The sequence below is a fragment of the Capricornis sumatraensis genome, chromosome X (genome assembly GCF_032405125.1).
Source record: "Capricornis sumatraensis isolate serow.1 chromosome X, serow.2, whole genome shotgun sequence".
NCBI classification, from domain to species: domain Eukaryota; kingdom Metazoa; phylum Chordata; class Mammalia; order Artiodactyla; family Bovidae; genus Capricornis; species Capricornis sumatraensis.
In genome coordinates, this window is record NC_091092.1 from 128,547,289 (window position 1) to 128,681,677 (window position 134,389).

The following is a 134,389-nucleotide window of genomic DNA, read 5'->3' on the forward strand; positions in this document are numbered from 1 at the left end:
GTAAGCAGACAGTGCCACAATTAGCTCATACAGTGCCTTGGAGTGAGTTAGAAAAAGGTGCTCCCACTGGGCAGACACAGTGTCATGGGCTCATGATTTGGCAGAGTGAAGGCCATACTTTAGCCTCATTCACTCTCTTGGGTACACCATTGTTCAGGGTACCAGCTGTACAACCGTACGTAGCATCCAATACCGACACCCATCTCCTGACCTCATTCCTAATCATCAGATTATGGAAGCTGCACCAGGATGTTTAGCTTAACACCTTGGTGACACAGAGGGATGGAAGTATAATCTGGACCATATGGCAGGAAGATCGTGAATGTGGAGGAGATACACACACTGCCACTTCTCAAATCCCCAGAGCCTTTCAGAAAAGGGGAGTAGAGTAGGATTACTTTTTAAAAGAGATATACATCAAAAGAATCATATTGCTGTTCTTTAAAAGGCAACTGCATGGTACTTTGTTGATTGTTATGCCTGGTACACTCTGGCCCAGCCAGAGCTATAATTATTTTTTAAAATACTTGTCTTGATGAATGTATAGTGACAAGGGGGAGCAGCTATTGGGACCAGTGAACTATCCTGCAATGCTATTGTTTCCATATGTATCAAACCCTTATTGCTCCTAGTCATAGCGAGTCTGTCTTGCTTCCTACCTACAACTGCTTCAGCAGTGCTTTGTGTCCTTATTAGGAACATTTTGAAACCCTTTAGTTAGGTCTTTCACTAAGGTTCCCTTTCATATGTATTTCAAGTGAATGCTGTATCCCAGACTAACTGTAGTCATAATGTAATACACTTCTGTGAGTGCTGATTAGTCTTTGCGATATTTCTTTTCCAATTTATTTAATTGTCTTGTATTTATATGTTAAAATTGACAAAAATGTTAAAAATCACCAAAATAAATTTGCAGTTAAGTCCTTTAAGTTTGAGAATTTTCACAAAAGGAAAACATTTGCGATCTCTTTCCCTGGCGGTGGAGCATGATAAAACAGTAGGACCAGCCTGATAAAGACCACGTGAGAATAGCAGCCTTTGGCAGGCAGCAGGCATGCTGTGAACGTAAAGTCAGACCAATGATTGTCCTGTCTCCTGAGATTGCTTTTTGAGGTCTCTTTTTCATTTTCCTCTTACTCTTTCAAGATTATGTCCTTTACACATGTTGCCATTGGCCACACAAGCCCCATATTTGGATCCCCTCCAAGTGTTTGCTTCCTCAGCATCAAACAGTAGGATTTCAAGAAGGTGAGAATTGGATTGGAGGTTTCTAGGGAGCTGATTAGCATGTAGGAGCCACAAATGGGGAAAGCTGGCTTCAACTGCAAAAGAGGTTTCTAAATGATCTCTCCTTCCTCGGTGCTCAGTTGCTCCAAAGATGCTGAGTACTAATTTGATAAGAAAGGTGATGAGATGCTCTAAGTTTGGGGGGTGAAATATCAGAAACCAGATCTCTCAAGGCAGATAAAACAAAGTGTACACAAAAGGACACACGATGTCTGACATCTTATAGTTCCTGCCCTCTGCCATTTTTCCCATTGTGTTTTATGTCTGGGCAACAGTCATTAAGTCAGGTTCTCTTGTCTGTATTTTTACTTCAGACAGATAAGGGGCAGGACAGAGAAAATGTTCCTGAGAAGCATCCTTCTTTGGGTTTAAAATTGGTCCCACAATCTGAGACTCTACTGAAGGAAACAAAGTTGATGGCAATAGGAGGAGGCAAGGAGTATCACAGCAGTGACCAGTATTTGAAGGAGCATTTTCTCCAAACATTTGAGGTTTTTTTTTTTTTTCTTTTTTCCCAAAACGAATTGCAGTCATTAATCCCACAAAGTAACTCTGTTAAATTAACCTCAATGAGCAGGATCGTGATTGTTCTCAGTAAAAATGGTGAAATGGCTTCATTGGGGATACTGGGTTGTGTCTAACGAGGTTACCTGGGAGGCAGGTTAGTTTGTTGAAGGTCATTTTCACAAAGAGCTAATTTCGTGAACAAGCAATTTATCAAATGGACTAGGGTGTTGTCATTTTGTCTCCATAAGAGCATTTGAAGGACTATTCAGTTTGTTTCTGCCTTAGCTCCTCGCTGCTGCGGTTAGAGTTTGAAGGACAGATGGGAGAAAGACTGAGTGGATATAAGAAGATTATCTTGAATGGGAAGAATTCTTAGCAGTGTGTATGTGAAATATATATATATATTTCACCTCAGTCTCTAGGTACAGCAGCAAAAAGTTGGGGCAGACAAACATTGAATACTTTATTTCCAGAGTATATTAAGTATATTTATAAATATATACCCCACTGTGAAGAAATCTCATACTCCCTGGTGTTTCTCTCTTTACCTCTCAAAGTAGCTGCAGGAACCTAGAGTAGAGACACATTCAGCATTCTTTTAAATATTATGATAAAAAAACAAAATGGTCTCCAGCCAACTAAAATTAAACTGTCATAGAAATCACTAAATTTGGCAAATTGGCTATTTTCAGCAAATTAATTCAGAATGGACCTTCTCCTAAGATGGAGTGCTTTTCTTTAGAGTCAAAGACCTAAACCCTCCAGGAGAAACATTTGTTGGTTTCCGCCTTGGACACTGACTTGTGGCTTTCTGGAAACTTCCTTGGCAGCAGCCCCCTGTGGTAGGACAATGGGCAGACCCTCTGGTTGGGGCCAGAGAAATTATACATGGTGCTACCCCAGGGTCCAGTTTTGGGTTTTCATCTTTGTAAAGACCATGAATCAGCTTCAGAAAGAACAACATACCCCATCACATTCCATATCTGATTCTTAGCGAACATTTGAGAAATGACTTGGAAACAAGTTTCTAGTGGGACTCAACCAGAGAAAGCCTTCGTGAATAGAAGGACCAACATATGGAGGTTTCATATCTCAGGAACATAGAATACTAAGATATGAGTCTAGTTTTTATATAGCACAGCTTCTAGTCCAAAAAGAATCACTGAAATTTGCTTGGAAATTTAAAAGCTTAAGAGTAGTTGCCTTCCTTCTTTTTGGTTTTATCCCTGAATTTCAAACTTATTGAAAAATACAGCTTATATGATAATACACATTAAAGCATGCTGCTGCTGCTGCGTGTGGGCTCAGTCATGTCCAGCTCTTTGTGACCCCATGGACTGTAGCCCACCAGGCTCTTTTTTGCATGGAATTTCCCAGGCAAGAATACTGGAGTAGGTTGCCATTTCCATCCCTGGGGATCAAACCCGCATCTCCTGCATTGCAGGTGGATTCTTTACCACTGAGCCACCAGGAAAGCCACATTAAAGCATAGACCAAAGCCTAAGAATGCAGGCTGGCTATACACCAAAAGAGGTGTATGTATGTAGCAGATTTTACAGAGAATGAGATCAAGAAACTGAAAATGTTTTTGTACTAAATGGAAATGTACAGGTAATATATAAAGGTCATCAGTTATATTCCCCTGTGGCGGCAAAATGGACTCTTGAAGAAGAACTCAATGTGAACAAAGGCAGTAATGATTCCAACTTTTAGATACAGTATACATAAGAGTTTTGTAAGGGGACATACATGCCAAGAGATTTCATGGTGATAATTTAATGTCTAGTTTTATTTACCCCTTGTTGTTGACCATAGCAAATTCTTCATGGAGGCACATCACATGGATTGCTGCATTATTTAAGAGCCAATAGTAAGAAAACTCAACATTCAAAAAACTAAGATTAAAAGAAAAACAAAACTAAGATCATGGCATCCGGTCCCATCACTTCATGGCAAATAGATGGGGAAACAATGGAAACAGTGACACACTTTATTTTCTTGGGCTCCAAAATCACTGCAGATGGTGACTGAAGCCATGAAATTAAAAGATGCTTGCTCCTTGGACGAAAAGCAATGACAAACCTAGACAGCATATTAAAAAGCAGAGACACACTTTGCTGACAAAGGTCCATCTAGTCAAGGCTATGGTTTTTCCAGTCATGTATGGATGTGAGTTGGATCATAAAGAAGGCTGAGTGGCGTTGGAGAAGACCCTTGAGAATCCCTTGGAGAGCAAGATTAAACCAGTCAATCCTAAAGGAAATTAATCCTGAATATTCATTGGAAGGACTGATGCTGAAGCTGAAGCTGGCCACCTGATGTGAAGAGCTGACTCATTAGAAAAGACCCTGATGCTGGGAAAGACTGAAGGCAGGAGGAGAAGGGGATGACAGAAGTTGAGATAGTTTGATGGCATTACCAACTCAATGGACGTGAGTTTGAGCAAGCTCTGGGAGATGGTGAAGGACAGGGAGGCCTGGCATGCTGCAGTCCATGGGGTCACAAAAAGTTGGACATGACTGAGTGACTGAATAACAACAAGTAAGAAAAAAGTGAGCTACTTGCTTTGGTGCTTTAGCTGAATGAGGCAAGTTTCAGTTCAGTTGCTCAGACGCAGTTTGTTACGGAATTTAGAAAATGAACTTGGTTAAGGATGATACATAGGGGACCCAGCTGAATATGACTGATTTTCTTTCATTCATTCATTCATTCAATTCTAATTGAGCTATAACTACATGCTCAACACTGTACCAGGCACAGTGGGAGATACCAAAGACTGTTTCAATGAGTAACTACCATCCAGTTAGAAAAACATGCCTCACGTGGAAACAATACAAGGCAATACGTTGTTGTCAAATGATTAAACTAGGATTTATGAAGTACTTTTCTATGAGCCAGTATGGCGCTAAGTGCTTTATATTCATCCTCTTGTTCAAAGCCACCCTAGGAGGTAGGTGCTATCATTATTCCCGTTTAAAGATGAGAACATTGAATTTCAAACAGGTAAAATATGCCAAAGTTCACACCACTTGTAAATGGCAGAACTGGAATTTGAACTCAATTTGAACAGATTCCAAGACCTAAACTCTTGCTAAAAAAACATGGGAATTAAGAGTATGGGGATGACTAATAAGAACTGAGCGGGCCCTTAAAGAAACGAGGCTTCAGAAAGGCGAGGAGGAGGTCTACTGGGTCAGTTCAGTCCAGTCGCTCAGTCGTGTCCGACTCTCTACGACCCCATGGACTGCAGTACGCCAGGCCTCCCTGTCCACCAAGCATACAGTAAATGCATGGAGAGTAGCAAAGGAATTTAGGAAAGGCTATTAGCTGAACTGTCAGATTATGGGACCAGATTTTGGTAGAAAATGAGTAGTGGGCCGAAGATGGTAGAAACAGTGGGTAATTATCAGCCACGAAAAACGAATGCCAAGTTTCAAGTTGTAGGCCTGAGGTGGACCGCAGTTCAGGCCAGGTGAGCTGCTCACAGGTGCCTAGGGTTGAGGCTGCAGGCGCGGTGAGCAGCTGGGGTACCCTACCCTGCCCCTGTCTGTCCCTCCCCTCTCCCCTCTGGGTCCCACTAGTCTGCTTCCGCTCGTGGGCAGAGACGCGCCAGGGCAGAGCTGTTCTGGCCTGCGGAGGGGTGCCCAGGCAGCAGCGGTGGGCGGGCCTATTTCTCCCCACCAGGAGCCTTCCCTATGGCCGCTTGAGAAGCCTCGTCGCCCGCCCGCAGCTAGTTCTTTATCTCCCCAACGCTCAGCTTGCTGCTCCGCAGCGCGGGCGGATCTGGAGGCGGTGTTAGGGGGCGGGGCCAGGGATGCGACTGTGAGCTCATCTCAGGGCAGGGCGGGCCACCGTCCTAGCGTTTTAGAGGTGTTCTGCGCCTCCGGCCCGGCTTCGCGGGTTGCTCTCCGCGCGGGGGCGTAGCGGGAGGCGGGCCTGGGGCGGGTCCAGGGGGCGGGTCCGGGACCTCCAGATGCCCGCGACGGAAGGGCCTGTTTCAACAGCCCCGGCTGCTGGCGGCGAGGTAAGGGGCTCAGAGAGGCAAACTGGTTCCCGCCCGGAGCCAAGTTCCCCGCTACTCTCGCGGGCCACTTCGTTTTCCTTCCCCCGCGGGCCGGGACTCGGGGGGTTCGGTTCCGCGGCGGGGGCGCGGCCAGGGGCGGGACTGTGAGTGGGCTGCGGCGGGCGGGAAGGATAGAGTTCGTGGCCGGCCTCGAGGCCGCCTCGCGAGCGCCTGCAGACCGTTTCTGCCCCACGCCCGGAACCCAGTTCCCTACTTCTCCCGCGGGGTTGCCAGGGACCCGCGAGCGTCGGGAGCGCGTCGGGCCTGGTCGAGGCGGGGTCGCCGTAGTGCCAGCCCCTATCTCCACCTTCGCGCCTTTCTACTGTAAGAAAACTAGCTGGCTGGCTTTCCAGTCCTACTTTGGTTCTGTCGCTTTTAAAGTCCCTACCTCTTACCACCGGGCTCCATCCCGAGAACTGACCGAGGCTGTGACTGGGAACCAGGCCCGCTCGGCGGCCGCAGCCCGGGCGATCCGCCTCCTTGCAACGGGTCGGACGCAACGCGGAGATGAGGAGCAGGAGCAATTCCGGGGTCCGTTTAGACGGATACGCGCGGCTGGTGCAGCAAACAATCCTCTGTTACCAGGTAAGGAAGGACCACGCCGAACTGCCCTCTTGAGGCACTTATTCTCCTACTCAGTCCCCTCTCGTGTCCTTAGACTTTGCAGTTATGAGGTTTTTTTTTTTTTTTTCTTTAAATCCAGTTTTGCTAGCCAGTGGTTACTCCTCACCCCCATTCCCACCTCGTCCACTTTCCGAGTCAGGGGACCGAAGGGCTTTCGGACTACACTTCACGGGATTCTTTGACTGCTGTTTGGGATCGAAGATAGGAGCCCTTTCGATGCCCTGGGTACAAAATGCGTCTTTTTCCATGGACTCAGCTTCTTTCGGATGGAAGGAGGTGTGTGTAGATTGGACAGCACACTGAATGAGGATGGTGAGCTCTGGACTGTGACGACAGTAGACGGGAGGAGAGAAATTCTGGGGTGTGTATCCCACTCCCGGTTGTGTGGCGATGGCTGCTATTCCGCCCTTGAATTATCTTGTTAGAGACCCACCTGCGAGGGCCTTAGGGCTTACTCTGTTGCCCTCATTTTATTTTATTTTTAATTTTTATTTTACTTTATTTTACTTTACAATGCTATATTGGTTTTGCCATACATTGACATAAATCCACCACGGGTGTACATGCGTTCCCAAACTTGAACCCCCCCTCCCACCTCCCTCCCCATAACATCTCTCTGGGTCATCACCGTGCACCAGCCCCAAGCATGCTGTATCCTGCGTCGGACATAGACTGACGATTTGATTCTTACATGATAGTATGCCCTCATTTTACTGATGAGAAATCTGTAGGCCAAAAAGGTAACTGCAGGTAGCAGGGTTAGACCCAAACGCAGGTGTTCGCTCAAGCTGGAGGAGATCTGTGAAGCTTCTCATGTGGTCTGACGTCTGAATATCTCCTGTTTTGTATTACTCAGCTGAAGTTATGTGTGGCCCAACATGTAAGACCCCTGGACTATTTTTATTCTTCCTGAAGACAGCAGCTGTGTTGCTTGCCTTCAATCAACAGCAACTATTTATAGGACCTCCATGTCAGAGAAGGAAGTGGCATTCCATGATAGAGGCCTGGTCACTCCCAAGGCACTGACCCTTTTCCCTATAGCCCATTTCACAGGCTTGTTTCTTCATTCAGGAAATATTTGTTGTGTACCTATTATGTGCAAGGCACTCTGGTGCTGGGCCTACAAAGAAGAGTAGATACTTGTAGTGCAGTGAGATTCATGTGTAGGGGATAGGTCCACAGTCCCTTGTTTGAAACTCTTGACATCAGATGCGGTTTGCAAGTCAGAAATGTTTGGATTTGGGGTGGTAAACATATATTGAATATTCCCTAGTAACTGCCATGAAATCTAGGCAGCACCCTTAATCAAACACATTATTGTTTTCCACATCAGAATATGGAGATTACCACTGAGCAGGAAAAGTAAATATGGAAAGCAGTTTCACACCAATTCAGGTCAGCATTTTGCCATCAAATGAGCTTGCTGAAAACTTATGAAAACACTTCAAGTTTTTAGAGCATATTGGCTTTTGAAATTGCACATGAAGGACTGTGATTCTTATTTTGGGAGCCTTGCCCCATTTGAGGTGAGCTTCCCTGGTGGCTCAGACGGTAAAGCGTCTGCCTGCAATGCGGGAGACCCGGGTTCGATCCCTGGGTTGGGAAGATCGCCTGGAGAAGGAAATGGCAACCCACTCCAGTACTCTTGCCTGGAAAATTCCATGGACTGAGGAGCCTGGTAGGCTGCAGTCCATGGGGTCGCAAAGAGTTGGACACGACTGAGCAACTTCACTTTGACTTTGCCCCATTTGAGGAGCATGAAAGAGTACTGGAAGAGATGATGTTCAGGTTGAGAACTGAAGAAGTAGGCCAGCAAATGGGGGTGACTTTTTTTTTGCCTTTCTCTTTGAATTAGATTATAATTACTTATACACGGTGGCTTAAAAATCCAAGTTGAAAATCCTTGCCATTCACTACTGTGAAGGAGCTTTAAGGAGAACTGATCAATCTTGGTGATTATGTCACACCTGCGTTTAATCTCTAGCTCCTTCAACTATAGGTGTAACCATTTCCCACCTGAGTCCAGGCCCTTACCTCTAAAATGAGGATAATTAACACCTGTGGTTAGTGCTCAGTATGTCACCTGCTCTCCCCACCTACTGCTGCTAAGTCGCTTCAATCGTGTCCAACTCCCCATAGACGGCAGCCCACCAGGCTCCCTCGTCCCTGGGATTCTCCAGGCAAGAACACTGGAGTGGGTTGCCATTTTCTTCTCCAATGCATGAAAGTGAAAAGTGAAAGTGAAGTGAAGTCGCTCAGTCATGTCCGACTCTTCGCGACCCCAAGGACTGCAGCCTACCAGGCTCCTCCTTCCATGGGATTTTCCAGGCAAGAGTACTGGAGTGGGGTGCTCCCCACCTACTAGGCATTAGTAAACAGCGCTGTTGGTGGTGGTATAATTTTGATACGTTGTTGTTAGTCCCTGAGTCATGTCCGACTCTCTGTGACCCCAGGGGCTATATAGCCTGTCAGGCTCCCTCTGTCTCATGTTATTCTCCAGGCAAGAATACTGGAATGAGTTGCCTTTTCCTTCTCCAGGGGATCTTCCAGACCAGGGATCAAACCCAAGTCTCCTGTATTGGTAGGAGGATTCTTTACCACTGCACCACCCAAGAGGCCCTAATTTTGATACAGGCCACATATATTCAGGCCACAAGTCCTCGCCTCACCACCCTGGTCCAGGATGCTCCCTTTCCTGGGGGCCCTGATATAGCTACTAATTGCTTTCTGGTCTTTGAACATAATTATGTCTCCCCTTGGATTCTGTGAGATCCTTAAGCACAGAGACCTCATCAGTTTTGTTCCTTGGCATGAAGCAGTGCTCCAGGCACATGAAAAGTACCTTTATGTCCTTGGTGATGAAATACCTTCTGCAGGCTCTGGGCCTTCCTAATGACCCAGCTATTGATCCAGGCTTACCTTCCCTCAGGAGCAAAAGAACTGTCTCCCCAGTAAAGCAAATCTGTAGCATTGAACTTTCCTCTCCAACATTTTAATGATTAAAAAACAGTTGTCTGAGCCTTTAGTTGTATTTATTTTGGGGGTAGTTGGTGAGAAGACTCATGTTTGCCCTGTTTTTCTCATGACTGCACAGTCGAGCTTTCCTGATTAACCAGAACACTCCAAGTATAGTTCTGCTGGAACTCCTGTTGGAACTTCTGTTGCACGTGTGGAGCCACAGTCCTTGCCACCTCCCCCAACCTCGAAGCCATCCCACCCCAACAGCTAGTCTTCACAGCTAACCCATTTAGGGCCTCCTGATTGTTTCTGAGTGATCTTAGGTCGCCTATCCAGTCAGTAAACATGAAAGAGCAATTTTATGTTATGCATATTTTAAAAATTATTTTTGGCATGCGAGGTCTTCATTGCTGCATGGGCTCTTCTCTGGTTGTGGAGAGCTGGTGCTACTCTCTAGTTGTGGTGCACAGGCTTCTCATTTCGGTGGCTTCTCTTGTTGGGGACCACAGGCTCCAGGGCGTGCAGGCTCAGTAGTTGGGGCTCATGGGCTCTAGAACACAGGCTCAATAGTTGTGGCACATGGGCTTAGTCGCATGTGGGAGCTTCCTGGATCAGGGATTGAACTCATGTGTCTTGCATTTGCAAGTGAATTCTTTACCACCAGAGAAGCCCTATGTTAGGCACGTTTTTAACCACAGTAAAAAAAAAAAAGAATGAGCTGGACTGTAAACGAGTGGTTTCTAACGTTTATGCTGGATAGGTTTATGCTATCTTCTACAGAAAGGTGCAGATGTTTATGAGGCAGTTTTCACTGTCAGCTGATACAAGGCTGGCCTCGGTTTCTGATGTGTTTTTTTAAATATAGTTGATTACGGTATTACTTTCAGGTGTATAACTTCATGATGCAATATTTTTATTGTTTTCCATTTAAAGTTATAAAATAAGGGCTATATTTCCCCGTGCTGTACAATATATCCTTGTAGTTTGTCTCATACAAAGTAGTTTTTACCTCTTAATTCCCTACCCCATCTTGCCCCTCCCCTTCCCTCTCCCCACTAATAATCACTAATTTATTCTCTATATCTGAGTCTGTTTCTGTTTTGTTTTATTCATCTGTTTGCCTTATTTTTTAGATTCCACATATAAATGATAAAATACAGTATTTGTCTTTCTCTTTCTGACTTATTTCACTAAGCCTAATACCCTCTAGGTCCATCCACATTGTTGCAAATGGCAGAATTCATTATTTTTTATGGTCAAGTAGTATTCCATTGTATGTATACACCACATCTTCTTTATTCATCCACCAGTTGCTGAGCACTTAGGTTGCTTAGGTACTTTGTCTATTGTAAATAATCCTGCTATGAACATTGGAGTGCATGTATCTTTTTAAATTAACTGTTTTTCTTTTCTTTGGATATATACCCAGAAGTGGACTTGCTGGATCATATGGTAGCTATTTCTTGTTTTTTAAGGGAACCTCCATACTGGTTTCCACAGTGGCTGCAATTTACATTCTCATCAAAAGTGCACAAAGGTTCTCTTTTCTCCACATCCTTGCCGACATTTGGTATTTGTGTTTTTTTATGTTAGCCATTCTGACAGGTGTGAGGTCGTATCTCATTGTGGCTTTGATTTGCATTTCTCTGATTAGTGATGTTGAGCTTTTTAAATTGTGATCAATTTACTTTGATTTCACTTATTAGAAATCACTTAACATTAAATATATTGAACTCATAATTATTCTTTAGTTTGAGATAATACTTTGTTTATATCATCTGGCATATCAACTAATTTCCTTTTCCTGTGTCTGTGAAAGAATATTTTCCTCTAGTCATTTGTCAGATGTACTTACTGTGAAACTTTATTTGAATATTTAAGGCAAAGAAGGAAAGAGCTGTATTTATAAAAGGGTCCTTTTGCACGACTGGTTTTGAATGTACTGAAAGTATTAATATAAACTTTAAGGAGTACCTACTTAGATACTCCTTGAAGTCCCTTGGATGCAAGGAGATCAAACCAGTCCATCCTAAAGGAAATCAGTCCTGAATATTCATTGGAAGGACTGATGCTGAAGTTGAAACTCCAGTACTTTGGCCACCTGATGTGAAGAACTGACTCATTTGAAAAGACCCTGATGCTGGAAAAGATTGAAGACAGGAGGAGAAGGGGATGACAAAGGATGAGATGATTGGATGGCATTGCCAACTCTATGGACATGAGTTTTGAGTAAACTCCAGGAGTTGGTGATGGACAGGGAAGCCTGGCATGCTGCAGTCCATGGGGTCGCAAAGAGTTGGACATGACTGAGCAACTGAACTGAAGAAGTTATCTCTAAAGTATTCAAAGTATCTTTTAAGTATTTGTTGACTTAAAAAATCTTTAAAAATTCCTTGATTTATTTTGACCCTGAGAAGAAATACTAACTTTGTACATTTTTTTAATTATCAGCTCTATTTGAAGGCTCATTCATAAAAGTGTTAAGTACAGAGTGGTGATAAAAGAATATGGTTAGGAAAGAAAAATAGAGACTTCCCTGGTGGTCCAGTGGCTAAAAGCCCACGTTCCCAATGCAGGGGGTTCGATTTTGATCCCTCATTGGGGAACTAGATCCCACATGCCACAACTAAGATTGAGAACAGCCAAATAAATAAGTAGATATTTTAAAAAAGAAAAAGAATGATCAAGGCACTGTTCACTGTAACTGCAGATAATTTTGCATAAAAAGCAGACAAGAGATCAGGACAGTAAGTGTTGCTATCTAGTCATAATAGAATTTAAAATGAGAATAGGATAACTAAAACATGGAGTATGGAACAAATTGTAATCATAATAAAGACTAATTTGAGGGAAGGTTGAAAGAAGATATAATTAAATACTGGGAAATAACATGGCAGAAGAATGGGAGGAAACTGGAGTTAAAGCATTCTAAGGCCCTTATGTTAAAAGGAAGGTAAAAGTTTTATATATTTTGAGTCAAGATTAAGTCTTAACATTAAAATTAAGTGGAAAACATAAGTTTAATGGGAGACTATCAAGCTACCAATGGTATTTTTCAGAGAACTAGAACAGATAATTTCACAATATGTATGGAAATACAAAAAACCTTAAATAGCCAAAGCAATCTTGAGAAAGAAGAATGGAACTGAAGGAATCAACCTGCCTGACTTCAGGCTCTACTACAGAGCTACAGTCATCAAAACAGTGTGGTACTGGCACAAAGACAGAAATATAGATCAATGGAACAAAATAGCCCAGGGATAAATCCACACACATATGGACACCTTATCTTTGACAAAGGAGGCAAGAATATACAATGGAGAAAATACAGTCTCTTTAACAAGTGGTGCTGGGAAAACTGATCAACCACCTGTAAAAGAATGAAACTAGAACACTAACACCATACACAAAAATAAACTCAAAATGGGTTAAAGATCTAAACGTAAGACCAGAAACTATAAAACTCCTAGAGGAGAACATAGGCAAAACACTCTCTGACATAAATCACAGCAGCATCCTCTATGACCCACCTCCCAGAGTAGTGAAAATAAAAGCAAAAATAAACAAATGGGACCTAATTAAACTTAAAAGCTTTTGCACAACAAAGGAAACTATAAGGTGAAAAGACAGCCTTCAGAATGGGAGAAAATAATAGCAAATGAAGCAACTGACAAAGAATTAATCTCCAAAATACACAAGCAGCTCATGCAGCTCAATTCCAGAAAAATAAACGACCCAATCAAAAAATGGGCCAAAGAACTAAACAGACATTTCTCCAAAGAAGCCATACAGATGGCTAACAAACACAGGAAAAGATGTTCAATATCACTCATTATCAGAGAAATGCAAATCAAAACCACAATGAGGTACCATCTCACGCCGGTCAGAATGGCTGCTATCAAAAAGTCTACAAGCAATAAATGCTGGAGAGGGTGTGGAGAAAAGGGAACCCTCTTACACTGTTGGTGCGAATGCAAACTAGTACAGCCACTATGGAGAACAGTGTGGAGATTCCTTAAAACCTGGAAATGGAACTGCCATACAACCCAGCAATCCCACTGCTGGGCATACACATCAAGGAAACCAGAATTGAAAGAGACACATGTACCCCAATGTTCATCACAGCACTGTTTACAATAGCCAGGACATGGAAGCAACCTAGATGTCCATCAGCAGATGAATGGATAAGAAAGCTGTGGTACATATACACAGTGGAGTATTACTCAGCCATTAAAAAGAATGCATTTGAATCAGATCTAATGAGGTGGATGAAACTGGAGGCTATTATATAGAGTGAAGTAAGTCAGAAAAACACCAATACAGTATACTAATGCATATATATGGAATTTAGAAAGATGGTAACGATAACCCTGTGTGCAAGATAGCAAAAGAGACACATGTATAGAACAGTCTTTTGGACTCTGAGAGAAGGCGAGGGTGGGATGATTTGAGAGGGTAACATTGAAATGTGTATATTATCATATGTGAAGCAGATTGCCAGTCCAGGTTCGATGCATGAGACAGGGTGCTCAGGGCTGGTGCACTGGGATGACCCTGGGGGATGGGATGGGGAGGGTCAGGGTAGGGAACACATGTACGCCTGTAGCTGATTCATGTCGATGTTTGGCAAAACCACTACAATATTGTAAAGTAATTAGCCTCCCATTAAAATAAATTAATTAAAAAGAAAACCTGAAAAAAATTAAAAATAATAGGAGAATAAAGAAAATTTGATCACTCCAGGAGAAGGAAGGAAAAGGGTGCTTGGGGAGTGAGTGAGTGAGTGAGTGAAAGTTGTTCAGTTGTGTCCGACTCTGTGTGTCCAGCTGTAGTCCATGGAATTCTCCAGGCCAGAATACTGGAGTGGGTAGCCTTTCTCTTCTCCAGTGAGGGGTTCTTGGGGAGTGAGGGAATTTTTTAAAAAAGCACAAAGGACGAAATAGGGAGATGAAAATCAGTCTATAATAGTAATCTCAATAAATGTTAATTTTTGAATTAGCCAGATAATAGAAATTAATTTTTAAAAAGTTGTAAATATATGTGATTTGAGACAAACCTAAAACGGAGGATACTTAAAGGTTGAATATATAATTAGTGAGGCAGGATATACTATACAAATGCTAACCAAAAACAAGTTTGTGTAATTTTATACTAACAGGCAGAGACTTTGAAATTTAAAATAATTCTATTAGGAATTCAGAAGTGTTGTATTACTAGATGATAAATGGATAGTTCACCAAGAAAGCAATTTTAAACACACAGAATATTAACAACATATCAATAGTTTCAAAATATATAAAGCAAAACTTGACCTAACTGCTAACAAATCCATAAACATAGTGGGAATTTTTAAATTCCTTTTTCTCAGATAGTGCTTTATAGATAAAGCAGAGAAATAATTAGGACATAGAAAATTTGAGCACTTCCATAAGAAACATAAGTGGCAGGCAGAGTTACATTTAGCCAGAGATGGGGTTTTTGTGTGGTGAGTACAGTGTAGTGAGAGAGGAGCAAGAGATTAGCAAATAACCCCTATCTGAAATGAACTCTTTTGAGATAAAAGATAAAGAGGAATAACCGCCAACTCCTTTTATGTGGCCAATATCCCAAGATACCATAGTCAAATAAGACATAATATTTATGAAATATTATTAATGGAGGAAATTCACTTATGAATATTGATGTAAAGTATAAGGTAATAATACAGTGAAGCCAACAGTGTATTAAAAATAGATCATAAGCAAGTAAAGATTATCTCAGTAATACAAGGAAGCTTAAGAAAATCTATTAATGTAATACCACATTAAAAAAGGAAAAAAAGGCTTCAACTTTTATCTGTAACATTTTATTTTTTAAAAAGAAAGGAATTTGGTATTATGGTGGAATGCTTTCCTTTGTTGGGTCTGAGTGGTGGGTATTGATTACACTGCTTTCCTATGTGTTTGAGATCTTTTATATTGTAAAAATTAAGGCTATATTAATAAACATAGTCTGATGCTGGGAGGGATTGGGGGCAGGAGGAGAAGGGGATGACAGAGGATGAGATGGCTGGATGGCATCACTGACTCGATGGACGTGAGTTTGAGTGAACTCCGGGAGTTGGTGATGGACAGGGAGGCCTGGTGTGCTGCGATTCATGGGATCACAAAGAGTTGGACACGACTGAGTGACTTCACTTTCACTTTTCACTTTCATGGGTTGGAGAAGGAAATGGCAACCCACTCCAGTATTCTTGCCTGGAGAATCCCAGGGATGGCGGAGCCTGATGGGCTGCTGTCTATGGGGTCACACAGAGTTGGACATGACTGAAGTGACTTAGCAGCAGCAGGAGTAGCCTAAGAGTCAACTTGGATTCCTTCTGTTCCCTCTTGCCCCACCAAAAAGTGAGAGAATGTACTGATGAGTTGGATCACCAAAATCTGTCTCAGCTCCATCCACTTCTGTGCCTGTCCACTGTCCCTACCCTAGTCCAGGCCACCATCATCTCTTACCTGGACTGCCCCTCTAGCCTCCCAATTGCTCCTTGCTTCCACTCTTGGCCCCTCGTCCCCAGGAGTAAGCATCCTTATATCAGGCACCAGATTGCGCTACTCTCCTGCCTACATCCTTCCCATGGCTTTCATAACTCCTAGAATACAATGTAGTGTTCTTCCAAACGTTGCAGTCTAGCTGTAGCCTAGCTCTCCAGCTTCTCTCACCACCAGAGGTGTGCTGGTAAAGGGTTAACAGCTGGCTCAGCTGACTTAAAAACTTGGCTTCTTTATCAAGAGCCATACCAGGAGGGGAGAAATGAAAGAAAACCACCCCCCATGTCTTATGCCCAACAGCAAACTCTTGATCTTTCCCTATATATCTGGATACCACCATTCATGTGGAGCCTTGAGTCAGCCACCCAGGAGTCTTTTTGACCCCTTCTTTTTTCCTTTCCGGCCTGTATCTACTTCATCACCAAGCTCAGCTGATTTTCTCTCGACTCCATCAGCTGCTTCTGCTCCCCTCTACCATCACCACCCTTCACGTTAAGCCACCAGCCTTGCCGCATTCTATCCCTGTACTAGCTTCCCCACCTGTCTTCTCTCTGCAGCCACTCTCAGTCCCCTCCCAGTTTTTCTCCAGACTGCAGCCAAAGTGGTTGTCTTCAAAGCAGGTGTGCCCTCCTGCTGACCCTCACTCTGGGTAACATCTTAACCTCCCGTCTACCTCGGCTCCTCGGGGGAAGCCCTCCCTCCATGACACCTTCACAGCATGACACACATCCCCTTTGCTGCACTTGACTGAGTTGGAATTTTACATTTACTTGTGTGACTTAAAATGAATGAATTCCCACTAGACTATAAAGTCCACTGCACAGAACCAAGGATTTCTTTTTAATTACCATTTTATTCTTAGCACTTAGCATGTGCATGTGTGCTCAGTCGTATCTGCCCTCCAGGCTCCTCTGTACGTGGAATTTTTCACACAAGAATACTGGTGCGGGTTGCCATGTCCTCCTCCAGGGGATCTTCCCGACCCAGAGATCAAACCTGTGTCTCTTGCATTGGCAGGTGAATTCTTTACCAGTGAGCCTTCAGGGAAGCCCCTTGGCCCTTAATACCTGGTGGTTTGTAGAGATTTTAAAAACGTTTGACTGACTGAATGAATGAATGAATGAAATAAAATGCTTACCATGTAGTCTGTGTGCTGTAGTATGGGCAGTAGTATGTGCAGTTAATAAATAACTACTGCTGTTGTTATTAATCAGATCTCTACCATCCAGAGTTGCTGCAACCTGTCATCTGTTGTTCTTAGTTTTGTTTACTCTAGGAGGAATTTATTTAATAGTCACGATGGGAATGAGAATAGTGGTGGACCAGGGCACGCACAAGCATTCTGGGCAGCACTGAGTTGAAAAGGGGCAAAAATGACACTTTTAGTCCATAGTCAGACTGATGGTTATCTGGTCTGTGTGTCAGTTCGAGAAAGGAGCACTTGATAACATTTTCCCCTTCCTGGTATTATCCCAGGCTCTGCCTTCTGCCATCTCCCACTTCAGTTCTGTTTAGGGGCAGCCAGGAGGAGGACTTTTGGTGTGCTCTTTTCAGGACAGCCTTTAAATATTTTACTGACAGATGAAAAACATTTGAGTACTTCAGTGAAAATCCTTGAACGTTCATTTTCAAACAAAGGATCCAAAAGATCATCTACTGAGATCACCCAGTCTGCTTTTACAGTTGAAGAATTCAGCCAAGGGAGTTGTTTGTCAGGTGCTCAGTCATATCCGACTCTTTGCAACCCCATATACTGCACCATGCCAGGCCTCCCTGTTCCTCACCATCTCTTGGAGCTTGCTGAAACTCATGTCCATTGAGTCAGTGATGCCATACAACCAACTCGTCTTCTGTCATCCCCTTCTCCTCCTGCCTTCAGACTTTCCCAGCATCAAGGTCTTTTCTAATGAGTCAGCTCTTTGCATCAGGTGACCAAAATATTGAAGCTGCAGCATCAGTCCTTCCAATGAATATTCAGGGTTGATTTCCTTTAGGATGGACTGGTTGGATCTCTTTGCAGTCCAAGGGACTCTCAAGAGTCTTCTCTAACACCACAGTTCAAAAGCATCAAGTCTTCATTACTTAGCCTTCTTTATGGTCCAACTGTCACATCCATACATGACTACTGGAAAAATCATAGCATTGATTATATGGACCTTTGTCAGCAAAGTAATCTGTCTGCTTTTTAATATGCCGTCTAGGTTTGTCATAGCTTTTCTTCCAAGGAGCAAGTGTCTTTTAAGGGAGATGAGGGGACCTTTTCAAGGTCATCCTTTTTTCTGAGCTGACAGCCCCATGATAAGTACTCAGTCTTGTTGGAAACAGCCCAAAGAGTGGAGATAAATACTTAAGACACACCAGATTGCTGTGAATACCAAATTACGTTGCATTCCCTAATAGAGTGAAGTAAATATCACATCTGCCTCAAAATAATAGGTGGGGAGAACATAATTAATGTTCATAAAATTACATTTAGAGAAGTGGTTCTTAATCAGAATGGTTACAGACCCATTTGAGAATTTAATGATGGCTGAATATCTTCTGGGAAGAATGCTCACAAAAAAGTTCTAGGAAAAAAAATTCCAGGAGTCTCGAGGACTTCTAGCTTTGTGCCCTAACAAAGCCCATCTGTGGACTCCTGACTGACATGCTGGAGAGCCCAGAGGCAGAGGAACGTGTGTGGTGCCACCATGCTCTCAACCCGTTTTATTGTTTAGTTCCTCAGTCATGTCTGATTCTTTGTGACCCCATGGACCGTAGCCCACCAGTCTCCTCTGTCCATTGGATTCTCCAGGCAAGAATCCTGGAGTGGGTTGTCATTCCCTTCTCTAGGGGATCTTCCAGACCCAGGACTGGAACCCATGTCTCTTGTATTGACAGGAGGATTCTTTACCACTGAGCCACCAGGGTAGCCTGAGCCTAATAGAATAAAGTCTTATTGAAAATAGCAAATAGGGACATTTGCAGTTTTCCTGTTGAGATGAAAGAGTGCTAGCGTGGCACCCAATCATCCTTTGACACCTCTGATTTAGGTGTAGCTAGGAGGATTCTCACAGCCCTTGAGTTTGGATCTGTTCTGTAAGTTTCCACAACATCAGGCTAAGGACTACACCTCAGGCTAAGGAATTGGCGAGAGAGGCAAAGAATTAAAATCTCCTTAAAGAGTGGTAAAGTAATTTACACATTTGATTGTAGGTAAGGGGCCCAGAATGGTTTCTGTGAATTTTGCAAGTTTGAAGATGAGTATTGGATTCTGGAATGAAGCTAGAATGAAGTGGATTCCTGTAACCCTTGCCTTCCAGCCCAGCTTGTTTGCCTGTAAGCCATCATTCAGTCGTAGGAGATGATAAAAATGCACCAGCCCAGGACAGCTTGCAGCTTGTGCATTATTTGTAAACCCAGAGGGGGAAATTTCATCAGCAATTTAGAAAAAGACATGATTTGAAAGTGAGAATTGCCCACCTGTGATCTCCCTAGGTAAAACATGGGCCTGCTGCATGTCAGAGCTTAAGCTGTCAACATTATTCTCTGAAAGCCTGAGGTTTACATACCAAATTATGCAAAACCTACCTTTTAAACTAAAGGAAAAAATAAAGGTCACTCACATAACCAGTAGTCTCAATTATAGATGCGATCATTTTAGAACAAATGCTATTATAATTCCTGCTTAAAACTCTCAAGCCCAAGGCATTGCTCTTCCCCATCCCCTTTAACATTTCAAGCAGCAGTTGCTAGAACAAAATTCCCATACACTAAGTGAATTTAACCAGTTTTTGTAATAGAAATTCTCACATTCTGTTTTGCCTTACTAGCATAGGGGCAATGGGGAAGGGTGGGAGGAACAAGTAATCATGTGTTTTCAACGTTTATCCTGGCTTGTTTTAAGTATTTTGTTTGAATTGCTAAACAATGTATTCCTCCCTTGGAACTGAGCAAGGTGGTGGCATGAACATAGCAATTCTTAATCCAAAGGAAAGAGGACCAAGGGTAGGAGTTAGCTTGGAGGCCTCTGACCTCTGTCCCTTGGAGCATAGGAAAGGGAGCTTCAGGAAGGCTTCATGGAGAAGGGAGTATATGAAGGAGAGGTGTTTGCTAGAGGGCATTACAGGTGGAAAGAAGAGTGTGTGCACAGGCCCAGAAGTGCGAGCCCAGAGCACGTGCAGGAAATATTAATTCAGGTTTTCTGGGGGACTAGGGAAGGCGGTATGGGTAGTGAGGCTATGTGAGAGGAAGAGCCTTGTATGGCTGCCTGAGGGACTTGGATTTTATCATTGGGTTGGAGAATTCTTGTGCGGGTTCTTTTTTTTGACTTTTTATTTTGTATTGGAGTATAAGCCAGCTAACAATGTTGTGAGAGTTTCAGGTAAACAGTGAAGGGACTCAGCCATATATATACATGTATCCATTCTCTCTGAAACTCCCTTCCCATCCAGACTGCCACATAACATTGAGCAGAGTTTCATGTGCTATACAGTAGGTCCTTGTTGTTGTCCATTTTAATATAGCAGTGGTAAAGAATCTGCCTTCAATGTAGGAGCCACAGGAAACTTGGGTTCGATTCCTGGGTCAGGAAGATCCTCTGGAGAAGGGCATGGCAACCCACTCCAATATTCTTGCCTAGAGAATCCCATGGACAGAGGAGCCTGGCGGGCTACAGTCCATGGGGTCACAAAGAGTCAGACATGACTGAAGCGACTTAGCACATTAGCACAGGCAACCGTAAGTTCATTCTCAGAGTCTGTGAGTCTTTCTATTTTGTAAGTTAAGTCTTTTATATCCTTTCTTTTTAGATTCCACATATAAAGGATGTCCTTCTCTGACTTAACTTCCGTCAGTGTGACACTCTCTAGGTCCATCCATGTTGCTGCAAATGGCATTATTTCGTTCTTTTTAATGGCTGAGTAATATTCCATTGTGTATATGTACCACATCTTCTTATCCATCCAGTTGATGGACATTTAGGTTGCTTTCATGTCTTGGCTATTGTAAACAGTGCTGCAATGAACACTGGAGTACATGTATCCTTTTGGATCATGTTTTTCTCCGGATACAAGCTCAGGAGTGGGATTGCAGGGTCAATGGTAGCTCTATTCATAGTGTTCTTCATAAGTGGCTGTGTCAATTTAAATTCCCACCAACAGTGTGGGAGGGTTCTCTGTTCTCCACATCCTCTCCAGCATTTATTATTTGTGGATTTTTTGATGGTAGCCATTCTGGCTGGTGTGAGCTGAAAATCTCATTGTAGTTTTGATTTGCATTTCTCTAATAATTAGCGATGTTGAGCATCTTTTCATGTGCCTCTTGGCCATTTGTATATCCTCTTTGGATAAATGTCTGTTTAGGTCTTCTGCCTGTTTTTCTGATTGGGTTGTTTGTTTTGATGCTATTAAGTGTTATGAGCTGTTTGCAAATTTTGGAGACTAATCCCTTTTTGGTCACATCATTTGCAAATACTTTCTTCCAATCTGTGAGTGGTCTTTTCATTTAGTTTATTGTTTCCTTTGCTGTGCAAAAGCTTGAGTTTAGGTAGGTCCCATTTTTTATTTCCGTTATTCTAGGAGATGACTTGAAAAAAGGTACTGATATGATTTATGTCAGAGTGTTCTGCCCATGTTTTCCTTTAGGAGTTTTAATGTGTCTGATTTCACATTTAGGTGTTTAACCCATTCTGAGCTTATTTTTGTGTGTGGTGTTAAAGAATGATCTGATTTCATTCTTTTTTATATGTAGCTATCCAGTTTTCCCAGCACCATTTGTTGAACATTGTGTAGTCTTGCCTCCTTTGTCATATATTAATTAACCATAGATGCATGGATTTATATCTGGGTGTTTTGTCCTGTGGGTTGGAGAATTCTGAGCAGAGCAATGAAGTCTTGAGATTCTAGGTCTTTCTGTGACCTCCCTTTATGGAGGATGGGTTGGAAGGAACCAGTACTAGAGGCAGAGAGATCAGTAAGGAGCTACTCTGATTTTGTTTTAGGATGGAGGGGTTGAAAGAAGGAGTCTATCCTCTCTGTGCATTCATCTCTGTGCCCTCCAGCTAGAAATTGAACATGTTAAATTAAGTAGTTCGATGCTACCATCTAGCTTGTGCCTTGTGTATTTTGCCTTAATATTGCCTCAATCTTAGATTTCTTTAATGGCATCAAGTGTTTTTTTTTACAGTATCTAGTTCACCATGGCCACTTAATAAAAATTCACGGTCGTATCTGTCAGGATTCTTTCAGATGTAAGTGACACACCCACCTTAAATGACCTTTAAGCATGAAAGAGAATTGATTGCTCAAATAACTGAAAAGTCCAAGGGACTGTTCTAGATTCAGGCATGGCTGGATTCAGGAGCTCAAATGATCAAGTATATCTCTTTGCATTACTTGACCCCGTTTCACTCAGAGTGGCCTTTATTCTCTGGCAGGGTCTCCTAAGTGGTGGCAGAGGTGGTCCCTTGGCAGCTGCAGATTTATCCTTTCAGATTGGTGCCATCTGCAGAAAGGGCTTTTTCTATAATGGCGCCTGAGAGAGTCCTGACTGAGAATGGCTCTCAGTTGGTCCAGCCTGGGTCATGTGCACATCCCTGAATTGTGCCTAGATTGGCCAGGCTGGGTCACATGTCCTTCCCTGCAGCTGGGGTCATGGCCAGGGGGCAGGCAATAATGGAATCAGCGCGCGCACACACACACCACACACACACACACACGCACAAACGCACACACACACATGCACACACGCACACACAAACCGCCCCCGAACCACACAGTCACAGCAGGGAAAATTATAGGCCATTACCAGAAAAAGGAGGAACAGGTACTGGACAGGCAGAGGCTACAGTGTTTCCGTTAGAACAGGAATAAGTATAGGGCTTTAGGGGACACGAACCCATGCTCTCCAATCTGCTTTGAACCTTCCTTTTTATACGAAAGGGAACCAGAGATCACAGAAGTTAAGTAATTTGCCCAAGATCACGTAGCTAGACTGGCAGCACTGTTTTGCACTCCCACCAACAATGTCTGAGGATTCAAGTGGCTCTATGTCCCTGTCAACACTTAGTTTTGACATTATTTTTTCTAATATTTTAGATTTTTATTTATTTACTGAAGTGTACTTGATTTACAATGTTGTGTTTCTGGTATAAGCAAAGTGATTATTATATACTTTTCCATTATGGCCTATTACAGGATGCTGCATATAGTTTCCTGTGCTACACAGCAGGACCTTGTCGTTTATCTATTTTATATATACCAGTTTGTATCTGCTAATCCCAAATTCCTAATTTATCCATCTTAATTTTCTTTCCCTTTTGGTAACCATAAATTAGTTTTCTATGTCTGAGAGTCTATTTCTGTTTTGTAAATAAGTTCATTTGTATCATTTTTCAGATTCCACATATAAGTGATATATGGTATTTATCTTTGACTTACTTCACTTAGTATGATAATCACTAGTTGCATCCATGTTGCTGCAGAGGGCATGTAGTGTGTGCGTGTGTATACCACATCTTCTTTATCCATTCATCTAATGGTGGACGTTGAGGTTGAGTTCACGTCTTGGCTATTGTAAATAATGTTGCTGTGAACGTTAGGGTGCATGTACCTTTTCAAACTATAGTATTCTCTGGATATATGCTCAGGAATGGGATTGCTGGATCATTTGGTAACTGTATTTCTACTTTTTAAGTAGTCTCCATACTGTTTGCTGTAGTGACTGCACCAGTCCACATTCCACCAACAGTGCAGGATAGTTCCCATTTCTCCACATCCTCTCCAGCATTTGTTGTTTGTAGACATTTTAGTGATGGCCATTCTGATTGGTGTGAGGCGATACCTCATCATAGTTTTAATTTTGCATTTCTCTAATAAGTAGCAATGTTGAGTATCTTTTCATGTGCCTATTGATCATCTGTATGTCTTCTTTGGAGAAATGTTTATTTAGGTCTTCAGCCCATTTTTTTTAATTGTGTTTAGTTTTTTGTTATTGAGTTGTATGAGCTGTTTGTATATTTTAGAAATTAAACCTTTGTTGATTGCATCATTTGCAAGTATTGTCTCCCATTGCATTGGTTGTCTTTTGTTTATGTTTCCCTTTACTATGCAAAAGCTCGATATGATTCTGTTTACTTTTACTTTTATTTCTGTTACCTTGGGAGAGTGACCTAAGAAAACATTGCAACAATTTATGTCAGTGAATGTTTTGCCTATGTTCTCCTCTAGGAGTTTGATATCACGTCTGTGTTGAAGTCTTTCGGACATTTGAATGTATTTATTTATTTATTATTTTAATTGGAGGCTAATAACTTTACAATATTGTGGTTTGTGCCATACATCAACATGAATCAGCCACGGGTGCACATGTGTCCCAGCATTCTGAACCCCCTTCCCACCTCCCTCCCCACCCCATCCCTCTGGGTTGTCCCAGAGCACCAGTTTTGAGTGCCCTGCTTCACACATCAAACTTGAACTGGTCATGTATTTTACATATGGTAATATAGATGTTTCAGTGCTATTCTCTCAAATCATCCCACCCTTGCCTTCTCCCACATACCCAAAAAGTCTGTTCTTTACATCTGTGTCTCTTTTTACTGTCTTGCATGTAGGGTCATCATTACCATCTTTCTAAATTCCATATATATGTGTTAATATACTGTATTGGTGTTTCTCTTTCTGGTTTACTTCACTCTGTATAATAGGCTCCAGTTTCATCCACCTCATTAGAACTGACTCAAATGTGTTCTTTTTTATAGCTGAGTAATATTCCATTGTGTATATGTACCACAACTTCCTGATCCACTCATCTGCTGATGGACATCTAGGTTGCTTCCATGTCCTGGCTATTATAAACAGTGCTGCAATGAACATTGGGGTACACATGTCTCTTTTAGTTCTGATTTCCTTGGTGTGTATGCCCAGCAGTGGGATTGCTGGGTCTTATGGCAGTTCTATTTCCAATTTTTTAAGGAATCTCCACACTGACCTCCATAGTGGCTGACCTAGTTTGCATTCCCACCATCAGTGTAAGAGGGTTCCCTTTTCTCCACACTCTCTCCAGCATTTATTGTTTGTAGACTTTTTCATGGCAGCCATTCTGACCAGCATGAGATGGTACCTCATTGTGGTTTCGATTTGCATTTCTCTGATAATGAGTGATGTTGAGCATCTTTTCATGTGTTTGTTAGCCATCTGTATGGAGAAATGACTGTTTAGTTCTTTGGCCCATTTTTTGATTGGGTTGTTTATTTTTCTGGAATTGAGCTGCATGAGCTGCTTGTGTATTTTGGAGATTAATTCTTTGTCAGTTGCTTTGTTCGCTATTTTCGCCCATTCTGAAGGCTGCCTTTTCACCTTGCTATAGTTCCCTTCATTGTGCAAAAGCTTTTAAGTTTAATTAGGTCCCATTTGTTTATTTTTGTTTTTATTTCCATTACTCTGAGAGATGAGTCATAGAGGATCTTGCTGTGATTTATGTCAGGGTGTTCTGCCTATGTTTTCCTCTCGGAGTTTTATAGTTTCTGGTCTTATGTTTAGATCTTTAATCCATTTTGAGTTTATTTTTGGTGTTAGAAAGTGTTCTAGTTTCATTCTTTTACAGGTGGTTGACCAGTTTTTCCCAGCACCTCTTGTTAAAGAGATTGTCTTTTCTCTATTGTATATTTTTGCCTCCTTTGTCAAAGATAAGGTATCCATAGTTGTGTGGATTTATCTCTGGGCTTTCTATTTTGTGCCATTGATCTATATGTCTGTCTGTGTGCCAGTACCATACTGTCTGGATGACACTAGCTTTGTAGTATAGTCTGAAGTCAGGTGGGTTGATTCCTCCATTTCCATTCTTCTTTCTCAAGATTGTTTTGGCTATTTGAGGCTTTTGTGTTTCCATACAAATTGTGAAATTATTTTTTCTAGTTCTGTGAAAAATACCATTGGTAGCTTGATAGGGATTGTGTTGAATCTATAGATTGCTTTGGGTAGTATACTCATTTTCACTATATTCTTCCAATCCACAAACATGGTATATTTCTCCATCCATTTGTGTCATCTTTGATTTCTGTCATCAGTGTTTTATAGTTTTCTATACGTGAAAAGTGAAAGTGAAAGTTGCTCAGTTGTGTCTGACTCAGGCCAGAATACTGGAGTGGGTAGCCTTTTCTCTTTTCTAGGGGATCTTCCCAACCCAGGGATTGAACCCAGGTCTCCCGCATTGCAGGCAGATTCTTTACCAGCTGAGCCACAGGGGAGGCCCAAGAATACTGGAGTGGGTAGCCTTTTCCCTTCTCCAGCGGATCTTCCCAACCTGGGAATCAAACCAGGGTCTCCTTCATTGCAGGCGGATTCTTTACCAACTGAGCTATGAGGGAAGGTCTTTTGTTTCTTCAGGTAAATTTACTCCTAAGTATTTTATTCTTTTTGTTGCAATGGTGAATGGGATTATTTCCTTATGTGTCTTTCTGTTTTCTCATTGTTAGTGTGTGGGAAGGCAAAGGATTTCTATGGATTAATTTTATATCCTACAACTTTACTATATTCATTGATTAGCTCTAGTAATTTTCTGGTGGTGTTTTTAGGGTTTTCTATGTAGAGGATCATGTCATCTGCAAACAGGGAGAGTTTTACTTCTTTTCCAATCTGGATTCCTTTTATTTCTTTTTCTTCTCTGATTGCTGTGGCTAGGTCTTGAAAAACTATGTTGAATAGTAGAGGTGAGAGTGGGCACCCTTGTCTTGTTCCTGATTTTAGAAGAAATGCTTTCAATTTTTCGTCATTGAGGATAGTGTTTGCTGTGGGTTTGTGGAATATGGCTTTTATTATGTTGAGGTATGTTCCTTCTATGCCTTCTTTCTGGAGAATTTTTATCATAAATGGGTGTTGAATTTTGCCAAAGGCTTTCTCTGCATCTATTGAGATAATCATATGGTTTTTAATCTTTCAATTTGTTAATATGGTGTGTCACATTGATTTTGTGAATATTGAAGAATCCTTGCATCCCTGGGATAAAGCCCCACTTGGTCATGATGTATGATCTTTTTAATATATTGTTGGATTCTGTTCTCTAGGATTTTGTTGAGGATTTTTACATCTATTTCATCAGTGATATTGGCCTGTAGTTTTCTTTTTTTGGCATCTTTGTCTGGTTTTGGTATTAGAGTGATGGTGGCCTCATGGAATGAGTTTGGCAGTTTACCTTCCTCTGCAATTTTCTGGAAGAGTTTGAGTACGATAGGTGTTAGCTCTTCTCTAAATTTTTGGTAGCATTCACCTATGAAGCCATCTGGTCCTGGGCTTTTGTTTGTTGGAAGATTTTTGATTAAAACTTTGATTTCTGTGCTTGTGATGGGTCTTTAAAAATTTCCTATTTCTTCCTGGTTCACTTTTGGAAGGTTATACTTTTCTAAGAATTTGTCCATTTCTTCCAAGTTGTCCATTTTATTGGTGTATAATTGCTCATAGTAGTCTCTTATGATCTTTTGTGTTTCTGTGTTGTCTGTTGTGATTTCTCCATTTTCATTTCCAGTTTTATTGATTTGATTCTTCTCCTTTTTTTTTCCTGATGGGTCTGGCTAATGGTTTGTCTATTTTCCCAAAGAAACAGCTTTTAGTTTGTTGATTTTTGCTATAGTCTCCTTCGTTTCTTTTATTTCTGCTCTGATTTTTATGATTTCTTTCCTTCTACTAACTTTGAGGTTCTTCTCTCTTTCTAGTTGCTTTAGGTGTAAAATTAGGTTGTTTATTTGATGTTGCTTGAGGTAGGCTTGTATTGCTATGAATCTCCTCTTAGCACTGCTGTTATTGAATCCCATAGGTTTGGGGTTGTCATGGTTTTATTTTCATTTGTTTCTATGCATATTTTGATTTCCTTTTTTGATTTATTCCGTGATCTGTTGGTGATCCAGAAGCATGTTGTTTAGCTTCCATATGTTTGTATTTTTAATAGTCTTTTTTTTTTTCCTATAGTTGACATCTAATCTTACCACATTGTGATCAGAAAAGATACTTGAAATGACTTCAGTTTTTTGAATTTACCAAGGCTAGATTTATGGCCCAGGATGTGATCTGTCCTGGAGAATGTTTTGTGTGCACTTGAAAAAAAAAGGTGAATTCCATTGTTTTTGGGTGAAATGCCCTATATATATGTCAGGTAGTTCTGACTGGTCCATTGTATTATGTAGAGCTCGTGTTTCCTTGCTAATTTTCTGTTCGGTTGATCTATCCATAAGTGTGAGTGGGGTATTAAAGTCCCCCACTATTATTGTGTTATTGTTAATTTCCCCTTTCTTACTTGTTAGCATTTGCCTTACATATTGAGGTGCGCCTATGTTGGGGGCATATATATTTATAATTGTTATATCTTCTTGGATTGATCCTTTGATCATTATGTAGCTTCCTTCTTTGTCTCTTGTCACAGTCTTTATTTCAAAGTCTATTTTCTGACATGAGTATTGCTACTCCTGCTTTCTTTTGGTCTCTATTTGCATGAAATATCTTTTTCCAGCCCTTCAGTTTGGGTCTGTGTGTGTCCCTTGTTTTGAGGTGGGTGTCTTGTAGATAGCATATATAGGGATCTTGTATTTCTATCCATTCAGCCAATCTTTGTCTTTTGGTTGGAGCATTTAACCCATTCACATTTAAGGTAATTGTTGATAAGTATAATCCCGTTGCCATTTACTTTGTTGTTTTGGGTTTGTTTTTATAAACCTTTACTGTGTTTCCTGTCTAGAGAAGATCCTTTAGCATTTGTTGAAGAGCTGGTTTGGTGGTGCTGAATTCTCTGTTTTTCCTTGTCTGTAAAGCTTCTGATTTCTCCATATTTGAATGAGATCCTTGCTGGGTACAGTAATCTGGGTTGTAGGTTTTTCCCTTTCATCACTTTAAGTATGTCCTGCCATTCCCTTCTGGCCTGAAGAGTTTCTATTGAAAGATCAGCTGTTATCCTTATGGGGATCCCCTTGTGTGTTGTTTGTTGCTTTTCCCTTGCTGCTTTTAATATTTGCTTTTTCTGTTTGATCTTTGTTAGTTTGATTAATATGTGTCTTGGGTTGTTTCGCTTTAGGTTTATCCTGTTTGGGACTCTGAGTTTCTTGGACTTGGGTGGCTATTTCCTTCCCCATATTAGGGAAGTTTTCGTTGAAGTCTTTAGGACATTTGTATTTATTTTTGTATATTGTCCGAGGGAGTGTTCTAGTTTCATTGCTTTACATGTGGCTGTCTAGGTTTCCTAGCACCACTTGCTGATAAGACTGTCTTTTCTGCATTGTATATGCTTGCCTACTTTGCCGAAGATGAATTGATTGTAGGTATGGGGGTTTATTTCTGGGCTCTCTATTCTGTTCCACTGATCTATATGTCTGTTTCTGTGCCAGTACCATGCTCTTTTGATTACTGTAAGCTTATAGTATTGTCTAAAGTCTGGAAGAGTTATGCCTCCAGCTTTGTCCTTTTTCCTTGGGCTTGCTTTGGCAATTCTGGATCTTCTCTAGTTCCGCATAAATTTTAGGATTATTTGTTCTAGTTCTGTGACAGATGTCCTGGGTAATTTGAGAGAGATCACATAAACCCTACATTTAATCTATAGATTGCTTTGTGTAGTATGACCATTTAACAATATTCTTCCAATCCAATAACACGTGATATCTTTCCATGTATTTAAATCATCATCCATTTCCTTTATCAATGTTTTATAGTTCTCAGCATGTAAATTTTTCACCTCCTTGGTTAGGTTTATTCCTAGTTTTTTTGTGTGTGTGATTTTAAGAGAGATTATTTTTTACTTTCCATTTGTGATATTTCATTGTTAGTGTAAAGAAATGCAACATATTTCTGTATGTTAATCTTGTATCCTGCTATCTTGCTGAAATTGTTTATTCTGGTAGTTTTTGTGTGGAGTCTTAAGGCTTATATGTATATACATATATATAATCATGTCATCTGCATATAATGACAATTTTATCTCTTCTCTTCCAATTTGGATATTTTTAGTTCTCTTTCTTGTCTGATTTCTGTGGCTAAGATTTCCAGTACTATGTTGAATAGAGTGGGCATGCTTGTCTTTTACCAGATTTTAACAAGGCTTTCAGCTTTTCACCATTATTATGTTGGCTTTGGGCTTGTCATCAATAGCTTTTATTAGGTTGCGATATGTTCCCTCCATGTCCACTTTGGTAAGAGTGTTTAACTTGAATGGCTGTTGAATTTTGTCAAATGCTTTTTTTGACATCTAATGAGATGATCATGTGGTTTGGCATTATTATCTTTTTTTTTTATTTTTTTTTTAGCCATTCAGTAGACATGTAGTGGTATCTCACAGTTGTTTTAATTTGCATTTCCTTAATAGCTAATGTTGGCCTTCTTTTTATTTGTTTCTTTTATTTATTTATCTATATATATTCTTTGGTGAAGTGTCTATTCAAGGATTTTTTTAAACCAGTTTTTCAATAGTTGTTTTCTTACTATTGAGTTTTGACTGTTCTTTCCTTTTTTTTTGAGAGAGAGTTCTTTCTATATTCTATATTCTTGTTGAGTAAGTGACATGCAAATAGTTTCTCCAGTCTCTAGCTTGTCTTTTTATCTCTTAAATGTCTTTCACAGAGCAAAAGTTTTTAATTTTGAAAGAGTTCAGTTTATCAACTTTTCTGCTATACATGGTACTTTTGGTATCATGGCTTATTCTGCTACTAAGTCACTTCAGTCGTGTCCGACTCTGTGCGACCCCATAGATGGCAGCCCACCAGGCTCCCCCGTCCCTGGGATTCTCCAGGCAAGAACACTGGAGTGGGTTGCCATTTCCTTCTCCAATGCATGAAAGTGAAAAGTGAAAGTGAAGTCGCTCAGTCGTGTCTGACTCTTAGCGACCCCATGGACTGCAGCCCACCAGGCCCCTCCGTCCATGGGGTTTTCCAGGCAAGAGTACTGGAGTGGGGTGCCATTGCCTTCTCCAATGGCTTATTCTACCTAATTCTAAGTCGTAAAGATTTTTTTTTCTGTGTTTTTCTTTTAAAGTTTAATAAGTGTACATTTTACATTTAGATCTGTGATCCATTTTGAGTTAACTTTGTGCAAGAGGTGAGATTTAGATTGAGGTTCATTTTCTTGCATGTGGATGTTTAAATGTTCTGATATACTTTGTGTTTAGACATTTGTCATATTTGTGTGGATCTACTTCCAGTCTCTATTCTGTCCTAGTCACTATGTGTGTATCCCTTTGCCTCTTGTCTAGGTACATACACATGTAGGATTATTATGTCTTCAGAGTGAACTGACTCTTTCATTATTATGTAACATCCCTCTATATCCCTGGTCATTTTCTTTGCTGTGATGTCTGCTTTATCTGACATTAATATCTCAACTCTTTCCCCCTCTTCTAGCTACTCTAAAGAGTGAAGTGAAGTGAAAGTTACACAGTCGTGTCTGACTCTTTGTGACCCCATGGACTATACAGCCCATGGAATTCTCCAGGCCAGAATACTGGAGTGGGTAGCCTTTCCCTTCTCCAGAGGATCTTCCCAACCCAGGCATCAAACCCAGGTCTCCCACATTGCAGGTGGATTCTTTACCAGCTGAGCCGCAAGGGAAACCCCAAACCCTAAAGAGTAGGATTTCAGTTTATTACTTTAGCACTTTTTCATAAGTCCAAAAGCAAAAGGCCAATAATTTATTACCATATTAATTTCTGGGCACTTTAGATTCAGTAATTGGTGGGCTGTGGAAGACAGAAGAGTTTCCTGTGCTTCACAGCTGGCAGGTGAGGTCATCAAGACAGCATAGTTGTTCAGTTATTCACATAATGATTATTCATTTATTTGCTTCTCATCTCTGGGAGAGGCTTCCACATCCCTATCCTGTTGAACTTCGGAATGGTCATGTGACTTGCATTCATCACTGAGATGAGAGAGGAAGTGGTATGTGTCAGTTCTGGTGAGCACCTGTAGAGGTGCTCATGGTTTATTGTGTCTTCTCTGGTATGAGATGGGCAGTGTGTGTGTGTGTGTGTGCGCCGGGGGTCAGGGTGGGGGACTTAGCTTGGCTCCTAGTGGCAAGATAGCAGAGCAGAACCGCAGCTGAACATGGATGGACACAAGGCATGGATGAGAAATGTAAGCCACCAACATTTTCTTCTTGTCTGTGACTGCAGTACAGGGCGTCAGGCCTGGGCCCAATCTATTCTAGGCCTCAGGACCTTTCCCTTTTTTTCTTCTTTGATAAATAGAAGTTAGGAACAGCGCTTCCCCTAAATAGAAATGAAAAAATGTTGGAGAGGGGCCTACAAATGACTGGATTTGAAAGACAAGCTGTCCACTTGTTCGCCCTTTGCTTTTGCTGAAAGCACAGTTTACGTTTGGCTCATGTGTTGGTCCACCTGTTCTACAGTTAAGGGATGTCATTGTCAGTTCTCCTGCAGGAGGAGTGCTAAGCCTCAGCACAGGTTTGTGCTACTGCACTGGGACACTACCATTGACTCTTTGTAGCTCTCCTTGTTAGCTTCTCCCTCCTCTTCCTTAAGAGTGCTCCCATTCTTGACCAATCTGCCCACATGACCTAATTATCTCTCAAAGGCCCCACTTGCAAATACTGTCACATTGGGAATTAGATTTCAACATATTAATCTTGGGGAGACCAGGCTTTCAGTTCCTAGTAGTAAGTGCTACTTTTGATGAGTGCAGCAGTACCCTAATGTAACATGGCTTATATGTGCAGTTTTGAATGTGGGGATCCCCTGAAACACCCCAACTGCTTCTCTGTAGTGGAATGAGGCTCAGACAGTCTAGCTCCACTTCAGCAGTTAAAGAATCAAAGAGGTGACTTTCAGGTAACAGGACAGTGACATTTCATAATCCAAACCACACTTGGCACTTCGTATAGGCGGTCACTGCTTTGTCACTGGGAGACTGTTTGTCTCAGAACTGACTCACAGTTGATAAGTACACCAGGGAGGGGCCGAGTTCTTCCTCTGGATCTCCTGATGGCTCCAGAACAGATAAAGATGCTTATGATATACCTTGTTTGTGCCAGTAATTTTTTAAAAAAGAACTCCAGGAGTCCACTATTAGGAAAAGACTTGTACCTTCCTTCAGCCATTCCTACAGTTCACTTCTGATTGATATTTGTTTTTTTGTTGTTTTTTGGTTGATTTTTGATATCATTGGTTTATAGTTGTTGGCTGTAGAACAATGTCAGTAGATGGAATGCTGCTTCCCCTAAAGGAGTATCAGTTGTGTTTTAGATGTTTTTGAAGAGGGCATAGATTAGTTAAAGGAGAAAGTCAAATATTTAATTCCTTAGGTGGGAATATCTGAAACTACGCCAATATTTTTTCACCTAGTTACCTTGGCATTCACTTTGAAAGTACTCAGCAGAGTTTGTTTTCTTGCTTTTTTGGTTCCATTTGTTTTGCTTTTGGCTGCGCTGGGTCTTCGTTGTAGCACACAGGCTCTTTGTTGCACCACAGGGGCATTTTTCTAGTTGCAGAACGACTGGGCGGCTCTGGTTATGTCCTGTGGGCATGTGGGATCTGGTTTCCTGACCAGGGATCAAACCTGCGTCCCCTGCATTGGAAGGCAGCTTCTTAACCACTGGCCCACCAGGGAAGTCCCCCAACAGGGTTTTTTAATGAACCCTTTTGTAAATAATTTAGTACTCTTTTGAGTAATAGTTTAAGCTGGCAAGGTTTTGATTGCTATGATGTATTTTATTAGATACGTTTCTGTGCATAATTTCAGGAAAAGTCAACAGAGGCTTTATATTTATGTGACTCTTCTCCTATCTTATCAATTTTATTTCTAGGCACAAAGTTTATTAGGACTAGATTCTAAAAAAAAAATAGCTTTATTGAGATATAATTTCCTTACCATACAATTTATCTAGCATGTATAGTTTAATGTTTTTTTTTAGCATACTCACAGATTTGTACATCATCACCACAGTCAATTTTAGAACATTTTCATCACCCCCCAAAAGGAAAAAAACCTGTTAGCAGTCACTCACTCACTCCCTATTTCCTCCCACCCACTCCTACCTGCAGCCCTAGACAACTACTCATCTACTTTCTATCTCTATAGATTTTCTATTCTGGACATTCTGTATAATTGAAATCATACAGTATGTAGACTTTTGTAACTGGCTTCTTTTACTTAGCATAATATTTTCAAGGTTCATCCATGCTGTAGCCTATATTAGTAGTTTATTCCTTTTTATTCCTGAATATTTCAGGAATATTGTTTCAGGAATAATATTGTTTGGACCATGTTTTGTTTTCCCATTCATCAGTTGGTGGACATTTGGGTTGTTTCCTCTTTGGGGCTATTATGAACAATGCTGTTATGAACATTTGTTTATACTTTTTGGTGAAGGTCTGGCTTTTTAGTGACTCAGCTGTCCTTTTACATACTGGTGATATCATAACTCCATAGGACCCCCCCGATGGCCTCTTGCTCAGTGCCTCCTTTTTAAGGCAGGCAGTTTCCCCAGGCACACACAGCTGGAGTGGTGAAGTGGGGCTCCTTGCTCTCATGTTCAGTGCTTTACCAGTTGAAGTGGAAACACGACAGGAGAGGAAGAATTAATTCCATACTGCACAGGTTTGTAAAAGCCTTGTAGGCTTTTTCTGTTTGCTGTTTCTTCTGTTTGTCACTTACAACAGTATGGTCTCATCTGAAAGCAAAACAACAAGTACTACAAGTTAAAAGGTGCCTTAGAGGTTTTTTTTTCGTCTAATATCCTCATTATGCAGAAAACCAAAACCTAGAAAAGTGATGTCACTGCCCACCCAAGATCACACTGTGGTACCAGGGCAAGGGTTGGAACTCTGGGCTCTTCATTTCTCGTCCCAGTCCTCATTGTGCCCTGCTGCAGGTGAGCGTTCCTGGCCCAGGTGCTGGATGAAAGGTGGTGCTGTCACTTCATGTCTCCTCTCTGATAGAATCCCATCACGGGGCTGATGTCAGCCAGTCACGAGCAGAAGGATGCCTGGGTACGGGATAACATTTACAGCATCCTGGCCGTGTGGGGCCTGGGCATGGCCTACCGCAAGAACGCCGACCGCGACGAGGACAAGGCCAAGGCCTACGAGCTGGAGCAGGTAAGGCTGACTGGCAGCTCTGGCCTGGCGCTCAGCACCTTTTCCTTGGACTGAAAAGCCTACAAGGAAGTAACTGTGTGCAAAACAGCCTGGTGCAGGCGTTGCCTCCGTTTCTGTTGTAGGATATTTGGTCTCTCAACCTCTTATCTCTCTCCTTTTGAGGTTTTCTTTTTTTGTCCCCCTCCATAAAAAACAATCACGCTGAGTGGATATCCAAATTTCTAACTAGCTACATTTCTCTTACACATGCTCTGTCAGTTTTATACATACTCACGTAGGAGATGCCATTATAAACTAACATGATTATTTTTAAAGCAGCACACTAGAACTCCACATTTCAAAATGTATGCTCTGTGGAGTCCTCATGTTGAAAGGATATTTATTCAAACAGTGTTGCCACTACTTAAAACAGTTTTGCAAAATGCCTTTCTAGTTTGAATCATTCCAAAGCAGTCTTATTAATTTGCAGTACCCTTTAATTTTGAACCACGCTGATATTATCCAGTTTTCATACCCATGTTATCATACGGCACAATGAAGTCCTTTATTGCTTTCCAAAATCAGAAACCAGCATACCTACCAAAGCCAAGACTTGCCATCAGTAAGTATGTAAGAAAATAATCTGCCCCTGAGCACGGAGGTATTTTCAGTGTTCAGAGTAATAGCGTTGAAGTAAGGAGTGAAGGAAAGTTACATGGCTCAAAATAGCCTGGAGTTAAAACTCCCCTCCCGGTCCTCCCCACCATTCTATGCAAAATAAAGAACTCTCTCACCGGAAGAAAACAAATGGACATTAAGGTTGATTACATCCAGCTCCCAGCTGGTCCAGCCTCTGGCGATCTCCAGAATTCCTTGCCCCAGCCATTTAAGAGATAATTACTCCGAACAACCTTGGAGAAGAACAGGCCCCCCGTAAGACAGTAGATTTCCACATATATGCCTGTTATATACTTACTCTCTTCTTGGGTTAGGGCAGCAGGTCACTAATCTGACTGCTGCCCCTTCTCGCCTCATTAAAGGTGATCTGTTCCTTAAAGTGCTGGTCTCGTTCTTTTTCCTAACCTTGCCTTCTCTACCTCCCTTACCCTACAAGGAGCATTGATGTGTAGAAGTATCATTCTCATGGCATGAGTGCCTTTGGGATTTGTCTTTGGTTTGCACACTGCTTATTGGGTCACAGCCAGTGGGTCATCAGGCCAGGGAGAATTCTTGTGGCCTTATCATAAACAAAGTGGGCCTGAGTGGCAGGCAGCCTTGTCAGCAGTAGGGAAGCTAAGAGAGGAAGCCTGTCTGTGTGAGCAGGGAAAGGACCATTTTACTAGACGTGCTAAGTATGAGGTGATGAAATCACCTAGTCTTGGAGCTAAGGGGTAGTATTTAAAATGCATACAGCAAGCATTGAATGCTCCTCCAAGAACTTGGATGGCAGTTACATAAGTGAATCATTCATTTAACTGTAATAATTTGATATTCATGTTCTCCAAATTTTCTATCCTCCTGACGTAAAATCCAAGTTAAGCCATGCCTAGCTATTCTCTCTCTCTTTCTCTCTCTCTCTCTCTCACACACACCCCACAACCTCTCTTCTGTAAGCAATTTCTGATCTGGGTTAGAGTTGACTAGATTTGCTGCTCTATGACTGACAATAGAGAGGCACAAACAGACCACATTGTTTGATTTGTTTAGTGTGGTTAATAACACTGGATCTTCCAATGATCCTCGACATGGACACTATTCCATTTGGGGCTTAGACAGTACAGCTGCTCATTGTGTGAGACTGTCCCATGCGTTGCAGGACACGTAGCATCCTTAGTCCTTACTTACTAAATGCGTATAGCTCCCATCCCCATCAAAGTGACAATAAAAATGCCTCCACCCTCACATTTCTAAATGCTCCCCCACCCCCGGGGGATGCTAATGTCACCCCCGGTTGGGAACCACTGGGCCTCTTCACAATGGAAAATAACCTTATTTGAGGGGAAGTCAATTCGCAAATGTTTATGCTACACACTGTAGGAAATATTAATTTTGACTGTTAATTATACCTTTTAATTATGAGGTAATATTTTCTGCATCAAAAGAGTTTCTGACATAAAGTGAGATTATACTCTAGAATCCTAGGATTTTTAGAGAATGAAGAATCTGAAGGGTGATCCATTTCAGACTTTTCTCCCATAATTATCTTTGTGGCCCTTCACTACGTCTTAGCCTGCAAACCATGTTCATTGTGTAAGAGAGGAGATGCTAATGGCCCCGGGAAGGAAGTTCTTTCAGCCAGCTAACTTTGACCTAAAAATACCCCATTCTCTAGCCACTTGTGAAGTCTTTTTCTAGTGGATTTAATAGGGCATATGAAGACCATCTTTCAGTGGGCCTGAACTGTGGAGGAAGAGAGTGGCAATATAATGTATTGACAAGGAGTTCAAACTCCGGAGTCAGAGGGCCTGAGCTCTGTTCTGCTCCACCCCTTGCCAGCTGAGAGACTTGAGCAGTGTTGATTCATCAGCCTCAGGTTCCTCATTGTAAAGTGGGGAAATAATAAAACCTACCTCAAAGGGTGTTGCAAGAATTAGTGGGAATCTAAGTAAAGTGTTTTGTACAATACCAGAATAGAATGTCTGATTATCATGTTATTACTGTTTATAATAATTATTGTTATATGATATTTCTCCTTCTCTGTATGACTTACTCCACTCAGTATGACACTCTCTAGGTCCATAATCGGTTCTAATATGTATTACTAACAAACCTTGGCAACTACTTGCATTTTGTAAGAACTTTACTCAATAGTCCAGTAATGGTGTCACAAATGGCTGTTTCGGCAAAGCATCATTACTTTGGTTCAGGCAGGGTGGACTTAATTCATCCTTAGTATAACAAAAATAAATTACTAAAAATTGAGACATAAAGCTCTAAGGTACTAGGCTTATAAAAATTGTCTTGAATAAAATAGCAGGAGTCACTGGATTTCAGCACCAGAAGATACCATCTGGTCCAACATCTTTATTTGAGATAAGTCACTTCATCAAGATTTTCTTTCTTTGTGATGGAATGGAGAAGTAGAAATAACCTAAACAATCAAAGTGCTTGTATATGCCTTCTTGGGGAAGGTTCCAGGCAGCACTGGCTTACCTGTCATGTGGGGAGGAGGTTGTTTTCATGGAGCAGGGAAGCTGGCCTTGTTACTGATCCCATTTTATTTCCACAGAATGTGGTGAAACTGATGCGAGGTCTTCTCCAGTGCATGATGAGACAGGTAGGCAGAAAATGACAGATGTATTTTTGGGTCATCTGAGTGGGTGCTTTATCATTTTCCTGGTGACAACCATCAGTTTTAGAGTGTTTTGAACTTCTCAAGACGAGAAATTGAAAAAATTTAGCTTACTTTCTCCTTTTAAAATGATCTTCAGTAATTTTAATATAGCATAGAACCAGACTCAGAGAATACTTTCTCAAAGTCTTTTCAGGGCTTCCCTCATAGCTCAGTTGGTAAAGAGTCCACCTGCAATGCAGGAGACCCCAGTTCGATGCCTGGGTTGGGGAGATCCACTGGAGAAGGGATAGGCTACCCACTCCAGTATTCTTGGACTTCCCTTGAGGCTCAGCTGGTAAAGAATCCGCCTGCAATGCAGGAGACATGGGTTCGATCCCTGGGTTGGGAAGATCCCCTGGACAAGGGAAAGGCTACCCATTCCAGTATTCTGGCCTGGAGAATTCCGTGGTCTGTATAGTCCATGGGGTCACAAAGAGTCGGACATGACTGAGCTGCTTTCACTTTGAGTCGAAATGCTTGAGTTTTTAAAACTTGACAGTAATATTTACTGGTATTTTCAGTGAGAGGTAGAACAATTTCTTGAGCATGTACTCTGTACAGAACATCGTACTAGAATCTGTACAGATTCCAAGAGGAATATGGTACAGTCCCCACCTTTGATTGGCACATTCCCATTAGTTTTGAAAAGCATCGTTGTTCTTTTCTTTTCAACATAAGGAAATAGGATTGGAAATTTAAAGAAGAAATTTACAGAGGAAGAAAAGGGCCTCTTCCTCCCCTCTTCCCTCATTCCTTCCCTCCCTCTCATTGAGTTCCTACTATGTGTCACAGCTCATGCTGGAAATAGCAAACAAGGAAACCCTTTGGCTTGACCTCTCAAGCTTGCAGAGCTTGTTAAAATCCCAGTAGACTAAGATATTTCTGGTGATGGGCAGGAAGAGACACACCCCCCCACCCCCTCTGTGTGATGCTCACTAGTGAGCACTCGTCCCCTACCTTCCATCCCTCTGTCTCCCAGAGGTAACAGATAAAAGGTCTAAATCCAAGATAATGACCCTGCCAGCCATGAACCCCTTAGCCATGCAGCCGGCTTGCTGTCTTCCTCAGGTGGATAAAGTGGAGAGGTTCAAGCACACTCAGAGTACCAAGGACAGCCTGCACGCCAAGTACAACACTGCTACCTGCAGCACTGTGGTGGGCGACGACCAGTGGGGCCACCTCCAGGTGGATGCCACCTCCCTCTTCCTCCTGTTTCTGGCCCAGATGACAGCCTCCGGTGAGCCAGGCCTGATGGAGCCCGTTGAACTGGGAGTGACCATCCAGAAGGGGGCGGGGAGGGGCAGGCATTGACCAGTATTCAATATAAGCTGCTTTTTTGCATTACATTATATGCCCTGATTCTGTGGCTCTGTTGACAGTCAGCTTCCTGAGCCCTCGCAGGACCAGGGCTGTTGCGCCTGCTCTGTGCACCAGATGGCCTTGAGTTAGGCCGCTTAGCTGCTGTGTCGCAGAGCTGTTCCCTCCAGTCCCGTAAATTCATGCTCCTGGGTTAAAGGCTTTGCATTTACTTCAGACTGCAAACGTGAAACTCCAAAAATAGGAGAAATCAGGAAATAATAGTGTTTTGGCTTTGTGAATAAACCTGGGACTTGAAAAGGATGTTTTGGTTATGAAAGTTAAGATGAGCTCACTGTAGATGGTTTGGAAAATATAATGAAACACAAAGGAAAAAAATCTCACTGATAATTGTCATTTGAATGTGTCTCCTCCAGGTTTTTTTTTTTCACTGTATTTTAAAAAACATATTTCAGGTCATATGGTATGCATATAGTGTTTTCATTACATAGCATTATAACTTAAGCATTTCTCCCATAATATTAAAGGTGTTCATAAACAATTTTAGTGACTTTACCAATGGATATTCCATAATTAAACTATTCCTTTATTCTTCTGTTTACCTATCATAACTGTATTGCGATACAAACTTTGACCCTCATATCTATTTGCTTCCTTCTCTTAGTTTGATATCATTCAAAGGCTACTTATACTCATTGCCAAATTGTTTGCAGAACAGTTTACCAGTTGGGAGAAGGAAATGGCAACCCACTCCAGTATTCTTGCCTGGAAAATCCATGGACAGAGGAGCCTGGTAGGCTAAATAGCTCATGGGGTCACAAAGAGTTGGACATGACTGAATGACTTCACTTGCATTTTCTTTTTTACTTTACCAGTTAACCACACACACCCCCCAAGTGATGTAAGGGTATGTATCTTACCCACACCAGTTTCAAGAATTCCTACTTTACCTATATTTGTCATAACCAGCTGTACATTCAAGCTTGCTTTCCTGGTTATTGCCTGCTTCAGTACATGGGTGCACCTCCTGGGCAGGTGCTGGGAGCTGGCGTTTCCATGAGTTGAAGAGCCATTGCCTGTGGTTGGGGGCTCTCCTTTCCCAACCTGGCCATTGGGGGAAAATACCCACCCTGCGCTTTACTCAAGGATAAGACAGTGGTTATGTTGGGCTAAAATGCTGGCTCTGTGGAATCTTTCTGCACAAATCCAACACGTATATGAAGGCCTCACATCTCTTTCAATCATTTCTCCTCCTAGGCACACAGACAAAAGTGGATCCATTCTTATCTTCCATCCTTCCTTGGCTCCCTCCTTCATTCCCTCCTTTCTGTCCTCACTCTTTCCTTCCCTCCTTCCTTTCATCCTTCCCTCATTCCTTATTTTCCTCCCTACTTTCTATCTTGCCTCTCTCCTTCCTTTCTACTCTCCTTCCTTCATCCTGTCCTTCCCTCCTTTTCCTTCCTTCCTTCCATCCCTCCTCCTCTCCTTCCTTCCTTCCCTCCCTCCCTCATTCCCTCTTTCCCTCCTTCCTTCCCTCCTTCCCTCTTTGCTTCCATCCCTCCCTCCTTCCATCCATCCATTCTTTACTCTTCCACTTCTTCCCTCCTTCCTTCTCTCCCTGCTTCCTTCCTCCCATCCCTCCCACTTTCCTTCCATTCATCCCTCCTCCTTTCCTTCTCATTTCTTCCTTCCCTCCCTTCTTCCCCTTCCATTCTTCCTTCCTTCCCTTCTTCCTACCCTCCTCCTATCCTTCCTTTCCTCCCTCCTTCCTTCTCTCTCTTCCCTTTCTTCTTTTCTTTCCCTCCCTGCCTCCTTTATTCCCATCCTCCCTCCTTCCTTTCTAGCCTCCTCCCCATCCTTCCCTCCTTCCTTACTTTCATTTCTCACTCTTTCCTTCTCCCCTTGCTTCTTTCCTTTTCCCACCTTCCATTCTTTCTTCCTTCCTGCCCTCCCTCCTTCCTTCCTTCTCTCCGTCTTTCCTTTATATCCTCTTTCCCTCCTCCTCTCCATGCTTTCCTCTTTCTTTCCTTCCTGTCTACCATCCTTCCGTCTTTCCCTGCTTCCTTCCTGCATCCTTCCTTCCCTCCCTCCTCCCCTCCTTCCTTCTGTCCCTCCCATGAGCCGTCCCTCCCTCCTTTCTCTTTCCCTCTCTCACCCTGTTCTCGCTCCCTCCTTCCTCTCTACCCTCCTTCCTTCCATCTTTCCATCCTTTCCACTTTGTGCCCTCCTTCCTTCCCTCCCTCCTTCCTTCCTTTACTCCCTTCTTCCTTCCCTCCCTCCATTCCCCCTCCTTCCCTCCTTCCATCCCTCCCACATTCCTTCCCTCCCTCCTTCTCTCCCACCTTCCCTCCATCCCTCCCTCTTTCCTTCTCTCATTTCTTCCTTCCCTCCCTCCTTCCATCTTCCTTCACCTTATTCCTACCCTGCTACCATCTTTCCTTCCCTCTCTCCTCCTCTCCCTCCTTCCTTCCATTCCTGCTTCCTTCATTCACTCCCTCCCTTCTTTTCTACCCTCCTTCCTTCCACTGTCCTGTCCTTCCCTCTTTCCCTCCCTCCCTCCTTCCTTCCTTCCTTTCCTCCTTTCTCCCTGACTGCTTCCTTCTGTCCTTGCCCTCCCTCCTTCCTTCCCATCCTCCTCATGTCCACCCTTCCTTTCTTTCCTTTCCTCCCTACTACCTTCCTTCCCTCTCTCCTTCCCGCCCTCCCTGCCTCCTTCCTTCTTTCCTTCCCCTCCTCCCCCTTCCATACCTACTTGCATTTGTCTTTCCTTCCTTCGTTCCCTTCTCGCCTCCTTCCCTCCCTCGCTCTTTCATTCCATCCCTCTCTTCCCCTCGCCCTTCCTCTCTCCTTCCCCCTCTCTCTCCCTCCTTTCATCGCTCCCTCTTTCCCTCTCTCCTTCCTTATTTCCCCTTCCCTCCTTCCCTTCCTCCCTCCTGCCTGCCCTCCCTCCCTGTCTTCTTCCTTTCTAGCCCCCTTCCTTCCTTCCATCTTGCCGTCCTCCTCTCACCTTTCCTCCTTCCTTTCTGCCCTCCTCCTCCTTCCTGTCCTGTCCTCCTCTCTTCTCCTCCCTCTTTCTCCCCTCCTTCCTTCCTCCCCTCTTTCCATCCTTCCCTCTGTCCTTTCTTCCCTACTTCCTCCCTTCGTTTTTTCTGTCCTTCCCTCTCAACTTCTTTCCCTCCTTCCTTCTCTCCTCCCTTTCTTCCCTCCCTCCTTCCTTCCTGCCCTCATCTTCCTCCTTCCTTTCCTTTTGCTCTCCTCCTCTCCCTTCTCTGTTCACTCCTTTCCTCCCTCCCTCCCACCCTCCTTATTTCCCCCTCTCCCTCCTTCCTTCCTATCCTTCCCTCCTTCCAGCCCCTTCTCCTTCCTTTCTACCCTCCTTCCCTCCATTCTCCCTGCCTGCCTCATCCTTCCTTCCCTCCCTTCCTCCTTCCTCCTCTCCTTCTTTCCCTCCTCCCCTCCCTCCCTTCTTCTCTCCTTCCTTCCTACTCTTCTTATTCTGTTCTTCCCTCCTTCCTTCCTTCCCTCCCTCCCTCCCTCATATCTTTTTTCCCTTTTGTCCTTCTTTCCTTCCTTTTCTCATTCTGTCTTTCCTTCTTTCCCTCCTTTCTTATCACCTTCCTTCCTTCCCTCCTTCCTTTTGCCTTTTCTCCTTCCCTCCCTTATTCACTGCCTCCCTCCTTTCCCATCCTGTTTCCCTCCTTCCTTCCTTCCTTCTGAAAGGTTGTTGTTGAATTACGGACACCGGGATTCTTGGCCCCCAGAGGAGAAGAATTCAATCTGGAGCCAGATACGAGGCTTGATCGCTCAGAGCTTTTGTGCAATAAAGTTTTATTAAAGTATAAAGGAGACAGAGAAAGCTTCTGACGTAGGCATCAGAAGGGGGCAGAAAGAGTACCCCCCTGCTAGTCTTTAGCTGGATGTTACATAGTCATCAGCAGTCTGTTAATGAAAGAAAGGAATGTCTCAAAACTTAGAATGGCACCAGGCCCCTCACCCATAGGATGTATTTTGGGATAATCTTGGCTCCAAATGGTTCATCTTGGGCCATAAAAGGATTAGCTTGAATCTTGAAGAAGGGCAGAGCACCATGAGGAACGATATCGGAGTATAACATACTGGTTTATCAAGTAGGTTCTGAGCCAAAAGGTGGAACCGATTTGAAGACAGAGTTTGGGGTAAATGCATAGTATATTAGCATAGCTTAAGATAAACATTTCCATAAGAAAAACGCATTGGTTAACTTCAGGTGAAACCAGGTGTCATGGCAACACAGAATTTTAAGAGAAACCTCCTTTTAAATTTGTATAGAGAAGGAAAAAAAATATCGATAGTTTGTTTCTTCCTGCCGCTTAAGGGAGATAAAAATGCCTGACACTTGCAGGCTATTTCCTCTATTTGGAGACCCCTGGCCTTCCTGCCTGTTACCATCTCACTTCCTTCCTCCGTCTTTCCCTCCCTATCCTTCTCTCCCTGCTTCCTCCCCTCTTTCCTTCCCAAATTAGACATTAACTGTTATGACTGACTTCATACTTAATTTTTGATGCCCTAGTAAGAAAAATGCAAATGAGGGTATATAATTTATTTTCTAGTATAAGATTTGTCATTTGTAATTGGCAGCTCTCTCTTTACAGCATAACTCCGTAAACTGTTTGTTTTTCTTTTGTAGGCTTACATATTATTTTCACTCTTGACGAGGTGGCCTTCATACAGAATCTTGTTTTTTACATAGAAGCTGCGTATAAAGTTGCTGTAAGTTCAAATCCAGTGTTTATTTTCCAGTGTTACAGTGTCAGGAAGGATAAAAATCACACAGCTGTTTGAGGGCCAGGTTGTCTGGGGCTGACCCGAAGGTTAGCAAGATTAGAGGTATAAGATTATGTCACCTCTGCACATAAACTGCACATTTGTGTCCAGGAACTCAGTTGGGGAGCTTTTGTTGTTGAAATGTGCCATATGCTCTGTTTGAATTCATTAGGTTCATTTTAAATAAGATCCTCAAATACCCTGTGGCATGTGTACTGGGAGCCTGAATCAGGGTGAAGGGCAACACCAGCGTCCGAGGCAGAGCACAGGGAGAGAGGCTGGACCCAGACAGGTGCCCCGGGCTAGGTGATGGGTGGAAATACCTACACACTCAGTTCCTCCAGGCTGCTGTCTGCTACCGAGAGCTGAGCCTCACACACTTGTAGAGAACAGCTAAACTGCAAAGCTGGCCAGAAGAGCAGTAATGAAAGGCTAGAGTTTGCTTTTTGTTTTTAATAAAGAGCTACCAACAAGGATCAGCAAACTTTTTCTGGAAAGGGCCAGAGTAAATCTTCTCAGCTCTTCCAGTCTCTGTGGTCTCTCTTGCTGCTATTTAACTCTGCCATTGTACTGATACCACACAAACAGCTATAGACAACCTTTGACCTCGTGCGTGCAGCTGTGGCCCAAATAGACCTTATTTCTGGATCACAGGTGTAGCAGACCGGATTCGGTGCCAGGGCAAGCGCTTGCTGACCCCAGGTCTGAAGCAGTAATCGTCCACCAGGAGCAGTCTTTGGCTCTCCCAGGGAAACCAGGCAATGTCTGGAGACATTTTCGATGTTGACAACAGGGGAGCGGGTACTATTGGCATCTAGAGGGTGGAGGCCAGGGATGCAGCTGAACACCTTCCAGTGCACAGGACAGCCCCCCTACAACAGAGAATGAGTAGGCTGCAAATGTCAGTACCGCCGAGGTTGACAAAGCCTGGTCTGAAGAAACTGGGGAAGGCTTTGTAGAAAGGGTGGAACTTGAGTTGGATGTTGGTAGATGAGTAGGGCTCAGATAAGCAGGAGGAGGGAAAGGGGTGCGAGAGTATCAGGAATGGCTGTGAGTGTGGGGGAAGGGGAGGGGTGGTTGCGGAAAGAGATGGGGGAGTAAAGGGTGTCTTAGGGTGACAGCTGAGTGCTCCAGAATAGTAGGAATTAAAGGCAGCTTGTGGACAGGCAGGAAGTGTGGGGCTGGATCATAGAGGTAAGGCCATCAGAGAGAGAGATTTGAACATGATCCACTAGGGAATAAACAGGTTGTCAGGTTAGAGTCTCATGCTATGGAGCAAGCTGATCAAAGCAGTTTCTAAGGATGAGTCAGGCAATCGGCTCCAGGGTTGGAATGAGGACGGGTTGGAATGGAAAGGCCCCACTGTGCAGAGGACTGAAGGAGGGGGTCCTGGAGTCAGCCACGAGGCCGGCATGGCAGGGAAGAGTCTAAAGTCACTCTAGTGTGTCTGAGTCTGAAATGTCTTATTCTGAAAATGTTCATCTTTCTCTAATAATGATAAGTGCCAGAATGTTGGCATTGGTCCTGTTCTTCTTGGGTTGTAAAATGCTGTATATAGCATTATTTCAAAATGGTATCCAGTGCCTGGATTTCTTCAGTGAAAATATGAGCTATAAAAGTTAAGTATGTATGTATCAAGTCCTCTATGTGGACGGGCTATCCTAAGCCAATTCATATTAATTCATTTCAAAATACCAGGCAAGTTTAGTGTTCTGAGCCTCAGTTTTGACTTTGCACCCATTACTGCTGAGCATTTTTTTCTCAAAAGGTAATCTATTATTTTAAATAGTTTGGTTGATTTCACCCAGTTATAACCCATTTCTTCTTTATTCCATCTTACAATTTAATGCAAGTTTAGACGTATTAGGTGAATAAAGGTCAGCCTTTTAAGATAAAATATTTTGTTCTCTATAAATCATGAGTTTCTTACAAATGATTAACTTTTAGAAATAAGAAAACTGAGTGTCTTCGCATGCATTTTTGTTCTACTTGAGTATTTATTTCCAGAACTCTAACCAGAGGTCAAATAAACTGAAATCAAGAAAGAATACAGCTTGAGTGTGTAAAGGCATGAATTTGGTACCCTTTGGGAAGAGATAGTCACATTTCATGATGCCTACAGTGACATAAAGGAGTCATTTTTCCATAGTACTTGTCATCTATTAATACCTCTTTTCACCTTTTTCTCCAACAGGATTATGGAATGTGGGAACGTGGAGATAAGACTAATCAGGGTATTCCAGAATTGAATGCAAGCTCTGTAGGAATGGCCAAGGTGACAGTCTGGTCTTGTTTGTTCTTGCTCCTATGCCTCTTTAATGGCTTTGGTTTGGTTCTTATCCTTAGGGGTTTGGGTTTGATCTGGTTAGCTTATTTTTCAAAAGTCAACAGCAAGTATGAAATTCAAGTGGTCCATGTACCCCAACCAACTGAAATTATAGGTAAAGAATGGAGGTTTCCTACACCTAAATCTGCATGTGCCTGAAAATCAGTGCATTTCCCTCCTTATTATCCAGTATCATCACCCATGCATCTAAGCTCTTGCTATTATCTAAAAAACTGGATATATGATGTCCAGTCTTGTTTCCTGGGTCATAAAGAGGGCTGAAGAATATGAGCATTTTGTAGGGCAGGGCTCACATGTTTAAGAGTCTACAGGGTCAGGTCAGGCACATAATATAAACAAGTGAAGCCAGCGAGATAGAAAAATAATGGGGGGGAATGGCATGTATTGAGGACACTGCAGACTTTGTAAAGGTGTTCTAATTTAAGATCATTTTACAAACTTCCTCAGGCCAAACCAAACATGACCATGGGGCAATTTCAGCCAGCTGGCCACCAGTTGACGTCTCTTGCCTTAGATATTTAGCATGCCTCCTCCATTTCCTCTTCCTCAAGGCTGAAGCAGAATTTTACAGAGTAAAGACTCCAGAACTATAATTTTTAAAGCAACAATAAATATTCTCTGTTAAGGTCAACCGATGGAAAACATACTTAATACTAAAAAAGTTTACTTTCTTAAGTGCCAAACATGCTACTGTTAGAAGTTAACCACTGAAATAGGTGAATTTAGCCCCCAACCCCTTACACGCATGATGCTGTGTTGTTAGTATTTTGCTTTTTGGTAGAATACTAACTTCATTTTGGGAAATGGTTTTCTATTTTCTCTATCTCGTTCCTGCAACAAGGCAAAACACAGGAAAGCTCTGAAAATAAGGATAGAACACGAGTATAGGATACTTTAGCTGGATTTTAAAGATGAATTTCATCACCTGTGGGAAAACATATATGCTCGATTGCTTAATGAAAAAGAAGTACAAGATATAGGAGTGTATGTGTACTACCCATACTCAGTAATTCGTACTTGTGCTTGTAGGCAGCCCTTGAAGCAATTGATGAACTGGACCTTTTTGGAGCCCATGGAGGTCGCAAGTCTGTAATCCACGTCCTGCCAGATGAGGTGGAACACTGCCAGGTGATGGCTCAAGGTTCTCACATCCAGAGAGTAGAGACGGAGACTCATGGCAGAGAGGACTTGGGCTCCAGTTCAGATTCCCCAGCTTCCTAGCTTGGTGGCTCTTGGCTTCTTTGAGCTTCAGTTCCTTCATCCATAAAATGGGCATACTAGGACCTACCCCCACAAGGTAGTCGCGAGAATCAGAATTAATCAGCTTAATTTGTCAGAGTACTTTGTGAGCCAGAAAGGACTGTGCAAACATAAGATACAGCAGTGGTGTTTGTATGGAGTCAGCAGTCAAGACAACTGTGTTCTGTTGGAGGCAAAGTCAATTTTACGTTTTTTTGAGCATGTAGATGGTTTTCTCTTAGGTTTATTTCATGAGGTCCCCAGATTTGATGGTTGACAAGCAGTAGTTCACTTGGGCGGGTAGTGGAATCTTGTTAGAGGGTAGTGGCAAAATGAATGGTGGAGAGATGATATGGGAGAAATGGCAAATCAGTAAAACCTCCATGAAACACATGTTAGAGAAAGGGGTGATTTAGGGCAGATTAGGTGGCTCCATTTATCAGACAGTAGGTCGGCAGTTGCTGGCAAATCAGCAAACTCTTATTTACTGGAGGCTCACTGTATGCAGGCACTATGCTAGGGCTGTGTGAGTGAGAGGCATACAAACTTATATGCAGAGAGCTTCCAGTGGTAGTGTTTGTTTCAGGCAGAGAGAGCCTAGGGAGTGACTAGTTAAAGAACTGGGCTTGGGGGTCAGTTGGCTAGAGAAATTAAGCTTTGTTCTGAAGCTGAAGGGCTCCCCCCATATTTAGCCCCCTTCTAGCTCATTCCATTTTCCCCCATTAAATAGTCCTTAGTGGGGAATCTGCTGTTTCTTGGGGTGTGGTTTAATAAAGTTAAGCTGGTATGCTTCTTAATAGATGTGTAGTCCCCAGTGGAGATGGCATGAGCTCCGTAGCTAGCTGGGCCTGGGTTAGAATCCCAGCTCTGTTGCAGACTAGCTGCATGCCCATCAGCATGAGTCTCTACGTCTCCGAGTCCTCATGTGTGATTTAGACATAGTTCTCGAATTCCTTCTTCACATGGAAGAGTTAATAAGCTTGTGCTTGCAGGAATCTAGTCCCATGTCTGTACATGTTAGATCACAGGGTTAGCTCCCTTTCCTTCCCAAACTGTTCCTTATAATTTCACCTTGCTTTAGTTTACAGTGCCTAATCCAACCACCTTATAATCGAGGCCATGTTATAGTGCCACTAAGTAAGCCATTCTTTCTAGGACTAAAATAATTCTGTTTGGACCAAAGTGTTTTGCCTGTTGGTGTGGTCTTCTGGATTTGACTCCTTTAGGTGGTCTCTGAGTTATCCAGTCCAGCTGGTCACCTCCACAGAAGCCAGGCATTTCTGTCTGCTAGTCTTGTATGTGTGTTCTTCTTTGTCTTTGCAGTCAGGACACGCTGACCTGCTAATGAGGTAGTCCTTAGTTCTCCCCTGCGTGCCCTAAAGGCCCAGCAGTATCAACAGAAGGTACAGAAGGAAGGGAGCCAGTTCTCAGCACGGGCTCTAGGCATAGCACTGTTCTCCCGAACCCTCTTCTCCTGTGAGGAGCAGGACACCATGGGCTGGGTAGGTGCGGTCGCCCAGCAGAGGCCATGTTGGTAGGCAAAAACTCTAAAAACTGGTAAACTCATTCATATGTTCCCTTGGGGTCAAGTCATAGTCTCTAGATCCTGTACGTAACTGTTAGTGCTTCCAGGGTTAACACCTGTTTGTTTTTTGTTCAGTCTATTCTGTTCTCCATGCTGCCAAGAGCCTCAACGTCAAAAGAGATTGATGCTGGGCTTCTTTCCATTATTTCTTTCCCGGCCTTCGCAGTGGAAGATGTGAACCTTGTGAATGTGACCAAAAATGAAATTATTTCCAAGCTCCAGGTAAGCATTGGTCACACTGGTACCCTTCTGCCCTGTGTTAAGTGCCCCTTCCAGATAGTGACGTGGAGCAGCTCACTCAAGCCTGGGCTGTCCCTGCAGTCGATCTCTCGGTATCAGAGTGGACTGACAGATGGAGGTACCCAAGGCTGAGAATGGAAGGGAGAAAACAAAGTCTCTGAGCCATCAATGCCCAGGTTCTTTTCTTGCGCAGTAGAGTTTCAGTTCCAGCTGGCACATTTAAACCTCAATTCGTATCATTCCTGTGCTTCTAAGGCAGAGCTTCTGAACCCTTTAGAGATCCTAGACAGACTCCCTTAAGAATCTCATGAAAGCTACAGTCCCTGTCAGAAAAAAATGCACATGTCCCAATATCCTCCAACTTGACACGATTTCTGGGGACTTGAAGATCTCCAAGTTAAACTGAGATTAAAAATCCCAGGGACATCCCTGGGTGGTCCAGGGTTAAGACCTCACCTTCCAGTGCAGGGGTGCAGTGTTCCTCTCTGGTTGGGAAACTAAAATCTTACATGCCTCACAGTCAATAAGCCAAAACAGAAAACAGAAGCAATATTGTAACAAATACAGTAAAGACTTTAAAAATGGTCCACATTAAAAAAAAATCTTAAAATCCCTGCTCTGAGGTCAGATGCAGAAACTATGACACATTACACCAAACTGAGAAGGTTATACAATACTCTAGCCAACTGAAGTTATCAGTGAAATGATAACCGCAATCTGCATGTTGATGATCCCACTTAGATTTGGTGAAAAATGCTTTTAGCCTCTGGAAATCAAGGGGTAAAGGGTCTCCAACCATATCCCCAGAAGGCACTGCCTCAATTAGCCAGTAGTAAAAACAGAACCTGTTTAGTTTGTATAAGTAGGCAGAGAGTTCATGTAGAGAATGAAGCATTTCAAGGGGAGCACGTTCTAGACTGGGCTTCCAGGACACCCCAGACATTATGGGATTGGCCACTGGGAGTGCACTTGCCTCCATGGCCAGTGCTAGAACAGCCCCAAATGCTTAACTGAAGAATGGACACCCAAAACTGCAATCCAGGGATAAGGGAGGCAGATTCAGATAGCACTGCCACTGCCCTTCTTTCTTGGCACCCGAGAAGCTGGAGAGGAACACTGAAGCCTGCAGCAGGAAACCCAGCAGCCATGGCCTTAAGGCACAGGAAGCCCTACCACCTCCCTACTCCACTTCTTGCAGGATGCAGGTTTCTTTGCATCCAGAGCCTGACTGCTATGAGTCTGGAGTCACCTTGTGGCCTTCCAGTCTTTCAAGTAGAAGCAGTCCAATCAGTCCACATATCACCATGGGTGCCTTCTCCAAGCAGTGAGGGTCCCTTTGCATCTTTGCACAATACAGCAAATCAGAATGAAAGGATAGTCATTCTGTGAACCACGGAGTAATTAATCTCTCAGCCCTGACAGCCACTCTAATGGAAAGTTTAGGCATTCCCTTCCAAGTACTGATCAAACCTTATTTTGGTTTGCTTATTACTTAAAGATGAGTTTTTGTACTGATAGCAATGAGCACTTTGTTGTTACAAAAAGGGCTGACTTGAATCAAAGAGATAAAAAAAATTCTTCTGTTTCATCAAATGCTTCCTTTTGTCTTCTTAGGGGCGTTATGGATGCTGTCGCTTCCTTCGAGATGGTTATAAAACCCCAAGAGAGGTTGTATTTAAAGATTGTTTCTTCTGATTCCTTAACTGCTTCATGTCTAAGTTGCCACTGTGGCGTTCTCCCTCTGTTGATTGTAAAACTTACACATTGGAATATTGGAAAGAACAGTCTTAATTTTGGAGTTAGCAAGCTGGAGTTAGGCAATAGAGTAGTAAGATCATTAGGAGAGCAGCAAGCTGGTGATTTAAAACCAGCTTGCTGACAAGGACAAACAGTTCTCTCGCTCACATGTTTTTTAAAAGGCCACCTGTGGCCTCCTTGGGTTCCTTTGCCATAGTGACTGATAAAATGATGTCAATAAAACAGTCTGCCCAGCACTGCGAGAGTCAAATTTCTTCATATTTGTTTTAGAGAAAGCTTAATCTAATAAACTACCAAGTACTGTGTACATTTGATTTACTTTTCTGAAATTTTACCATGGATAACTGGCAAAAATAGCACCTCCTCATTTCAGCAGAATCCTAATCATACCAGTCTCAAAGCTGCCCTGAGTCAGAAAGCAAGGGCCACCCAGTGAGGCACAGTGGTATTATGTATGTAATCTGACACTACCTTTTAGAACATTTACCTGTTTGGTTCCAGGACCCAAACCGATTGCATTATGACCCTGCTGAACTCAAGCTCTTTGAAAACATTGAATGTGAATGGCCTGTGTTCTGGACTTATTTCATAATAGATGGAGTCTTCAATGGTGATGCTGTTCAGGTGAGAAAATGCTGGGCATTGTGTTGATAATCAGCATTTTCAGGCAATGGTGTGCTGATGGTTATTAGAACATAGGGTTGTGTAAAAATTCAGGGGCACTGTGTCAGTTACCTGTTGCTGCCAACAACCTTTCCTAAAACTTCGTGAATTAAAACAGCTATTGTGTTTGCTCAGTGCTATGTAATTTGGGTAGCGCTCAGCAGGGACAGGTTTCTCTGCTGCTTCTAGTGTCAGCTGGGATCAGTAGGGCTGCAGGAACCGGCCTCCCTCACGTGGTTGGAGCTTGATGCTGCCTGTTGGCCCGGAGCTCAGGTGGACTGTTGGCCTGGGTCTTCATTCTCCACTTGGGCTTCTCACAGCATTGCAGTCTCTGGACAGTAAAGCTTTTTACATGGTGGTCATCTTTTCCCAGAATGCAAAATCAGAAGCTGCCAAGCTTTCTTAAGGCTTTAGGCCCGAAACTGGCAAAGTGTCACTTCTGTTGCATTTGGTTTTTTCAGGGCTAGTGTTGCCAAACCAGGTTTATTTTGCCAGAGCACAGCAAGCCAAAATGCTGAAATGCCGAGGTTTGCAACAAAGAGAGGGTTTATTCGCAAGGAGAGCAAGTCTCAGGTCTGCCTGCGTGAAGACTAAGGCTCAGGGTATTTATGGGCTAAAGAATAAAGCAGCACAATGGCCTGAAGTTGGGGAGAGGTGGCTGGAAAAAGGAGTGGTAATTCTCATTCTCCCCAACTGTAACTGGGCCACAGGTCTCTGCACATTCCAAAATGGAGGTGCTTAGCATGCTCTGAGGGTGCAGTTTTCAGCCCCCTGATGCCCCAAAGTCACCAGACAGTCGCCCATGCCTTGTTGGAGAGTGGGTGGTCCTAACCAGTCTTAACCAGCTCAGTTGGAACGAGACATAGTTGACTCCAAGTTCCTGGAAAACAACTCGAGCAAACATGGTTTAGGCTATGCGCTGCTTGGAGGACATGTGAGTCTTAAAAGCACCTTGATTAGTGAAGGCCTGTTACAGGTAAAAATAGATTTGACTAATGATTACCCTTGGTTTCAGTCCCTGCTATGTTTTGATCATTTCTCCATGTCAAGAGGAGGAGGACAAAGACCCCTCTGGATACTTCCTGCCTATAAGGGGGATAGACACAACTGGGACTTGAGGAATGAAACTGCTTAGCACTCATTTGAAAATATTCTTGATCCTGGTTTCAGGTTAACACTGTGATCTGAGCAGTTAGCTGTCAAGGCATTCACAGGCCCAAGATTGGTAAACTACAGACAAAGATGTAGCCTGAGGGGGCATGTAGAATGGCAGACATTGTTAAAATTTTTATTCTTTTTTAGCAGTTTTATTTAGAATAACCAAGGGATCAAGTGGGAGAAGGCAATGGCACCCCACTCCAGTACTCTTGCCTGATAAATCCCATGGATGGAGGAGGCTGGTAGGCTGCAGTCCATGGGGTCACTAGGAGTCGGACACAGCTGAGCGACTTCACTTTCCCTTTTCACTTTCGTGCATTGGAGAAGGAAATGGCAACCCATTCCAGTGTTCTGCCTGGAGAATCCCAGGGACGGGGGAGCCTGGTGGGCTGCCATCTCTGGGGTTGCAGAGTCGGACACGACTGAAGTGACAGCAGCAGCAGCAGCAGGGATCAAGCGAAAGTGAAAGTCACTCGGTCGTGTCCAACTCTTTTTTGACCCCATGGACTATACAGTCCATGGAATTCTCTAGGCCAGAATACTGGAGTGGGTAGCCTTTCCCTTGTCTAGGGGGTCTTCCCAACCCAGGGACAGAACCCAGGTCTCCAGCATTGCAGGCAGATTCTTTACCAGCTGAGCCACAAGGTAAGCCCCAGGGATCAAGTGTCTTACCTTTTCCCATATTGGAGTGTCTCAATCATTATCTGTTTGGCTGAAACACTTAGATATTAAATGTGGAAGGGCCACAGGCTGGGAGAAATAAGTATGGTTTCTATAATATCCTGACCATGTAGAACCTTGGCAGGGGTAGATGCCAGGGTCTTTTTTTTTTTTCCTGTTTAATCTGAGGACACAAGGACCAAATTTCAATTTAGTGTAGAAAAAAATAGGTGACAGGAAATTCTCTGTTGATTAGCTTAACCCAGTATCTACATCTGAGGGCTTTCTATTGTAAGTCATTCAAGGGGAGGACACGGCATAAAGGCTCGAGAACTAGGAGGTGGGGTTCTCTGGGGTGGGGGGCGCCAGTCTCCCACAGACAAGTTTTGTTGTTGCTGCTGCTTTTTTCTGGCCAGCTGTGGTTTTGCCATCTTTAAGGCTACTCTTAGTGTGGTAGTGCTCAGTGCTTAAGTCAGCTCTTTCCAAGCCTGTGGACTGTAGCCTACCAGGCTCCTCTGTCCATGGGATTCTCCAGGCAAGAATGCTGGAGTGGGTTGCCATGCCCTCCTCCAGGGGAGCTTCCTGACCCAGGGATCGATCTTGCATCTCCTGCATTGGCAGGCTGATTCTTTACCACTGAGCCCACCTGGGAAGCCCTCTCTTAGCTAATATCTTATTTAATGTATCAGCCACATAACGGATGTCCCAGCCCACAGCCTCGCTTCCTGCTATTTCTCCATACCATCACCAGAGTGATCTTATTAAGAAAAAGATGATGCTACTGCTTGTCTTAAAAGCTTTGAATGGCTTCCTGATTACTTTTGTGATGAGATACAGGCTCTTCACGTTTTATAGGGTCCCAGAAGATCTGGCCCTTGTTTTCACCACTGTAGTCCAATTTCTTTCTTTTTTTTTTTTTTTTTTTTTTTGTAGTCCAATTTCTAATTATTTCCTTTCTTGAGTTCTGTGATCCAAGCAGATGAAATCTTGTTCAGGCCTTTGGGCAGGCCAGGCTGTCTGTCCTGTCTTCTCAAATACCCAGCAACTGTCCTAAATATTCATTGGAAGGACTGATGGTGAAGCTGAAACTCCAATACTTTGGCCACCTGATGCGAAGAACTGATTCATTTGAAAAGACCCTGATGCTGGGAAAGATTGAAGGGAGGAGGAGAAGGGGGAGGACAGAGGATGAGATGGTTGCATGGCATCACCGACTCAATGGACATGAGTTTGAGTGAACTCCGGGAGTTGGTGATGGACAGGGAGGCCTGGCATGCTGTGATTCATGGGATCGCAAAGAGTCGGACACGACTGAGTGACTGAACTGAACTGATGCTTTCCACCCTCAGCTTCCCCTCCCCCTTCATTTGATTCATTTTAAGTGTCTCTTCTTTGAGAAAAACTAAAAGCTTTTATATATGTCCCACAGCTCTTATAACAGCCTGGCACCTATCAGTGTATTTCCCACTTAGCTGTCAAAGAACCCTGCTAGAGATGGTCTCTATCCATCTGGGGCATATGCCCCATTCCTAGTATATACTAAGTGCTAAATGAATATTTATTAATACAGTGTTCATTTGTTCAAGGCAGATTTCTTTTTTATTATTTATTGAAGTATAGTTGAGTTACAATCTTGTGTTAATTACTGCTATACAGCAAAGTGACTCAGTTGCACATATATATATACACATTCTTTTTCATATTCTTTTCCATTGTGGTTTATCATAGGATATTGATAAAGTTCTCTGTGCTATACAGTAGGACCTTATTTTTTTAATTGGAGGATAATTGCTTTACAATGTTGTGTTGGTTTCTGCCGTACAACACTGCAAATCAGCCGTGTGTGTGTGTGTGTTCTGGCATAGGAGACACAATCTAAGATTCATTTTAGTTTTTGAGAGCTGCCTCTATTGAATGCTGAAGTGTTTCAGAAGTGGCAGTAAGCTTGAAATATTAATATTCCCTCTTTGTTGACTTTTATGCTTTAGTGATTTTCTTGGGTCTTCTGTTTTCTGTCTTTTTACCCCAGGACTGACAGATCTTAAAAAGATTGAGTTGGAATTTCAATTATGAACAAGTTTGAACAAAAGGCCAAGGAGACAGAAAATCCTATGCTTAGTACCTTATTTTGTAGGTCTCACAGGATTTATTATTCTTACCCCCCATGCTGTCTCTTCCACTCATTTTAAAAGTGATGCACCCCATTATGCTTTGCTGTCCATAAATGTAAGAAGAAAAGAACATGAGATCTGAAAGGCATTTGACTCTCCAAAGATGAAATGTGTTAAATAGCTAGGTGGCTGGTTAAGGGTTTTTTCCTCACCATTTCCCTTTTAATGCATAGGTTTTTGTCACTGCTTTTTAAATTTAATAGAAGTGTTTACATCAAAAGCTTTTCCTGAGTGGCACATCCTAAGTATTGGGGTACATGGATCATAATACACACACTTTCTTTTCTTCACATCTGATTCATTCAGCAAACATTTCTTGAGCAAGTTTGAGCGTTTTTTCAGTAGAAGATTACCAACAGGTGGAAATAGGATATACTGCTTAAGATCTGGCCTCCACTCCAAAAAGCTTATAGTCTAGCTGATGAGACAAAATTGAACTATGTGAGAAGTTAAGAGTGAACTATTTAAATCATGAATGAAAAACAACACATAGAAGACCAGTTGCTTTTCGCTCCTCCTAACGTTTGATATCAGCAACAGTCCGGGCTCCTCTTGCACTCCATGAGCTGCAGGTTGTTTGTGCATTTCTTAGCCCTGTGTGCTACTTCTAATCAGTTTGTTGCCCAGAGAGCTGTTTTCTGTCTTGTGCTGTCTTTTCACCCCATGGGTCATGCTGCTGTTTTCTAGGTCCAAGAATACCGTGAAGCCCTGGAGGGGATACTGATCAGAGGCAAAAACGGGGTCCACTTGTTGCCCGAACTCTACGCCATCCCGCCTGACAAGGTAACCATGTACTTCATTATCTAGAATGAAGTGAGTTGGGCTTGGCCATTTGGTATTTTTCATTCCTCTTTCAGACCTAACACTTTTTCTCCAGAAGTGGTTTCTTGAGTCTTGGGTAGCATTGCTGTTTATCACAGAAGTTACGGATTTGGAGCCATGCTTGACCTGGAGGTTGCCCAAGGGAGGCGTTAGTTGAGGACCTTCAGAGGGTACCTGTCCTTCTTCCAAGCTCAGGACCAAGCAGGCCCTAAAATCACAGAACCCTGTTGGGCACCATGTTGTTACACATTTCTATGGAAAAAGAAACCAGACAAAATCTCCCTGGGAGAGGGGAAGAGATGTACAGGCATACCTTGCTTTATTGCCACTTTGCAGGTAACTTTGCATTTTTTTTTATTTTTTACTTTTACAAATGGAAGGTTTGTGGCAAGCCTTCATTGACTTCTTTGCAATAGTATTTGTTCATTTCATGTCTCTGTCACATTTTGGTAATTCCCACGTTTCAAACTTTTCCATTACGGTAATGTGTGATCAGTGATCTTTAATGTTACTACTCGTGAACTTCATGAAGGTTTGGGTCATGGTTAGTATTTTTTAGCAATAAAGTATGTTTAAATTAAGATAGGAATATTTCTTTTAGACATAATGCTGTTGCATACTTAATAGATTACAGTATGTAAAAGTAAGTCGCTCAGTCATGTCCAACTCTTTGTGACCCCATGGACTGTAGCCTGCCAGGCTCCTCAGTCCATGGAATTCTCTAGGCAAGAATACTGAAGTGAGTTGCCATTCCCTTCTTCAGGGGATTTTCCCAACACAGGGATCTGAACCTGGGTCTTCTGCATTGCAGGTGGATTCTTTACCATCTGAGCCACCAGGGCAGACCTTGGTATATAGTGGTATAGTGTGAACATAATTTTTTATGCAGTGGGAAACCAAAAGTTTTGTGTGACTCCATTTATATTCATTTTATTGCAGTGGTTGGGTACAGGGGTAGTTCAGAATCTCTTCCTTTCAGTTACACAGTTCCTGAGCTAGAGCTTGAGTGATCACTTAGAAGCCATTCTATATCAGGAAAAGAGAAACTGGCCAGTTCCAGGAAGATGCCCAAAGGTAGTTTTGTTCTATTCACTTTCCTAAATTGGGTCATGATGGATTGATATATCTTAATGGGAAGATTTCCCTGTACATATCTCATGTTAAGCAGAGAAGAATTCTCATTTCAAGGCTTATTCTCTCTTGAATGTTCCTGTTGCTTTAAAGCTTCATTAAGACATTTTAGGGCAGAAGAGACTTCAGAGAGCAAGGTTCATCCTCCAGCTGACAGGGCCTGCACTAGAGCATAACCCTGCAGTCACATAGCAGCTTGGGTCTAGGAGTTTGTGGTAGAATCAGGCCCATAAGAACATGGTCAGGGGACTGGTAAAGGCCTTGGAAATTATCTGCCTCAGTTCAAAGAGGCTGTGGAATCTGTCAGAGCTCAGACAGCACTCGGCTCTGCTTGGAATTAGACCCTGATTCAGGGCCTCCTGACAATCGCACCCTGCTTCCCAGTGGGTGGTGCATTTTCTGGGGGGGTGGAGTCCGTCATTGTACAGATCAAACCATGGAGCCTGCAGGGGCTGTTTTCTTTCTGACTGTTCAAGGCCTAGATTTCCTGCAAATGTATGCATTTTACTATGTATGATGTGGATGTGTTGGGGGTCTGGGTGCAGCTGACGGTGGGAGCTGGGTAGTTACTTCCTAGCAACTGTGTGTTCAGGTTGCCCCTTTTCCAGAACTGAGGTACTTGACAAGACTAAGTTAGTCATGGAGGTAATTTGGAACCTGGAAGCAGAGCAAGGGAAACTGCATAGCTTCAAGGGTATTTTACCTATTTTATAGTAGAGATAACCATCCATCCATGTTCCACTAAAAGGCACATTTCCTGACTGTAGTAAATGCTAGGTGTTATATGCTTTTCTTGGGAATATTAACAGTTCTGGCTGCACGGTGTAAAAGGTTACTCTGCAGCTTTTTCTCATCTGACCTCCATGCTTATGCTTGTCATTTCAGCGTCCTCGTTTAATCCAGTGTATTTACACATCGGCTAGGCACTGATTTTGAATATTCTTTTGAGCACAGTTTGTATTGGCTGCTTCCAGATGACAGCTGGGAAGGTTCACCCATCCCATCAGTAATATGGAGAGACTGGCGCAGACAGAGCCACCCAGACCCCTATGGCACCTTTGTGCAAATTAGAAAAAGGGCCTCATTCTTGGAGCAGCCACAGCCCTGGGCCAAGGCGGCATCCGGCCTGGGTTCCAGCGTCACTCATTTCCACAGCCGGACATACTTCTGCAAGGCACCACTGACCAACGGGGCCTCCGTTGAACAGCCTGAGACTCAGGCAAGCGCGCCCAGCAGACGTGCTTGGAGCAGCTGCTCTGGGTCGGGCAGCACGCTAGGTGCTGGGGCACAGAGGGGTCATGATGCTAGCTCTCCCTCTGCCGGCTTGCAAGCTAGGGAGGTGGGAGGAGCAAGTACACGGACTGAGGGCAGATACCGGAGTGCTGTGCTGGTGGCAAAGCCTTGGTGCATTAGAGGACCTGCAAGCTGATTGGAAAGACTGAGGTGGAGAGAGGGAGACGCACCTCCACGGGGAGGCAGGAGCTGGCCGAGGGTGGAAGAAGGGCAGAACTGGGCTGTCTTCTGTTCTTTGCATCGACCTGTTCCCATTCCAGATCTGCGCAGTCTTTCTTAACACTACTTACATTTCAAAAAGTTTTAATGTACTATCTGACTGTAAAAGTAATCCTGCAAACTGCAGAACATTCAACATTCTATAGAAAGAAAATATTTCTCTCTAATTTTACATTGCAATGTTTTGGAGAATCTCCCTCCACTTTTTATCCTATTTGATTACTCATAACATTTAATTCTGTTCAGTTGACAAGCTTAAGTTTGTCTTAGTTAACTACAGTAAAATTTTAAAAATTTACTGAATATATTCACATGGGCTTCCCTGATAGCTCAGTTGGTAAAGAATCCGCCTGCAATGCAGGAGACCCCGGTTAGATTCCTCGGTTGGGAAAATCCGCTGGAGAAGAAATTGGCTACCCACTCCAGTGTTCTTGGGCTTCCCTGGTGGCTCAACTGGTAAAGAATCTACCTGCAATGCGGGAGACCTGGGTTTGATCCCTGGATTGGGAAGATCCCCTGGAGAAGGGAAAAGCTACCCACTCCAGTATTCTTCGGCTTCCCTGGTGGCTCAGTTGCTAAAGAATCCGCCTGCAGTGTGAGAGACTCTGGTTCCATTGTCCATTCCTGGATCAGAAAGATCCCCTGGAGAAGGGAAAGGCTACTCACTCCAGTATTCTGGCCTGGAGAATTCCACGGACTGTGTAGTCCATGGGGTTGCAAAGAGTCGGACACGACTGAGCAACTTTCCCTTTCAGTTTCATATTAACATCACTGATGTTATTAATCTACAAGCAGAGAATAACTCGCCTAATGTTGTTTTTCCTTTGGAGGAAGATGTGTTTTCTATTTCCTTCAACTGGTTTGTTTTCTAGAGAAGGAAATTCTCCAACCCCCAACCAACAGACATTGTAATGATCAAAAACCCAAAGGTCAGCATGGACTTGACAACAGAGAAGGTTCCCCAGACCGACTTTTACAACATATAGCCAGCACTGCTCGTCAGAGAGAACTGTAGCTTGTTTTAATGAGTCAAAGGCCCCCAGTGGATTCAGCGTTTTGAGTCCCTGATGGAAAATGAGTGATCTAATAAGACCCTGACGCTGGGAAAGATTGAAGGCAGGTGGAGGAGGGGACGACAGAGGATGAGATGGTTGGATGGCATCACCAACTCAATGGACATGAGCTTGAGCAAGCTCTGGGAGTTGGTGGTGGACAGGGAAGCCTGGCGTGCTACAGTCCATGGGGTTGCAAGAGGTGGACACGATTGACTGAACTGAATAGTATAATTGTTTTTCCTCAATAAATAGCGCCACCTTCTGGTAATTTTCTTGCATAGGCACACGGAGTTCATGAACACCTGAGGAGAGCAAGATAGAAAGCTGACATAGCATCCAGAACTACACTGCCATGGCTGTTGACTGATGTTTTGGATTATTGTGCCCATAATACAGCCAAACATAAGCATGAGATCTGAAATTTCTTGTCGCCCAGAGCTGTGCTTAAAGAAGGCAGGCCTGACTTTCAGAGCCTATCTCTCTGCCTTTTGCCATCAGTGTGCTTGTGGGCAGAGCATTGCTGCAACCAGGCCTGGCCTGGAGTCCCACCTCTGCTGCTTTTAGCCACGTGGCCCCCACTGGCCTCAGTTTTCCTGGCCTCCCTGTCCCAGCTCTTGCACAGAATTGGTCTGGAGAATCAAACGAGTAGCACTTTTAAATCCTCTGTGCACTCCCCATGTACAGGGCCACTGGCTGTTTTATCCTCTGACGTTCTAACTTGGGGTTTTCCTCTCTTTGCCAGGTCGATGAAGAGTATAAGAATCCTCACACGGTGGATAGAGTTCCCCTGGGGAAGGTGCCCCATCTGTGGGGTCAGTCCTTGTACATCCTCAGCTCCCTCTTGGCAGAGGTAAGGGACTTGAGGGTTTCATTGCCTGGAAACTATCTGATTGGAAGTTCAAAGGACCCTGGAGGAGCACAGGGGCTCTCTGTTCAGTGTGGCTGTGAATGTCCTTTGCATCTTCATGGCGGTAAAGTCAACTGATTGGGGTTGGCTCTGAGGCTGAAGGCCTGGACTTGGATTCACCCTTACAGTAAACAATTTCGGGGTCACCTGCAAGCCAAGCACTCCCTGTCTCTCCCCCAACACCCCTTCCCACTAGCATTTCCCATCTGTGGCTAGAACGTGGGTGAGTGGACAGTCAGGAGGAGGCTGGAAACTTCTCAGCCAAGGTCCGCACATGTGAGAGAAACACGGTTTGGGATGCTACTGCACGTGGTCTTGACTCTCCAGTGCTCTCTATAGGAAGGGGCAGTGGCTGGTTTTCTGTAGTGAATTTTGTGTCAGATGTTCCCTCAGGCCATAATACCCCTGCTGCCTCTGATTCATTCCTTCTTGTGAAACAACTTTTTACCCCCAGGCTTACATTTTTAAAATACAAATGCTTTTGTGACAGTCCTAAGTGTGAGTGCTTTTTATCACTTGGCTCCTCATTCCTGGGAGGATCCTGCTCAGCTGAGTGTCTGGACCCCTGGGGAGGGGTGCCGGGCGGGGGGGGGGGGGGGGGGGGCGGCCGGGGTTGGGGGGGGGGGTGGTCGGGGGAAGCCTGGGGAGCAGTGGATTGGATGTCACTGGAGTTCCTGGTATGTGAGAGAAGACCCAGGTAAAGCTGTCACGGTGCAAGTGGCCCTTAGGTGCTGAGATGGAGTAGTAGTTTCATGGATACGATCATCTCTGCAATGTCATGGACATGTCCTTGGGAGTGCAAGCTGTGTCTTACACTTTTTCTTTGAGTAGGGGAAAATCATATACCTCCTTTGGAAAGCCAACCCTGCCTCTGACTACCTCTGTAAACTTGGGCGGGTCTCTTGACTTCCCTGAGCCTCACTCTTTTCATCTTTATTTACTTTTTTATTGTTCTACAACTTCTGTTTAAATGTAGATTTTTTTTTTTTTTTTTTTTTTTTTAGTTTCTTCATCTTTAGAGTGAAGAGGTTGGGTTTGATCATCTCTGATACGGTCCAGCTCTGATTTCTGTATCAGTGAGATCGGGAACAAATCCCTCTGCTTTTGTTTCCTCCTCCCACAATGAGGGCCCTCATGTAGGCCCAGCATAAGGTCCACCTTGTCCTCAGGACTCCCAGAACACCTTGGTCCCCTGTCTTAGGGTACCTGTCGTTTATAGATCATGTGAGGAAAGCCACATTCAGAGAGTACTCTGCCAACGGGGGGAGGGGGGGAGTTTTTTTGTTTCAGGACAGTCAACTCTGGGCCAAGTCCTCATTCTGCCCCTCATCCTGAGCTCAGTGCCTTGGTTTCCTGGTTTCTCAGTGCATTGGTTTCTCAGGCCAAGGCACCCGGTAAGGTGGTGTGAATGGTGGTGCCTACCCGTTAGGAGGACTGTGCGACAGTGCGTGTACAGAGCTCAGCACTGTGCCTGGTGCGGGGTGAGGGTCAGGGAGCACGAGTTACCCTTATTCTCCCATTCATACAACGTTGGCGTGTTTTGACTACCCTGGAGAGCTGGCTGCTGTAAACACCATAGAGTGCCATCTAAATGCTATAGTGTACAATATGTTCAGAGAAAAGCAATTGCGTTGGAAAAATATAAAGGACTAAAATACTGAAGATCTTGAGCCTCCAGATATTTTATTTCCAAACTTAGGTTTAAGGTGAACTTTTAGTTTATCAGTGTATCATGGCATTAATACTCCTGTTTTCCTAGGGATTCCTTGCTGCTGGTGAAATTGATCCCTTGAACAGAAGATTTTCCACTTCGGTCAAACCTGATGTCGTCGTACAAGGTTTGTGTGTTTCCTATTCATATTTAACTTTGTAAAACCAATGCGATTTTTACAGCACATTTAATTTTTATTTAGTTATTTATTATTATTTTTTACTTTATTTTACTCTACAATACGATATTGGTTTTGCCATACAAAGGATGCTTGGGACTGGTGCACTGTGATGACCCACATTTAATTTTTTTAAAGACTGTGTATGGATATACTTTAGCATATATCAGTTCTGTGAAGTATGTTCTATAACTCAGCAGCTCCTAATCTCAGAGTTGGTTTCTAGCCAGCAGTTTTCTTGAATCTAAACCTTGATTGCAACTGGGGCACAAGTGATTCATTGAGCATCATTTTTCATAACTGCTATCCTTTAAAAAGTAGAATGTGACCTTGCTGAAAACTCAAAACCCAAGTGAGAGTTCACTCATTCCTGCCTTGGAGGTCTGACTTCTTTCCAGAGCTGCTGGTCCATGTTCTCACCTGCCTCCCCTCCTCTCCAGCCAACACTTCCATGGAAGTGCAGGGCCAGCCTGACCACCGCTGCAGTGCTGGCTCTGACTGCCCTGTGACTTCCCCTCTCTGTGCCTCAGGCTCTCCCTCCCAGGGGGGACTGTCCAGGAGTGCACACGCCTCAGAGAGCGACCTATACACCAGCTAGTATCAGCGCATTGTATCTATGCCTGTATACCCTAGTGTACACTGTACATTTCTTAAGGATAGCAGCCTTATTTTTATAGCTTCTGTATTGCTTGATACACACACACTCAATATAACAAAAGCAATTATTGAGAAAATGAAAGGGAACCCTGTCTGTGGCCACAGATGCATTTCGCTGCACTTGCCCGGGTTACAGCAAAGGTCGTGTGCAGGTAGGTCATCACCGGTCAGTGCTGTGTCCCAGGCCTGCCGAGACACACCCAACCATCACAGCATCCTGATGAGGTAGAAACTGTGATGATCATGGTTATCATCCCCTTCTTACATGTGAGGGACCCACAGCTGACCCCACTGTCTCTGCCTGTCACTGGAGCACATGCTGCCAAGTGATCCCTTCAGTCCACAAGGCCGCTTTTCCAACTGCGGGCTGGCCAGCTTGATGGAGCCTGAGCACCATTTTTTTTTTTTTTTAATGCAACAGAAGAAAACAGAGTAGAAAATATCAGAGGTTGTGGCCTGGAGGAATGGGCAGTCCGGTCTTGGAAACTTCTCTGCATGTGGCTCTGTCATATCAGCAGGCTCACAGGTCTTCTCTGAAAGAGTCACTTTCACACAGTGACCGCTGTGTGGCTGTGATCCATGTGGACCTCTGCATGGTGTTGGAAGCTTCCAGAGAGATGGATGTGAAGGGTAGCTGCTGGCCCACTCCTGCATGGCCAATGTCCCCATGCTGGGGCTCAGGGATTACCTTACCATCTCTGCTTAGCTTTAACTGCAGGTTCCCCTCACAGCCTTGTTGTGAGGCTCAGATGAGGTCATGGGTATTAACATACTTTGGAGAAGTCTCACATGCTATGTAAGTACAAGGTCTCAGCGGTATTTGTAGGTATCATAGCTTCAGGAGTCACTGGCCTCAGGGTTCAGTGGTAGGGCTCAGGCGGCTACATCAGCAGTAAAGAAGTCTTTCCTCTGGCCTCAACACCGCCCCAAACTACTCCAGTTCCTAGCAGGCTCTATGCAGCTGGACCCGGCAGTGGCCACTCTCTATGTGGCCAGCTCCCTTTTTCTAGCCCCGTCCCTGACACTCCTTCCCTTTGTCAATGCATGATCCCTTCTCTTAAAAGCCGGTGGTACTGGTACAGCAGGAATGGGGTCTAAGCCCATCTCAAACCCCACATCCCAGAGCCCTGCCTGCCAGAGAGCCAGATGCCCAGCCTCGCTCCATGGAGATGGGCCCCAGCCTGGCCCATTGGGGTGTGCGACCCACCTCTGGAGTGGCTCTTGCCCACCAGCGGGGTCCATGTGCTCTGCTTCCCAGTGGGCCAGGCTGCCCCACTACCACCAGCCCACAGGTAGGTCCACCCTTCCCTCTCTCCTGAGTGTATAAAGCTCCTCCCCATCAGTCAGAGAGGCAGGACGTTGGTAATTTGGCTTGTGACCTGTTGCAAGCCATTTCTACTGGTCTCAGACTGTCTTGTACATTGAGGGCACTTGTTAAATACGCATTGTAGGTGTTGAGGGGAGATGAGGCCAGAGAGAACTGGGAAGAGCGACAGGACAAGTGCTGTCCATTTCAAAACCTCCCAGCCTGTGGCAAGCCTGCTCACGTGTCTAAGACAGATCAGAGACAAGAGCAGACAACAGCGAGTGTCTGTGAGGGGACAAGGGCCACCGTCTAATGTAGACACTATGTTCTTGTTCACAGTCACTGTTCTGGCAGAAAACAACCACATTAAGGAGCTGCTGAGGAAACATGGGGTCAACGTCCAGAGTATCACTGACATTCATCCAATCCGAGTCCAGCCAGGCCGCATCCTTAGTCACATATATGCCAAGCTTGGTAGGTTTGGGGAAGTAGCAAGGTGTTTTTGGGGAGGTTGCATCTTGGTTCTAGGTTTGGGGTCTGGGGGAAACTATGATATGTGTAAATTCTAAAGATTTGGGCAAAGCACCAAAGTAGTTTGATTGCTTTGATGTGAAGAGAAATGGCCGGACAAGCACATTCCTCTCATGTCTGTTCAGGAGATGTCACCACAGGTGGCCAGTGATTTGTCAGATATGTGGTAAAATAAGGAGCCATCTTTGGAAATTCACAACTGAAGCAGTCATTTGCATTTTGATAATGTTTCTAAATTTTTTCCATGGTCTAAAAAATGCTCATTTACCCATTAAAATGGGAGGTGTATTCTCTTTATCTCAAGTCTGACTGTTTAGCATCATGGTTCCATACTAAATAAATAAAAAAGTAAACAATAAACTCCTCTTAATAGTTTTATTCCATATAGATGTTTTACTGGGTGCTGTTCTTATATATGCATGAAAAGAAGGGAGTGGGATTCTTAATTCATCCTTGTCCCAAAGAAGGATAACAGTATTGGAAAAACCAAACCCTAGAGTGAGTTGTTTAAGATATCAATAAGTTTAGGCTTAGGCAGAATCACTTGGATTAGATGTCACTGTGCCTGCTCTAACTTGAATTTTTCTTTTACTTTCTACATAGGACGGAATAAGAATATGAAATTGAGTGGGCGACCGTATCGGCACATTGGTGTCCTTGGGACATCGAAACTATACGTGATTAGGAACCAGATCTTTACTTTCACACCCCAGGTGAGAAGAGCAGGCCAGTAGCAAAGCAACAAGCATTTGTTTATTAAGCTCTCTTTTTCTGTTTGGCGAGCTACTTTGAATACAGCAGGATGTGCATGCAGGTGGTCAAATACAGACAGAAGATGACATCCAAGACCTAATACAGTCCTTTACTCATGGTAGGTGCTCAGTAAATGCTGCTTAGCTCTGAGTATGCCATCGCTTCCAGTATGAAGTGCACACACTTTAAAAATTGGCTAGTGCATGCCACTTACAGCCCTCGTGCCCCCTAACACTCTCTCAGCTTGTCAGCAGGGCCTCTGTCAGTGGACTCCCACACCGGGAGTCTGAGTTTTCAGGCCCCAGCCCCCTTGATGAGATTCTGAATATATCGCTTTATGGGTCTTTTCTTTAGAGTTTTTGTTTCCAAAGGAAACTAGCCCTGTGGAACGCAGATGAAGCCTTTTTCATCCATTCAGCAGCTAGAAAGGCCAACTAAGGGATCAGTTTGTCAGCAGGAGGCACAGCCCCCCAACTACTTGGGCACATAGTTGGCCGTGGGCTCATGGGTCAGTCACATCAAGTTGCTCTTTCTCATCCAGCCTGTGCTGCTTGCTCAAATCTTGGGAGTTATTTCCCTTCATAACGAAGTTTAGACCAGAGTGGAGTGTGCGTGGGTCCAGAGGCCAGGGCAGCAGTATGATTTTCCTGGACACGATGCAACAGTGCCCATAGTTCACGTTAACCAGGCTGTCAGTCAGGTAAACAGTCTCCATGTCTCACCTGCTCTCAGCGGCCCCACTAGGAAAGCATCTCTGAGCTCAGCAGCCCTGGGCCGCAACTGGAATTAAGGAGTTATTGATTTCCTTTCAGGGACAGCAGTGCTGGGCTAGGTCCTTAAATCCCCATCTGAAGAGCTATAAATAGACCTAGCCTAGCGCCCTTTCCTCCCACACTTAGTGCTAATGGAGCCCTGGCTCCAGGCTGGGGCAGATCAATGGGTGTGGTCACAAGGAAAGCCCCACGATGGAGCCAGGGTTGAGTCTCTTTTCTGGAAACAAAATGCAAGGATTAGTGCTCAGTGCTGCTGAGGTTGTGTGGAGGGGAAGGCAGGACAGTGTTGAACCTGGCCTGTTGTGACTTGCAGTTCACCGACCAGCATCACTTCTACCTGGCCCTGGACAACGAGATGATCGTGGAGATGCTGAGGATTGAGCTGGCCTACCTGTGCACCTGCTGGCGGATGACGGGCAGACCCACGCTCACCTTCCCCATCACGCATACCATGCTCAGTAAGTCCATGAACTTGATCTGCCCTGACTCATGCCCCATAGGTGGTCTTTAATCTTTGCAAAATGTTTAAAATGAGTCCCATGGACAGAGCTAGGTACCAAAGAGGGTTCTGAGCACTTAGGGTTCTGAGGTTGGGAATCTCCTATGCTATACGTATTTTAATTGGTTGGTGTTGATGAACACGTTTCAGCACATACTCAAACAAAGTATTCCCAGATGAAGTGAACTAATTCATCTTTTTTTTTTTTTTCTTTTTAGCAAATGATGGCTCAGATATTCATTCTGCTGTTCTTGCTACAATTCGCAAACTAGAGGATGGATATTTTGGAGGAGCTAGGTAATTTGTGATTTTTTCTAGAAAACAAAAGTAACATTGACCTTTCTTAAAGCCTTTTACTGCCCTTCTCCCATTTTTCATATCCACTGCTGAACATACAAGTGCGGAGCTTTCGAGTAAAAAGGAAGTTAAAACATCTAATTCGGTTTACCCATATGAAACTGGAATTATCTCTAAGCAGTATTTGCTGGGTGTTTGTGAAGCTTTTATGGGCGCCAGGAGGCCTGGAGCATAGAACTGTGAGCGAATCAAGTCTCTCTGAAGTGTCCCCCTTGAGATGCATGTGTGGAATGTGGAGTCTGTTTCTGAAAAAGGTGGGCTAGCAAACCCCAGTGCCTTGGGGCTGGTAGGTGCTCAGTAATCAAATCACTCCTTGAGTGTGCCAACACCTTAAGGGATGGGGGCTCACCTCCCAGGGACACCCCTGTCACAAGGTAGAGGATTTCTCTGTAGCCTCTGTGTCTTGATCTCCGTGAAACTCCTGGAATATGCAAGAAGGGCCCCAGGAGAGCCTCAGCATGCAGCCAGCTCAAGTCACATGTGGCCTTTCCTGAGGTCAGGGAGGCTGCCACTGGGTCCCTGATGGAATGCCAGTTGCTTGAAGTGTTTGGGAATTGAAGTTTGCCTTTCTTCTCACATCCTCCCATGCCAGGGACCCTGCTGCCATGGTAATTTTTTAAATTGTAAACTATATGTAATATAAAATTTGCCACCTAAACCATTTTAAGTGTACAATTCGGTTGCATTAAGTACATTCACATTGTTTGCAACCAGTCTCTTAGAGCTCTTTTCATCTTATAAAACTGAAACTCTGTACCCCTGAAACCACTCTCCCTGCCCCGCCCCTGGCCCTGACAACCAGGGGCTTTCTGCTTTCTGTCTCTGGGTGTCTCTCCTAAGTGGCCTCATCTAGTGTTTGCCTTTTTGTGACTGGTTGATTTCACTTAGCCTGATGTCCTCTGGGTTGAGTCACTGTATTATTTCTAAGCACCAGGGCTGGCACCTCTGCTCACTGAACTTGCTGTGGGGTTTGCTGTACACTTGAAGTGGCCCTTGCTCCACGCTTCTCCTGGCCTTTCTCATGAGTGTCAGCGAGGTCCTCCTCAGCATTCTGCTGTCAACATCCCAGGGCTGGCGCCATGACTGCAGTTGGCATCCACTTGTGTACAGTTCATCTCCAGCTTGGATAAGTTACCACCTGGCATATGGTGTCATAACCGACAGACAATACCACTCGCCTGTAATTGACTGTTTTCCAAAATGAATTCTTTTTCTGAAATCTTATCATCATCAAAAGGATACTGTGTACAATTGTTTGAGCATGCAGTGTATTCTTTGTCTCTTTATGTGTCATCTCATGTTGTCCTTTGCTTTGACTCGAGCAAATATTCCTGTTTTGTATGCAAGGATCTGTAGGCTCAGAGAGCCAGGGGCACAAGATGAGTAGGTGCCAAAGCACCATGTAAATACTTTAACCACCGTGTCAAGCTGGATGGGGGCTTACAGGAGTCGGGAGGGGGTCCTGGTTACAGAGTATGGCAAACAATTCATAGATCCATGGAAAGAAAGAGGGATGCCTAGGCTCCACGATTCCTACTAAGTAATTCATAATTAAAGTTGAATCTCATTTTGGCTTTTTTTTTAAGTCTGAGGGTATTTGAAAAACTGAACTCACTGTATATGCCAGACTCTATCCTGTGGACCCACCTGGTTGTTGTTCAGTTGCTAAGTTGTGTCTGACTCTTTGCAACCCCAGTGGACTGCAGCATGTCAGGCTTCCCTGTCCTTCACCATCTCCCAGAGCTTGCTCAAACTCATGTCCATCGAGTCAGTGATGCCATCCAACCATCTCATCCTCTGTCATCCCCTTCTCCTCCTGCCTTCAATCTTTCCCAGCATCAGGATCTTTTCCAGTGAGTCGGCTCTTCACATCAGGTGGCCAAAGTATTGGAGCTTCAGCATCAGTCCTTCCAATGAATGTTCAGGACTGATTTCCTTTAGGATGGACTGGTTGGATCTCCTTGCAGTCCATGGGACTATTAAGAGTCTTCCAGCACCACAATTTGAAAGCATCAATTCTTAGGTGCTTAGACTTCTTGATGGTTCAGCTCTCACATCCATACATGACTACTGGAAAAACCATAGCTTTGACTATATGGCCCTTTGTCAGCAAAGTGATGTCTCTGCTTTTTAATTTGCTGCCTAGGTTGGTCATAGCTTTTCTTCCAAGGAGCAAGCATCTTTTAATTTCATGGCTGCAGTCATCCTCTGAAGTGATTTTGGAGCCCAGAAAATCTGTCACTGTTTCCATTGTTTCTCCATCTATTTGCCATGAAGTGATGGGACCCAATGACATGATCTTAGTTTTTTGAATGTTGAGTTTTAAGCCAGCTTTTTCACTCTCCTTTCACCCTCATCAAGAGGCTCTTTAGTTCATCTTCGCTTTCTGCCATAAGGTGGAGTCATCTGCATACCTGCGATTATTGATATTTCTCCCAGCAATCTTGATTCCAGCTTGTGCTTCATCCAGCCTGGCATGTCACATGATGTACTCTGTATATAAGTTTAATAAGCAGGGTGACAGTATACAGCCTTGACGTACTCCTTTCCCAATTTGGAACCAGTCCACTGTTCCATGTCCAGTTCTAACTGTTGCTTCTTGACCTGCATACAGGTTTCTCAGAAGACAGGGTGGTCTGATATTCCCATCTCTTAAGAGTTTTCTACAGTTTGTTGTGATCTGCACAGTCAAAGGCTTTAGTGTAATCAGTGAAGCAGAAGTACGTGTTTTTTCTGGAATTCTCTTGCTTTTTCTGTGATCCAACAGATATTGGCAATTTGATCTCTGGTTCCTCTGCCTTTTCTAAATCCAGCTTGAACATCTGGAAGTTCTCAGTTCAAACACTTTTGAAGCCTAGCTTGAAGGATTTTTAGCATGACCTTGCTAGCATGTAAGAAGAGCACAGTTGTGTGGTAGTTTGAACATTTTTTAGCATTGCCCTTCTTTGGTATTGGAATAAAAATTGACTTTCTCCAGTCCTGTGGCCACTGCTGAGTTTTCCAAATTTGCTGGCATATTGAGTACAGAACTTTCACAGCATCATCATTTAGGATTTGAAATAGCTCAGCTAGAGTTCTATCACCTCCACTAGCTTTGTAGTGATGCTTCCTAAGGCCCACTTGACTTCACACTCCAGGATGTCTGATCCTAGGTGAGTGACCACACCATCATTGTTAAACAGGTCATTAAGACCTTTTTTGTACAGTTCTATGTATTCTTGTCACCTCTTCTTAATCTCTTCTGCTTCTCTTAGGTCCTTAAACTGTTTCTGCCCTTTATTGTGCTTATCATTGCATGAAATATTCTCTTGGTATCTCTGATTTTCTTGAAGAGATCTCTAGTCTTTCCAATTCTATTGTTTTCCTCTATTTCTTTGCAGTGGAGACCCCGGTTCCATTTTCCATTCCTGGATCGGGAAGATCCACTGGAGAACGGATAGGCTACCCACCTACTCCATTATTCTTGGGCTTCCCTTGTGGCTCAGCTGGTAAAGAATCCACCTGCAATACGGGAGACCTGAGTTTGTTCCCTGAGTTGGGAAGATCCCCTGGAGTAGGGAAAGGCTACCCACTCCAATATTCTGGCCGAGAGAATTCCATGGTCTGTGTAGTCCATGGGGTCCCAAAGAGTTGGACAGGACTGAGAGACTTTCACTTTCACCTTTACTCGATTAGAAGGCTTTTCTCACTCTCAGGCAGTGCTTCTTGCCTTCTTGAGGCTCACACACTTGTGAATTCATTTGCATTGCCTGCTTCTGTTTACTCTTCTCCAACTAAGCCATTTAAACCAGTCATAATCTGACCCTGGTAGCTCTGAGGCACCTTATAGTTTTCTGCCTCCAGATCTAACATTTTAAGAATAATGTTAGAGAGCCACATAGTGCTGGCTCTCTTTCTGTAGGGTAGACATCCCAGGCTTGGGAAGCAAGAACTTGGAGACTGCTACCTTTGTAGAAGAACCCCATACTGCCAAACCCTGCTCCCAGAGGTTTTGTGGAACTTTTCCCAGACTGACGATAGGGCAACTCTGGGCCAGTGTCCCCTTCTGGAGATGGCCCACCCATTACATTCCTTCTAGAGAGAACTTTGCTCAGAGCAGTGACTCTCCCAACATTTACCCCCACTCTCCTCCCTGGGCCTTGTGTGACAGGGACTCATAAAAGCTAGCACTAGTGCACCCAGAGAATCATTTCTTGTGATTTTGTTCTGGTCTAGTTATTTCAGGGCAAAAAATCCTCAAGGGTTGGCTCTGTTTAAAAGTGGTTCTCTCAATATGTTTTGTAAAACTTTGGTTCAGTAAAATAGATTTCTATTTGTGTTGGGTTTGGGAATAAGAAATCAGTATGATTCATTTTGGCTTCTAATATGCTGTGTGCTTCCACTTCATACTTGCTATTGAATTTTCATTTTCATTTCTTGGCTGGACTACTTGTATGGGGCAGTCTGCAAGTGACGTATTTATGGATTCTGGCAGAAACGCCACTTAGTTATTGAAAATCGTCTCTGGATGATTCATCATGGAAGTTTGTCTGCGTCCACCTATATCTCTAACAAAGTGTCTCCTTGGCAGAGTAAAATTAGGGAGTCTTTCGGAATTTCTCACCACCTCTTTCTACACGTATCTGACCTTCCTGGATCCAGACTGTGATGAGAAGTTGTTTGATGATGCCAGTGAAGGGACCTTCAGTCCTGATAGTGATTCAGACCTGGGAGGATATTTGGAAGACACCTATAATCAAGGTATGGCTTGGAATGCCTTTGCAGGCAGTCCCTGAATTTATTTAAACCTTGGCATTGTGATAAAGTTGCCCTAAAACTCAAGTACAGAAAAATGATTGGTTAACTAGTACAACAAAAAAGTCTTCAGAAACTTTGATGTATTAAAATGAATAAAAGAAAGTGTTAGTTGCTCAGTCATGTCAGACTCTTTGCAATCCCATGCACTGTAGCCCACCAGGCTCCTCTGTCCATGGGTTCTCCAGGCAAGAATACTGGAGCGGGTTGCCACTTTAAAAACCTAAACGGCAAAAGTGAGGCTTTCTTTTAAACCTAGAGGGACAAAGAGTTTCAGGAATGGAGACTTTTCACAAAATATAAAGAAACACATTTCCTGAATTTTCAAAGGAGTGGTAGAATGGTCTTGGCTCGATTGGATGTAAGTGATGAAATCTTATGTATATAACATTTCTCAAACTGAGCAAAGTTTGGGGTTGAAGTGACCTGTTATTCACTTCTAGATAGGACTTGGGATTGGGTCTGTGGGGCATACCATAATGTGTAGCTCATTCAGGACAAATGAAACCAAAAGATTGGATGTTGACTGCTGGCCCTCAGATTGTCTACATATTCAGCTCATCCTGGGATGATGTGATGTAAACACCATCTTGACCTGTATTTTTCTTTTCTTAGAATGAAGTTTTTCCAAACAATAACTTTATAAACACATGCATCATCTAGGTAAATCTCTTCCTTTCTAGAGGCAGAGTGGAAGTCAAGTATCTGTATCAAAATGTTGTCTTCTGCTAAATCTGTTCAGCACTTGCAGCTACACATAATCACTTTTATGCATTTAGGTTGTTTCTGCAGCTTGTTTTCATTGCCTCTTTTTCTTACCTGTGTAATTACAGAAAGCCAGGACGAGCTTGACCAGTATATCAACCACCTTCTGCAAAGCACATCCTCGAAGTGCTATCTGCCAGCTCTCTGTAAGAAGACAGAGGACAGCCAGGTTTTCAGTGCTATCCATTCCACTCGGGATATACTTTCCGTGATGGCAAAAGCAAAGGGTTTGGAAATTCCATGTATGTTATTAACTCTTCTCTGCCTACTAAAATAACCTCTTTTATGAAAGTAATGTGTGAGCATAATGTACAAGTCAAAGGATCCTAAAGGCAACAAAGTGCAGCTGTTTACTGCCTTACCTTTCCCCTCCTAACTTCCCCCAGTCCTTCTACTTAGGGACCACCACTTTTCAACTCTTAGTTGTTTATTTTCATATTTACATATCTTTGAATGACCTAAATCAAATCCCTTATGATTATACAGTAGAAATGAGAAATAGATTTAAGGGACTAGATCTGATAGAGTACCTGATGAACTATGGATGGAGGTTTGTGACATTGTACAGGAGACAGGGATCAAGACCATCCCCAAGAAAAAGAAATGCAAAAAAGCAAACTGGCTGTCTGAGGAGGCCTTAAAAATAGCTCAGAAAAGAAGAGAAGCAAAAAGCAAAGGAGAAAAGGGAAGATATACCCATTTGAATGCAGAGTTCCAAAGAATAGCAAGGAGAGATAAGAAAGCCTTCTTCAGAGATCAATACAAAGAAATGGAGGAAAACAATAGAATGGGAAAGACTAGAGATCTCTTCAAGAAAGTCAGAGATACCAAGGGAACATTTCATGCAAAGATGGGCTCAATCAAGGACAGAAATGGTATGGACCTAACAGATGCAGAAGAGATTAAGAAGAGGTGACAAGAATACATAGAAGAACTATACAAAACAGATCTTCATGACCCAGATAATCACAATGGTGTGATCACTCACCTAGAGCCAGACATCCTGGAATGTGAAGTCAAGTGGGCCTTAGGAAGCATCGCTACAAACAAAGCTAGTGGAGGTGATGAAATTCCAGTTGAGCTATTTCAAATCCTAAAAGATGATGCTGTGAAAGTGCTGCACTCAATATGCCAGCAAATGTGGAAAACCCGGCAGTGGCCACAGGACTGGAAAAGGTCAGTTTTCATTCCAATCCCAAAGAAAGGCAATGCCAAAGAATGCTCAAACTACCACCCAATTGCACTCATCTCACATGCTAGTAAATTAATGCTCAAAATTCTCCAAGCCAGGCTTCAACAGTATGTGAACCATGAACTTCCAGATATTCAAGCTGGTTTTAGAAAAGGCAGAGGAACCAGAGATCAAATTGCCAACATCTGTTGGATCATGGAAAAAGCAAGAGAGTTCCAGAAAAACCTGTATTTCTGCTTTATTGACTGTACCAAAGCCTTTGACTGTGTGGATCACAATAAACTGTGGAAAATTCTGAAAGAGATGGGAATACCAGACCACCTGACCTGCCTCTTGAGAAACCTATATGCAGGTCAGGAAGCAACAGTTAGAACTGGACATGGAACAGCAGACTGGTTCCAAATAGGAAAAGGAGTATATCAAGGCTGTATATTGTCACCCTGCTTATTTAACTTATATGCAGAGTACATCATGAGAAACACTGGACTGGAAGAAGCACAGGCTGAATCAAGATTGCCAGGAGAAATATCAATAACCTCAGATATGCAGATGACACCACCCTTATGGCAGAGAGTGAAGAGGAACTAAAAAGCCTCTTGATGAACGTGAAAGAGGAGAGTGAAAAAGTTGGCTTAAAGCTCAACATTCAGAAAACAAGATCATGACATCTGGTCCCGTCACTTCATGGCATATAGATGGGGAAACAGTGGCTTACTTTATTTTTGGGGGCTCCAAAATCCCTGCAGCCATGAAATTAAAAGACGCTTACTCCTTGGAAGAAAAGTTATGACCAACCTAAACAGCATATTAAAAAGCAAAGACATTACTTTGCCAACAAACATCCTTCCAGTCAAGGCTATGGTTTTCCCAGTAGTCATGTATAGATGTGATAGTTGGACTGTGAAGAAAGCTGAGTGCCGAAGAATTGATGCTTTTGAACTGTGATGTTGCAGAAGACTCTTGAGAGTCCCTTGGACTACAAGGAGATCCAACCAGTCCATCCTAAAGGAGATCAGTCCTGGGTATTCATTGGAAGGAATGATGCTAAAGCTGAAACTCCAATACTTTGGCCACCTGATGCAAAGAGCTGACTCATTTGAAAAGACCCTGATGCTGGGAAAGATTGAGGGCAGGAGAAGGGGACAACAGAGGATGAGATGGTTGGATGGCATCACTGACTCAATGGACATGAGGTTGGGTGGACTCCGGGAGTTGGTGATGGACAGGGAGGCCTGATGTGCTCTGGTTCATGGGGTCGCAAAGAGTCGGACATGACTGAGCGACTGAACTGTGCTGCTGTCTTTGATGCATCAAGTTTATTCAGTATCTGTGACCTTTCTCTTATGCAGGTGAGGAATTCACCTGTCTTAAATCACCACTCCTCTACTTCACTTCCTCTAACCTGTCCACTATTTCTGTCTTTGTATGTATGTAAATATTATTCCCAACTCAGTATTATACTACATTATAATTTTTGCTTTTCATTTTTTTCTAAAAATAGCAGTTGCCCTTGTAATTAGCTTCACTTCCCTCCAGTGGCCACGCAATAGAAACTTCCACAAGGTCAAGCATATGTATGAAACTCATGGTCCCACTACTTATAGTCCAGAAGTCTCCTCCTGACTGATTGCTCTCTAGGCCTTTTGGATACCTGGCATCCTGGGACTCTTCTTTATTATAATCCTTGGAATCTCCTTTGCTTATCTCTTCAGTTGGATTCCCTGTTTCTTGATTCTGGCATATTCTCCCTTCTTGATTTATTCCTTTGGTGGACTACATCCTAGAATAGTTTCAATAGTTTCACTGGAACAGGGCCCAGTGATGGTAGCCCTCAGCGTGCGTGTTTCTGAAGTTCACTGACTGTTTTGGCCTGACTGCCCTCTGTGTCCAGGATATAGATTTTTTATTTCCACTTGGCTGCATGCGGCATGTAGGATCTTAGTTCCACAGCCTGAGATCGAACCCATGCCCGCTCCAACAGAAATGTGGAGTCTTAACCACTGGACCTCCAGGGAAGTCCCCAGGATGTAGATTTTATCCTGAAATCTTCCTTCACCATCATACTGGAGAATTCCTTCTTGACTGTCCTATTTTCTGTATCTCAGCTTTTCCTCTTGGTTAGCTTACTGTCTTATTTGGTGGAGGACATCCAGTAGTTCCTAGGAAACAGTTTATGTCAGGTAAAATTGTTGAGACCTTTGAAGTCTGAAAACTGTTGTTCAGTCACTGAGTTGTGTCCAACTCTTTGCAACCCCATGGACGGCAGCATGCCAGGCTTTCCTGTCCTTCACTGTCTCCCAGAGTTTGCTCAAACTCGTCCAATGAGTCAGTAATGCCATCCAACATATCATTCTCTTTGGCCCCCTTCTCCTCCTGCCTTCAATCTTTCCTAGCATCAGGGTCTTTTCCAATGAGTCGACACTTTGCAGCGGATGGCCAAAGTATTGGAGCTTCAGCTTTAGCATCAGTCCTGCCAATGAATATTTAGGACTGATTTCCTTTAGGATTGACTGGTTTGATCTCCTTGCTGTCCAAGGATCTCTCAAGAATCTTCTCCAGCACCACAGTTCAAAGGCATTGTTCGACACTCAGCCTTCTTTATGGTCCAACTCTCACATCTGTACATCACTGCTGGAAAAGCCATAGATTTGACTATATGGACCTTTGCCAGCAAAGTGATGTCTCTGCTTTCTAATATACTGTCTAGGTTTGTCATAGCTTTCTTCCAAGGAACAAGCGTCTTTTAATTTCATGAATCCAGTCACTGTCCGCAGTGATTTTTGGAGCCCAGGAAAATAAAGTCTGTCACTTGTTCCATTTTCCCCCATCTATTTGCCATGAAGTGATGGGACCCGATGACATGATCTTGGTTTTCTGAATGTTGAGTTTTTAAGCCAGCTTTTTCACTCTCCTCTTTCACCCTCATCAAGAGGCTTTTTAGTTCCTCTTTACTCTGTGCTGTTGGAGTGGTATCATCTGCATATCTGAGGCTGCTGATACTTCTGGCTATCTTGACTCCAGCTTTAGCCTCATCCAGCCCAGCATTTTGCAGATGTACTCTGCATAGATTTTGAACCAGTCCATTGTTCCATGTCCAGTTCTAACTGTTGCTTCCTGACCTGCATACAGGTTTCTCAGGAGGCAGGTAAGGTGGTCTGGTACTCCCATCTCTTGAAGAATTTTCCACAGTTTGTTGTGGTCTACATTGTCAAAGGCTTTAGTGTAGTCAATGAAGCAGTAGTAGATGTTTTTCTGGAATTGCTTTGCTTTCTCTATGATCCAACAGATGTTGGCAATTTGATTTCTGGTTTCTCTGCCTTTTCTGAATCCAGTTTGTACATCTGGAAGTTCTCAGTTCAAATACTGTTGAAGCCCAGCTTGAAGGATTTTGCTAGCATGTCAGATGAGCACAGTTGTTCAGTTGTTTAAACATTCTTTGGCATTGGGATGAAGACTGACCTTTTCCAGTCCTGTGGCCACTGCTGAGATTTCCAAATTTGCTGGCATATTGAGTGCAGCACTTTTACAACATTATCTTTTAGGATTTCAAATAGTTCAGCAGGAATTCCATCACCTCTACCAGCTTTGATCATAGTAATGCTTCCTAAGGCCCGCTTGACCTCACACTCCAGGCAGGATGTCTGGCTCTAGGTGACTGACTACCCCATCGTGGTTATATGTGTTATTAAGACCTTTTTTGTACAGTTCTTCTGTGCATTCTTGCCACCTCTTCTTAATCTCTTTTGCTTCTGTTAGGTCCTTGGTGTTTCTGTCCTTTATGGTGCCCATCTTTGCATGAAAGGTTCCCTTGGTATCTCTAATTTTCTTGAAGAGATCTCTAGTCTGTCCCATTCTATTGTTTACCTCTATTTCTTTGCACTTTCACTTAAGAAGGTTTTCTTATCTCTCATTGCTATTCTTTGGAACTCTGCATTCAGATGGGTATATCTTTCCTTTTCTCCTTTGCCTTTCATGTCTCTTCTTTCTCAGCTGTTTGCAAGGCCTCCTCAGACAACCATTTTGCCTTGTTGCATTTCTTTTTCTTGAGTATGGTTTTGATCGCTGCGTCATGTACAGTGTTACGAACCTCTGTTGATAGTTCCTCAGTGACTCTATCAGATCTATCCCTTGTCACTTCCAGTGTATAATCCTCAGGGATTTGATTTAGGTTATACCTGAATGGTCTAGTGGTTTTCCCTACTTTATTCACTTTAAGTCTGAGTTTTGCAATAAGGAGCTCATGATCTGATCCACAGTCAGCTCTTGGTCTTGTTTTTACTGACTATAGAACTTCTCCATCTTTGCTGCAAAGAATATAATCAATCTGATTTTGCTATAAACCATCTGGTGATGTCATGTGTAGAGTTACCTCTTGTGTTGTTGGAAGAGGGTGTTTGCTATGACAAGTGTGTTCTCCTAGCTACAGATTTTCCCTATCCATATGAGAGAGTGGCTGAGTATAGAATTCTAGATTGAAATAAATTCTCCTTGATAATTCTGAAAGCCTCCCTTCACTGTCCTCTTGCTGTCAGTGTTGCTGTTGATAAATCTGAACCCATTCTGATTTTTGATTCTTTAAATGTAAACTGTTACTCTCTTTCAAAGTTTTTAGTTTTTTCTTTACTCTCAGGTTCTGAAATTCCAATGGTGTGCCTTGTTCTGGGTGTATTTTCATCCACTGTGTTGGCTGCCCAGTGGATCTTGTCTGTCTGGAAATGTGAGTTTTTCAGTCCTGTACAGTTCTGATAATTTCTTGATTCATTTCTTTCCTTACATTTTCTCTGTCCTGTCTCTCTGGTACTTTGTGATTCTAATATTGACCTCCTGGAGAAGTCTTTTATCATTTCTGTCCTGTCTTTCATTTCTCTGTCTTTTGCTCTGTTCTGAGGGCAGTTGTTTGAACCTTTTGTTCCACCTGCTCAATTGACTTTTTCCTATTTTGCTGTCATGGTTTAAATCTTTGTTCTCTGAATTGTATCTCCTCTTGTCTCATGCATGCAGTACAATTTTTATCACTCTAGTAAAGTTAATGGCAGAGATTTTTGGTTTTGTTTTTACGTTTTCTTCTCCCTAAATGGTCTCCCATTTTCCCCAAGTCAATGTTTCCTGTTGCTTTTGGTCTCTCTCTTTCACATTAGTCTTTCCTCCAGTGCTGGGTGTCCCTTGGTTATCTGCTCAGCATGAGGCCCTCCAGGCCTGTGAGTGGGGCCTGTTGAGTTTATGGGTGTAGGCAGGGCAGATTTCCCAGAGATGTTCTACAGTCTCCTTCGCAATGTCCTTCTTAACTGATAAAGGTCTGATTGCCTATACAGTCACTTATTCCCCCAAGGCATTTAGCCATGGCCTCAGACACGTGGGTCAGCACCCTCTCCAGAGACTCAAATACTACCCCCTTTATACCCTCTTCAGAGAGACCCTTTAATCTTCTATCAGGGTGAGCAAGGCTGTTATCAAGTTATGTGGAGTTGCAGAAGGCATCTAGGGAGCTCACTGCCTCTCACACAGCTTCTTCTCTGTCTTCCTTCTTTTGGATACCCTCCCTCGAACCGCAGGTGCTAGAGTTCCATGGTGCAGCAAGCTCCTTAAACTTCTGAGGATTCTCTGGTAGAAATTTGACTGGTGCTTGTTTTCCCCACTGTAGTCTTGGGGTTTGGTTGCCTTGGGTCTACTAAACCAATTGTCTTTTATCCATTGGCTTTCCAACTCTATTATTGTCTTCTGCTCAGCTTCCCTATTTTTTAGGATTTGCCTTTTTAAAAAAATTATTTTTGTACTGTTATTGGGGGTTTCAGTTCAGTTCAGTTGCTCAGTCGTGTCCGACTCTTTGCGACCCCATGAATCGCAGCATGCCAGGCCTCCCTGTCCATCACCAACTCCCGGAGTTCACTCAGACTCATGTCCATCGAGTCAGTGATGCCATCCAGCCATCTCATCCTCTGTTGTCCCCTTCTCCTCCTGCACCCAATCCCTCCCAGCATCAGAGTCTTTTCCAATGAGTCAACTCTTCTCATGAGGTGGCCAAAGTACTGGAGTTTCAGCTTTAGCATCATTCCTTCCAAAGAAATCCCAGGGCTGATCTCCTTTAGGATGGACTGATTGGATCTCCTTGCAGTCCAAGGGACTCTCAAGAGTCTTCTCCAACACCACAGTTCAAAAGCATCGATTCTTCGGCGCTCAGCCTTCTTCACAGTCCAACTCTCACATCCATACATGACTACTGGAAAAACCATAGCCTTAACTAGATGGACCTTAGTCGGCAAAGTAATGTCTCTGCTTTTGAATGTGCTGTCTAGGTTGGTCATAACTTTTCTTCCAAGGAGTAAGCGTCTTTTAATTTCATGGCTGCAGTCACCATCTGCAGTGATTTTGGAGCCCCCAAAAATAAAATCTGACACTCTTTCCACTGTTTCCCCATCTATTTCCCATGAAGTGATGGGACCAGATGCCATGATCTTCATTTTCTGAATGTTGAGCTCTAGGGCAACTTTTTCACTCTCCTCTTTCACTTTCATCAAGAGGCTTTTTAGTTCCTCTTTCTGCCATAAGGGTGGTGTCATCTGCATATCTGAGGTTATTGATATTTCTCCCTACAATCTTGATTCCAGCTTGTGTTTCTTCCAGTCCAGCGTTTCTCATGATGTACTCTGCATAGAAGTTAAATAAGCAGGATGACAATATACAGCCTTGATGTACTCCTTTTCCTATTTGGAACCAGTCTGTTGTTCCATGTCCAGTTCTAACTGTTGCTTCCTGACCTGCATATAGGTTTCTCAAGAGGCAGGTCAGGTGGTCTGGTATTCCATCTCTTGAAGAATTTTCCACAGTTTATTGTGATCCACACAGTCAAAGACTTTGGCATAGTCAACAAAGCAGAAATAGATGTTTTTCTGGAACTCTCTTGCTTTTTCCATGATCCAGCGGATGTTGGCAATTTGATCTCTGGTTCCTCTGCCTTTTCTAAAACCAGCTTGAACATCAGGAAGTTCACAGTTCACATATTGCTGAAGCCTGGCTTGGAGAATTTTGAGCATTACTTTACTAGCATGTGAGATGAGTGCAACTGAGCATTCTTTGGCATTGCCTTTCTATGGGATTGGAATGAGAACTGACCTTTTCCAGTCCTGTGGCCACTGCTGAGTTTTCCAAATTTGCTGGCATATTGAGTGCAGCACTTTCACAGCATCATCTTTTAGGATTTGAAACAGCTCAACTGGAATTCCATCACCTCCACTAGCTTTGTTCGTAGCAATGCTTCCTAAGGCCCACTTGACTTCACATTCCAGGATGTTTGGCTCTAGATTGGGGGTTTAAGAGAAAGTAAAATTAAAACTTATATTTAATTCACTAGTATAACCTGGAGGTTTATAGATGATTTTTAAATACACCACATCTTTACCTTGAAAACTTATTTTCTCTAGATGATACAATATAACCTGGCAGAAAAAGAAAGCTTAATAACTAAATATTGATAATAACATCTCATTGTTGTTTAGTCACTAAGTAGTGTCTGGCTCTTTTGCGATCTCACGTACTGTAGCCCGCCAGGCTCCTCTGTCCATGGGATTTCCCAGGCAAGAATACTGGAGTGGGTTGCCATTTCTTCCTCCAGGGAATCTTCCCAACCCAGGGCTTGAAACAGGGTCTCCTACAGTGCAGGCAGATTCTTTACCGTCTGAGCCATTGCATTGTAGGTAGATTCTTTAATGTCTGAGCCACCAGGGAAACCCCTCAATGATAACATCTAAAGGTGGTTAAAAGAGGGTTTCTCTGGTGGTCTAGTGGTTACGATTCAGTGCTACCCCTGCCAGGGCCCAGGTTCAATCCCTGGTCAGGGAACCAAGATCCCACAGGCTGTGTGGTGTGGGCTTCCCTCCAAGTAAATAAAGGTGGTTATAAACCAGAAGCACCAACACCCTGCGGTGGCAAAGGGACACACAACAGTGGCCAGGACCTTGGGCAAATGGTCTACTGTCTCTGGGCTTCGGTTTCCACATCTGAAAGAAAAAGAAGTTGGAGTTGATCATTTCTAAGGCCCCTTCCAGTCCTACATGCTATGTAGTTTTCTCTGAATTCTAAGAGAGAAGAGTGAAAATAACATTCCTTAAGCCAAGATCTCTGTCCTATTCATTGCTTGTTTCCACATTTAGCACATGACCTAGCCACATGAAAAATTCTTTTTGAAATTAAGTAAGTAATCATTCCTTATTTGGTTTGTATTGAATAAGGAGTAGCCACCTTAGCTCTTGAAAAAAAAATTTTATCCTTCCTTCTGCTTAGAAGAGCTCTTTATTCTTTTTTTCTCTAGTTGTTCCCATGGCTTTGCCAACTAAAGTTCTAAGTGCCCACCGTAAATCGCTGAATCTCGTTGATTCTCCTCAGCCACTCCTAAAAAAGGTAAAGTATTTGGGATCACTTTTTCAAGAAGTATAATGTTCTTTGGTGCTGGTGTAATCCCAGGAGCTCTTGTAAATGGTTTGCCTGAAGAGAAAGAGCATATTTCTTGATATGCAGGACTTGTAGGGTTAGAAGCTGGGTTTTCATGTGCACCCACTTTAGTGTCTGGATTGTGGTTTATGTCTGTATGCACATTGAACTTGACCCAGACCTTAATATGTTGGTGTGAAGAAGGCTCTTGACATTCTGCCACTCACCAGAATCTGTGCCGCCGAAAGGAAACGCAGCAACTTGCTACCAACCCTGGCCTCTCTGGGACCACTAGCCAAGGCTGGGTTGCTTTCAGAGCAGGGCAGGAAACCGGAAAAAGATTCCTCTGGAGAAGAAACTCTCAGAATAGTCCCCACTAGTTCCCATAATTTGTTACTTTATTCCAAGTCTCCTTTGCTTTTATCAGAAAGATTTGGCGTCTTTTGGAGACTATTTTAACCACAATTTTATGTTGTTTGAAACTCACATTTTGTTTTTTGCCTTCAAAAAATATTCTATTGAAGTTTAACATATAAAAAGTATATAAAATATAAGAATAGGGCTAAGTAAATTATCACCAAGCCAAGAGACCCATGTGAGGGACAAGCGCCCTTGGTGCCCCTCTTGGTTGCCTCCTCTCCATCCACAGGTAACTGCTGGCCTGCCTTCTAACACCTGGGTTGGTTTTGCCCATTTTTGACCTTCACATAAATAAAATTTACACAGATTTTAACCCGTTCAGTCTCCTGCAGACAACGACTGACATAGTGATTCACTGGTCAGGAAAAAAAAATCACAAAAGATCCCATGAAAACCTGGAGCATGGCACAGCAGCAGAGTGCCAAGACCAGGTTGGTGTGTCACTTTCTCATCTTCTGGAAGTGCATGCCCAGCCCCCATGCCCTGCTTTTTTGTCTTTTGTATGGACAGGCCCCTGAAGGTGACTTCCAGTTTCCCAGAGATGACCGTGGCGACGTGGACTGTGAAAAGCTGGTTGAGCAGTTGAAAGACTGTTCGAACCTACAGGACCAAGCAGACATTCTGTACATTCTGTATGTAATAAAGTAAGTGCAGGGCCTTGGCGAGGTCCAGCTTTCTGTCTCCTCCGTGCTTTGGCCTGGCTTCTTGGCCTGGCAGCCAGCTGCATCATGGTTGTAGTCACCCAGGGCACCCAGGCTCCATCCCCTTCTGTGCCTGCTGAAATGAGAAGGCTGGCTGAAGCCAGGATCTCACCATTTCCTGATGTCAGGCTTCTGTTTCAAATGGACAGAAGACAGTATGGTCCCGTGACCCCAAGTGAGGCTCACAGGCCGTGGGAGGGCCCAAGCACTTGGCACAATGCCCACTGATGCATTCCCTTCCCTGCCAAGTGAGCTCCACTGCGAGAGAATCTGGCCTGTCAGCCTTCTGGGCCATACTTGGAGGGTTTTCCATCTCTTGACAGGGGTCCCAGCTGGGACACAAATCTCCATCTCTTGACAGGGGTCCCAGCTGGGACACAAATCTCTCTGGACAGCACGGGGTCACTGTTCACAACCTCCTCAGCGAGCTCTATGGGAAGGCTGGCTTGAACCAGGAGTGGGGCCTGATCCGCTACATCTCCGGCCTCCTCCGGAAGAAAGTGGAGGTCCTGGCTGAGGTCAGAGCTGCTGCGCGTGTGCGGGCTGGCTGTCTGTCCTTTGTATCCCCGTGCTCTCTTCCTATTAGGAGAGCTGGAGGCAAGCACCTCATATTTATAAAGGAAACACAGTATTTATTACACAGATGGAGAGAGCATTTGTCTCCTGATCTCCCACAGCTCTTGGAAGGTGGACAGGGCAGTTGAAATTCAGACTGATTCGTTTTGTTGTTTCTTAGCTGCAGAAAAGGATTTACTAAGAAATAAAATGAAAATGCTCTGTGGTCCAGCACCCTCCTAACCAGAACACTGTTATTTCTGCACATCTGTAGTACAGTCATCAGGGATATTTTAACCCTGAGGTCCTGCAAATTCCAGAACTGCTTTCTATGACACTCAAGGTCATTATTATAGTATTTATTATATCTGAATAATGGGGAAACTGGCAATTTAGAACTATAATATGGTCATGAAGTCTTAACATCGGTGTTTTAGGACTCAAGACTCACAGGCCCTGCAGAGCCAGGCCTGGGGCCACATTTTGGAGACACAAAGACCACAGGGACCCAGCTCAGCCTGGGTTGCTCAGCCTGCAATCTGTATATGAATTTTCAAATAAATGACAGCATAGGTCAAGTTTATAAAGTAAAATTTATTACCAGTGACCCTTCCCCACCAGCTTTGCTGATCTTTCTCCCCCTTGCCCTCTCCCTGACCATGCAGGCGTGCACGGACCTGCTGTCACACCAGAAGCAGCTCACAGTGGGCCTGCCCCCAGAACCTCGGGAGAAGACCATCTCTGCGTAAGTCTTCAGCTTGCGGGGGAACTCGGGTTCGGGGTGGGGAGGACACCTCAACACCATCTCCCATTCAGGAAAAGTCTTTTAAGAGACACTGTCCCTTGAGCCCTGCCAGCTGAAAAACGGGGCTCTTCACAGAGGGCTGGAGGTGCTCGTAAGCGCCATGCATGGTGTTTGTGTTGCTGCTGTTTCCTAGGCCTCTTCCCCCTGAGGAGCTCACGAAGCTCATCTACGAAGCCAGCGGGCAGGACATCAGCATCGCCGTGCTCACACAGGTCAGTGGGCCGTCTCTGGGCAGCAGGGGCGTGTCCGCCACCACCCAGCCTCTGAAACCCCATCTCCTCCTGTGTCTGCGTCAGGAGATCGTGGTGTACCTGGCGATGTACGTCAGGGCACAGCCCAGCCTGTTCGTGGAGATGCTCCGGCTCCGAATTGGACTGATCATTCAGGTGATGGCCACGGAGCTGGCACGGAGCCTGAACTGTTCAGGTGGGATTCTCAAGGGCGGCTCGCACTGCTTGAGTCCACCCAACTCTCCCTTCTCCTGCCACCAGTCCTGTATCTGGGAAAACTTAACATGTTTGTTTTCAGGAGAAGAAGCTTCTGAAAGTTTGATGAACCTCAGTCCTTTTGATATGAAAAATCTCCTGCACCACATCTTAAGTGGCAAAGAATTTGGTGTTGAAAGAAGCAGTAAGTTAGTCTTTCTTTCCTTTTCTTTCTCAGTAATCCTCACCCCCACTTCCTTCCTCCTATACCTAACTCTAACACATCCCTGCCTATGAAAATACAAATGAATCTCACAACTGCACGAGAATTACCATATTGCCTGATGTCCATGGGGATCTCCTTTACTCCTGTTGGTGTGGGGCCACTGCAGAGAAACCTAACGCAGCCAGGCCACTCGCACCACAGATAAGGAAGATGAACTAGAACAAGGAGGAGAAAAATCATCACCAACCAGTACAACCCCTGGGAGAAATGAGAACACATTTCTCCCAATGCTGAACTCGTTGGGTGCAGTCAGTAGACCACAGCAGCAACAAGGGAAGACTTGGAACTTTGCAGTTCCCTCTTAGGAAGGATGTGGCTGAGACAGCTCTCCCTTGTCCAGGGTCACAGAGCTAGCTGGTAACAGGGCCTCGTGCACCTCAGTTCCACATTTACCAGAGTGTCTGGATGCTCTCACAGGCCACTGCATTAGAACTCTGTACTAAATTCCCTTTATTTTATATAATTGATGGACTGTAGAACATCCGTTGCTACAGGAAGCCCTTTCTCAAAAGGAACCAGGATCGTTTCATGATCCTGTGAAATTACTAAAAAGCACTAGATGCACCCTTACCACATTTACAATACCATGAGCACCAGCTTAGTGCCCAGTGAACCTGATCGAATGCTCATTTCCCTCTAGTCTTGTTTTTCGTCTCTAAGATGCATAGCTGTGCTGGCTGCAGGAAGAGGCCTCAGTGCACTGCCCCACGTGTTGCCATAGGTGATTCCACCAGAAACAGAATCGTTTTGCTTTCCTTTCTTCCTGACCTGCTTGGACTGCCGGTTTTCAGACAGCTTTTGAGAAGGCTGTTTCCAAAATGTTGTGGGTTTAACATATTCCAAAGTGTACCTACCTGTCATCCTGTTGCAGTGCAGCCTCCTTCTGTGCTCACTCTTCACCTGGTTCTCCTCCCCTCTCTCCCTCATCAGGAGCTGACCTTGCCTCCCTCCCTCCAGGCCAGGCCCCACAGCACTGGAGACCTGGCTCTCCCCTGTGGTCCTGTCACCCGAGGCCTTTCCCCATCTAGCCCTTGTCAGCTCTCCATAGTAGCATCCTGTCCCTTCTCCAAGCTCCAGCCTTCCCTTCCCACCAGGCTGCGCGCCTCTTCTCAGGGCTGGTTTGTTCAGGCTGCTTCTCCTCCCTGGTCCCACATGTGGCCATCTCCGCCCCACTGACTGTGCCCCTCGCCCCGGCCGTGTGTGCATAGCTCTGTCGCCATTTGTGGGAACCAACTGCTAAAAATAAAGCAGCAGCACTTGGTCTAGGATCTCCCAGGATGAGCAGCTGCTGGAGAGGCATCCACTAGGGGAGGCAGTGCACCTACCTTCATACCTGGGCTCCCCTCTGGTCACAAAGCAGTAGCCACAATCCCTGTGCCTCCTTTAAGGAGGATTTTTATTAACATTGGGCCCTCCCTGTCTTCCAGGACAAACTCTGAGTCCTTACTTCCTGACAGCAGAGAACTTAGGCAGTGCCCACCAGCCCTGCAGCCAGAGTAGTTATCTTCTTCCTCAGCCAGCCTGGGCTTTTCTGCCTCCATTTAACAGCATCTCTCTCAACTCCCCAACTATTTTCTTCCTATCTGACCATGTTTTCAAATGCCAACACAACCAAATGCTGGGCATAGGTCATTATAAACTCCACTTCAACACCCCCCCCAACTCCTTAAGTGCCTCTTTCCCACCTCTCCCTCCACCCCTGAGTTTCCTTTTGTGATACCCTACTTTCTCTTACCAAGTCCCTTCTAAGCTCTGTCCTCCTCTAGACCAGAGGTCAGCAAACACTGCCTGTGAAAGGCCAGAGGGAACCAGTCAGGCTCCATTTGGTCACAGGCCTCAGCTTTGCTGTCACAACATGAACACAGACACAGACCACACATCAGCAAAGAGAAGCTGGGTGCCAAAAAATAATCCTAGACAGAAAAACTTAAACTTCATATCATTGCGTCTGTCCTAAGATACTATTCTGAGAAGGAAATGGTAACCCACACCAGTATCCTTGCCTGGGAAATCCCACAGACACAGGAGCCTGCCCAGCTACTGTCATGGGGTCACAAAGAGTTGGACACAACTTTGCAGCTAAACAACAAAGATACTATTCGTTTGTTTTCTTCCCCCAAGTCATTCTTACCTCATAGGCTGTGCCAAAACAGACAGTGGGTCGCCTCTGAAGTTTGCTAACCCCTGCCTTTCAGCTTTCTTTCCTCTGTGGGGAGGGGGTCAGGAATGGCTTCAGTGAGGGTTTGACTGGTGTATCCACTTCTATACAAACAACATCAGTAATCACTGATTCGGGACATACAGTTTGGGTGTAAGGTTCCTACTTCCCTGACATTGACAAGAGTCCTAGGTTTAAGGTTGTGACTTGGAGGGGTCTGTGACCCTCTGGCAAGCTGCTGGGAGAGCCATGGGGGCACGTGGACATGGTACACCCCTCCGCACCCTGGCCTGCCTCTTGGGCACAGGGCTTAAAAAGGGGTGAGGTGACCAGGGGTTCCGCACGTGAGGGCTGTCTTTGCAGCACCTGAGTGCTCCACCTTTAGTGTGGGTGAGTTAGTTCTCAACCAGACCCCTGTTACCCTTTGTAGGCCTGGAGAACAGCCCTCTGCAGCCTCACAACACCTTGCTGACTTTGCTTCATCTTCATCTTGCTCTCTCCCTTTTTCTCTGTACCGGAACCCTGTCTCCAGTGTTAGGAAATACAATCGCCCAAGTCCTGATGGAATTCTGGTCTCAAATGCTCCCTAATTATAATTGAGGCAATTATCATTTATCCTCCTCATAATAAAGTGAACTGATTTGCAGACACATTGATGAATTTATTTCATCAAGCCAAAGAAATGCAGTGTGGGCTGTCCTTTTTATTTAATAAGGACACTGGGTACTTCAGATCTTTTTCTTTAGAGTGGGTGCCAGCAGGCAAACAAAGGCAGCATCATGCAATCAGATGTGTTTTGGTGGTTTTTCTCCTTTCCTGAAGGAGGAACGCTCAGGATCCTTTTCCAAAAGTAATTTTCAGTCCTTTCAAATGCACAATCCTTGAAATGTGAATATATAAGATAAATATTTAATGTGTTCTGCTCATCAAAATAATATACGTGGTTTGACACAGATAATTACTGAAAAATTGCTACTAGATATAAAGCTATAGAAGCTTAGGAAACTAGGAACAGAGTAATGTCACTTGAAACCATACGTACGTCAGATTGCAAGTAAGGCCAGAAGAGGTCCTGTCTTTTTGCATATAACATTTGTTAATTGTCCTTTAGAATCGTTCAGTTTTTTTAAGCGGCCCTACCTGTAACTGTTCAATTTTTATAAATAAGAAAACTCAATTTTTATTAAACCCTGAGATGTCTGAGATTAATGTTTTCAGCTAACGCCCAGTACAAACAGGCCCCTTTGGCTTCTGTTTTCCACTCTCCCCATGTCCCTCCTCCCACTCTGGCTAATCTTTGTGGGTCCTCCCTCTCCACTGTCACTGGGCTCCTGGTTTGTCTCCACTCCTCTGGGCCGGGAGGGAGCCACCGGTGCAGCACCCAGCACCGAGGGACTGCCTCGGAGGGGACGGCTGTGAGGGGCGGGTGGATTCCAGTTGGTAGGGCTTCATGTGCCTTGGGAGGCTTTATCCTGAAGACTGGGCTGGGCCTGAAAGGAGTCTGAGTGGACAGTGACATGGTCCCCCGTGTGCCTTTTAGAATGATCACTGTGCGCACAGCGTGGAGCACCAGGGAGTGGGGCAAGGCCATAGACAGGCCACTGCAGCAGGGTGGAGCCCCCCTGCCCCTTCTGGGATGGCTGCTGCTGTGTCTTCACCTTTGGTTGGCTTGTTCTCCCAGGTCTTCCCTCTCTTGCCCCATGGCTGGACCTTTATTGGGTGGGCTCAGGTTTCTACAAGGAACGGGTACATCTGGAGACGTAAAAAGTTAACATACTCAAATCACTGAAGGGGCTTCTGGCCACTCAGTGTTTCCTGCATGCTGCTTAAGTCATGTTCACTATGTCACCCATTCACTCAAATGCGTACTGAGCCCATGTTGTGTCGCAGGCCCTGCTCCAGGTCCTGGAAACGGGAGTGCACAGTTGAGTGGGGGGGATAGACAAAAACGAGCACATGCATGCGTCCCTCTGAGGGCAGACGCGATATAATTTCTACAGACCCCGTGTGTGTTTCCCTTGCAGTGCGGCCCATTCATTCCTCCACACCCAGCCCCGCTGTCTCCATCCACGAGGTGGGCCACACTGGAGTCACCAAAACCGAGAGGAGTGGCATCAACAGGCTGAGGAGTGAGATGAAACAGGTAAGAAGAGCTCTCTGTCTGGGCTCAACTGAGAGCATGAGAAGCCCTGGGCGTGCACAGGCTCTTGGGAAAGGATGAGGGAGCCCTCCTGTGCTCAGACATGCTAGAGCCACTCATGTGCACCCACAAGCACTTGTCTTTAGCGTTAACCATGTTAGGTGAGCATTCCGGAAAATACCCTGCCCCATGATTGCCTGTTGCCAAGAACCAGTCTTTCGAGAGGACCACAACCATTGCAAAAGGTCTTTGAATCCTCTCTCCATCCAATGTGTCCTTCAAGTGCAACAGGGAAATGAAGGAGTGTAGAAATAGACTGGAATGCTTGTGATCTCCTTATTTTCCACCATCCATAGGTGTGTTTTTTTGGTGCTCACCTTTAATTCATAATAAATTCCTTCTCGACTGATCCACAGGACTGCAAGTCAATAGCCTTTCAGTCCTAATGGGTTGGGTACTATGCTAGGACTTGACAGTGATCTACAGTAGGAAATAGTTTCCTGCTGACTGTGACCTGCAGTGAGAAATGCACTGGGATTTTCTCCATTTCAAATGTGGCCTCAGTAGATTGAGCCTGTGAGGCACTAATGGTCACGCCCTGCAGGTGGACCAACACGTCCTTGGATGTTCTAGAGGGTGATACAAGTAGTAAGGCAGCCTTGATTTGAAACTGGTTTTTATTTTCTGATGTATTTTTGCTTTCAGATGACTAGGCGGTTTAGTGCTGATGAACAGGTGAAACATCTCTGTCTTCTTTCCTCCTTTACTGTGCTTTATGTTCTTTCTGGCTTGAATGTGGGAAGCGAGGCTATGAGTACAGAGTGTCAAGCCATGGAGAACAGTTCTGCCCATCACCCAGGCTTGGGTGGAGGCCACTCCACAGGCTGTGGCAGGCAGCCCTTGGGACAGGCCGAGCACACTCGAAAGCAAGAGAAGTGGCCTTGCCCCATGCCTTGAGGAAAAAAATCCATTTATCAAACTCTTGGGTTTCATAAGATACTTTGTGAAACAGATGGACGGAGATGGGTTCTGCCTCCGCAGGAGTATCTGTTCAAAAAATGGAACTGAATAGGGACAAGTAGATTGTGGTCACTGATGATAGCAACAGAAGAAATACTGGAGACCCGTTCCTAACAGTGTCCTGTCTGTGAGCACAGAGTCTCTACTGACGTGCAGATTCCCTGTTCAGTCCCAGGGAAAAAGCCATGTGCCCTCTCATTGGATTTATGCTCTTTCCAAGTAAGGAACAGACTTTTCAAATGTCTTCCTGTGCCAGCCACTCGGTGGCACCGTCCCTCTGGCTGCCCACATCCTGATGGTAGTTGACTGGAGCTGAATCTGAGGGCTTCCTTCCATCTGTTTAATGCTGTCGTAGCTTATTATGGGGACAGAATGATCACCGTTTCTCTTGCATGGGTTTAGGTTCAGTTAGCCAGTGTAAGTATTGTATTTGGCCACTTACTTACATCACGGAAATACATTTTTCTCTTTCCAAGATTAACATAAAAGATTAGCATCTCGAGGCTGTGACTTTGGAAAATAAGTTGTATCCTAACTTGACAAGCTGCCTCCACACTGACTAGACACGGGGAAGCTCCACACTCAGAGAAAGCGGAGCTCTGCCTCTGCCTCAGGGGTGTCTGAGAACTTCCGCTGCCCGCATCCTCCGCCTCTTGCTTCCCCGGCGGTTTTCGGGGCTGCTCTATGCTCCTCCTCTCTGCATGCATCCTCTGGTGTCAGTGCACGTGACTGAGTGGACTCTCTCTGTTTTGTAGCTCATTTCTGTGAGCCAGGCCGCGTCCATCAGCACGCGCTCCTCCAAGTCTGCGGTAAACCATGCATCCCCGCCGCCTCGTTTGTGGTGTCCGCATCTTCTCCTTGCCCTTCTCTCACTCCCCCGACCTGCCCCCCACAAGCTGTGAACAGGTTTAAGTGTTAGCATGGGACTGTCACCATGACAGAGGAGAGGCTAGAGAGCAAGCAGAGTTGTGGAACTGAGAGCTTTGTTTTTCCATCTTGAGTTCTCTGCTTATGCTCTCCTTGGTGGGCCGTGAGTGAGCAACACTCTTTTCACCGATCCCCAGGAGCTTCTGGAACCTTCGGGGCAGTGGTTATGCATCTTTCTATTGAGCCACAGGGGTGAATCACTGCCCACATGAGCCGATGGGCACTTTGTATGTGCTGTGGCCCCAGATGAGCTGGAGGAAATATTCTAATTGCACAGGCAAGTCTGAATCTTCCTCCTAAAACTAGAGGGAGAAAACCAGCTGAGTCACTGATGAGTATGGCTGTAATTACTTTTATTTGTCTCTAATTGTTGCCGTATTTAAATGGCAGTAATGAGCCCAGTGGAATAACCCAGCCTAACAGCCTTTTCAAAATAAGATCCGATGAAGTCAAAACGTGTGCTCCAAGAAGCCTCCAGCCCTGCAGAGGTTTAAATTTGAGGTTGCACACTGAGAAAGGAAAACTGCCAGGTAGTCCAGAACTCAGATCATGTACAAGGATGAAGGTTATTCCATCCTCAACTGGGAGGTCACCGGCACAGTGGACACACGCTTGGCCACAGGGAGGCAGCACCCAGGGAGCCTCGTTCTAACTTCAGGCCCCCGGAGCCCCTTTCGTGGCCTCCGCATTCGTGGGCGGGCCTGTGGCTCCCGAGGCAGAAGCCGAACTGCTGGCCCTGCCCCAGCGCCTCCCTCACAGAGGCCAGAATAAATCCGGTCTCTGGGAGGAGGTGAGGAGGAGATGGTACCCCAGCTCGGAGGCAGTCATCGCCCCGAATGTGGAGAAAGCGCCATGCTGAGAACAGGCAGAATAGAAAGCCGCTTAAGAGGACGGTGGACACACCATGGTCTGAGGCCTTCCTCCCAGGGCTTGCTGGGTGTTGTATTCCCGCAGCCCCGGCCCCACAGCGTGGCGACCACCAGGCTCCAGGCTCCGCAGGAGGACGCAGTCCCCATGCCTTGTTCTCCCTGGGCTGTGGGGCTGCCTGCGTCTGCACTCAGGGTGCCCACCTGTGCGCCGCTGCTTACAGGAGGCCGAGGGCACAGAGCGAGAGCCACTGGTGTGGAGTTGGGGTTCTCAGCCCTCCAGAGCCCTGACCTGCTGGGCCTCTCTGCTGGGCTTGGGGCCTCTACCAGTGCACCCCCTTGGCAGCTGGAGGAGTGCAGGGAAGAAGCTGGGTCAGCAAACCGGTGAAGCCAGCTGGTCTTTCTGACTAGTCCCCAGGCAGCCCTCCTGAGGCTTCTGAAAGCCACGCCCTTCTGTCTTGCAGAGGTCCAGCACCCCGTCCTCACCCACGGGCACATCGTCATCAGACTCAGGTGGGCAGCACATGGGCTGGGGGGAACGGCAGGGCCAGTGGCTGCGCAGGAGAAGGCTGGACGGTGCCATCAACAGGGTCCCCGTGGGATTCTACCAGAAGGTGTGGAAGATCCTTCAGAAGGTGAGCCTGGCTACTGAGCTGCATCACCCCCCACCACCTAGTGTGACCACCCAAACATCCCCAGGCGCTGACAAGTGTCCCCTTGGGGGCCAAGTGCCCCTGGTTGAGAAATGCTGGCTGGAAGCCAAACCAGTTAGATAAAGTGGCGGCCCAGGTTGTGTAGAGCCACCTCTGACCTATTTTCTGAACATAGCAAAGTCTGAAGGTAGGCAAGAGGCAGAGAAGGCCAGGAAGGCTCAGGGTAAAATGCTGTAACCCAGCGGACCTGGAATAGCCACGCACCTTGGTCCCTGCAGCTACTTTCTCCCTCCTCCACCCCAGAGCGTGCCAGTGTCCTGCCAGAGGGACTGCCGGCCTCCATCAGAAGCTTCTGTGCAAACCAAGAACCACACAGGACTGATTTTTTTCCTGTTATTTTTGTTAGCTTATTTCACAGTAGGAGAGGCCAGGAGAGAAAAGTCACCCCAAAGAGGGTGCACAACACCCCCTCCCCAATCGCCTGCATTCTGCACCCTGTGAGGTCTTCGTCAAAGCTTGGGCACAGGGAGGCCCGAGGGCTCCCTGTCCTCTTAGCTGACTCTGGTCCCCACATGGGAGCAGAGGCCTTCAATGGTTCCTAGAAGACCTTCCCACTCTTCCTGGGGCCTCGCATGCTTCCATCCGGGCTCCCGCTGGCTTGATACCAAGATGCTTTTATTATGAAAAAGCGGCACTTTGTACAGAGCCAGCGCTTGTTATTTATACACACGGGTGTGCATGTGCGTGTCTGTGCATGTGCTCTAGTCTTTTGTGATTGGTGCTTATTATAGAAACCTCAAAAATAGATGCCTGCAAAGGCATAGAAGTATCACTTTGCCAGCAGGAACCAAGCACATCTCCCTTGCTCTGGCACCAAAGGGGGCCTCTCAGCCGCCAGGACTGGGCTGCTGAGTGAAACTCAGAGCTCCCACAGAGGACAACCCAGCAGGTCCCTGGGGCGTTGTTCGTGTGAGATCTGAACAACGCCTGCCGGCTCCTTAGAACTGTTCCATCGAAAACACAGCCTGTGGGCAGTGAGAACAAGCTCTCTAAAAATAACTCACAGTCTGGCGTGTTCCAGTCCTTGCACTGGCTTCCAGGGCAGCGCAACGTGAGTATGTGTGCACACTTTTTAATCAGGTTCTGACATGTGCAATGTGTGTTCTGCCTCCAGTGCCATGGTCTGTCCATCGACGGTTATGTGCTCCCATCCTCGACCACGCAAGAGGTATGACAGGAAAAACCCACATGCCATGAGTTTTCACTGAGTGCTAGATTTCTTGGACTCTTTCCACTCACCTGTATTTCAAGCTCATTACATACAGACCATTTGCAGGCCCTATCTCAGGGCTTCCCAGGTGGCGCTAGTGGTAAAGAACCTGCCTGGCAATGCGAGAGACACAGGTTCAATCCCTGGGTCAGGAAGATACCCTGAAGGAGGGAATAGCAATCCACTCCAGTATTCCTGCCTGGAGAATCCCATGGATAGAAGAGCCCGGGGGACTACAGTCCATGGGGTCGCAGAGAGACATGACTGAAGCAACGTAGCACGCATGCATCTTTCTCAACACTTAACCCTCAAGTTTAACAGTTTTTTCCCACATGTATTAGCATCACCTTTCTTCCTTCCCCTCAGAAACAGCATATCTGGACTCTCCAGATCTCTAGATTGCTCCTGAAAACTCTGGTAAGGGAAGAGCTCCCTGGACCCATACCAGCCTCCTCTGACAACAGTCATCTTCCCTGGTTTCTTTCCCCCTCTTCATTCTTTAAAAAAATGATTTTTAAATTTTTACCCCACCAAAGGCACCATGCTATATGCCACGAAGAATAGTGGAGAAAGAAAAAACAAGACATGGTTGTGTCACTAGAAGTCACAGTCCATGGGGATGGGTGACTAATGCTAGAACAGGGCTGGCTGGCTGACTCTCGGCCTCCTGCCTCAGAGGATTCCTGTGAGCAGGATAAGCCAAGTGGCCAGCAAGGAAGCCAAGTTTTCTGAGTCAGTGGGTGCTGCGGGTGGCATGGGTGACAGGGCTGTCTGTCCTCAGCTTGTTCCTGACCTGTCTTTCCTGGTCCCTTGGCAGATGACCCCGCAGGAGATCAAGTTTGCTGTCCACGTTGAGTCAGTGCTGAACCGAGTGCCACAACCCGAGTACCGGCAGCTGCTGGTGGAGGCCATCATGGTGCTGACGCTGCTCTCGGACACAGAGATGAACAGCATCGGGGGCATCATCCATGTGGACCAGATCGTGCACATGGCCAACCAACTGTTCCTACAAGACCAGGTGGGTGTGCCTAGAGGCAGTGTAGCTGCGTTGGCTGCCATTCACCTCTGTTGAGGCTGGAGATCCTGTGTCCAGTAGGAAAGGTGGTTCTCAAACAAAGAAAATGTCCTCACAGATGGTGAAAAATGTCAACCATTTGGTTTGAAAATGGTTTGTGGCCACTGGGAAATCTTCTTTGGAGATGGACAGGCCCCCTTCAGCATAGGTTTTAGAGCCAACACATGTCTGGCCCCGTGTAAACCAAAATCGAGCTAGGAGAAGCCCTCCTCTCATCCTAGAATCAGTGCTGCACTGCCCACGTCCGGCTGGGAGCGCCGGCTCTGCTCACACATCGCCTCTGCCTTTTTATCCTGCTGCAGGTGTCGAGTGGAGCCACGGACACGCTGGAGAAAGACCAAGCCACAGGCATCTGCCACTTCTTTTACGACAGTGCTCCAAGTGGGGCTTATGGGACGATGACCTACCTAACGAAAGCGGTGGCTTCTCATTTGCAGGAACTGCTGCCCAATTCAGGTTGCCAGATGCAGTAGGGCCTCGGTGCTCAGTCTGTCCCTTTCTCGTGGGCACTTCCTTGTGTTCCCCAAGATTCCCTGTGCTTTCCCCAACAAAGCCTTGCCCATCAGAATCCTGGCAGGGAGGGGATGATAGTGACACACTTGGAAGCAGTAGACATCCAAACCCAGAAAGGGCCACCGGCTTCGGTGCTCCCCTGAGGCGCACTGGGGGGAGGGTCATCGTCTACACTCATCTCACTGAAACTTTTGTCACAGCATCTGGCCTTCTGGAGTCTGAGGACAGATTGGAAGTGGGTCTCAAGTGCAGAGTGAAGTGAAAAGGCAGCTTAAATCAGCTCTTCTGGAGTTCCTGAACAGGTTCCATGAGTGAGTGACATATCCTCACGATGGAAAGATCCTCCCAGCAGCTGCAAACCTTAACAAAGGGAACATCTTAACACAGGGTATGGTCTGTCTGTGGGTCAGATTGTTTACTGAATAGAACAGCTCTTTCTGTGGGGCCTGGTTTTCTCGTGCCTGGCTGGCTTTCTCAGCATCTCGTCCTATGGGCGTGGTTATCTTCATGCGACAATTCTCTCTCACCCAGATTTAGAAAATTGCTCCCATTTCACTTTGGCTCATAGTCTTCAAGGATTTTATCGTGGCCACCCATGGATTAGGGTTTTCTCCTGCCTTGTGAAAAATCCCACATCTTTCAATCTAACCAGAAAGAAAAAAGGCAGAGCGGGCACCAGCTCTTCTTAGAGCCAGGCCAGCTGCTGTTTGGGGGCTGCTGTGGGCAGCAGCACAGGCCTGTGCCCCACCTCCACCCTCCCACATGAGCTGATGGCCAGCAGAGAGCAGCACGACCCCATGTTCTGGGGAGCAGTGTCGTGAGTCTGCAGCATAGAATGCCACAGAAATGCAAGATGTGCTCACGCCTTTCTCCCAGCAGCACTTTCACCATAAGGCCCTCAGGTGGCTGGGGCTGGAGGCCATGAGCACCAAGAAGAAAGTATGTGAAACCTTTCTCCACAGATTACTAGATGGTTCCTTCCGTCATTCATTGGCACGTGTGGGAAGCTGTGTCAGGTGTGCAAATACAAAAACACAGGCGACATGCCTTGGCACTCAGGGTGGGGGCAGTGGGACGGGGGTATAAGGTGTGAGACAGGAAGGTGGAACCACCCCGAGGCCTGCCATTGGTGCGGCAGATCCCAGAGATGGTGTGGGTAGGTGGAGCCGTGCCCCCCTGAGCTCCCGTGGTGCCCAGAGCCTTCCTCTCTCAGCCACTTCTTTCCTTGGAAGCCTGTTTGCTCCCCTTTGCCTCAAAGGGTCCATGGTGGGGGCCACAGGCCCCACATTTCATAGGAGTGTTTTCTTAGCTTTTAGTTTTGGTGTCTTTAACACACGCTTCCCTGGTGGCTCAGTCTGTAAAGAATCCGCCTGCAACGCAGCAAACCTGGCTTCAGTCCCTGGGTCGGGAAGATCCCCTGGAGGAGGGCATGACAATCCACTCCAGTACTCTGGCCTGGAGCAGCCCATGGAAGAGGAGCCTGGCGGGCTACAGTCCACCGGGTTGCAGAGAGTCAGACGTGACTGAGCGACTAAGCTCACACACAACACGTGCTTAACATAAGACTCGTGTCATTGACCAGATAACCTCCCTGGTGAACAATTTCAAACACAGAGAACGTAAAGGTACAAGCTGCTAAAGGCCCGGTCGCCTCTTGGGCAAAGGCTCAGGAAGAGTTACAGCCTTCCAGAATGAGCCAGGTGCTAATTTAGAACCATCACCTGTGTGTGGATGACGTGCAAAGCCGCAGATGCTGTGTTTGGGCTCACCAACCGAGACGCGGCCAGAAGAGCCATAATAAGCAATTCAACCGAGCCTTCGATTCACTCTTTTGAAACCTCTTTCAAATGAAATCCTGAAATAGTACTGCATTTCCACAGGCATCAAGCTGTCAGCTTCAAAGAACAGGCTTCTGAGGCTTGATCCGTTTCACAAGCAGCTGAGGCCCACGCCACCAAGAAGGGGAACAGATGTTGGAGGGGGATGGGAGAGGCCCTTTCTGCCACCATCGTGGCCTCGGCAGACAGGTTCCCACGCCAGGAACCCGGGTGCCTGGGGGGCTCGTTCTCCACACACAGTGGCAGTGGTTGAAGGGGGGCAGGGGTACTCTCCTCTCTCCCTCCTCACAGCAGAGAGGCCAAGCTCAGGCCTTTACCACGGCTGGGGTTTAGCAGGTTCTGTGACATATTTGTCAGACCGTCAGCCGAGAAGCAGCTGGCCGCCCACCTGCTGCTCGCTCTGGCCCTGACCCAGGGGACCCCAGCAACATGGACGGCTCCGTCTCTGAGTCAGACAGACTAGCATCCCCAGCCAGCACCACCGCCACCACTGGCAGCTCCGTAACGTGGGCCATTGTTTTGTTTAGCCTCTGTGGGCCTCAGTCTGCCCATCTGGCAGCCGGGCAAGAGGCCCACAGACGGACGAGCGCGGGGCTCAGTGGGAGGGAGTGGCAGCTGCTCCCCCGCCTCCGGCTTCCCTGTAGCCGGGCTGGGGGAGCTGCGAGGCTCTCCAGTCAAGCTGGTGACTCCCGGGGCATGTTGGTCCAGAGGTCACTCAGAGCATCAGCAACTCTTCTGAGGTGCGGGGAATGGAAGGAGAGATTGTTACACAATGACTGCCTGGACAGAGAGGATGTAAATGCTCCTTATATACAAAAAAGATCAGGAGGCAGGAGAAACAGTTTGTCACTTGATTGCTACCACTTGTTTCTGGACCAGACAGGCAGCCAGGCCTGCCTTGATGTAAATTACGGCAGATCACCTCAGCTCTGCTGACTTGCACGCAAGTCTGGCAAATCACTTGTCTCTGCTGCTTCCTTGTCAAAAGGTACAGAAGCCTCCCACCCCCTCCCTCGGTGCCCTTATCTATCTTTCAGGTGATTCTTAGCTTTTGAAGCCCCTGCCATCTGTTCTGTACAGTTCTGCACTGTGCATGTTCCCACAATGCCTTCTGATAGCTCTGCTGGTGAGGGGACGGTACAGCCACACTGCCACCTTCTTAGAGCCTTGGGGGCCCCTTGTTCCCTCAAAGCTGTTCAGGAAAAGCCATATCCTCAAGTTACCAAGACACTTCTGAGGAACAAGACCACCTGAAACTGCAAGAAAGACTATTTTCAAACCAAATGCACACAGGGTTTAATGGTTTGAGAGGGGAAAATTCCATCAGAAAACTACTGTGTATGTTTTTAAGGAGCATATGTGCAATTTTGGCAAAAATGCCTTCTTAGAAGGACGGGAATCATTGGAGCCAATGAACTCTAAAGTCACGATTCATCTCTGCCTTGTTATAGTATGTCAACTATTATTATGAAAAATGAATTTCTCAAGAAGGCACTTACTGGGGGCAGTTATCACTGGACTGGTGTGGCAAGGATGAAAAGATGCCAGTCACGTTTGAGAAGACCCAAGGAGGCACACTGTCCAGCCTCCCATGCCCCAGGACAGGACCACCTCCCAGCAGGGTGGCTGGCGAGACAGGCTTTGCAAAGGGCATGGCCCCAAGCTCCATCTGAACTGGGCATGGGGCAATGGTTACACCTTCCTGTTTTCCTTTTTGGAAGACCTTTCCAGCTACACACCCAAGAGGGCACACTCACCACTATGTCAGAGTTTTTAGTTGCAGACTACAGACAGCAACTCTAGCTGGGTAGGAAACGTGTGTCTTAAAGGATATTGGCTAAGTCACATGATCACAGACTTGGCGGCTCCCCAGTCCTTCCCGTGCTCACACCCTGTGACCTACACCACTGTCACTAAAACCACCTCCTCCGCTTTTTCAGAAACAAAAAATTGAGGCTGCCACGGGTCTCCAGAGTAGATTTCACAGTTACTAGTGGTCAACTCAGGCTCCAGCAGGTGTGTTCCATTAGCTGGGTTGGGAGGTTGGTGGAGCTGGCTTCATAATGGGGAGAACCACCCCCCCAGACCCAGGAAGGGGGATCAGATGCTGAGCATCTAAAACTGTCCACTACAGCCAGGACCCTTGGCTTGTGTGCCTCTGTCCAAAGGACAGGTGCTCCCCCGGGGGGTGCCTTTTTGAGGTTTGGGCAGCAGGAGTGAAGAGGGTATGCATAGCAGGCGGCCCACCGCCCCCTCTTCACTCAGGCTGGGCCAGTCCCAGGTTCTCTCCTCTAGTAGAAATGGTACGGAGTCAAGCAGGGTCGCTGCTGCTACCTGGACCACCTGCTGCCACTCAGCTTCCAAGGAGTGTGGCAAAGCTCCTGGCACACCCACCTTTTCCTGGACTCTTGAGTGACAGCCCGCCTGGGACAAGACGCAAATGATTGTCTCATCTTTCCTTCTAAGTCTTTAGCCAGCTGGGGGATTTAAAAATAAAGAGTTGGAACTGATTCGAAGTGTAAGCCTGTATCCTGACAGTGTGCATAAATTCCCCCAGCTGTCACCGAGAAGCCACCCCCTAGTTCTTTCAAGCATCCGAGCCACTGTCTCCTGGGCTCCAGGGAGCCCACCATGGAGGTGAGTTGGCCTCTGGTGCTCCTCTCCCTCCCTCAGCGCCAGCTCCCGCCCAGTGCTCTCTCCCTTATTAACCACAGAGCTCCATCTGGAGTGAAAACGGCCCAGCCAGCTTTGGGAGCCCGAGTCTCCAGAAACGACTCTGGGCTTTTCACCCCCAAAGCAGTGAGCTGACTTAGGCGGCAGTGATCTCACACACACCCACCCCATGCTTCTGTCCCCAGGTCCCGAGTCAGGCCAGAGATGGCTTCTGTGCTGTCAGCCCACATTTATGTGGCCGGCGCTGTGCTTGGCAGGCTGTGGAATAGCCTAGTTAAAAGCAAGAGATAAAACAAGCAGGTCAGCAGGGAGAGGGATCAAATCAGACCGCAGAGCAAAGGTTCCCTCTGAGCATGGCACCAGCAGAGGCTCTGCAGAACACACTCGCCACCCTTCACCAGGACTACCCTGTTTTCTCAAAGATGATGCCAGAGGACAACGAGAGGGCAGCCCTGAATGCTCCCTGGGGTGCCACGGGCCTCCCTCCCTGCGCAGGTCAAGGAAGAGTAAGATAGCCGCCAGGGAAGTGTTCTGGGTGACGGGGCAAGAGCTTGTCAAGAGTGTAAGGATGTCATCTACCAACCAGTACTGGACCTTGGCCTACAGCTGGCCAAACCCTAGGGGTATTAGGGGAGGGCTCGAGACCAAGCCCATCTCTCTGTCTCCATGGAGCTTGGCCAGGGGGGTGGAGAGTCCTCCTTCCTGTCCTGGCCCAGACAATAAACCAATGAGCAAACATGCATAATTTGTCAGGATGATAAGAGGCTGGACGAGATTGAAGCAGACAGAGAGGGCAGGGAGGCCTGGGGGCAGTGGGGACTGTCCTCTGGGATGAGCAGAGAAGACCTCTGATAAGGTACAATTTGATCAGAGACGTGGAGGAAATGAGGGCCAGAACATTCTTCTGAGGGAAAAAATGTGCCAGGTCAGGGGAACAGCCAGCTGCAAAGGTCTTGAGGCAGGAGTGCACCCACCACGTTTCTGGAACAGGAAGGGGGCCAGAGGGTGCAGAATGGCACTGTCAAGTGTTGGAGCACGGACTTTGACCCCAAGTCACTGGGGGCTGAGGCAGAGGAATGCCCGCCTCTCCAGAGAAGCAAAATGTGAGGGCAGAGGAGAGAAGGGTTTCATTTTACAGCAGGTTTGGAGAGACGGGTGGGGAGGGTGAGAGGAAGGAGGCAAGTGCCCAGGACAATTGTGCTTCCTTCCATTCCTTTTGGGAAGCACACAGGCTCCTCCTGGAGCTGGAAAATGGGGCAAACAAATGACTGAGCGGAGAGAAACTATTCCTGCCCCCTTCCTCAAGCCTCCTCACCCTCAGGCTTGAAACCCTGTATGGCCATTAGACCATTTTCGAGCAAATGTACACGTGCACCCAACCATCTGCCCACCACTGCCACGCTTCCTGTGCCAAAGCTGCGAGTCCTGCAAGGGGCCACCAAGGGGACCAGGCTGGACCTCGTCCCTGGGGCTCTGCCCGAGGCTCGCAGCCTCCTGCTCTCCCTACCCCAGCAGAAGATTCTCCCAGTCCGCACCCTAGGGGACATCAAACCTTGTCTCTACCATCTGCAAGTGCCCAGCTGTCTTTCAGGTCGGGCCTTAGAAAGCATGAGGAAAATTGGGGGCTGATGCCTTCCAGGCTCTAAAGGGTTCATGCTCTGAACTTTAAATAGCTGTGCTATGCTTTTAAATTTGACACATTTCTTTTTCTGAACCTAAAAACAGCACAATGGAGCAAGCAAGCAAGAAATGTAGTGAGTCATCCTCGGGAGGAAGGGAGGTAGGTGGTGGTGGTCAGGGGAACATGGGGTGGGGGGCAGGATAAAGAGTGCAAACAGCAGTGGGAATACATGAGGCCAGTAGGACTGGCTGTGAGTCCTCTCTGGAATAAGTGACTGTCCTCTGGGTGTGACATGTGGTAAGCCTCGGGTGTATTGGAAAGACAGAGGAAGGTGGCAGAGATTTAAACCCAACATCTGCTTGAGCAGCACACCCCTCAGACATTAGTAAAGAACACACTTTATCGCTGTACATCCGCTTGCTTAGATGACCCTTCTCAGCACCAAGATTTTACAGTTGAGGAAACTGAGGCACAACAGGCTTGTGAATTTCATAAATTCTCCCACATTAGGTCAGGACTAAAGCCTGGGTTTCAAGACTCCATGTTTACCTAGATTTGGGCAAAGAATACTGTGTTTCCTTTATAAACTTCTCTCAGAACACAGCCTCACATTTTCTTGGATTACATAAAATTTGGACCGCAGGTATGGAGTGAACTACTGCAGGGGAAGGGAATTCTTGGTTTAGCATATAGGGATTAAAAGCCTACTGCAGCCTACGATGATCCAAGGCATGCTTGCAAACAGGCAGCCCGGACGCCTTCCAGCCAACTTCAGAATCAGTTGCGCCTGGAGGGGCAAATGCCAGACAGGCCTCCAGTGGGCACAGAGCTCGGGGCTACACTGACAGTGCTCTGGGCATGGCCCGCAGTAGGCCCGGTGGCCCTTAGCTCCCAAGCTAAAGCGGGGAGGCCACGGCCTGCTCCACTTTCTCCAAGCATCACTTCAATTCAGAAGAATCATGGTTAGTGCTTTGGAAACTGCAAAGCTCTTAGAGTATCTGTTTTAATGTAGACCCTGCCACCCAAGAGACCTTGACCACATGGTGAGCCTTTGACAAAACTGGGAGATGGAGGCAGCAGTTGTCTTTAGGCATCAAATCTGGCTTGACTGCATCCTGGGGCCCTGGCTTTCTCCACCGGGGCGCTCTGGGGTCAGTCAGGCAAGAAGTCAGATCCCCACATTGCTGCTTGGAGCTGGGCATCCTTGGACTGTACACAGTCTCTTGGTGCCTCTCAGTTTTCTTCTCTGTGAGATAGGATGGGGATTATATAAGCTGTCCTCACTGGGAAGTTCCAGAGATTAGAAGGAAAATGTATGTAATAATCGTCTTCATGTACATATAATAATGTCATATGATAATGCGTGTAAGCCACTGGCACATAGCAAAGGCTTAGTAGACAGTGGCTTAGACACCTCCCCCTGGAGTCCCCCACCGAGGCCTGCAGACTCTCAGTCCCCATGGGAGGCAGCCCAGTGCTTTTGAATGTGGACTGTCAATTCAGACAAGGTTTTTAGCTGCATGCCTGTGGACAGCAAGTCCTTCCACTGAGCCACCTTTCCTCATGAAAGGATTCAAAGGACCATTAAAAATTAGATAATAGGAATTAAAAACTTTTAAAAAGAAGATCCATCAGGGCCGCAAGTTGGCAAATCTTGGGTTAAGCCCAATTCAGGTGTTACTCATACTCTATAGAGGTCACTGCCCTCTGCTCTGCCCTGGCAGGGCTCTCTGCTGTGGACCAACAAGCGAGCCAGGCAGATAGAGGCAGGAAGGGGGGTTGGCACTTTGGGGCTAATCCAGGGAGCTGGCAGGACATGGTGTTGTTTTGCCAAGACCATGAGAGATGCCTGGCTCGTGAATGGTTCAGAGCCCCGCCTCGGAGCTGGCACCCACTCGGAGCTGGCACCCATGTACCTGGTCCAACACCTCTGAGAAGTGAACCTCATGGGAGCACCTCCACCTTCTATGATTGTTACAAGGACTAAATGCATTACTTCTTACAGTGCTTGGCTATCACTTGGTACCACAGTAAGTACTAAGTAAATGTTTGACTTTTTTCTAAAAAATCAGATAGTGAGGATAAAGCTCCTGGAAACTAGCAAACGTTCAATAAATTCCTGTGTAAAATCAGCCCCCAAATGCCTTCTCTCCGCCACTGTCCTCACTCCAGCCAGTCTTTTGTTTCCTCTGAGAGGGTCCATGTTGCAGAAATGAGTGTTAGAGGAAATAAGCCTTAATGGTCATTGGTCATTCCCAGCCCTTTCAGGGGTATTTACCTTTCACAAATCACATTTAGCTTCAGTGAAAACAACAGCTTGTGGAATTTTCAGCCTCTGAGCTTGACAGTGTGATGCAGAGTGAAAGGTGAAAAGAGATGGGAGAGTAAAAGGCCTTCAACCCCCACCTGTCATGGTTTCTGCTTAAGTATGGACTGGCACTAGGGTGCGCAGGTGGTGTCCTCTGAAGACCTGTCTGTTCCCAGAACTCTAAAAAGCAGGACAAGGACTTCCCTGGTGGTCCAGTGGCTAAGACTCCACACTCTCAATGCAAGGGGGCAAGTTTCGATCCCTGGTCAGGGAACTAGATCCCACATGTCACAACTAAGTTTGCATGCCACAACTAAAGATCCTGTATGCCACAAGGAAGACTGAAGATCCTGCATGTCACAAGTAAGACCCAGTACAGCCAAATACATAAATATAAAAAAACAGAACAAGCCAAATAAAAGTCAGGATGGTACAAGTGGACAGATTCCTCCATAATCTCTCAGCATACTTTCAGCTATACATCATAGACTATCCAACTATCAGTGGCTTAAACAATAATCATCACCCATTTAACAAGAAGTCTGGAGCCAGGAGGTTGCAGGGTTGATTTGGTGGCTCAATAATGTCATGAATGATCCATGCCTTTCTATCTTCCTTTTCTATCATCCTCAGAATGTGTTGCTTCCTCTTCTCCTGGTTACAGGATGGCTGCCACAGCACCAAGCACCACACACTTAAAAGACAACATCCCACCATGAGTCAGTCTCTCTCTTTCCCACCCTCTTTCTCTCTCCCTCAACCCATTCCAGGCAGGGAAATCTTTCCCACAAGCCCCCTCATAGACTTTCCCAAAATTGGCCAGAACTGAGTCACATGCCTGTTTTAGACTGATCACTGGCAAAGACAATAAGGATTAACAGGACAGCTTTAGAGCTACTGTACGAGAGAATAAACAAGCATTTGTGGCCCTGGGGGAAGGAGCCATTTTCTGAGACATCACCTGCCAAATGCCCGACATAAACTTGGGTCCTATTAACAAGGAAGGAGAGGGATGGCTGCTGGACGGGCAACTTGGAGCCTGGCCTGAAACTGAAACCATCCCCCTATCTTCCTACATGGGAGGTTAAAGCAGAAACATAGACAAGATGAGACAAACCACAATACAGGTGAAGGTGTTAGAAAAAGATCTACAAGAGAATCATGATCAAATGTTCCAGACTCACCAGTTAAAAGACAAATGTTGACAAATCGGGTTACTATGGAGAGATATGTGCTCTTTATTAAGCATATGGACTTGAAAGATTTAAAGGAAAAGGATGAAAAAGGATGTGTTGGGCAAATATTAACAGAAAGAGAGCTACTATCACTGTGCTCATATCAGGTAAAATAGATTTCAGTACAAAAATTATAAGTATTAAGGATGAAAAAGGTGACTATGTGATGATAAAAGAGCAAATTCACCAAGAAGATATTTCCATGTTAAACATGTATATACCCAACAAAATATTAGGAACTCCAAAATATATGAAGGAATCATTGATAGAACTACCAAGAGCAATCAATAAATCAATCTTCCTAGTGCGAGATTTCAACATATATCTTGACTACTGACAAGCACAGTGTAACAAAATATCAAGGACAGAAGACCAAATGACACAATTAACCTTGATAAGAGGGACAGATAGACAAGTTGATAGAACAGTGAGAATACACACTGGGATCTCCATGAACATGTGGAGCATTAAAATTTTGATTATATACTAAGCCATTAAGAAAAACACTAATTTAAAAAAAAAGCTGGAGGAATCAGGCTCCCTGACTTCACAGACTACACTACAAAACTACAGTCATCAAAAGAGTATGATATAGGCACAAAAAACAGATACATAGGTCAATGGAACAGAATACAGTCAATAAATAAACCTTACAACCATTTAATCTAGGACAAATGAGGCAAGAATATATAAAGGAGAAAAGACAGTCTCTTCAAAAAGTGATGTTGGCCTAAAGCAACTGGAAAAAGAAGAAGGAAAAAACTCTAAATTTAGGGGAAGGAAAGAAATCATAAAGATCAAAGCAGAAATAAATTTTTAAAAAATGAAGGAAACAATAGCAAAGATCAATAAAACTAAAAGTTGGTTCTTCGAAAAGATAAACAAAATTGACACACCATTAGCCAGACTCATCAAGTAAAAAAAAGGGAGAAGATTCAAATTAACAAAATAAGAAATGAGAAAGAAGTTACAACAGACAACACAGAAATATAAAGGCTCATAAGAGACTATTACAAGCCAAGAAAATAGACAACCTGGAAGAAATGGACAGATTCTTAGAAAAGTTCAACCTTTCAAGACTGAACCAGTAAGAAATATAAATTATGAACAAGGCAATTACAAACACTGAAATCAAAACTGTGCTCAAAAATCTCCCCAAAAACAAAAGCCCAGGGCCATAATGGCTTCATAGGTGAACTCTAGCAAATGTTTAGAGAAGGGAGAGTACATCATGAGAAACACTGGACTGGAAGAAACACAAGCTGGAATCAAGACTGCAGGGAGAAATATCAATAACCTCAGATATGCAGATGACACCACCCTTATGGCAGAAAGTGAAGAGGAACTAAAAAGCCTCTTGATGAAAGTGAAAGTGGAGAGTGAAAAAGTTGGCAGGAGAAGGGGACAACAGAGGATGAGATGGCTGGATGGCATCACTGACTCGATAGACGTGAGTCTGAGTGAACTCTGGGAGTTGGTGATAGACAGGGAGGCCTGGCGTGCTGCGATTCATGGGGTCGCAAAGAGTCGGACATGACTGAGTGACTGAACTGAACTGAACTGAATGCCTATCCTTCTCAAACTCTTCCAAAAAATTGCAGAGGAAGGAATACTTCTAAACTTATTCTGAGTCCACCATCACCCTGATACCAAGACCAAAGACACCACAAAAAAGAAAATGACAGGCCAATATCACTGATGAACACAGATGCAAAATTTCTCAACAAACTTTTAGCAAACAGAATCCAACAACACCTTAAAAAGATCATACATCATGATCAAGTGGACTTTATCCCAGGGATGCAAACATTCTTCAATATATACAAATTAATGTGATACACCATATTAACAAGTTAAAAGTTAAAATTATGATAATCTCAACAGATGTAGATAAAGCTTTTGATAAAATTCAGCACCTGTTTATCATAAAAACTTTTCAGAAAATGGGCAGAGAAGGAAATTACCTCAACATAATAAAGGCTATATATGATAAGCCCCACAGCAAACATTATTCTCAATGGTGAAAAACTGAAAGCATTTCAAGATCAGGAACAAGATGAGGGTGCCCACTCTCGCCACTATTATTCAACATAGTTTTGGAACTCCTAGCTGTGGCAATCAAAGATATAGAAGTAAAAGGAATCCAGATTGGAAAAGAAAAAATAAAACTTGCACTGATTGCAGATGACATGATACTATAGATAGAAAACCCTAAAGATAGGATCAGAAAATTTCTAGAGCTAATCAGTGAATTTTGTAAAGTTGCAGAATACAAAATCAATACACAGAAATCCCTTGCATTCCTACACACTAAGACAAAAAATCAGAAAAAAATATTAAGGAATCAATCCCATTCACTATTGCAACCAAAAGAATAAAATCCCTAGGAATAAATCTACCTAAGGAGACAGAAGACTTGTATGCAGAAAATTATAAGACACTCATGAAAAAAATCAAAGGTAACACAAACAGATGGAGAGATATACCATGTACTTGGATTGGAAGAATCAATATTATGAAAATGACTACACTACCCAAAGAAGACAGATTCAATGCAATCCCTATCAAATCACTGATGGCATCTTTCACAGAACTAAAACAAAGAATTTCACAATTCATACCAGTTCAGTTCAGTTCAGTCACTCAGTCGTGTCCGACTCTTTGCAACCCCATGAATCGCACCACGCCAGGCCTCCCTGTCCATCACTAACTCCCGGAGTTCACTCAGACTCATGTCCATCGAGTCAGTGATGCCATCCAGCCATCTCATCCTCAGTCGTCCCCTTCTCCTTCTGCCCCCAATCCCTCCCAGCATCAGGGTCTTTTCCAATGAGTCAACTCTTCGCATGAGATGGCCAAAGTACTGAGGCTTCAGCTTTAGCATCATTCCTTGCAAAGAACACCCAGGGCTGATCTCCTTCAGAATGGACTGGTTGGATCTCCTTGCAGTCCAAGGGACTCTCAGAAGTCTTCGCCAACACCACAGTTCAAAAGCATCAATTCTTCATCACTCAGCTTTCTTCACAGTCCAACTCTCACATCCATACATGACCACTGGAAAAACCATAGCCTTGACTAGACGGACCTTAGTCGGCAAAGTAACGTCTCTGCTTTTGAATATACTATCTAGGTTGGTCATAACTTTTCTTCCAAGGAGTAAACGTCTTTTAATTTCATGGCTGCAGTCACCATCTGCAGTGATTTTGGAGCCCCCCAAAATAAAGTCTGACACTGTTTCCACTGTTTCCCCATCTATCTGCCATGAAGTGATGGGACTGGATGCCATGATCTTCGTTTTCTGAATGTTGAGCTTTAAGCCAACTTTTTCACTCTCCTCTTTCACTTTCATCAATTCATATGGGAACACAAAATACTCATATAGCGACAGCAATCTTGAGAAAGAAGAATGGAGCTGGAGGAATCAACCTTCCTGACTTCAGACTATACTAAAAAGCTATAGTCATCAAGACAGGATGGTACTGGCACAAAACAGACATATATACCAATGGAACAAGATAGAATGCCCAAAGATAAACCCATACACCTAAGGGCACCTTATCTTTGACAAAAGAGACAACAATACACAATGGAGAAAAGGTAGTCTCTTCAGTAAGTGGTGCTGGGAAAACTGGACAGATACCTGTAAAAGAATGAAATTAGAACGCCGTACACAGAGATAAACTTTAAATGGATTAGAGACCTAAATGTAAGACCAGAAACTATAAAACTCTTAGAGGAAAACATAGACAGAACACTGTATGACCATAAATCACAGCAAGATCCTCTATGACCCACCTCATAGACTAATGGAAACAAAACCAGAAATAAGTGGGACCTAATTAAACTTAAGAACTTTTGCACAACATAGGAAACCATAAACAAGATGAAAAGAGAACCCTCAGAATGGTAGGCAATATTTGCCAACAAAACAACTGACAGGATTAATCTCCAAAATCTATTAATAAAAGCAGCTCATACAGCAGGCTTCCCAGGTAGCGCTAGTGGTAAAGAACCTGCCTGCCAATGCAGTAGATGTAAGAAACTCAGGTTTGATCCCTGGGTTGGGAAGATCCCCTTGAGGAGGGCATGGCAACTCAGTGCAGTATTCTTGCCTGGAGAATCCCAGGGACAGAGGAGCTGGCGAGCTATAGTTCTTGGTGTTGCAAAAAGTCAGACACAACTAAAGCAACTTAGCATCCACATGCACGCATGCAGCTCAGTATCAGAAAAATAAACAACCCATTAAAAAGTCGTCAGAAGACCTAAACAGACATTTCTCCAAAGAAGACATGCAGGTGGCTAATAAACACATGAAAAAAGACTTCACATCGCTTATGATTAGATAAATGCAAATCCAAACTACAATGAGGTATCATGTCACACCAGTCAGAGTGGCTATCACCAAAAAATATATCTGGAGAAGGAAATGGCAACCTACCCCAGTAGTCTTGACCTGCAACATTTCATGGACAGAGGAGACTAGTGGACTACAGTCCACAGGGTTGCAAAAGAGTTGGACACAACTTAGCAACTAAACAATTTTATCCATGGTCTCCAATAAGCAGGATTGAAAATGGTTCCTGTTGGGAACAGGAGAAAGGATAGGTGGTCCTTAGCAGAATGGTCACAGTTTGGACTATTAGGGTATTTATTTCAGAATTCAGAAGGTGCAATGACCATGGTCTAGGCTTTTCTATGAAATTCTGTTGCAACACAGACACACAAAAATCTATAAACAATATATGCTGAAGAGGAGGTGGAGAAAAGGGAATGCTCTTGTACTGTTGGTGTGAATATAAACTGATAAAACCATTATGGAGAACAGTATGGAGATTCCTTAAAAAACTAGGAATAAAAATCACCACATGACCCAGTAATCCCACTTCTAAGCATATACCCTGAGAAACCAAAACTGAAAGACACGTGTACCCCAATGTTCATCGCAGCACTGTTTATAACAGCCAGAACATGGAAGCAACCTAGATGTCCATCAGCAGATGAATAGATGAAAAAGCTGTGGTACATACATACAATGGAATATTACTAAGCCATAAAAAGGAATAAATTTGAGTCAGTTCTAGTGAGATGGATGAACCTAGAACCTGTTATACAGAGTGAAGTCAGAAAGATAAAAATCATGTATTAATGAATTATATACATTATATATACAATGAATACAATGAATATATACATTATATATACATTATATATATACATATATACAAATATATACAAATATGTATATATACACATATATACAAAGCTAGTGGACATGATGGAATTCCAGCTGAACTATTTCAAATCCTAAAAGATGATGCTGCTAAAGTACTGCACTCAATATGCCTGCAAATTTGGAAAACTCAGCAATGGCCACAGGACTGGAAAAATGTTAGTTTTCATTCCAGTCCCAAAGAAAGGCAATGCCAAAGAATGTTCAAACTACTGTGCAACTGCACACATTTCACATGCTAGCAAAGTAATGATCAAAATTCTCCAAGCCAGGCTTCAACAGTACGTGAACTGAGAAGTTGCAGATGTTCAAGCTGGATTTAGAAAGGACAGAGGAACCAGAGATCAAAATGCCAACACCTGTTGGATCATAGAAAAAGCAAGATAAATCCAGAAAAACATCTACTTCTGCTTCATTGATTACACTAAAGCCTTGACTGTGTGGATCACAACAAACTGGAAAATTCTTAAAGAGATGGGAATACCAGACCACCTTACCTGCCTCTTGAGAAACCTGTATGCAGGTCAAGAAGCAACAGTTAGAACCAGACATGGAACAACAGACTAATTCAAAATTGGGAAAGGAGTACATCAAGGCTGTATATTGTCACCCTGCTTATTTATCTTATAAGCTGAGTACGTCATGTGAAATGCCAGGATGGATAAAGCACATGCTGGAATCAAGACTGCCAGGAGAAATAGCAATAACCTCAGATATGCAGATGCCACCACCCTTATGGCAGACAGCAAAGAGGGTCTAAAGAGCTTCTTGATGAAGGTGAAAGAGGAGAGTGAAAAAGCTGGCTTAAAACTTGACATTCAAAAAACAAAGATCATGGCATCCAGTCCCATCACTTCAAGGCAAACAGATGGAGAAACAATGGAAACAGTGACAGACTTTATTTTCTTGGACTCCAAAATCACTGCAGATGGTGACTATAATCATGAAATTAAAAGATGCTTGCTCCTTGGAAGGAAAGCTATGCTAAACCTAGATAGCATATTAAAAAGCAGAGACATTACTTTTCCAACAAAGGCCTATATAGTCAAAGCTATGGTTTTCTAGTAGTCAGGTATGGATGTGAGAGTTGGACCATAAACAAGGCTGAGAGCCGAAAAATTGATGCCTTTGAACTGTGGTGTTGGAGAAGACTCTTGAGAGTACCTTGGACCGCAAGGCAAATCAAACCAGTCAATCCCAAAGGAAATCAATCCTGAATATTCATTGGAAGGACTGATGCTGAAGCTCCAATACTTTGGTCACCTGATCTAAGAGCTAACTCATTGGAAAAGACCTGGATGCTGGGAAAGATAGAAGGCAGAAGGAGAAGGGGACGACAGGATGAGATGGTTGGATGGCATCACCGACTCAATGGACATGAGTTTGAGCAAGCTCCAGGAATTGGTGAAGGACAGGGAAGCCTGGCGTGCTGCAGTCCATGGGGTCACAGAGTCGGATACAACTGAGAGTATGAAGAATAACAGTATTAATGCATATATATGGAATCTAGAAAGATGGCACTGATGAACCTATTTGCAGGGAAGTAATAGAGATGCAGACATAGAGAACAGACTTTTAGACACAGCAGGGGAAGAAGAGGGTGGGACAAATTGAGAAAGTGGTATCGAAACACATACATTACCATAGATAGAGAGCCAGTGGGAATTTGCTGCATGACATAGGGAGCCCAACCTGGTGCTTTGTGACAACCTAGAGGGGTGGGATGGGGTGGCAGGTGGGAAGGAGCTTCAAGAGTGAGGGCACATATATATACCTATAGCTGATTCATGTTGATGTTTGGCAGAAATCAACTGTGAAGAAAGTTGAGCATCAAAGAATTGATGTTTTTGAACTGTGGTGTTGGAGAAGACTCTTGAGAGTCCCTTGGACTGCAAGGAGATCCAACCAGTCCATCCTAAAGGAGATCAGTCCTTGGTGTTCACTGGAAGGACTGATGCTAAAGCTGAAACTCCAGTACTTTGGCCACCTCATGCAAAGAGTTGACTCTTTGGAGAAGACTCTGATGCTGGGAGGGATTGGGGGCAGGAGGAGAAGGGGACGACAGACGATGAGATGGCTGGATGGCATCACCGACTAGATAGACATGAGTTTGAGTGAACTCTGGGGAGTTGGTGATGGACAGGGAGGCCTGGTGTGCTACAATTCATGGGGTCGCAAAGAGTTGGACATGACTGAGCGACTGAACTGAACTGAATTGTAAAGCAATTATCCTCCAATTAAAAATAAATTATTTAAAAAATTAAAAACATGGTATTGGGATAATTGGACAGCAACATGTAAAAGGGAATTAGAACATTTTCTTACACCATATATATAAATAAATTTAAAATGGCTTAAAGACCTAAATATAAGATCAGAAAACACAAAACTTCCAGAAGAAAACATAGGCAGAACACTCTGACATAAATTGTAACAATATATTTTTGATCTATTTTGTAAGGCAAAGGAAACAAAACCAAAAATGAACAAGTGAGACCAAATTAAACTTAGAACCTTTGGCACAGCAAAAGAAACCATCAACCAAATGAGAAGACAATCTACTAAATGAGAGAAAATATTTGCAAATGATATGACCAGTAAGAGGTTAATATTCAAAATATATAAACAGCTCATATAACTCAATATTAAAAAAAAATTTAATGGGCAGAACACTTGAACAGACATTTCTCCAAAGAAGACATACACATGATCAATAGGCACATGAAAAGATTCTCAACATTGCTAATCAGAGACACCCAAACCAAGATCACAATGAGATACCACGTCACACCTGTGAGAATGGCTATTATCAAAAAGAACACAGATACAGGGAACTCTACTCTGTACTCTGTAATAACCTATATGGGAAAAGAATCTGAAAAAGGATATATGTATAGCTGATTCACTCTGTTGTACTCCTGAAACTAACACAATGTTATAAATCAACTATACTGCAATAAAAAATAAAGATTAAAAAACCACAAATAACAAATGCTGACAAGGATGTAAAGAAAAGGGAACCCTTGTACACTGTTGATAGGAAGAGCAGTTGGTATAGACACTGTGGAAAACAGTATGGAGGTTCTTCAAAGAAATTAAAAATAGAACCATGATGTGATCCTTGTCACGTGGTCCCCACCCCATCCCACGCCCTATCCCACTCCTGGGTATACATTCAAAGAAAATGAAACATTAATTCAAAAAATGCATGCACCCCAGTGTTCTAAGCAGCATTATTTATGATAGCCAAGATATGGAAGCAACCCAAGTTTCCATCAACAGATGAATGGGTGAAGATGTGGTAAATACACACACACAATGGACTACTCAGCTGTAAAAAGAACAGACTTCTGCCATTTCCAGTAGCATAGATGAACCTAGAGAGCATTATGCTTAGTGAAATAAGTCCGACTGAAAGAGACAAATACTCTATGTAATCATTTATATGTGGAATCTAAAAAATAAAATAAATCTATATAAAAAACAGAGACTCACAAATATAGAGAAGTAATTAGTGGTTACTAGTAGGGAGGGAGAAAGGGGAGGGCCAAGATGGGGTAAACAATGAACAGGCATCAAGTACTATATATAAAAATAAACAGGGCTTCCCTGGTGATTCAGTGGTTGGGAGTCTGCCTTGCAATGCAGGGGACTCCAGCTTGATCCCTGGTCCAGGAGGATCCCACGTGCTGTGCTGCAGGGCAACTAAGCTCATGTACCACCACCTACTAACCAGCACTCTAGGGCTTGTAAGTCACAACTACTGAGCCCACGTGCTGCAATTACTGAAGACCGGGCGCCCTAGAGCCCTGCTCCGTGGCGAGAGAGACCATGACAGTGAGAAGCCATGCACAGCAAAGAGTGGACAAAGCCCACACGCAGCAACGAAGACCCACCACAGTCAAAAAAACTACATACTAGATAAGCAACAAGGATATACTCTACAGTACAGGAAATATAGCCAATATTTTATAATAACTATAGAGACCACAATCCTTGACCTTTCAAAATGTAAATAATCCCAAGACATTTACAAGTCTTTTAAAATGGCTAAGTAACTCACAGGCAAAAGAGGAATTCAAATGACAGCTTCAAAATATCCAGAAGTAAATGAAAATGGTGCATATCAAATCCTGTGACATACAGAAAAAACAATGCTTTGAGCGAAATTTATAACCTAAATACTTGTATTAGAAAATATGAAAACCTCAAGAAAACACAGGCAGAACACTGACATAAATCGCAGTAAGATCCTTTCTGAACCACCTCCTAGAGTAATGAAAGTAAAACAAAAATAAATGGAACCTAATTAAACTTAAAAGCTTTGCACAGCAAAGGAAACCACAAACAAGATGAAAAGACAACTCTCAGAATGGTACAAAATATTTGCCAATGAAACAACTGACAAAGGGTTAATCTGCAAAATCTATAAGCAGCTCATGCAGCTCAGTACCAAAAATACAAACAACCCAATCAAAAAGCAGGCAGAAGACCTAAACAGACATTTCTCCAAGGAAGACATACAGATGACTAACACACATGAAAAAATGCTCAATATCAAAAATTATTAGAGAAATGCAAATCAAAACCACAGTGAGGTATAACCTCTCACTGGTCAGATGACCATCATTAAAATGTCTACAACCAACAAATGCTTGAGAGGATGTGGAAAAAAGGGAAATCTTGCACTGTTGATGGGAATGTAAACTGATACAGCCATTATGGAAAACAGTATGGAAGTTTCTTCAAAAACTAAACATAGAACTACCATATGACCCAGAAAAACCAGGGTGTATACCCTGAGAAAACCACAATTCAAAAAGACATATGTACCCCATGGAAAAGAAATGCAAAAGAGTAAAATGGCTGTCTGGGGAGGCCTTACAAATAGCTATGAAAAGAAGACAAGTGAAAAGCAAAGGAGAAAAGGAAAGATATAAGAATCTGAATGCAGAGTTCCAAAGAATAGCAAGAAGAGATAAGAAAGCCTTCCTCAGCGATCAGTGCAAAGAAATAGAGGAAAAGAACAGAATGGGAAAGACTAGAGCTCTCTTCCAAGAAAATGAGAGATGCCAAGGGAACATTTCATGCAAAGATGGGCTCGATAAAGGACAGAAATGGTATGGACCTAACAGAAGCAGAAGCTATTAAGAAGAGGTGGCAAGAATACACAGAAGAACTGTACAAAAAAGATCTTCACAACCAAGATAATCACAATGGTGTGATCACTCACCTAGAGCCAGACATCCTGGAATGTGAAGTCAAGTGGGCCTTAGAAAGCATCACTACAAACAAAGCTAGTGGAGGTGATGGAATTCCAGTTGAGCTATTTCAAATCCTGAAAGATGATGCTGTGAAAGTGCTGCACTCAATATGCCAGCAAATTTGGAAAACTCAGCAGTGGCCACAGGACTGGAAAAATGTTAGTTTTCATTCCAGTCCCAAAGAAAGGCAATGCCAAAGAATGTTTAAACTACTGTGCAATTGCACTCATCTCACATGCTAATAAAGCAATGCTAAAAATTCTCCAAGCCAGGCTTCAGCAATATGTGAACCGTGAACTTCCTGATGTTCAAGCTGGTTTTAGAAAAGGCAGAAGAACCAGAGATCAAGTTGCCGACATCCGCTGGATCATGGCAAAAGCAAGAGAGTTCCAGAAAAACATCTATTTCTGCTTTATTGATTATGCCAAAGCCTTTGACTGTGTGGATCACAATAAACTGTGGAAAATTCTGAGAGAGATGGGAATACCAGACCACCTGACCTGCCTCTTGAGAAACCTATATACAGGTCAGGAAGCAACAGTTAGAACTGGACATGGAACAACAGACTGGTTCCAAATAGGAGAAGGAGTACGTCAAGACTGTATATTGTCAACCTGCTAATTTAACTTCTATGCAGAGTACATCATGAGAAACGCTGGGCTGGAAGAAGCACAAGCTGGAATCAAGATTGCCGGGAGAATTATCAATAACCTCAGATATGCAGATGACACCACCCTTATGGCAGAAAGTGAAGAGGAACTAAAAAGCCTCTTGGTGAAAGTGAAAGTGGAGAGTGAAAAAGTTGGCTTAAAGCTCAACATTCAGAAAACGAAGATCATGGCATCTGGTTCCATCACTTGATGGGGAAACAGTGGAAACCGTGTCAGACTGTATTTTGGGGGGCTCCAAAATCACTGCAGATGGTGACTGCAGCCATGAAATTAAAAGACACTTACTCCTTGGAAGAAAAGCTATGACCAACCTAGATAGCATATTCAAAAGCAGAGACATTACTTTGCCAACAAAGGTCCGTCTAGTCAAGGCTATGTTTTTTCCAGTGGTCATGTATGGATGTGAGAGTTGGACTGTGAAGAAAGCTGAGCGATGAAGAATTGATGCTTTTGAACTGTGGTGTCGGAGAAGACTCTTGAGAGTCCCTTGGACTGCAAGGAGATCCAACCAGTCCATTCTAAAGGAGATCAGTCCTGGGATTTCTTTGGAAGGACTGATGCTAAAGCTGAAGCCTCAGTACTTTGGCCATCTCATGTGAAGAGTTGACTCACTGGAAAAGACTCTGATGCTGGGAGGGATTGGGGGCAGGAGGAGAAGGGGACGACTGAGGATGAGATGGCTGGATGGCATCACTGACTCGATGGATGTGAGTTTGAGTGAACTCCAGGAGGTGGTGATGGACAGGGAGGCCTGGCGTGCTGCAATTCATGGCATCGCCAAGAGTCCGACACAACTGAGTGACTGAACTGAAGTGAACCCCAATCTTCATTGCAGCACTATTTACGATAGCCAGAACATGGAAGCTACCAAAATATCCATTGACGGATGGATAAAGAAGATGTACTACATATATACAATGGAATATTAGCTATAAAAAGGAATGAAACTGGGTCATTTGTAGATGAACCTAGAGTCTGTCATACAGACTGAAGTCAGAAAGAGAAAAACAAATATCATATTAATGTATATATAAGGAATCTAGAAAGATGGTACTGAGGAATCTATTTACAGGGCAAGGAAAGAGGTGCAGATGTAGAGAACAGACTGTGGACACATGGGGGAAGGAGAGCGTGGGATGAACTGAGAGAGTAGCACTGGCATACACACACCACCATGTGTAACACACAGCGCTAGTGGGAAGCTGCTGTACAGCGCAGGGAGCTCAGCTGGTGCTCTGTGATGACCAAGATGGGGGGGATGGAGGGCGGGAAGGAAGGTTCAAGAGGGATGGGATATATGTGTTCCTATGCTTGATTCACTGTGTTATACGCAGAAACTAACATTGTAAAGCAATTATACTCCAATTAAAAAGAAAAAATGAAGGACTTCCCTAGTGGTCCAGTGGCTAAGACTTCTTGCTCTCAATGCAAGGGGCCTGGGTTCGATCCCTGGTCAGGGAACTAGATCCCACATGCCACAACTAGGGGTTCTCATGCTGCAACTAAGACCTGGTACAGCCAAACAAAGATAGAAAAAGATACAATAAGAACATCAAGATTGATGAGCTAGGTTTTCATTTTAAGAAATTCGAGAATGAAAAACCAAAGATAATAAAATAAGTATACAGTACTGAAACAGAAGACAACAGTATCAATACTCAAAAGATCAACAAAGCCAAAAGCGACCTTTTTAGGAAAAGTAACAAAACAGGTTATTATGCAATATTGTTCTTTACAGCACTGGACTTTACATTCACCACCAGACACATCCTCAACTGAGCACTGTTTCTGCTTTGGTGAAGAACAATACTGCACAGTAACCTGGAATGTTAAGCACATGAATCATGCTAAATTGGACATGGTCAAGCAGGAGGTGGCAAGAGTGAACATCAACATTTTAGGAATCAGTGAACTAAAGTGGAAGAGAATGGGCAAATTTAATTCAGATAACCATTATATCTACTGTTGTGAGCAAGAATCCCTTAGAAGAAATGGATTAGCCCTCACAGTCAACAGAAGAGTCCAAAATGCAGTACCTGGGTACAATCTCAAAAACTTCAGAATAACCTCAGTTCATTTCCAGGGCAAGCCACTCAAAATCACAGTAATCTAAGTCTATGCCCCAACAACTAATGCTGAAGAAACTGAATTTGAATGGTTCAATGAAGACCTGCAAGACCTTCTAGAACTAACACCCCCCAAAAGATATTCTTTTCACCATAGGGGACTGGAATGCAAAAGTAGGAAGTTAGGGGATACCCAGAGTTACCCAGACTCCAGGGCAAGTCTGGCCTTGGAGTACAAAATGAAGCAGGGCAAAGGCTAACAGAGTTTTGCCAAGAGAACGCACTGGTCATAGCAAACACCCTTTTCCAACAACACAAGAGAAGACTCTACACATGGTCATCACCAGATGGTCAATACTGAAATGAGATTGATTATATTCTTTGCAGCCAAAGATGGAGAAGCTCTATACAGTCAGCAATAACAACACCTGGAGCTGACTGTGGCTGAGATGATGAGCTCCTTATTGTAAAATTCAGGCTTAAATTGAAAAAAGTAGGAAAAACCATTAGACCATTCAGGTATGAACTAAATCAAATCCAAGAACTTGCAGATGTACAAGCTGGATTTAGAAAAGGCAGAGGAACCAGAGATCAAATTGTGAACATTCATTGGATCATAGAAAAAGCAGAGTGAAAGTGAAAGAAAGTGAAGTCGCTCAGTCGTATCCAACTCTTTGTGACCCGTGGACTCTAGCCCGCCAAGCTCCTCCGTCCATGGGATTCTCCAGGCAAGAAAAAGCAAGGGAATTCCAAAAAAAAGTTTACCTCTGCTTCACTGACTACACTAAAGCCTTTGACTGTGTGGATCACAACAAGCTGTGAAAAATTTTCTAAAGAAATGGGAGTTCCAGACCACCTTACCTGTCTTCTGAGAAACCTGTATGCAGGATGAGAAGCAACAATTAGAACTGGACATGGAACAACAGACTGGTTCAAAATTGGGAAAGGAGTACATCAAGGCTGTATATTGTCACCCTGCTTGTTTAACATCTATGCCGACAGAGTACATCATGTGAAATGCAGGGTTGGATGAATCACAAGCTGGTATCAAGATTGCTGGCAAAAATATCAACCACCTCAGATATGCACATATACCACTCTAAAGGCAGAAAGTAAAGAGGAACTAAAGAGCCTCTTGATGAAGGTACAAGAGAGTGAAAATGCTGGCTTAAAACTCAACATTCCAAAAACTAAGATCATTGCATCTGGTCCCATCACTTCATGGTAAATAGATGGGGAAACAATGGAAACAGTGACAGATTCCATTTTCTTGGCCTCCAATATCACCGTGGATGGTGGCTACATCCATGAAATTAAAAGACACTTGCTCCTTGGAAGGAAAGCTATGACAAAGGTAGACGGCATATTAAAAAGCAGAGACATCACTTTGCCGACAAAGCTCTGTATAGTCAGAGCTATGGTTTTTCCAGTAGTCATGTACGGATGTGAGAGCTGGACCACAATGAAGGCTGAGTACCAAAAAATTGATACTTTCAAACTGTGGTGCTGGAGAAAACTCTTGAGTCCCTTGGACAGCAAGGAGATCAAACCAGTCAATCCTAAAGGAAATCAACCCTGAATATTCATTGGAAGGACTGATGCTGAAGCTGAAGCTCCAATACTTTGGCCACCTGATACAAAGAGATGACTCACTGGAAAAGACCTTGATGTTGGGAAAGATTGAGGGCAAGAGGAGAAAGGGACGACAGAGGATGAGATGGTTGGATGGCATTACCGACTTGATGGACATGAGTTTACTTGAGCATGCTCTGGGAATTGGTGATGGAGAGGGAAGCCTAGCGTGCTGCAGTCCATGGGGTCGCAAAGAGTCGGACATGACTGAGCAACTGAACGACAATGAAATAGTTAAACGCTCATCTAGTTTGCACAAGAGAAGAAACATAAAAAGTATTATGAAAAGGGGGACATGAGTACAGAAAAACTAAATGTGAATACAAAGATAATAAAGGATACTAGCAAATTCAATATGGCAGTAATTTTCAAAGTGAGAAAAGAAGTGTTGGCAATGCCTGTGGCACACTCATCATGAAGGCAGATGCCTGCAAGGGCTTCACCTGCCTGTCGTAAGAATAGCTTCTTGTGGTGGGATTTTCAGAGGGATTCAGAATGAATGAAAGGATTCAGAATGAATGAATGTGTGATGCAGTGACGTAAATGAATCTTCACAAAATAGCAGGACATCCAAAAGATTACAAACAGCATGACACTCTTCTTAAAATATTCAACACACACACACACATTTTAGGAACAGATGCATATGAAACTTTAGAAAAGCAAAGGAGAGAGCAACAAAGCATTTGGGCGTCTTAAGATTCTGTCAGTTGGTAAGATGGGCATGGGATGGGGTTGAGGACCATGTGACGAGGTTTTAGTTAGTGTTGGGGTCCTGACTTTTGTTTGGGGTAGTGGGTTTGCATGTGCTTATGGTTAAAAATAGCTAGCTAAATAATTAAATAAAGAGGAGCGGGCCATACCCGACCAACGATGCGAGCAGGTCGACCGGAAAAAAGGTGGTGGCAGAACAGGTACTGAGTTGGCAACCAACATCACTGTTCTTCCACACAATGTAGGGGACAGACAGAATTGACACTGCTGAGCAGGTGAGGAAACAAGGAAAGTGAGCCACTGCTGGGCACACAGAGCAGCTGAGATCAGCGCCTGATTCTGACAGGAACCAGGAGCCCCTGAGGATTCTGTCTGGACCTTCCCTGATACAAACTAATGAAGGAAGAGAGGATTCCTGAGAGGGCAGTTTTAGCCTGAAACTAAAAGGACCAGGGGACAGGCCATAGAGACCTTAGAAGCATCATCAGGCATCTCCTAAAGTCAAGTGCCTGGCTGCTGCAGGTGGGAGGTGGGGACCTCCATCAGCCTGGGGCAATTCAGGGGACAGGACAGGCAAGCAGCTCTATTTAGTGATGGAGTGGGGAGGGGTAAGGGGGTGGGACACAGGTGCCCTGGTGACGGGGAAGTGAGTGGCACTGTGCTCCTTGCTTCCCCAACCTATTCGTACCAGGTGCTCAGCTTCTCTTTCACCTGCACCATCCTTGCTGCTCTTACTTTCGTTTTCCATGAAGAGAAATAGAAGCTCAAGTCATTTTTCCCAGTTTCAGAACTCCTTAGTGGTAGAGGGACAGAGGAGCAGAAATTGTGTGACTGCCAAGTGCTAAGTAGGGTTGCTAAAGTTAGCAAATAAAAGCACGGAATGACAGTTAAATTTGAACTTCAGGTAAACAATGGATCAATTTTCAGTACACGCATGCCCCAGGCTAATATCTGGGACATGCTTATATTAAAAAATTATTTGTCTTCTGGGATTCAAATTTAATCAGGTGCTCTGTGTTTTATCAGGCAACACTGAAGCCCCAGTATCAGGTCCCTCTGCCACCATTAGTTACTTAAGAAACAGACGGCAGTTCGCCAGTTCATGTGAATTATGCCGAATGCTCAGTAGTGGAGGCAGATGTCCCATTTTCCACTGAAATGCACTCTACTGCTTTCCCACTTTGCAGGGGTATGGGAATTACTGGTTTTTTCTGCTATCGAAGATGTAACTGGGTGTGGCGGGGGGGCCTCATCCCCTTGTGTGAGCTGAGCTGATCCCCTTCCAAGGCAGAAGCTCCAGAGTCACGTGGGGGGAGGAGGAGGCACCACACGAGGCAGGCAGCCTCGGGTTTCCCACCACCCCGGCGCAAGGGAGCTTTGTCTAAATCTTGTTTCTCTCCTTCCATCGATCACCCCAGACACCTCTGCTCCAACGCTTGCGAATCTCAACTCCAGCCTCTGCATGAAAGGGAAGCCCGAGATGCAAACCCTGCACAAAGCTTTGCAGGCTTGTTGGAGGAGGCGCCCTCCTTGCCCATGTCCCCTCAAGAGCTGTCCCCGTGCGGGATGTGACACACGGCCCCTGTGGAAACCATTTCTGCGCTCCAGAGACTTGGCGAGGCAGCCAGGAGGCGAGGCTATAATTAAATCAGACTGTGAACATATTGTTCGCGGAAACCTTGGCTGAGCATGAGTCATGATGTGGAAGTGCATCACACAGCTTCAGAATCCCCATTTATATTAGGGTTATTTGGGGTCTTTATACTTTGGCTCAGGATCCCCTGACAAATCCCTCGCATTGATTCCCCCTCATTGGGGGAAAGCCTCGAGCCTGCTAAGGGTACAACTGGGCAGCCAGGAAGGACAGCAGACCCACCCCAGGGGTGGATGTCCCGGGCCACCAGGGAAAAAAAGGAGGGGAAATCTGGCCATTTCGACAAGTGTTAACATTTCAATTGTTTAAAGTGAAGTTTGTCAAGAGGTTGAAACTCCAGGTTAAAATGGACTTGCCAGGTCCTTGTGCAGGTTTTGGTTAACTGAGCCTCCAGAACAGGTAGCACTAAGTGCAACCCAGTGAGCACACACAGACCCGCCTCCACACCCCAGGCCGGGCAGGTGCTCACAGCCCTTTCTACCCACTACCAACTTACCATGGGACCCGAGTTGACTGGCTTCATCTCTCTGTGTCTATGAAATAGTAGTGATGAGAATAATATTTCCCTCTAGGGTGGCTGTGAAGATTCATGAGGTAATATGTGTGAAGTGCTTAGCACTTGGCTCAGCGGAAATGCTAATGTGTGACCTTTCAATGCCACCACCAGCAGCGGACCTGGGGGCACTGCCAGGACCCAGGAGCAGGGCCACCCAGGCTGTACAGATGGCCACAGGCCAGAAACCTGGCAGAGGCAGGATGCACAGACTGGGGAGCCTGCAGGCCTGCCGTGCATCCTGTCCAGCCAAGATGGCTGCAGGTGAGGAAATGCATCTCGCGAATGTGAGCAACCAAATGGGGCAGAGCCCCCTTCTGGCTCCCCATTGGGTGCTCTTCCCCGCACTCCCTGGAGGCCCTGCCACACTGACTCTGTTGGAGAGGGAAGCAGGTTGTACCTGCTGGGAGATTTGCAGTGCACCAGGCAAAGAGGGACTATCTGCCACTTTGAGCCACACCAGGCTGGGGGCAGAGTTCCCTCACCACGAGGCAACCACCCTCATCACTCAGCTCACATTCACGCTGCAAGCTCCAGCACTGTCACCTCATTCAGATCCTCACACCAAACACAGGGGCCTTGGGGCCAGGGAGGGAGGGTGCCCCACTCTGTGGATTCCCTGGGTGCTTTTGAATGAAGAGCTGTTTCATCCACTGAGACCCAACATGTACCTCATGTTTCCTATGCTTTAAAAGATATTATCTACCATGCTGCAAGTGATAAATTAATTTGTTCTCCTCTAATTTATTAATTGGAGACCAACATAATGGCCAAATGGAGTTTCTGTGCAGCAAGAAATAAATAGTGTTCCCAAGCTGAGGAGCTGGGATTCTTGCCAAAAGCAAAGAAATGTGACATTTTTACTGGCTCAAGATGACTTATCAGAGCTCCAAGAACAGTCTCGGGAAGGCTTTATAAAATGACAACATCTCATGGACTCCTGTTATGATGACTGCCCTCCCAAGCGGTCCAAAGACCCCAGGAGGGGAGCCACAGGCTCCAATCCCACCATGACAGTCTAAGCCCGCCCCCCGGCGGTAATGGTTGGATAAGGACCCAAGGAGGTGACAGTGCTGAGGAAGAGGAAGGGACCTAATAGCTGCTGCTGGGGTTAGGGCCTCTGGCCTATGCCCAAGGCAGACTACCCACTCTGATAACTTGGGGCCCTCGCCCCTTGGTGACAAGCCAAAGCAATATAGGGACCAGAATATCATCTTCCTAGACCTTTAGACATACAGGCCAAAGCTCTGCCCTGCCCTAAGATGCTCAGGGTCTCAGGGGAGGAAATCCAGAGCCCTCCTAAGGATCCTCCTGGAGAACACAGCCAACAGGCCTGCAGTTTTCACCATACCAAGCCTGTGGAGCCACCCTTCCCACTCAGGATGTTCAGTTCTCACTCATTAGACATGCACATACCTCACAGATGTACCCTAAAAGAGAGGAACAGACCCTGACTCTAAGCTGACCTAAGTATAAGCCATGTTTATTCAGTTACAAATTCTTGGCTTTGCTCTAAATCTCTGATATTGTGGAAAGATCACTTGGATTAGAGTCAAAAGGACATCATATGGAATTTATCTCTGCTACTTTGTCACTTGAAACTCTATGAAAGACTTAAAAATAAGATAAAATTTATATACCTCTAAGTTCCATTGAAAGTCCATTTACCAGGCTCCTAGTGGTCCCGTGGTAAAGAATCTATTTTGCAATGCGAGGGACACCAGTTCAATCCCTGATCCAGGAAGATTCTGCATGCTGTGGGGCAACTGAGTCAGTGAGCCACAACTAATGAGACTACATTCAGGAGCCCAAGAGCCGCAACTACTAACGCCTGAGTGTCCTAGAGCTCATGCTCCACACCAGGAGAAGCCTCACTCCAACTAGAGAAAAGCCCACACAAATCAACAAAGACCTAGCACAACCAAAAATAAATAAATAAATATATAACAGTCTATTTATCCACAGTAAGTATCAATAAGGGGGACAATGTAATGAGTGGCAACTTAAATAAGAAAAAAGAATAAAACAATTTAATAAATAAACACAAAGTAAGATGAGTAAAGTAAAATCTAGTCTAACAGTTCACCAAAGTTAATTACACTGAATTCACCCAATAAAAGAGTTAAAAATTAAAATGCAGGTATATGCCGCTTAAAGGAAAAACAAAATAAAATGACAAAGATTGAAAATAAAATGCCAAAAACATATCACAGAAATACAAAAAAGAAGAAAGCAGGAATAGCAGAGGTAAGGAGAAAATGAAGCCATATACAACAAACTCACAACAAACATTATCCTCAATGGTGAAAAACTGAAAGCATTTCCTCTAAAAATCAGGAATGAGACAAGAGTGCCCACTTTCACCACCACTATTCAACATAGTTTTGGAAGTCCTAGCCACAGCAATGAGAAGAAAAAGAAATAAAAGGAATCCAGATTGGAAAAGAAGAAGTAAAACACTCCCTGTTTGCAGATGACATGATCCTCTACATAGAAAACCCTAAAGATATCACCAGAAAATTACTAGAGCTAATCAATGAATACAGTAAAGTTCCAGGATATAAAATCAACACACAGAAATCCCTTGTATTCCTATACAATAATAATCAGAAAACAGAAAGATAAATTAAGGAAACAATCCCATTCACCATTGTAACGAAAAGAATAAAATAGGAATAAATTTACCTAAAGAAACAAAAGACCTATATATAGAAAACTATAAACACTGATGAAAGAAACCAAAGATGACACAAATAGATGGAGAAATATACCATGTTCATGTATTGGAAGAATCAATATAGTGAAAATGAATAAACTACCCAAAGCAATCTATAGATTCAATGCAATCCCTATCAAGCTATCAACAGTATTTTTCACAGAACTAGAAAAATAATTTCACAATTTGTATGGAAACACAAAAGCCTTGAATAGCCAAAGCAATCTTGAGAAAGAAGAATGGAACTGAAGGAATCAACCTGCCTGACTTCAGACTATACTACAAAGCTACAGTCATCAAGACAGTGTGGTACTGGCACAAAGACAGACATATAGATCAATGGCACAAAATAAAAAGCCCAGAGATAAATCCATGCACCTATGGACACCTTATCTTTGACAAAGGAGGCAAAAATATACAATGGAGGAAAGACAATCTCTTTAACAAGTGCTGCTGGGAAAACTGGTCAACCACCTGTAAAAGAATGAAACTAAATCACTTTCTAACACCATACACAAAAATAAACTCAAAATGGATTAAAGATTTAATTGTAAGACCAGAAACTATAAAACTCCAAGAGGAAAACATAGGCAGAACACTCTCTGACATAAATCATAGCAAGATCCTCTATGACCCACCTCCCAGAGTAATGGAAATAAAAACAAAAATAAACAAATGGGACCTAATTAAACTTAAAAGCTTTTGCACAATGAAGGAAACTATAAGCAAGGTGAAAAGACAGCCTTCAGAATGGGAGAAAATAATAGCGAACAAAGCAACTGACAAAGAATTAACCTTAAAAATATACAAGCAGCTCATGCAGCTCAATAGCAGAAAAATAAACGACCCAATCAAAAAATGGGCCAAAGAACTAAACAGACATTTCTCCAAAGAAGACATACGGATGGCTAACAAACACATGAAAAGATGCTCAACATCACTCATTACCAGAGAAACGCAAATCAAAACCACAATGAGGTACCATCTCACGCTGGTCAGAATGAATGCCATTAAAAAGTCTACAAACAGTAAGTGCTGGAAAGGCTGTGGAGAAAAGGGAACCCTCTTACACTGTTGGTGGGAATGCAAACTAGTACAGCCACTATGGAGGACAGTGTGGCGATTCCTTAAAAAACTGGAAATAAAACTGCCATAGACCCTGCAATCACCGCTGGGCATACACACCAAGGAAACCAGAACTGAAAGAGACACATATACCCCAATGTTCATTGCAGCACTGTTTATAATAGCTAGTACATGGAAGCAACCTAGATGTCCATCAGCAGACGAATGGATCAGAAAGTTGTGGTACATATACACAATGGAATATTACTCAGCTATAAAAAAGAACACATTTGAGTCAGTTCTAATGAGGTGGATGAAACTGGAGCCTATTATATGGCGTGAAGTAAGTCAGAAACAGAAACACCAATATAGTATATTAACGTATATATATGGAATTTAGAAAGACAGTAATGACAACCCTATATGCAAGACAGCAAAAGAGACACAGATGTAAAGAACAGAGTTGTGGACTCTGTGGGAGAAGGCGAGGGTGGATAATATGAGAGAATAGCATTGAAACATGTATATTATCATATGTAAAATAGATGACCAGTGCAAGTTCAATGCAAGAAGCAGGGCACTCAAAGCTGGTGCTCTGGGACAACCCAGAGGGATGGGGTAGGGAGAGAGGTGGGAGGGGGTTTCAGGATGGGGGGGACACCTGTATACCCCGGCCTAATTCATGTTGATATATGGAAAAACCCACAATATTGTAAAGTAATTAGCCTCTAATTAAAGTAAATTAATTAAAAAAATAAAGCAGGAATAGTAGAGGTAAGGAGAAAATTAAGGCTCAAACACTGAACAAGATAAAAAAGGACGCTGTATATGATAAAAACATATAATTAAGAATATATAATCTTTATACATTTATGTTTACTAAGTAACACAGATGCCAAAATAGGCAAAAAAGCACTATAGAAATGCAAAAAGAATATAATAAAAATGTAGTGTTAGAGGAATGCTTCAATTCACCTCTTTCAGAACTATTATACATCTATGAGGCAAAAAGTTAGCAGAAGCATGGATGAGGTGATTGATACAATGAACAATTTGGGGTAACAAATACATAGAGAGTCTCTTCTATGTACATGAAACACAGAAATAGGTCAGGTACACGGCCACAAGGAAAATCTCATTAAATCTTTAAGGAATAATGAAAGAGTGACACTTTAAAATACAGACTATTTTAAATGTGGAAAGAAAAACATTATACTAGAAACCCCTTAAAGAGGATATTAAAAGGGGAATTATTGCCTAGAACCTAATGAAAAAGAGAACATTTCATATTAAAATTTACAGGATACAGTGAAAGCAGGATTTAAAGGAAAATTTATAGCCTTAAATATCTTCATTATTCTAAAAACTGTCTAAAAATGAAGGACCTATAACCAGTGTTAAGAAATTAGAAATAAAAAATAGCAAAGTACTAAACCCAGAGAAATCAGAAGAGAAAATCAGTATAGGTAAAAGCACAGAGTGAACAAGTGCCCCTCCCCCAAAAGAGTCCAAAGGAAAACTAAATGTAAAAACTGGAACTTACAAAAGACAAATAACAAGGTCTTGCAAGCCCCCTTGCAAGGCAGATCAAGGGGAAAAGGAAGTAGCAGAAGTTCACAACAGAGGAATAAGAAAGGTGAGAAAACCACAGATTCACTAGAAATTAAAAGAACTATGAGGGAATTCCCTAGCAGTCCAGTGATTAGGACACCACGCTTTCACTGCCAAAGTCCCAGGTTCAATCTCTGGTCAGAGAACTAACATCCCATAAGCAGCATGGCCAAAAAACAAAACACAACTATAAGAAACAGTAACATGTAATTGTAAACAATGTATAGGAAATGGATTATTTCTTTGCAAAACTGAAGCCAGCAAAACAGATCAACCTATTAAGATCAATTACCATGGATGAGGTTGGAAAGGAGAGTAGCTGTCCACCATGAAAAATGTACCAAGACCACACAGGCCTGCAGATGAGGTTTGGGGAAAAATGGGTCTGCTGCTTTTTGTACCTGCTTCTCTCTAATTGAATGTATACACAAATGATGTGCGGCTCCTATCAAAATGCAGATTTGAATCCAGTAGGTCCAGTGGACCCAAGACTCTGCATTTCTAACCAGTTCCCAGGTGAGGCAGATGCTATTGGTACATGGACTCCACTTTGAGTAGCAAAGATTTAACTATTTTAGGCAGTGGAAAAAAAGAAAAGGGAGATTGGTTCAAGATGGCAGAGAACAACATGCACTCATTTCCTCCTGCAAGAGCACCAAAATCACACCTAGTTGTCAAAACCACCATCAAATAGGAGGGCGCTGGAACCCATCAAATAAAGTTTTCCCAAGTCCAAAGACAAAGGAGAAGCCTCAACGAGATGGTAAGAGTGGCACAATCACAATAAAATCAAATCCCATACTGGCCAGGTGGGTGACCCACAAGCTGGAGAACAACAATACCAAAGAAGTTCTCTCACTGTTGTGAAGGTTCTGAGCCCCACGTCTGGCTTCCCAGCCTGGGGACTGGAAAAAGGGACTGAGAATCCCCAGGGAATCAGACCCTGAAGGCCAGCAGGATTTGATTATAGCACTTCCACAAGACGGGGAGGGTGATGGGGGTCAGAGACTCCAGTCTCAAGGGGTACAAACCAAATCTTGGCTGCACCAAGGCCCAGAGGAAAGGAGCAGTGACCCCATAGGAAACTGAGCCAGACCTACATACTAGTGTTGGAGGGTCTCCTGCAGAGGTCTGGGTGGACAGTGGCTCACCATGAGGATGGGAGCCCACCCACCAGTCCTGGGAGGTGTCCTTGGTGTGAGCCCTCTTGGAGGTCACCATTAACCCGATCATACACCCTGTAAACCCCAGGGCTGGGTCACCTCAGGCCAAACAACTAAGAAGGAAGAAGCACAGCCCCAACCATCAGCAGACAATCGGATTAAAGTTTTATTGAGCATGGCCTTGCCCACCAGAACAAGACCCAGTTTTTCCCACCGCCAGTCTCTCCCATCAGGAAGTTTACAGAAGCCTCAGTCTCATCCACCAGAGGGCAGACAGAAGCAGCAGGAAGAATCACAATTCTGCAGCTGCCAAGTGAAAAGCACATCACAAAAACATTAATCAAAATGAAAAGGCAGAGTTATGTCCCAGATGAAGGGACAAGATAAAACCCCAGAAAAACTAAATGGAGATAGGCAACCATTCAGAAAAAGAGTTCAGAATAATAACAGTGAAGATAATCTAGGATCTCAGAAAAAGAATGGAGAAGATGCAAGAAATGTTTACCAAAGATCTGGAAGAACTAAAGAACAGAGATGAACAATACACTGGAAGGAATAGCAGAATAACTGAAGCAGAAGAGTGGAAAAGTGACCTGGAAGATGGAATGGTGGAAATCAGTGCCACACAACAAGATATAGAATAAAATTTTTTTAAAAAATGAAGACAACATAAGAGATCTCTGAGACAACATTAAAAGCACCAACATTTGCATTGTAAGGGTTCTAGAAGAAGAGAAAAAGGACCTGACAAAATATTTGAGGAGGTAATAGCTGAAAACTTTCCTAACATGGGAAAGGAAATAGTCAACCCAAGTTCAGGAAGCACAGAGAGTTCCCGGCAGGATAAACCCAAAGAGGAACACATCAAGACACACAGCAATCAAACTGACAAAAATGAAAGACAAAGATGAAATGTTAAAAGCAACAAGGGAAAAATGACAATAATATACAAGGGATCTCTAGAGATCCCTTCAAGAAAATTGGAGATACCAAGGGAACATTTCATGCAAAGATGGGCTCGATAAAGGACAGAAATGGTATGGACCTAACAGAAGCAGAAGCTATTCAGAAGAGGTGGCAAGAATACACAGAACTGTACAAAAAAGATCTTCACAACCAAGATAATCACAATGGTGTGATCACTCACCTAGAGCCAGACATCCTGGAATGTGAAGTCAAGTGGGCCTTAGGAAGCATTACTAAGAACAAGGAGGTGATGGAATTCCAGTTGAGCTATTTCAAATATTAAAAGATGATGCTGTCAAAGTGTTGCACTCAATATGCCAGCAAATTTAGAAAACTCAGCAGTAGCCACAGGACTGGAAAAGGTCGGTTTTCATTCCAGTCCCAAAGAAAGGCAATGCAAAAGAACGCTCAAACTACCACACAATTGCACTCATCTCACAGGCTAGTAAAGCAATGCTAAAAATTCTCCAAGCCAGGCTTCAGCAATACATGAACCGTGAACTCCCAGATGTTCAAGCTGGTTTTAGAAAAGGCAGAAGAACCAGAGATCAAATTGGCAACATCTGTTGGATCAGAGAAAAAGCAAGAGAGTTCCAGAAAAACATCTATTTCTGCTTTATTGACTATGCCAAAGCCTTTGTGAGGATCACAATAAACTGTGGAAAATTCTGAAAGAGATGGGAATACCAGACCACCTGACCTGCCTCTTGAGAAACCTATATGCAGGTCAGGAAGCAACAGTTAGAACTGGACATGGAACAACAGACTGCTTCCACATAGGAAAAGGAGTACGTCAAGGCTATATATTGTCACCCTGCTTATTTAACTTATACACAGAGTGCATCATGAGAAACACTGGGCTGGAAGAAGCACAAGCTGCAATCAAGATTGCCGGGAGAAATATCAATAACCTCAGATATGCAGATGACACCACCCTTATGGCAGAAAGTGAAGAGGAACTAAAAAGCCTCTTGATGAAAGTGAAAGAGGAGAGTGAAAAAGTTGGCTTAAAGCGCAACATTCAGAAAACGAAGATCATGGCATCTGGTCTCATCACTTCATGGCAAATAGATGGGGAGACAGTGGAAACAGTGTCAGACTTTATTTCGGGGGGCTCCAAAATCACCGCAGATGGTGATTGCAGCCATGAAATTAAAAGACGCTTACTCCTTGGATGGGAAGTTATGCATAGATAGCATACTGAAAAGCAGAGATACTACTTTGCCAACAAAGGTCCGTCTAGTCAAGGCTATGGTTTTTCCAGTGGTCATGTATGGATGTGAGAGTTGGACTGGGAAGAAAGCTGAGTGCCGAAGAATCGATGCTTTTGAACTATGGTGTTGGAGAAGACTCTTGAGAGTCCCTTGGACTGCAAGGAGATCCAACCAGTCCATTCTGAAGGAGGGCAGCCCTGGGTGTTCACTGGAAGGACTGAAACTAAAGCTGAAACTCCAATACTTTGGCCATCTCATGCGAAGAGTTGACTCATTGGAAAAGACTCTGATGCTGGGAAGGATTGGGGGCAGGAGAAGGGGACGACTGAGGATAAGATGGCTGGATGGCATCACTGACTCGATGGACATGAGTTTGAGTGAAGTCCAGGAGTTGGTGATGGACAGGGATGCCTGGCATGCTGCCATTCATGGGGTCGCAAAGAGTCGGACACGACTGAGCGACTGAACTGAACTGAATATACAAGGGAACTCCCATAAGGTTATCAGCTGATTTCTCAACAGAAAACTCTACAAGCCAGAAGGGAATGACACGATATATTTAAACTGATAAAAGGGAAGAAACTACAACCAGGAATACTCTACCTACCAATACTCTTGTTCAGATTTGACAGACAATCAAAAGCTTTATAGACAATCAAAAGGTAAGAGAATTCAGCACCATCAAACCAGCTTTATTGTAACAAATGCTAAACGGACTTCTCTAGGCAGGAAACACAA

General features: G+C 44.3%; 1 protein-coding gene across 1 annotated transcript; it reads left to right on the plus strand.

The window, feature by feature from the left end:
* Positions 1–6,364: 6,364 nt before the first annotated feature.
* Positions 6,365–98,074, plus strand: PHKA2 (phosphorylase kinase regulatory subunit alpha 2). The gene is made up of 33 exons (XM_068962198.1): positions 6,365–6,442; positions 34,864–35,022; positions 38,231–38,278; positions 39,404–39,572; positions 44,319–44,401; positions 46,650–46,730; positions 47,832–47,930; positions 49,702–49,848; positions 51,481–51,534; positions 52,126–52,248; positions 56,964–57,059; positions 61,539–61,646; positions 63,463–63,541; positions 65,895–66,029; positions 66,690–66,799; positions 67,926–68,070; positions 68,330–68,408; positions 73,039–73,208; positions 74,096–74,269; positions 83,525–83,613; positions 84,574–84,707; positions 85,126–85,282; positions 85,985–86,064; positions 86,258–86,336; positions 86,421–86,550; positions 86,653–86,754; positions 91,018–91,136; positions 91,839–91,868; positions 92,909–92,962; positions 94,411–94,581; positions 95,774–95,827; positions 96,687–96,887; positions 97,247–98,074. Exons 1-33 carry the CDS (start codon positions 6,365–6,367, stop codon positions 97,415–97,417), a joined length of 3,708 nt encoding a protein of 1,235 aa, XP_068818299.1. The 3' UTR covers positions 97,418–98,074.
* The last annotated feature ends 36,315 nt before the right edge of the window (positions 98,075–134,389 follow it).

Bases quoted from the DNA above. Each gene is read 5' to 3' on its own strand.
- PHKA2 (XM_068962198.1), top strand. From the start codon at position 6,365: ATGAGGAGCAGGAGCAATTCCGGGGTCCGTTTAGACGGATACGCGCGG. The intron at 68,409-73,038 runs GTAATTTGTGAT...TCTCCTTGGCAG, and splicing joins GGATATTTTGGAGGAGCTAG to AGTAAAATTAGGGAGTCTTT. The intron at 86,065-86,257 runs GTAAGTCTTCAG...GCTGTTTCCTAG, and splicing joins CGGGAGAAGACCATCTCTGC to GCCTCTTCCCCCTGAGGAGC.